This window comes from Lygodium microphyllum, chromosome 20 (assembly GCF_053477565.2).
Source record: "Lygodium microphyllum isolate KBCC chromosome 20, Lygodium_microphyllum_v1.1.10, whole genome shotgun sequence".
NCBI classification, from domain to species: Eukaryota; Viridiplantae; Streptophyta; class Polypodiopsida; order Schizaeales; family Lygodiaceae; genus Lygodium; species Lygodium microphyllum.
This window is the reverse complement of record NC_141154.1, coordinates 106,516,046-106,660,224: the sequence shown is the minus strand read 5'-3', so window position 1 is coordinate 106,660,224 and position 144,179 is coordinate 106,516,046. Positions and strand designations below refer to the sequence as shown.

Sequence of the window (144,179 nt, the reverse complement as noted above, 5' to 3'; positions counted from 1 at the left end):
GACCTTATATGCAGGTAGAGCTAAAATTTAACTATCCACACATAAAGAGAATATATAAAAATAGTCATACATATATCTCAATGCAATTAAAGCAAGGATATGTCTATGTGATGGGACACATGTAATGTGTAGGTACCTATGTGTGACATGATTTGGCTATTGATGTCACCACTCATAAAGGAAAAATATAGCTATACACCAAAAGTACAAACTTTTCTTTTAGTTTAGGTTGAGCATGAGTATCGACTTCCGTTACCAAGACACTCCACAACTCTCATTTGTCATTGTATTGAGCCAACACAATGTGATAAAGGTTTATTTGCAGTGTTTAGGATGTAGTATCATGTTACATTGGCTTAATACAATGTGATGAGGGTTTATTGGAAACATTTAGACATAATATCATGTTGCATTGGCTTAATACAAGGATTTTTTGTAGAATGATACATCTTTTGACTTAAAGGCCAATACCTTACAATCTGGATTTTTTAGCATCATTCAAAAGCCCATATCATGTCGTGTTAGTTCTAGGTACTATTAAGAACCAAAAAACACAATATGGGATCCTTGATATTGTCTTCAATGAGAAATAAGACATAGGCTAAGTCATATCCTATGGATGCATAAATAAAGTAGAAGTTATGTGTGAAGTGACTTAAAGGTCAAAATGTATCTAGTACTTTTGGAGATATTTTGTGTGTGCTCAATCAATAATGAGAGAAGAAGAAGAATTAAGAAGAAGAAGAAGAATAACTCTTAAGCCTCCATATCTCGTGCCATTGCTCCTTTCTTTGCCCATCCACTTCTATTCTTTTCAGTTGTGCATCCACTTCTATTATTTTCAGTTGGCATCAGGGTAGGAGTGCTAAATCAAAAGCTCTAATCGAGGAGCGTGACAAATTGAGGTCTACATCAGATTGAAAGGTTGTTGCTACCATTAAATTAGGTACAGATCCTCATCTAATCCACCAAAATAGGTACATTGGATTGTACAGCCATTGGAGCTCAAATTTCAAGCATTGATGCCCAATTTGAATATATTTTGGAAGCCAAAGGAGGCTAGAAATGATGTATGATAGCAAGGTTTTGATGTTCTTTAGGTTTGAATCAGCTTATGTATGAGCTTTCAAAAGCTGGGGGGTAGCCTAAGCTTAGGTCATGCTTGAGCAAGAGGTCTAGTTAAGGGAAGGAAGCACAATGATAGCTTGCCAAGCATAGGATGTACTTATCCATAGAAGCAAGGGGTTTATGGAACAATGACAGAGAAGAAGAAGGGGAGGTTAGCCATCTCATTGCTATGGTAAATAATGAGCTTGAAGCTCCAAATTGATCATTAAGGATTCAAGGATGTCTTACATGTTGTCGATTCAATCAATGCATATATGAGGTCTATTACAATTCATGCCATTAATAGATAGTGCATGACTAATAGAATGAGCTCAAAGCCTTTTTAATTAAAGCCTTATTAAGGCCAAATTAACCCACCTCCCTCCCCCAGTAACCCTCTTCCATATTGCAATCTAGTGAATTGATTATTTGAATAAAACTACTTTCACACCTCAAGGAGGATGGAATAAGATATTCTGAAACTAGTTCACTTTGGTTTGTTCACATTACAGACAAAAGAACTAGTTGTTTTGAAGGATAGAAGGCGAGTTTCTATATGAGATTCGGGTGGCTATTTGGAGCCCCAAAAATTATAAAAAATTCTAAAAATAATTTAGCAATTTGAGCTTGGTTTTAGACTTCATGTTTGGCAAAAAAAAGAGTAGAGAAATAGCACAAAAATTGGTCAATTTTAGACCCGTATTTTGGTGGCTTTTGGATCATATGGCATCATTTGAGCCCTATTTTCACTATTTCTTGCTAGATATCCAATGTTTGACATATGGGAATGATGTATGGGTGCATGCGATAGTAATTGGACATGTGTATGATAAACATAGTAGTGAAACTCAATTTATGTGTATCTTCTTGGGCATTTTGAATGCCTTTTGGTTTCAATTTTAAGTGATTGATGCTTGAATTGTTCACATGCTTGGATAGTGATTTGGCACATTATATACTATAGGTTTTTCTAAATTTATAGCCATTATAATGTCAAAAAACACACAGATTATGTAAATTACGGGTGACAAATTGATCAAGGATAACTGCAGTGTATGGTTCTACCATGTACAAATTTTCCTGATGGGGAGAGGTCTATGAGACCTCATTAGAGGTGCCCCCTAGAACTATTTGATGAGCCCACTAAAGAATAGAAAAAGGTGTACAAGGATTGGACATGTAAAAATAGAAAAGTCTTGTATTGGAAAATCATATGTATCTCATAGAGATTGATTCTACATATTAAACTTGGGAAATCACTAAGAATATGTATGGCACTTGTACAGAGGCTAAGAAGATACAAAGCTAAAGCAAAGATTGCATGGTGCATAGTGAGGAAATAGAAGCATCAAATACTATGTAGTATAAGTGTAAAAAAGTTGTAAAAGATCTTGCTTCAATAAATGCACAAATTGATGATGATGATTTAGTATGTGACACACTAAATGGACTTGGACTTGCATACAAGTCCCTTGATACCTCCATTTCTATTAGAGGAGGCTCTATGCTTAATTTTGAGGAGTTGATTACTTTGTTGCTTGCAATAGAGATTAAAGTAGGCCTTAATGTATTGAGTAGTGGAAAGAATACAAATTAGGATAGCTTGCTTTATCATCATAAAGGTCATGGTAGCTCGACTAGAGATAGAAGACCATCATATGGCCATGGAGATAGCTTTGAATATGGATATAATACCTTTGAATGTGGTGATTTTATGCCTAAAAATAGGGGGAGATCCCATTCTAAAGGCAGAAGATAGTGCATAGAGAGATGATGCATGTCATTATTGTGGTCAGTTTGATAAGTGGAGACAATGTGCTTTTATAAGCAAAATGCTATGTGTAGGGGTCAAGAAAGGACCTGGTTTGGGCACTATGCAAGTGGATAAAATGGTGGACGCTATGGTTCTAGAGGTGTTTCTCACCTAGAGGTCATCTTTTCACCATGGAGCATGTACTTGGCAATATGACACATCCTCCTAGAGACGATGACTAGTTTTTGGATTCAAGTGCTACAAACCAAATGACACACCATGTACAGTGGTTTGATAGAAAGTAGCAAATACAAAATGAAGAATACACCGCTATAGGAGATGACAAATTGCATAAGATAACACATATTGGCAGTGTTTCACTAGAGATAGGATAGAAAATAAGCTTGGGGATGTCTTATATGTGCCTATTATCATTAAAAATTTGGCTTTAGTCGGTCACTGATCAAGGGTTGCAAGTAAGGTTTAACACATATGGTTGCTTCATTGAGGAGTTTATGAATGGAAAATTTGGCAGGGTTATTACTCGTGGTTAAAGAAAGGCAAGTTATTTGCTTTGGATCCAGAAACTCCCATCATAGAGTGCTCTATATATATTGAGATAGGGCATGGACAAGATAAAGATATAGAACTATGGAATAGAAGGATTGGGCATGTGAATTTGTAAAGGCTTAAACATATGTGGTCAAGACAAGTTATTCATGGGCTTTCGTAGTTTGGATATGTGAAGTATGATCATATATGTGAGGCTTGCCAATTTGGCAAGCAATTTAGACTCCTATTTCTAAAGAGAGGGAGAGTGAGCATATATCTATTCTTTGGAAATGGTACATTAAGATATTTGGGATCCATGTGAGAATTTCTAAAGAGGGGGAGAGTGAGCAGATATCTATTCTTTGGAAATGGTACATTAAGATATTTGGGATCCATGTGAGAATGTCTCTTTGAATGAAAAATATAGGTTCTATATCACTTTCATTGATCATTTTAGTAGGATGACTTGGATGTACTTTTTGCAACACAAGAGTGAAGCTTAAAAAAAGAAGAAGAAGTTTATGACCATGGAAGAAAATCAATCAAATGCTTGACATCATATAACAGAGGAGAATATATGTCAAATGAGTTCTCACACTACTTGAGAGATCATGGGATTAAAAGATAGATTACATGCATGTATACACCATAGCAGAATGGTGTTATAGAAAGGAAGAACAATATTATTGCAAAAGTAGCAAGAGCAATGATGAATCAGATGCACATATCCTTGACTTATTGGGCAGAGATAGTACATACTGTAATCCATATCATGAATAGGACACATATAGCTTTAACTCATTACATGTCTCCATATCAAAAGATGTATGAAAAGACACCTACAGTTGTACATTGTAGGGTGTTTGATTGTGTATGTTATGTACTTGTCCTTTTTGATTTGAGAAAAAAGATGGGATCAAAGGATATGAATGCATTTTTATTGGGTATCAACATGAAAATAAAGGCTATAAATGCTATCTCTTGTTACTAAAGAGGTTCATATAAGCATGGATATGAGATTCATCAATGAATATGAGTCTTGGTATCGATCAAAAGCTACAGTTGAGATGGATGTTTATGAGAGTAGTGATGATGATGGCCATGGAAAGAAAATTCCAACAAATAATAGTAAAAGAAACCAACATGTTGAGGATATGTTTGGACCTCAAGTTCATGAGGAAAGTAGTGGTAGTTATAGTCCATGGAGTGTTTATTTTGACCTTTAACACAGTAGTATGCCAATTTTGTGGCCATGTGACAAAGTTTATACAAGTAGCTTAAGAGAATCCAAAACCATATCAAGTCTATGATTCCAAAGCTCCCACTTACTTGGGTGGTCAAGAAGAATGTGTATAGAGAATGACCTTAACATGCAATTGCAAGCTTCAACATTAGGGTGCTTGCAAGATTCCATGGAAGACTTTCTTATAGAGGTCATGATGTGTTATTTTCATAAGTTTCAAATCAACACAATGAAATTTAGGGGCCACAATAGTGTCCCATCCTTATTTATCATGTTGTATTGGAATATAGCTTGATATTGTTAGCCATGTTTGTTTTTAGATGGATTATGTTGAGGTGGAGAATATTGAGCCTCAATTTGGGAGAAGTGGAGCCACACCATAGGAGAATTTCTTGATTTCCTATACCAAGTGGCACAATACCCTCTTCATCATGTATGATAAAAGTTTTTTTCACTTCATTTCAATTACTTGTAAGGATAAGTGAGCAACCATACCTTGCTTATGCATCTCTTTTAACACTATAAATCCTATGTGATTAAATCTTTCATGCCAAAGTCTACTTGTGACCACACCAATGGTGGCTATAAGAGCACTTAACTCATATAGGTCATTCCTCTTTCTCTTTTGCTAACAACTTTGCCAACACTATTGATAATTTTTGCACCTATTTTGGTGAACTTCTTTTCGTGACCAAGATCAATTATGAAAGCAATTGATAGCAGATTTCTCTTAATCTCTAGAACATACAACACATTTGAAAGCTTTTTGACTCCACCATTGGAACAACAAAGGAAATAGCACATATGACATCAATAGGGCATTTTGCATTGTTCTCAACTATCATAGTGATGGATTCTTACTACAGCGGTTGCATAAAACTATATAGACCTTTCTTATTGATTATGTGATGGGAAACACCAATATCCAATACCCATGAGTCAGTGGTAGATACTTCTTGCACCGAGGAAAACACATCCTCAATGGTTACCATGAATAACTCCATCTCTACTTTAGTCATATTCACCATCTCCTTCCCTTTACTTTTTAGGGTGCCATTCTTCTCATCTACCCTCTTGCCACAACAATTTGCAATTGGATGTACTTTCTTCTTGTAGTAAAAACACTCTCATCGAAAATTTTTCTTACCACCCTTCTTTTTGTCACTACTGGTAGAGGAACCACCTTTATCTTTTGCATTGGTAGTAAATGTAACATCTCCAATACCTCTTCCTTCTCAAAGCTTTAAGCCTTAACTCCTCCTCCATTTTAATAGTGCACAAAATTCCTCAAATATTAGATATTGGGGTCTCTATTAAGTGTTTAAGGAACTTGTTGGTCCATCAAAATTTAATGGAAAATTTTAAAGACACCTCCAAGCTAGCTCCTCCCTAAACTTTTGTATCTCAATGTCGACCATATGGTCGTGTAGATTCTTGACCCAAGTGATGAATGCTTCAAATGTGTCTCTCCTTCAACAAACTTCTTTGTTGCTAGTTGATTCTCCATGTTCTAAATCCTTGTTTGGTTTTGCATTTCTATTGAATCCTTAATATGTTCCAAGAATCTACTGCTTTGTTTGTATGCTGAATCAAGGTCAGAACACTATTAGAATAGCTTGTAACTAAGATACACAATGCATCTACATTCCTTCATTTCCAAAACCATAGAAGATCTACATTTGAAGGAATCATAATACTCAAATTTGAAGGTTTAGGGGTAGGTTGTGATTCTAAGTCAATCCCCAACACCATCTCCAAAAGCTCATAAGAATCAAGGATATTTGTAATTTCAAGCCTTGTAAGTGAAGTTTTTATCATGATATAACCTTTGGCAATGGAAATATTGAATACAAGTTGTCTCTTTTCCTTCCATTTTGGTAAAATTTCAATATTTTTTGAATATTATGTTGAAAATATACAAATGTTTACATGAAATCTTAGATAACTTATATTAGATAGTACTGTGATACAAGGTGTTGCATCTACCACTAGCCCTACCAAAACTCAAGAGAAGAATTTCTCCTTAAGAGTGACAAGAAGGAAAAAAATGTTGAAATTGATACTAAGGTGTGGACTAAGATGATGGAGGATTAATTCCTTGAAACTAGAACTGGTGCCTCAAACTAAGCCATAATAGCCAAGATCAAATCAATAGAAGAAAGCACGGCTATGGTAGAAGCAATAGTGGTCGCCACTTGGGAACAATTGAAAGGAATGGTGTGCAAAAGATAGAGCTCTATCATGATAATTATGGAAATGGTAACCAAGGTTCATCTTTTTCCCATCAAGACAAAGTACAAAGCTTTGAACATTGCAAGGCTATTTGTTGAGGAGATTTTTATACTCCATGGGTTGCCAAGGATCATTAATGAGTGAGATTCCCTATTTACTTCTAGATTTTGGAAGAGTCTATTTGAATCCTTTGGGACACAACTATGCTTCAATACAACTCACCACCCCAAACTAACGACTAGATAGAGTAAGTCAATCAAGTAATTGACAAATACTAAGGGTATATTATTACAAAGAACCTAAGCATTGGGTGCAATATCTACCCTTAGTAAAGTTTGCCTACAATGCCTCTTATCATCAAAGCATCAAGAGGATTGCTCCTCAAGATTTCTATAGGAAAGATTACCCTACCCTGCTCAACTTCTCGAACCCATCCCTAAATATGGAAGTCCCTAAGAAGATGTTAGAGGAAAAGGATGAGCAAGTTAAAGTAATCAAAAACAGGATATTGAAGTAGCTAAGGATCATGAAAAGGATTATGTTGATCGTGGAAGAAAAGATCTAATATTCAAAGTAGGAGACATGGTATTTCTTTGTGTGCACCCAAGAGCTCACTATCATTCAATGAATTCAAGTATTTAAACCCAAGATATTGTGTGGGCCTTACAAGACCCTCGAGTGCCTAATGACTAACACCTACAAGTTGCAATATCCCGAACACTTGAAAATTGGAGCCCCAAGAGGAACACCAAGGAAAAGGGGTTTCTACTGCAATAAAATCTATCTTGTAACATCAACAAGCTTTTATTTCATTCTTTTGAGAACCACAACAAGGAAAAGAACAAATCTTCACGTAGCATCATAGTAGATATCTCCCACGGATTTGATAGAATCAACCATAATCTTCAACATCTTCATAGAATCCATCAATAGAACAAGAAAAAAAAAAGAATACACCATTTTTGAATGGAAATAATATCACATATGATTCATCTTCATTGTCTTCATATTTCTCTCTCTCAATCTCTCATAAATAGATACATTGTTTTGATAAAATTGGCAATCTCTGACTCTCTCTTTCTTTCTCAATCAATAGTACATCATATCCTTACCACAATACTCAATAATCACTCTCAATAATCCTTCTTAGGTCATGGATGCACCTCCTAAGAGGTATGGGAGATATGAAATGGTACTAGAGTCACTACACTGTCTCTTCATAGCTCACTACTATCACTTCACTTCAGTTTTCTTTTCAGTCTTCAATAGCTACTTCTTCCATTTTTTAAAAGCTCTTTTGAACTTAGATTCATCCTTTCCAAAAGTTAGAAAAATTTCTCAAAGTCACATATACATTCCACAGAACACTTACAGAAGATCTACAAAACAAAAAAGAATAAGACAAAAGCTCTACACAGGAGGTCTACAGAGGGTTATCAGAAGGTCATCAGAGAACATCAGAATCTTATAACTCATACTAAAACCATCCCAAACTATAAAAAACAATTCAATAAGCATTCAAAATATTTCAACCTTCATCAATAATAAATCCATGCTTCATACAAAAGAAAATAAAAACAAAACAGAAGCTAAACAGAAGGTATTAGAACCAATCAGAACCTCAACGGAACCTATCATCAGAACATAACAGAACCTCATATTTCTACTGAGTCATCATGAGGTTCCAAAAAATAATCAATATCATCCAAAAACACTTTCAAAAACTTCTAAAACAACTAAACATCACTCAAAATCTATCAAAAGTCAACCATTCAGGCCTAAAAAACAACAAAAATCAACCAAAAAATCTAGTCATTTCAGCATTCAACATATCCCCACACTTAGAAAGGAAGCATCCTCGTGACCTAAGAAAAAGAAGAATATAAGTTCAGTAAAGAGCTCAATTCGATCTTCGGTCTTCAATAATCACCCAACCACGACCCCAACATATCACCTGTGTCTAAGAAAGAATACAACTAAAGGAAAACACCATTATTCAGCAACACATCTTATAAACAATAGAAAGTCATGACAAATTTGTAAACGATATTAGAGGTTCCTCAGTGTTGCATCGTAGGATTTCCACCCACCATCACCATCAGTGTCAATAGTAGAAAAGAGAGCTCTCGAACAAATTCATTATTTAACCATCACAAATCCATCACAAACACAAAACAACCATCTAAATGGCACCTCCAAAAGAGAGATATATCATTAAGAAGCATAGAAGATACATCCATGGATATCAGTGAAGATGATCCCTCTTGAAAGCTTGATGATTATGAAAGCGATCTATGGATAAGAATTCATCTACAAAAGATTTTCGAGGATTCTGAAAGAATTGAAGGCAACACATCCTTTCTAGCAAAACAAGGTATCTCCTAGGTAGACAAAGGGCATGAGAATATAGGACATCCAGTTGTTGGGAATCAAAGTTCACATTGACATTCATGCAAGGCTTGGGAATGGCATTTTGATCGTTATGGGAATGCCTATGCATATGTGCTAGGTACAAGCAAAATGGGATGTCAATCTCACTGAAGAATCTAGAGATTGTGAATATTGTTGGAAAAAATGGAGATAATTTTGGTATGCTTGACTAGCAATTGTCAAGTCCCTTGGAATTAATGGCTAATTAATTTGTGGTCCCGTAAGAGAATCAGTTGAGCTCCATCCTCTTCTTTTGGAAATCTGCTGATCAAATCCTTCATACCCACTAACCAACTGAGGGGGTTGAGAAATAGAAGTGGTAGGAGATGAAAGATGAATGAGTAAAAGAGGATGAAGAGATGGGTAGGCAAAATCATAAAATGAGAAATAAGCTAAAGAAGAATTAGCTGAAAATTTAGGTGAATCAGTTAAGAAATGCGTTAATTGATAAGCAGGAAAAGTTGAAGGTATATGGACAGATGGGGAAGAACAAGGCAGAGAAGGGGAAAAAACTCGATCTTCAATGAAAGAACAATAGGTAAAGATTGGAATTTGAGGAGCACCTTGAGGTTGGAAAAGAAGAGGTAAGATGGGTCTGCTGAGTTGGATTGATAAAGGGAAAAATAAGCATCATAGCGATGGGCCATTTGTTGATAATAAAATAAGCTAGGAACAGAGGGACCTAAAACAGATCGTCGATGGTAGGCATCAAAGAAAGATGAATCAAATGGATGGTTATTGGAAAGATAAGCTAAAAGATCCACCCTCAATTGGTTAGTGTTCTGCACATGAGTAGAGGCTTTATTCAGGACTACAGAATCAATCATTGAATGCCATAAAGTGTTATGGCTTTCGGACCATTCGACTCAGCCCTCTTGACCACTCAACTCGGCCCTCGGTCACTTGGTCCTCTGACCATTCAACCACTACCACTCGGACACCCACCGCTCGGCCCGTCCGAATTGAGCACTCGGACTACCTTGGAATTTGGCCCTCGGCCCTCCTGACTCGGCCTTAGCCCATTCGGCCCTTGGACATCTAGGTTCGGACTGGCCGAATCTGGCATTCGGACTGCCAAGTCCACAAGGGTTAAAGAATGAACTGGTCGCACAATAGGGCTCTGTGAAGAAGAACGTGATTGGACTAGTTGCTCGCTAAGGTGTTGAATTCGGTTTTTGCACTGGTCTAAGGTGATATTGGCTATCTTAAGCTCCTTTATTTGGGCGGCTAGCAAAGCTTGAAGCTCGTGAGATTCCTTCAACAATCTATCTCGTTCCTTAGTTACATTAACCACTTGAGTGTTAGTGTCAGCTAACTGAGTGTGCAAACTAGAAATTTCCATTTTCTGAGCATCAATGATCTTAGTCTGTTGCTCCATTTGGGTACAAAGATTAGAAAATAGTTCATGAGCAGAAGCTAGCTCAGCATTTTCTTTTGTCAGCTCTTCTTTGGTCTATTGGACTTCATCATAGCAAGAGGAATAGAGCTGCTGGATACATGCAGTCACTGAGAGATCAATAGAACGCTAAACATCTTGACATAGGAAGGGAATTGCATCTCTAGTTACCAAGTGTTGCACTAAAGGGATGGAAATCTCCAGAGTACCCTCACTATGTGCTCTGAAAAGATTCGACATTGTGAGGAAAACTGGTAGGTGACTGCTAGATTGATCAAGAACAGAGACTGGAGGAGGAGCTAGGGTTGATTCAACCACTCATTTTAAGTGTTTCCTCTGAACTACCATAGGAGGGATAGGATCAAGATCCTCAATGACGACATCAGAGTGTTCAATAGGGGGAGGAGCATTTGGTGGATCAACTATCAAGGTAGGAACTTCCTTTGAAGGGGCGGCATATGCCAAAAAGACAGAAAGGTAGAAACCAAATGTAACATTAGTTACATTACCCCTGGTAGCTCTGACAAAGTGTTGATTCATTCTGGATAGAAGGTAGGAATTCCAATCAATTGTTATGCCTTTCAACACTATTCTAGAAGTTGTAAACAACTCCTTTGAAAGGTAATTAGAGGGTGTCTTGTCAAGCATAAACTTGTCTTGAAGGAATTGGCATAGCTGCTTCCAGACAGGATTGGAGATCATGGAGACATTGATGCCAGAAGTGGCAAGAACCTTCTTGGGATCCAACACATCTTGGGTCTACTTCTGCAAGAATTTAAGGATATCCTCATTCGAGAACAGTTGTCTAGTAGTAGGGAAAGAGTCTCCCCGATAGGGTAAAGACACCAAACTTTTAGGCGTCAATTGGACAATTGTTCCTTTGACAAGACCAGACCTCTTACTGTAAGAGGCTAGAAACTGATCACAAGTATTAGTATCCTGAGGGATGAGTGGTAATGAGAGTGCGATGAACTTGGCTAAGCTTGCTTTGCCAATAAGTTCGGACTCTAGCAATAAATAATAATTGTGAGAGACCAATGGGACGTACTAGACTGGAGGAGGAGCTTGAGGCGCCACTCAGATAGATTACACAAACACCACGCACACAAACAATCACATTGAATTCATGCAAAATAATAGAATATCCATAAAAAAGAAATCGACCAAAATAAGCACACACAAATGTAACTAACTGACTAACCACCCCAAATAATCCACATCTTAGAAAAAATTCGGCATGACCTCTACACATATGCGATTGAAAGCTTCATGCTATGCAACAGACATGCACCCGAGACCCCGTATTAGGCAAAAAAGAAAACTATGGATCATACCCGTAATTGTATCATATAATCAAACATAATACATCAATAACCCACTCAGGACATAACCAGATGTTTGTAAGCAATGACAACTCGAAAGACTGCACGTGCCCATCCCATGAAGTGCATTTATTAAAAAGGGAAAAAAGTGCAGTAATGGGAATGATTTTAGTGAAGGGTTCGTTTTAATAATTTATTAAAAATGGGTGAAATTTTATTAGGTTGTAAACCTTAATAAGAAAATGGCAATTCCTTCTTAAAATATTAATTACAACATATTAGGATGAAACGCTGCTTTAAACGGATCCCAGACTTCGATATCTAGACTTAGGTCTCTAAATGTATATTCATTAATTAAAATTTAAGTGTATATTTAGCACTTTTTATGTAGTGCATGCACTTATGACGGCAAGTTAATTTTTAATAAACTTAGATGTGTCTGTAGCGCACAAAGCACGTGTCAAGTGAATGTCTGGTTTATTTTATTTGTTTAGAAAAATGTGTGTTTAGTGCGAGTGCGGGTGAAAAAGTGAGTGATTTAAGTTTATTTTAACAATTAACCGCGATTAAGGGGTGATAAAAAAATAAATAAAGCAAGAAATATAAATACTTGGAAGGGGTGTGTATGCAAAGGATGGAGGGCGCACGAATGGATCCCAAGATGCAATGAGTCCAACAAAAAAGCAAAAGCCACTAGTGAAAAATAATTTTAAAAAATAAAACACCTTATTTTAAAAAAAGAAATATGAAGGCGAGGTTAGTTGGATCATATTTGGTTTAGTTAATTTGGATTAGTGTTTAGGTGTTGTTATTATTTTTATTGTGATTTATGTGTTTTCTTTGGTTATTTGTGTTGGTTTGATTTTTTTATGTTTGATTTATTATGGTTTTTTTAAAAACAAATGTAATAACTAGCTTCCGATAATCAACCCTAAGTGAAAATCGAACCATCAGGCTTCAACAATGGATATGTATTTTTCAGTATTTTTTTCAATCTATTTTTGAAATTTAAAATGAAATTTCGATGAATTTAGGTAAAAGTTTTAGCATTTTAGCCTTAAAATAATAAAGTGATCATATGGCAAGGCTTTTTTCAGCTTAGAAAATATTCCAAAAGTAGTCAAATGCATTGATGGATTTTTTTGTGACTTTATTGAATTTAATTTTGATTTTTATGAATTTTTAATGAAATTTTCTCAATTTTCAATGAATTTTGAATATTCTTAATTGTTTACAATTAATTTTCTGCAATTATGACCAAGAAAATAATCCAATATTTTCAGTTAATGTTTTTAAAAATGTTTTTAAGTGTGTTTAGGTAATTTTCGGGGGGCTTTTAGAAAATAAAAGGAGGTACTCGGGCTGCGTGTGAACAACTACTTATGCACACCCACGAACAAGGGTGACGCGCATCCTCGCGCGTGTACATCCGCAAAATAGCGCATGAGCGATCTCACGAATACAAACCCGTTTCGGAATGTGAACAGTCACTTACAACTCCCACAAGAACATGCGAACGCCCACAAACAAAGGGGGCTAAGAGGGGTGAGGGTGAGAGGGTGGGAAGCGGGGTTTAATTGGAGGGGAATGAGGGTGGGGTTTAGTTAGATGGGGGATTGGGTTAATGGGACAGGCGGGCAGGAGGGGGTGGGCAGGGATCAATGGGAGAGGGCTTAATGGGAGGGGGGTATGCAGGTGGCGAGCAATGCCGGCAAATAGGGCGGGAGACGGCGGTGGCGGCTAGGGGTGTGGTGGTGTTCGTAGATGGGGGCGGCAGTGAGGAGGAAGGGGAGGAGGAGAAGAGGGGAGGTGGAGGAGGGAAAAGAAGGAGGGAAGGAGGAAGGAGAAAGGAGGAGGAGGAGATGGAGATGGGGGGAGGAGAGGAGAAGGAGGAGGAGAAGAGAGAAGAAGAAGAAGGGGAAGAAGTAGGGAGAGAGGGGAGAGAGTTGGGGAGAAAGAAGAAAGAGAGAGAAAGAAGAGGAGAGAGAAGAGGAAGAGAAGGGGGGAAGGGAAAATGAGTTTAAAATAATAATAAGATTAGAAAAAATTAAATCAAGGGAACCCGCACAGTGCGGGGCGAGGTAAAAAAATTTGCAGTGGTGAGAAGCAATGGGAATCAGGACAGCGGCACGGGTGCAGGAGGACGCAATGGCCACGACGTCAGGATGAAAAAGTGAAAAAAAACGAATGGTGACGTGCGATGCGAGAGGCACAAATTGAATGGAAAATTTCATAAAACCCAAACGGTGCGCCGGAACAAAACGTTGTAAAAAGGAAAACCATGCCGGAAGTCGAGGGAGAGATTATGGAAAAGTGCAACGAGGTGTTCGGGAAGAATTCCGGGCATTCACATAGGAAAAATACAAAAATTAGGCTCGAAAACTCATACGAGAATTAATATCGAAAAATTCGTTCGCCAAAATGAAGCGTGGGAAAAAGGTAAATCGTGCAAAAAGTCGTGCCGGACAAGCTTATAATGTCATAACATAGTTTTGACAAAGCTAAGACCAGTCCACATGGAAAAAACCAAAAAAGTACCCTTGAGAGAGGACACAAAAATTCATTTAAAAAGATCCAAACATTGGAACAAAGGGCAATAAAAAGAAAAAATGTCTAAGGGGAGGGGATTCACAAGACGGGCACATTAAAACATATATCCAGGGGAATAAGGAGGGGTTTGCATGCAAAAAAGGCAAAAATCGAACCCAAAAACGTATACAATAATTAATATCAAAAAATCCATTAGCCAGAACGAAGTGAGGGAAGAAGGAAAATTGTGCCCGACAATCCTATCACATTAGAACACAGTGTTGATCAAGAGAAATCTCGTTCACATAGAAAAAACCCAAAAATCGTATCTGAAATGGGATTCGAAAAGTAATATTGAATGTTCCATGCACCGGAATGGGAGGTAGTAAAAAGAAAAAATGTCAGGACACATATGATCTTTAGGTTTGTCACATCAAATCTCAATTCAGATGGATTTAGGAGGCGTTCACATGGAAAAAACAAGAAAATGGAGCTCGAAAACACCAATAAAATTTAATAACAAAAAATCCAAAGGGCAAAATAGGGCAGAGGAAAAAGAAGAATTGTGCAAGAAGAATGTCCGGACAAGGCTATCTAGTCAAAATTGAATTCCGAAGAGAATAGGGCACGTTCACATGGAAAAATGACAAAAGCGTACGTGAAAAAGATACAAAACCATGCAAAAATGGATAACGGACAAACCATACATTGGAATGACAGGTGATTAAAAGGAAAAATATCCGGGGGAAGGCATAGGACAAGGCTGGTATGCCAGATCATTGTTCTGAAGTGATAAGGGCACATTCACATTGAAATACATCCAATTGTGCGGGAAAAGCTTGCAAAATGAATAACTCAAAAACAGGAAGCCGGAACATGGGGATGTAAAAAGAAAAAGTGTGTCATGTGAAGGGACGAACAGGGCTATGAGGTTGGATTAGGAGTGTGGTAAACGTAGGGTGTGTTCGCATAGAAAATAAAAAAAATTACGCAAGAAAAGTAATTGCAAGGGAAACGACCTCGACGACAGGGGATACGAGGATAATTGGGTGGGTAAGGAACGCCATCAGGGTAGACCTAGTACGTTGTAGACATGCATGATTGGGTAATGACATATGTAAGGGTTATGCACAGCAGATGCGCAGGGACACGTCCCCACACTTAAGACCTTACCGGGTAGGGTTAACTAATCAACAGGGACCTAGGACCTGACAATAGAGTGAACTTGGACGTCCCCACACTTAAGACATGACTGACACTAGTAAACAGAAGGAGGTAGGGTTAGAAAAACTTGGCCCATTATTTGCATATAGTTGAGTGTAATTGTCGATGGTGTGCGTTGGGTCATAGTCGTCTGCAAGAGGTACCAGAGCTTGCTGCAACAGATGCGTCCAACATGGCAGAGACCATGCAGCAGTACCCAGGGATGTCGCATTGCTGATGAAGATGAGGGAAGCCATTAATGGAGAAGGATAGAGCACGCAAGTCACAATCACTCAGGTTGGAAATGAGAGAACTGTCACTCCCCCAAGCACTCACAGCACGTGATGAATACTGATTGAAACCCATATCTTACACCCGGTATAGAAATTAGCAAGGGAAATGGTGTAGGGGGAAGTACGCCATTGTTCACAATTACTAATGCAGTCATGAATCCCACTCATCTGGTATAGATGCAAGGAGGAAAGCCAGGAAGCCTTGTAGTGCAGTGCAAAGAACAGAGTGACATGTCCTGTGATGATGGTAGAGACCCATCCCATGTGTGCATATGGAAACGAAAACGTACATGACTCCAATTGTCGTAACTTCGCTTAGCCTCACCTCTCAGAATTGATTGAGGAGAAACACCAGTCACACTCAGCCCACCCTTTGTCTCACACTTTGTTGAAAGATACAGAGGGTAGCTCATTCATGAAACCCATTGATGTAATCCTCACAATCACTTGTGCACATTTGATGGTGCAATTGTGCATTCCGCTCTGTGCCGACATACGGTGCAAGAAGGAAGGCCAGGGAGTCTTATAGTGTAGTGCACAGGAATAAATCATGCTTTGTGCATTGAGAGGCCCAACTCGTGCATGCAACACTCCATTCACACATCACACCTCTCGTTTGAATTGAAGAGAAAGGACTGGTCACCCACCCCACCCTCTATCTCACGCTCACTGATAAATACAAAGGGCAGACCATACTCACATCCCCATTCGGTTAGGATAAAAGCTCACATCACTCAGGGGGTTGTCGATGAAGATTGCTTCATCGGTTGATGAAGAGGCATACCCAGGGAGGTAACCAATAGATCAAAACTTGATTTTATATGTGGAGCATATCGTCTTTGGAAAAGATAGTCTTTTGTAGGGAATCAATCCTTTGAATGAGACTATTGATCCAGCACACCAAGGGAGGTGGCTCTGGAAAGGTGCGCCTGAAAAGGTTTGGCTAGTGATTCAACTATTCTGGATTGTGGGGTGTTGCCACCTTTTCCACAGCAGCCAGCTTGCCGTCCAAGAGTGTTTACCGCCTTGTCTTGGAACGAGGCTTGCTATGATAGGGAATTGCTTCCTTTTCTCCATAGTAGTTTGTTTGATTGTTTTTTTGCTTATTTTTAAAAAAATAAAGAGAATGGTAGAAATACCATATAGTAGGACCATCCTCATCATCACTGTTGGATCAGACGAGAGGAGAACATAGTAAGGATGGGAGGTGTCTGGGAGGGGCTAGCAAGACGAGATCACCTCATGAGGAAGATCATAAGGGCTATCAAAAGCACGAAGAGAAGGACAGTGCGACACCCAAAAGGGAAAGAGTTGGTCGACTGTGATTGTCAAGATCCCCAAGGAGGGAAGTACTTCTTCAGGCGATAACCATTTATCAGAAAGGGATCCTCAAAAGCATCGACTGCTTGCACTTGGATAGAACCATTAGGATTAACAGTAAGGACCTTATAGGGATCCATCCAGTGTTGTTGAAGCTTGCTAGGAAACTTGCCAAATCGAGAATCATAAACTTGGACAAGATCACCTTCTTTGAACTCCTTGTGCTTGATGAAGCTGTCACGATAGGCCTTGTGTCGCGCTTGAGTGGTTTCCATGCACTACAGGGCCATTCATCGAATCTCGTCAAAACATTCCAAATGCAACAGGTGGCGCTAGAGAGACTCATTATCTCCAAGATGTTCTTTAACTACCACTCACAAAGAGGGAAACTCCAGCTCAACAGGGAAGATGGCTTCAGTGCCATACACCAACTAGAAAGGAGTTTGTCCTATAGGTGCCTTATAAGAGGTTCTGTATGCCCAGAGGGCCTCTATAAGTCGATCATCCCAATCATGACGATGTGGGCAATTGTCCTTGTTAGGATCGAGCAGAGAATGCGATTGGTGACTTCAACTTGGTTGTTGGCTTTGGGGTAATAGGGGGTGGACTTGCGATAGCGGATCTTATATAGTTATGTCAACTCTTCCATGATCTTGTTAAGGAAATGAGTACCTCGGTCACTTATCAACTAGAGGGGACTGCCAAAACGGGTGATGATGTTTTCATATATGAATAGGGCTACGCTGTTACCATCATTCCACTTTAGAGCTTTAGCTTCACACTACTTTGTGACATAATCCATACATACTCGGATGTATTTGTTTTGCTTCCGTCTAGTGGACCGATCAATGGGACCCAGAAATCAATCCCCCACTTATTGAATGGATTTAGGGGAAGGATAGGTTGTAGTGGCATGGCATTGGTCTTGGTGGGTTTTTCCATTTGCTGACAAGCATCACATCTCTTACAGTAGTCATAGGCGCCTTGTTTAGGATCGACCACCAGTATCCTGCGAGAAGAGCATTTCTGGCTGTGGCTTCTCTTGCAAAGTGTCCACCACATGGTTCGTCATGGCATGCTTTCAATACTATGCTGATTTCGTCTCCTGCACACATCTTCGCAACACTTTAGTACAGTGCACTGCCTAGCAAGATATAGGGGGCTAATTCCAATAGAAGCTTCTTCTTCTCACGGCTTGAGATGCTAGGGGGATACTGTTGAGTTGCCAGGAGGTTGGTTATGTCTGTGTACCATGGGGTAATTGTTTCGACTAGAAACAAGGACGCCTTAGGAAGGTCTGGATCATCCTATTCCTCTTCTGCAGATTGAGGGATCCGTGACACATGATCAACTAGGACATGGGAACGGCCAGGCTTAGTGACCACTTCAAACTCAAACTCCTGGAACAGGAGCAACCATCTCATCATTCATGGGAACGGCCAGGCTTAGTGACCACTTACTTCAAACTCAAACTCCTGGAACAGGAGCAACCATCTCATCACTCATCCTTTGATCAGCTAGGACATGGGAACGACCAGGCTTAGTGACCACTTCAAACTCAAACTCGTGGAACAGGAGCAACCATCTCATCATTCATCCTTTGATATCTGCTTTGTTCATCAGGAAGGACAGGGCTTCATGGTCCATGTAGAACTTAAAATGCATTGACAGTAGATAGTGTTGAAACTTCTCCAATGCAAACACCATTGTTAAGCATTCAAGCAATGTCATTGTGTAGTTATGTTCTTTATCAGTGACCTTTCGGCTTGCATAATATATTGGCTGATCCAACTTGGAAGAGCTCTTCTGGCATAAGAACAAGAAATACAAAAGAATACACCATTTTTGAATGAAAATGATATCACATATGATTCATCTTCATTGTCTTCATATTTCTCTCTCTCAATCTCTCATAGATAGATACATTGTTTTGATAGAATTGGCTATCTCTGACTCTCTTTTTCTCTCTCAATCAATAGTACATCTTCTCCTTACTACAATACTCAATAATCACTCTTAATAATCCTTCTTAGGTCATGGATGCACCTCCCAAGAGGTATGGGAGGTATGAAAGGGCACCAAAGTCACTAGCTCACTATTGTCACTTCACTTCAGTCTTCTTTTCAGTCTTCAATAGCTACTTCTTCCATTTGTTTTAGCTCTTTTGAACTTAGATTCAAAAGTTAGAAAATTTTCCCAAAGTCACATATACATTCCACAGAACACTTACAGAAGATCTATAGAACAGGACAGAAGGTCTACTGAGGGTTAACAGAAGGTCATCAGAGAACATCGGAACCTCATAACTCATACTAAAACCATCCCAAACTATAAAAAACTATTCAATAAGCTTTCAAAATATTTCAACATTCATCAATCATCAATCCATGCTTCATACAGAAGAAAATCAGAACAAAGCAGAAGCTAAACAGAAGGTATCATAATCAATCAGAACCTCAATAGAACCTATCAGAACATCACATAGCCTCATATTTCTACTAAGAATAATCACGAGCTTCCAAAACATTATTAATATCATCCAAAAACACTTTTAAACACTTCCAAAACAACTAAACGTTACTTAAAATCTCTCAAAAGTCAACCATTCAGACCTCAAAAACAACAAAAATCAACCAAAAAATCTAGTCATTTCAGCATTCAACAAAAATATACAATGTATTCCATGTTAGCTTGTTAAAAGCCTATGTACCCAACCCTAAACATTTTCTTAATTATCAATAAGGTGTAATGCCAAACCAATGAGTTCTTGAGCTATATCTAGATAGAATACTTTATGTGATCCTTAGAAGGAGAACTCTTAGAAAATACCTCCTCTAGTAGAAAGATTATCCTGAAGGTGAATGCCAGTTGGATTGATGATCCTTATATTAAAAAATCCCCAATTTTCCTCAAGATGAGGACATCTTGATTTCTCTATCGAGGAGAGGATGTAATGTCCCAAGAACCAAGTGAATAATATAATGAGGACTACAAGCATAATACCATCAAACAAAAATCTCTCTAAGAGGCAAAAGCCATGCAAATATGGCTTATCAACCTCCATGTGCTAAAGCATTACAATTCATGAGTAGCTATATAATAGCCCTTGTAATGAGGTTAGGGGTTAATCACACAACCTTGAAGACACACTCTATCAATTGAGAGAGAGAGAGAGAGAGGAGCGATTTAGGTAGAAGAAGGATAGTGAAGCCAAAAAGAGGTTGAAGCTGAGGATTTGTTGATCCTTGTGGACCCAAAGATGATGTCAACACATCTACCATCCCATCATCCTCATTAAATTTCCCTCTTTTCCACTTGCCTTTATTGCATCTCTATCCAAATCCACCATATATCCTTCTTAGTCCCCATTTGGATTCTCTATCTATTATACTCTTGCTATGTTTCCTATCCAAATTCTACTTCCTACTCATAATCCACCCAAGGTCATATAAAGCCTAATGTTCCAATTATAGTACTTCCTCCCTTATCTTTCTAGCAAGTTCTCTCTTCGAGAACTATTTTCCCTTTGTATGCTAAGATCTCATACTATCTAGCCACATTCTATACCTTTGCCTTGTCTTTTTTACCTTTCCTAGCCCCGATTTGAGAATGCACAAGCTTTAGAAGACCGATGAAGACCCAAGGAAGCAATACAAGGGATGCACTAGAAGTGGTTACATGCTCATGATGACCCCAAATCAAATGAGTATAGGAGTTTTGCAAGAAGTGGAGTATGCAAACAAGGTCCCCCATCACCCCAACTCAACTCTACATGCTTAGTGTGTGTTAGAAAGTACATCTTTGATACAATAATTCACAGAGACACCAGTTTGAAACAAAAATAATACATAGTACAACTACTAGATTTCAAGGATCCTTATGGACATCCTAGGGCTTAGGTAGATGGACAATAACGTAGTCACCTAGGAGGGAATTCTAGACGAAGCATCCCCTTCAATGACAGGACTAGTCGATGCACTATATGCAATCCTAAGTTGATTAAATTACTCATACTTGCAACAACAATATATTGATTAATCGATAGCTAAAAGAAATCTATCCTTAAAAGTTATGCTCAACAAAATGTTAGGTTTAAAAATTTGATTTTTCTTAAGGAAGTTATACTTAATGAAATGTTAAGTTAGATAATTAGCCTTTCTTGAAAAGATAGTAAATAGATTGAGTGGTAATAAGTTATTATTTTGAACATAAAGGGGAGAGCTAGGTTCAACAATGTTGAACAACCTTGACATTTCTTTAATAATTCATATTCAAAAATGCCTTTGCCCTTGGAAAATATTGGTTAGTGGAGTGATATATCTTTAGTTAAGAACATCATACCTTCAAACTAATAGGACATTTTCTTTACTATGAAGATTTATAAATAAAGATACTTTAACACATATTAGTTTAAGAAGAATTTTAGAAACTAGATACTTAGAGAACTTCCTTCTAATATATTTTGCTAAGAAGATTTTTACCAAGTCTTTTGGAACAAGTCATTGTAATGAATACTTGTAACCTTAAAGAGAGGTTAGGGTTTGAGAAAACCTAAGACCTCAATAGGTTATCAAATTGGACCTAAGAATGGATGGACTTACAAAGAAAGCAAGTAGACTCAACTAGAGATGTTAAAATTAATCCAAGACTGCTAGGAGATAGGCTTAGTCCTATGACAAGTTCATGGCAACTTAGACAAGTCAATTAGAACCTCATGCTAGAGGGAATGGCACCTAGGATAAATTCCTATGCATAAGCTATATTACAATAATTTCTTGGTGCATTAGAAAGGATTGTTTGAATGGTTGTGTATTCTATATTAAGTTATATCAAGACAAGTTTAAAATTTGAAGATTTGGACTAGATTACCCCACCCAAGGTTAGATGCAGAGCTCTTCACTAAGGAGTTGCTTGTTTGCTCTAGATGCTAAGAGTAGCATTAGATATGAGATGTCTTTTTGTAGGGACTAGGAGTAAGCTAGGAGACACCAAGTGGCCAACATAGCTGTAGCCATAATTCCATGGGCATGTTAGGACTAGCCTAATTCCCTACAAGCCTAGGATAGGTCCCCGAAAGGCCCTAATGCTAGTTGAGAGTGGATTGGTGGTCTTGCCTTGGCAGAGTCCTATATATGGATGGACTAGAATTGATGTAATAAGACAATGTTCATGTTTTGGGTTTTATACATATAATTTTCAAGTTAGGGCTTCCTCCAAAATGTGGGCATCCCAACTAGAAACTCTGTTCATTCCATTTTCCTTCTCGTCCTCATTTCTTGCAACACTTCTAGTTCACTATTTGTTGCAAATGCATAAATTGGCTTTTCTTACACCCTTTTTGGCCCAAGTCTGGCCCTTTTTAATTCATGCATATAATTTAGACTAATTGGCGCATCCTAAACTTTGAGTGAATAGAGGCACCGTAAATATAACCTTACAACTTTTGTAGGTCATTGTTCTAAGTCAAAAATGATGTTACAAATTACATAGGAGTGAGCCCAACTCTCATAGATACATCAAAATGATAATTGAATATTACAACATTCTAAACTATGCTCCAAAAAAATATTGTTGCACCACCTTTTCTTGACACTTTGGACTTGAATGGGGGTTAACAATATCCCCCTTTTGATGAGTACCAATCCCATGGCACTCATTGTATCATAATCACTAACATCATACAAGGGACAATAATGGTGGGATACTTAGAGGAGTGTGAATGGAGGCTAATGTTGAGATCTTCATTGCAGTAAAAGATGTGCTTCATGGCATTAACTCATAATAGAAGAAGGAAGGGAGTAGAAGGATGTGAGGCCACCAATGTTCTTAGGGGTCTTCATTGCATGTACCACAATAGAGATCCATACACTCCCTAGGGGCCTACCTAGCTCACTATATAGTGATAGTTCATGCTAGTATGAGTGTAATTGGAAGATAGGGCAAGCTTGGAGTGTTGTCCCATACTTGATGACCTAGTTGGTGTGAAGGGAGGTACAATAGCGTAATAATATAGGGTGATAGGTTTATCAGGTGAACCTGGAATGTCTTGCCCTTAATGTGCCCTAGGACAGTGATGTAGGGAATGGGGCTAGGGAGTTAGGAGTGGAGTTTATCCAATTGAGGCCATAGGATGTGCTAGACTTGAAGACCCCTAGGTGACATGATCATGCATGCACCTATATTATAACGGAGCTTTTGCTCTCTTTTTTTTCAATGCTACTCTTCTTCCCTTTCTTAAACTATCAAGAGAATTGGCTGTAAGGAGCACACGATGTGGGCTCTGCTTATTGGATAGCTTTTGAGGGAGATTCTTGTAGCCACGCAGTGTTGTTGAAAGGAATGGATGGCTGCAATTGATGAACATCCTAGCTTTCATGTCCTCAAGCAACACTAAGAAATAGGCTAGTTAGCATAGTTTCTTGGAGGATATGCCTCACCATGGCATATATATTGATTCCTACATTCACATCAAAGAAGAGTGCATACATGCCTTCTTCTTTTATGGCTATTGTTTGGTTTAGTAGAGTAAGGAGAAGTTGTAGGTGGTGATGAATGTAGGGTTTAGACATTTTGAGAAGTATGTCATAAACTTCTTGAAAGAGGTACTACATCTTTCTCCTAAAGCTTGAGGTTGTACTCCACTCGGTGAGCTTTGATGTTGAAGGTCAAGGGGAAGTCATACCTACCATGGTTCTTAAGACCATAATCCACTCCTTGCCTTTGTGGGTAAGGCATGTCATAAGTAGGATCTCCTCTTTCCAAGGTTGTGGCACTACAAACCAAGGCTCACCATTGGTATCTAGAATATTTCTCCTTCATTCTAATTGAGCCTCATATCCAAGCACCATCTTGGAGACTTCAAATACTTTGTCATGCCAATAATTTGTCTACTTCTATTGCCATAATCCATGACTTTGAGCTTTGTGTTCAAGCAATCCATCTTTTTCCTAACAATGTGAGTACTTCATCTCTACATAATATTAAGAGGTACCACTATCTTGAGTCTTCATGTGGAAAATAAAAAGTAACCTATATAGATGTAACCTTAGACTCCCAATGTTCCATTGTACTAATCAAGTACTGATCTCACTATTCAAGCATATCAATCTCATTGTCCTAGTTGATGAGATTGGGTTCCCTCATGTTTGGGAGGAGTACATCCAACGTGCACTAGAGTAAGATTTCAAACTTTCTCTTGATTCTTTCCACTTTCTAACTTCTTTTCTATCCTGCATCTATCATTATGCCCATGAAAGTGGATCCATCTTGTTCGCTTACAATGGACATTGGCTGGTATCTACCAATTCCCATTTCTCTACTTCAAAGGATGGTGGTGAGGCTAGTGGTTCTTTAGTGCTTAGGATGCCTATCATCTTTAGATCTTCTATTGTGGGTCCAACCTCCCTCAATCACAATATACAATCACCCCTATTCATTCCATACTCTAATTGAGGAATGTTTACTTCCAAGCTCTACTTGAGTGCTTTTCCAATGAGCTATAGCTTCTTCTTAAGCTCATCAATTGAGTCACTTTCACATGATTTTAATGCTTCAAGCAATGTGTTAGCAAACTTGTGCTATTGCATTTGCACTGTCTCCTCATTATTCTAGTTCTCTCCTTTGCCATGTTTCATTCACATTCTAATTAGGCTAGCCTTGTGACCAAGAAAAGGATGGCGTCCTTTTTCTAGTTGGCATGGCCTACTCCAATCCCCTATTTTTCTAGCCTTGTGGGCAAGTCAAGGATGGTGTCCCTTTTCCAATCGGTTTGGCCTATTCCAATCCCCTATTTTTTCATTTTGGCAAAATTTCTAAGGTTGTGTTGGTCCCTCTAGTCTTGGCTCAATTTCTTTCTTTATTGTATGTCATAGGCTGGTTGGTTTTGGAGTTCTTTAGAATTATGTACTACCTTTGCCAATTCATTAGCCAATTCCATGCACTTTCTATTTCCTTGCACCACTTCTTCTTTAGTTTTTCTTACTTCTTCTAACTCTACCTTTAGTTGTTCTTGTAGTTAAGCTTGTGCATCTAGATCCCCTTCTGGGAAAACTTTATCCTTAATAGAATTCTATTTCCTTGTAGCGCTTCTTCTTTAGTCTTTCTTGTTTCTTCTAACTCTACCTTTAGTTGTTCTTGTAGTTAAGCTTGTCCATCTAGTTCCCCTTCTAGGCAAACTTTATCCTTAATAGCATTCATATATTAACTTTCTAGTTGTACCCTCTTCTCCCTTTCCACTCTGGTTTGCTTTTGCATTTCCTCTTCTTCCTTCCAGTGTCCTCACTTGCTTTTAGTGTTTCCAACTCCCTCTTTAGGTTGTACATATCTCTAATTTTTTTCTGTCTATAGCTAGAAAAGTATTCTTTTTCTCTTTTAAGAGAAATCAAGGTAGCTTTCTAGTGGTCCCATTGTTCTTCTTATTCCTTTAGTAAGTCTTAAAAATCTTGTGTGAGACCCTATATGAGGAGTGGTAGTGAGGTAGAAGATCCTTCAACCCTTTACATGCGAGGCTTTGATTCAATAGATGTTAAAGTGGTAGAAAGACTAGAGTAGACACTAGAGTTTCCAATAAATCCATCTCTATCCCTTTGTATTTATGTACCCTAGTTTCCTACCTCCTAGGTTCTTGGTTAGGTTGTTGTCGGTGAGCTACATTACTATTTGGCTCTGAAGTGGGTATGTTAGGTACTTGATTTCCCATTGATCCAATGTACATGTGGGGGAGAAAGGTGGGTTCATGCTCATTAATTTGTGTGTGGGTATGTTAGGTCTGATTTCCCACCATTGATCCAATGTACATGTGATAGGAAGGTAGGATCATGTTTGTTATTTTGTGTAGTTTATTATCCAATATTGAATCCATATCTTGAAGATAGGTTTTCACTCCTCCAGTCTAACTTCTAAGTGTTTTCACTATCTCTAGCTATTTTCTTGGACTAGGATACTCTTCCATTTTAGTGCTTCCTTTCTCTTTTTGTTTTAGGTGCTGATGTCTTTGCCTCTACATCTAGAACTTACATTGCAATAAAGCACTATCTTTTTACAATGTGAGCTTGGTTTCTACTCCCTTTTTCCTTTTCTTTTAGTTCTTATTGGCTATGCATCTAGATTGCTAGGTCCATGTATTGAAATACTAACTTGCTTTGCTTGAGCTCTAGTTATCGCATTTAGCGATATCAGTATTGCCTCATTATCCAAGGTTTTATGCCAACAAGTAAACTAAATGGTGTTGATGGCATTATTGTTAAACTAGTGGAGGTTTTCCATCTAGGAAAATCAATATACAAATATGTAATGCAACATTTGAGGCATCATTAAGTTAACTTTATCTTTTTTTGCCTACTCTTTTTAGGAACTCTATGATGATTTGTACATTAGATGGCCAAAATCCCAATAGGTTAGAGGTTCCCAAGACTAAGTTCCTCCCATACCTCAACCTCTTCCTCTTCCCAATGTCATTACTTGAACTAGTCTCTAAAGTCCCCAAATTCCCTTATTTGTCATAGAAGACATAAGGAGTCATGTTAGCCTCTTTATCTAGTGGTTCCTCCACAGTACATAGGTAAGTCACTTCGTGGATACATGACAATCGGTCCAATGGTCTAGGTATCCTTGTGGGATTGATCACTCCTAGCCTTGACTCATTAGGCATAGTTAAAGCTAATGGAGCTCCCATACATAATCGTTGTGGGTAGGGCTGAGGGTATGGTAGCCTTCTAGGCATTTGGCAATGCATAGCTTTGTATCCAAACCTTCCGCAATTTGTGCAAGTTCATGGTTGGAAATCAAGACATTTATTTGCAAGGTGGCTACCTCTGCAATGAGTCCATTGCACATGGACTTGCAGGTTGTTTTAAGACATCCTCGAGCTTCACGAGCTCTACCTTGAGGCCTATCAATTATTATGTAAGGTCCATTCCCTTTCCCTTGTCCTATGCATCAAAGATTGGCAAATGGTGGATCTCTTCATATGTATGGAGCTAATGCCTGCTAGTTGAATAGCCTTGATATTCCTTCATTTAACTGATCATCTACTCATATGGCTTCATCAAATACTTTGGCCAACACATTCTTTTCCAAACCTTGAATTATTGGTTAGGGCCTTATAAAGTTGTTCATTTCTGATAATGTTTACAAACACTACGGATATAACTTTTTGCATGGATCACTCAATTATTGGGATCCTCTTCTCGTCATTTTGACTAATGTCCATGAGTTTGACTAGTATAGGCCATGTGCTTCCTAAGATGCAATGAGAGGAACAGCCAAGATTTCCACAACTTTATGTTTATGATACTGAGCATGAGTTATCTAATCGATTGGGTGTTATGCCTAATTTATTGCCAATTTTCCTTAGAGAGCTTCAGTTTATGATGCATCAATACAATGTATATGCGCAAGCTTTTAGATTCGTGGGTATGCAATTGCAAAACAATCCCTTGCATGATTTAAGAATGACTATTTTTGGCATTCAGCAGGCTAATAGGCAATACTTAGTTCCAATGGCAACTGAAGTTGCAGCTATCATGCCAGGACAAGGCGATGAGAATAGTCTCGATCATCGAGATATACATGTTTATAATCGAGATGGACGATGTATTGCTATTTCGAATTTGCACGGGGCATATATGCCAATGCTATATGTTCTTCTTTTTCCTATGGGTGATGATGGTTGGCATGTAAAGGTGCCTTATAGTAATGTTAATATTCTAGTTAATGTACATGGATTGTCTAATAAGGGTTGTGTTACTCAGATGTAATTTTATGCATTTTGACTACAAGTGCGTGAGGACACTGAGGTTTGCATGTTGCGTGGTGGTCGATTGTTGCAACAATTTATTATTGATGCTTATTGTAGTGTAGAGCAATGTAGGTTGGCTTGGTGTCGTCATAATCAATTAGTTTTATGCTCAGAAGTTTATAAAGGATTAGCAAATATGATGGGATTGATGGATAATGGGCTAGTACAGGTTATTGGTGCCTCTGTTGGTAAAAGGGTGGTTTTGCCATCTTCTTTTACTGGTGGGCCAAGGCACATGTATCAATTGTATCAAGATGCTATGGCTATAGTACAGAGTGACAGAAAACCAGATCTCTTTATAACAATGACATGTAATCCAAAGTGGTCAGAGATAACTAATGCTTTGTTGCCTGGATAGATTGCTTATGATTGTCCTGATTTGACTGCTCGCATCTTTCATAAAAAACATGCTGATATGATGCATACATTGTTGAAAAGGAATTTGTTTGGAAATGTTGCAGGCTATGTTAGTGTGATTGAGTTTCAAAAGCGAGGGTTGCCACATTCTCATACTTTGTTGATTTTGGAGCACCTTTTTAAACCCTCTGAAGCATGGCATTATGATAGGTTTGTTTGTGCCGAGTATCCTGATAAAGGAAGGTTTTCAGCTCTATTTGAAATTGTCTCAAAGTGCAATGTCCATGGTCCTTGCGGTGCATTGAATCCCAAGAGCCCTTGCATGCGTGATGGTCAATGCACTAAAAATTTTCCTCGGAGGTTTGTGAATGTGACAACTGTTGATAGCTCTGGCTATCCTATTTATAGAAGATGAGATTATGGAAACATAGTCACAATAAAGGGTAATACTATTGATAATCGATGGATTGTTCAATACAATCCTTACTTGAGTAGGAAATACAATGCACATATAAATGTTGAGGTATGCTCAACAATGGCAGCTGTTAAGTATTTGTATAAGTATATATACAAGGGACATGATCGTGCAACCATTACGTTTTTTGTTGGAAGCTCAGGGTTGAATGGTACGGGCATCCGTGAAGTGGATGAGATCAAGAGTTATTTAGATGCACGGTATGTTTCTGCTTCAGAAGCGTGTTGGAAAATATCTGACTATGCATTGCACAATGAGAAGCTTGATATACAGCGATTGCAGGTACACTTGCCTGGTGAGAATTGTGTGGTGTTTCGTGATATAGACAATATATCAGATGTTATGCAAAATGAAGATGTTAAGAAAACCACTTTTACAGAGTGGTTTGCATGCAATCATGTTCATCCAGAGGCTCGAGCTATTCATTATCAAGACCTCCCAATGTACTGGGTGTGGAATGCACAACAAAAGGTGTGGACAAAGAGAAAGCGTGGAAATACATGTGGTCAAATATACTTTGTGCCGCCTACATGTGGTGAGAGTTATTACTTGTGAATGCTCTTAACAGTGTCTTGCGGATATATGTCTTTTGAGGATTTGCGTATTGTTGGCAATGTGATGTACAATACTTTTAAGAAAGCTTGCATTGCAAAGGGAGTGTTAGAGGGTGATGATGAGTATGCAATGTGCTTGGGAGAAGCTGCCTCTGTGCAAATTGGTACCCAATTACGTGCTTTGTTTGCTGCAATTTTGGTCTTTTATGAGCCTGCTCGGCCTAGTCAGCTTTGGGATAGGTTTATGGCACCAATGGTAGAGGATATTTTGTATAAATTGCAATTGGAGCATACACATGTATCTTCTACAAATCTACACCAAGAGGCATCAAACAAGGCTTTATTGCATCTTCAGGACATTTTGCGGTAGCATGGGTGAAGATTGTCTGACTTTGATGGATTGCCAAAGCCTCATCGAACGGATTCTCAGTTGTGTGCTAACCCTCTTTTAGAAGATGAATATGCATATGATATACTAGAGCAACGTAGAGTTTGTCTTTCTATGGAGGCAATGTTGAACGACGGACAGAGAATTGCATATATTACAGTTTTGGATGCTATTGGTGCAAACTCTGGGGATGTTTTTTTTTTTGGATGGTCCCGGTGGGTCTGGGAAGACATTTGTTTATAAGTGTTTGCTTGCTAGGCTACGCAGTGATCGTCATATAGCATTGGCAATGTCATCATCTGGCATTGTTGCTTTGCTACTATAGGGTGGTCGTACTGATCACTCGAGGTTTAAAGCTCCATTAGATTTAAGTAATCGATCCACCTGTAATATTCCTGTTCAGAGTGATCTTGCTCAACTATTGAGACCGTCAAGTCTTATTTTGTGGGATGAGGCTTCGATGATGCATAGGTATGCATTTGAGGCAATTGATAGAACTTTAAGGGATATTATGAGTTGTAATAAACCATTTGGTGGAAAGGTTACTTGGAGGTGATTTTAGACAAATCCTTCCTATTGTGATGAAGGGCTCTCGTGAAGATATTGTTAATACAACACTATGTTACTCTCATTTATGGCAGTGTGTTAAGGTACTAAGGTTGTCTCGGAATATGCAGATGTCAACAATTGGTGACATAATTAATAATGGGTTTATTGGTTGGATTCAAGGGATAGGGGATGGAGTGGGTATTACAGAGAATTGTGATAAGTTACATATTCCATCTGGCATAGTATTAAAAGGACACTCTATTGAAACCTTGGTTTTGATAGTGTGTACAGTGAAGTATCCAATGCGATAAACTTTGGAGCATATTTCAACGAGCATGCTATACTTGTAGCACGGAATACGGAGGTGACCTCTTTGAATCATCATTCATTGCAATTGATGTATGGAGAGGTTATACAATACTATAGTGCGGATTTGATTGCAGAGACAGATGGTAGCTCATTTTTATACTTTGTAGAGTATTTAAATACACTAGATCTTGGAGGTGGGTTTCCTCCCCGTCTATTGCTGCTAAAGATGAATGCACCTATCATTCTGCTTAGGAACTTAAATCTAGAAAAAGGTTTATGTACACAATTGATATGTAAGGCATTCAATAGAAAGGTGATAGATGCTGAGATAATAACATGAACAAATGTAGGGGAACGAGTTTTCATTCCTAGTACTTTGCAATTTCCATTTAATATGAGACGGAGGCAGTTTTCTATTTGATTGGCATGAACAAATGTAGGGGAACGAGTTTTCATTCCTAAGATCACTTTTATTCCTAGTACTTTGCAATTTCCATTTACTATGAGATGGAGGCAGTTTTCTATTTGATTGGCGTTTGCTATGACCATCAATAAGTCACAGGGCTAGACTTTGTATGTTGTTGATCTTTATTTGAAGACATCGATATTTACACATGGACAGTTGTATGTTGCATTTTCAAGGGTGAAATCCTCATATGGTGTGAGAGTCTTGCTAGATGAAAATGGGAGCATTATGAATGTCACAACGAACATTGTATACAAGGATGTGCTTCAGAAGATGCAATAAGGTGTATTGCTTTCTTGCAAGGATGCATGAAAATGTGTTTTTTTGGAGGGTGCAATGGTATGCTTTCTTTTTTGCAGGGATGTATCCATTGAAATTTGATAGCTTCGTAGTCATTGCTTGGCTCATATGTGAAATGGCCTTTATGCCACGTTCGGTTGGTATATACTCTGTAGTAACTAATTATTTCATGCACTATGTTTAAGTGTTCACTCCACTTTTGCAGATGCCTACTCCATGTTGGGGCTATAATCCAACTTCTGAGTATCAGAAGGAACTACAATGTATCTTGCACGTGCAATGTATCGTCATATAAATGCTCAATGACTCTTGTGTTTATATGATGATGTCAATATAGAGATTTTACTTCCAGTTTTTATTGAGGTGGAGCATTGTGGATATACTCAGTGTTTTCGAGTGCATATGGGTGAAGTTGAACATGATAAGAGGTTTCAACGATCTCACACTGATAGAATACCAAGGGGATGGCCGATGTATGAATTTAAAGACCTCACTTGCTTTGTGATGCTACATCAAGCTATGACAATGCCTGCTGTGAGTGGTTTGCAGGTGTTAGGCCATGTATTGTTATTCTAAAGTTAAGTAATCTTTGTCAATTATTAGATGTGTTTACGTTTACATTGTGGCTTTCTAAAATTTTAGGTGCAAGAAAGAGAGGAAAGATTGTCATGTCCTCAAGGGGTAGAGACTGCCAACCTTGGCACCTCTCGCAATCACAAGTCTGCCATGAGTGATCTTCCATGCAGAGGCTCCAAATATACATGATATCCTGCGTCATCAAGCTGACATGAGACTGCGTGTCAAAGCAGGTACATGACGAACATCCTGCATAATAAAACTACTGCCAAAGGGAAACTACAGCCTAACATCACCAATGCCCACAATATCAAGAGAGCTATCATCACCCAAGCGCACAGAACCCGAAACAGTATGGTATGAATGAAACCACTCTCGGCAAGGTGTCACATGAAAGGACACACGTGAGTCCAAGAGCCAACACTGTGCATACATAGAGTGCTAGGATATAATCATCATCATCAACATCCTCAGGCTGCATAATATTGATCTCTTCAATTTTAACACTGGACTTTGGAAGTACTATATTGCGATCATAAGACTTATCCTACACTTTGTCTTTCCCCTTATCTTTGCGCCTTTCATTGCGCAATTCATGGCATTGTGGCCTAATATGGCCCTTTTTCCCACAACGCTGTTGACAAGTAATATCTGTATTCCTGCCACGGGATTTGCTACGTGACTTCCCACGAGACTTGGATCAAGATTTCTGAGGATCCCGTCCATGGCCACTACCACTGCCATGCTTTCCATATCCATCATTCTTGCCTCTAACTGTCATAGCATGAGACACATGAGAGGCATCCAAATTCTTACGGTTAACCTCTTCCTGCAGGAGAGCACTCTCAACATCAGATAATTTCAAGGTAGCAGTAGAGGCACATAATGCAGTGCGGAATACATCCCATGATTCATTAAGAGTACCAAGCAAGAAAAGAGGAGTGACATCCTCTGCAAAAGTGATGTCCTGCGAAGTCAAGTTCTTGAGTATAGCATGGAACTGGCTCAAGTGAGTAGACATAGTCACATTCTCCTTCATGCGCAGATCCATAAGCTGCTTCAGCCAATACATCTGACTCGCTGGTCTTTTCTTGTCATAGAGATTTTTTATATTTTCCCACAACTGCCATGTACTCTGTTCTTCCTCAAATACATTATAGTGAACCTGTTCTGTGAGAGACAATACAATGGTGGACTTGCATAACTCATCAAGCTCAAGCCATTTCTCATCTGACATAGTTGCAAGCGGATGCCTGCTTAACCTGAAAGGTTTGATCTGCGATTTTTGCACCAACATCTGCCAAATCTGGCTCTTCCAATAAGAGTAATTCGTACCATCAAGCTTAGTGATGTTGAAAATAGCATGATCACTGGACGAACTCGCCATAATGCAGGTTGGGAGACTGTAGACAATTCAAAATTGCTTGCTGTTTACTGCAGAAAATGACCAAAAAGCCACAAAAATCGAGGGAAAATGGCAAGAAAATTGGAACCAAAGCTGCTGCCCGCCAAATACTAGTGAAAGTATATCATTTCAGAGTGTTTCAACATGAAAAATCCATGTCAGTCCATACATATATGCTTGCTGTAATAAATTTCAGATTTCAGTAAAAGAGAGCTAATAATGTCAAAATCGGATCCCAAGGCAATCAGATACTGCCAAGACCAAAGCCGGCATCATGCAGGTATAGCATAAGCATATGACGGTCGATAAGCATGAATCCAACACCCAAGTATGTCATACAAACATCTGCTAGTGAGTAGGCACACCCCCCAGTCAATGGGGCAAAGTGTTCCTGCTACTACCAAAACTTGACACAAGTAGGTGTTAGTTTACAAAGATACAGATCCAAAACTAAGACTTAGCTCATAAGCATACAGTGAACCAAGACATATGATGTATCATCCCAAAGGATAAGAAGTCCCAAAGTCTCAAGTATCTGTAACTGCTCAATGGCATGTAACGGCTCAATGCATAAAAGTACCGCATGCTTAATGTCTAATAAGCATTCAAGGATGCTCCCACTAGCACAAAAGTCATATGTACGAGCTCAAGAGCTCAAGCAAGGCAAGACACAGTGCCAATGACATAAGTCCAAGACAATACATCAATAGTACATCCCGAACATGTAGGCGGTAGAGCATCCGTATGTAGCATCTGTAAGCATATAGTAAGACATCAAATACATCCCAATCCAGACTCTGATAAGCCAAGTGACATCCAAGACTACTCCAGATAATCCAAAATGCATCCAAGGTGGAGCTTCAATGAGCACTCAAGCTCAACGTATGCATAGGGTAATCAACCGTGACATGAGCATCAAGTCGTAGAGGCAACGAGTATTCATAAACCCAAGAAGCATCACTGTCAAAGCATATACCACTGTCAAGCATGAACCATGTCAATGAGTGCGTAATGTCAAAGCTCTTCCAAAAGCAACCGGAATGAAATCCAAGCTCGAAGTCGTACCCCGAAGATTAACACTTCCTAGCATATATCCAAGACATAGGCCGGAACCAATAGGCATAACCCAAAGCATGTAAAATAGCTTCAGCCCGCTTTTATTACAACATGAAATGACTGTAAAAACTAAGAAATTTCAGTCCCAAATCAGTGCCAAAATGATGGCATAACATGTGCAATCCATCCCCAAGTCAATCGACATCCAATAGGCATAAAACCGGTTGACTATGTATGCCTAGACAAGCATAGCATTTACTGTCAATGTAGCATCAGCATAACATGACTACGAATTGCTGTAAATAGTCCCAAACAGTATTTGAATCAACCCCAAATCAATGTCCAATGCTCAAGCCTTCAAGACTGAGCATCAATCATATGCAAATGCCTCAGAGGAAGCTTATGGAAGTGCCCAATGGCCTGGAGCTTGAGGAGGACCAGGGTGGAGCAGATATGGATCAGCCTAAAACAGGCGCAAACAACGTGTTGCTGTCTTGGGGGGCCTGCAGCCCACATGGCATACCTAGGGTGGAGTTGGGGCTCAAGTAGGTGCCCAAGGGGGCATACACCAAGCCTCAAGGGTTCTTGAGCAGGGGCAATGAAGATATGAAGCATGGGAGCTTCAATGGTGGCTGCCCCAAATTGTTCACAGCTTGTGTGACTAGAGAACTGAAGTAAACCCTAAAGAAAATGATCAAATACCTCTGATGTAATGCCCTGAAGATGCCCAATAATGTCAGGAAGGTGCTCGGGAAGCCGGGGAGTGATGGGAGCTCGAAGGAGTCGGATATGGCTGCCGGGAAGGAGACCCAATGCAAGCAGGGAGTCGATGGAGTGCTGAGAATGCCACGAACCAAGCTCAAGAGTCGGAAAGCAAAGCTCTGATACCAGTTGAAAGGGAGCGATGAATCTAAGGTTAGACTCGAGAGCAATGGCAGGAGAGCAAGAGCAAGAAAGGGAGAGGCTAAAAATGGGAACTCCAACAGTCACAATGTGTGACCGGGCCTTCCTTTATTTAAACTGTCACTAAAAGAATAAAGAATAAAGTGACGGTGACGGGCGCCCGCCACCTACAGTGTGCAGTGGCAGTGACTATCAGTGTAGTAATACACAGGCGACTAGACAGAGGCGCCTTTACCCCCAACATATATATGAGTCTCTATACACCTAAATGCAAGTACATGTCTATCCTTTTGTGAATGCATATGAGAGAGAGAGAGAGAGAGAGAGAGAGAGAGAGAGAGAGAGAGAGTAAAAACAGAAGGAAGAGATGCAAAAGTGGTGTGAGGGGTTGCAAATAGAGAAGAGGGATAAACAAGGGGAGGAAGGGAGAGGTGGAAAGGAGGGGAGAGAGGAAGTGATGGGTGTTGTAGAGAGAGGAGAGAGATCAAAAAGGGAGAGGGAGAGAGAGGGAAGAATGTCACAGAGAGAGAGAGAGAGAGAGAGAGGTAACAGATATGTGAGAAAATTCACAAAGAGGAGAGGTGTGAAAAGGGTAGGGAGAGAGAGAGTTTGGCAATAAATAGTGAGATAGATTCAAAAAATAGAGAAAATAGTGAGCACGCATGTGACTCTTATGCTCGAGGACGCAAAAGAAGAATATGTGTTCATGCTATGGTTATGCAATTGTACAGATGTTACAACTATATAGATGTTATAATTGTGCAATAGAAGTGAATTATATGGTGTTTTTACACTCAAGGATGGCAAACTTACTATAGCACGGGAGCTTCACTTCCCTGTTGCCCCACTAAGCGGGATAGTGTTCCTTGCACGCAAGGAATGCTAGTGAATTACTATTGTCATTTGAGTCATATAGTTAGACACCTTGAATTTCCACCCTTTACTTTGTTGGCAAAACAAGTGCATTACTCATGCTGAAATTCTGAGCTAGTCCAAATGCGTAGTTTGTGTTCTTGGATGATAATGATCTCAAAATTGTGTTTGTTGATCCACTGCTAGAAGAAGGCTCTTTTGACCTCCTCATAAAGTCCTTTAGCATTGATGGAAAACATACTGATTCTGTTTATGCTTCTCTCCATGAACCCCTAAAACATCTTTTGAAGGGGAAGGTTTGAGGGAAAATCTTGGTGTGGGGTGCCTTGTACCTTTTGAAAGGGAAGATCTGAAAATACTTTTCATTGCATTGATTTAACAAGGGTATCCTTGAAATTTTTTGAAATGTGACTCATTTTTTGAAGGTTAAAGATTTTATACTCGTCGAAGAGTAAAATCGTTTGATAAGCATTATGCCGTCGTTAAAACCAAGGTCTCCATTCTCTCCATCCCCATACGGAAGGCAGCTCACAATGACATGTCATTGGCCCTGAAAAGATGATCACTGATCAGGTTTTACCTCAATGACATTGTAAAGCTCTTGTGACGCTTCTCCAGAGTCTGAACCATGATGACTCCAGAATAACATGTTCCTTGGGGTTCTCCGGGAGGCTGGCCAGTGGGGAAGGGGTCTCATTTAAAGTGGCGCCACCTAACGCAGGCTGGCACTGGCAGGCAGCTCCTTTAGGAGAAAACGGGGTCGGAGGATCACATTTAAGGCGCCAGCGCAAATGGCGTTCAGGTCTCTCCAATGTCTCAATTCATCTTTTAATGCTTCCTTTCTTCAACCTTCACGGTCCCTCTCTCCAGACTCCCAGAGCCCCACACACGCAGCACGCTCACACACCCTCTCTCTCTCTCTCTCTCTCTCTCTCTTGTGGTGTGGTTTGCAGCATGTGCCTCTCTCTGTCTTGAGGTCGGAGAATGCCAGATGCTGGTGTGACGGGCTCCTTGCTGATGAGAGTAATTCTCATCAAAGAAATTTCTCATGCCCTCCCCTTTGTTTGGGTTCAGAAGCAGCTCTGAACCCCCACCCTGTTTAGATATACCGGCAATTTCACATCATGTTTTTCACGACTCCAGGCCTTGCCTCGCCTGCAGCAGTCGCTCTCGCCTTTCATCCTCTCAGAAGGCTCAGTGAACCCAGTCGAGAAGCCCCGATCAACCCGAGCATAGTCGTGATAGTGGTCATCCTGACCATCATCTTCTTCTTGTCGGGCTGCCTGCACTTGCTTATCAGGTGTATTGTAAGAAGTCCGCGGAGGGACCCCAACAGTATTGTGACTCTTACTGCACTGCAGGGCCAGCTGCAGCAACTGTTCCATCTCCATGACTCGGGAGTGGAGCAGGCCTTCATCGACACATTACCCGTCTTCTTCTACAAGTCTGTGAAAGGGCTGAAAGAAGGCGCCGACTGTGCAGTATGCCTGTGTGAGTTCCAGGCGGAAGACCGGCTGAGGCTGTTGCCAAAATGCAGCCACGCCTTCCACTTGGATTGCATCGACACGTGGCTGTTATCTCACTCCACGTGCCCGCTGTGCCGGAGGAGTCTGCTGCCGGAGGAGCCAGCTGTGACAGTGGTGCCGGCAGGAGCTGGCAGTCACGGGCCGTTATCGTTTGATGCGAGCTCGCGAAGCAGCGATAGCGGGGGCGACGGGACTGCTGCTGATAGTCATTTGAGAGGTGAAGAAGCTCAGGTGGATGCGCCGACGGTAAGCGACGCCGACGCGGTCATTAATGGAGGTGATCATGATAGTCATGGCGTGCGTGATGTAATCAAGCGGTTGAGGGACAGGGATAGCGAGCTTGTATCTGCAGCAGCAGCTGGCGCGTCTGTGGCGTTCCCGCAGGAGCATCCGCAGAGCCAGTATGCAGGCAAGGTACTGACAGTGCAGCTAGGTCGGTTCAAGGTGGTGGATAATGTCGGCGGCGACGGGGGCAGTGAAACCAAACATATCAACGGCTCGAGGAGATCGTATTCAGTGGGGTCGTACGAGTACGTGCTGGACCCCTGCAGTTTAGAGGTGGTTATCGCCCCGACGCCCTTGCACAGGCGCTCCAGCACGCCGAGACGACCCAAGGCCCCTGGCCACAGAACTACACTATCGGAGTGCACGGCAGAGGATCTGTCGTCGGCAGCTCATGCGGCTCCGGCAGACCTTCTCGAGATGAGCAGCCGCACGCCCTTCCACGAGGATCTGGCGTTCTTCCGGCGTGCCGGCAGCCCCTGCAGTCGAGACGACAGGTGTCTCGGTCACACCCGCCGAGGGTCAGAGTTGGAGCTCGAGGCGCTCGGCCGCCGCCGACGCCATGTACAGTCGTATGTCGAGGACGAGGTCTGGGTTTCCATCGATCTGAAGGACGTTGACGACGAAGATCATGGATGCGACCTGCAGCAGCCTGCGGCTTTGCCGCCGTCATCTCACGGCTACAGCAGCGTCGCTCCGTCGAGCACGCATTCCGACCGAAGGCGTGCTCACTCCTTCCGGCACCCTTTGAGCTCCGAGTCTGTCAAGCTTAAGGCGAGTGCCAGCCGGCGCTCACTTTCAGAGACTGAGCTACCTCCTTGCGGCTGGGCAGCTGAGCCAGCCGACCCAGCTTCCTTCTCCGGAGCTCAGCTCGTGACCCCATCCACTCAGCTCAGTAACTACAACGTTCCCAGAGCAGGTGGTCCCTCCTTAGCCAAGAGGACTATCAACTGGCTAGTCGGCAAGCAACAAAAGTGGATAGGACTGTCTTTTCTTCACGATAATGTTCTCCCGCACAGATGATATGGCAGGAAAGCATTATCTCATTTTGTAAGTGTAAACGTTGGTCATCTCGGCCAGCTTGTACTACGTTGTTGATGTAAACTATGAGTCGCCATACCTGGGTCTTATTATAAGGACCTATTGATATAGTCTCTGATAACGTAATGTAACCTGCAGCTTGCTTTGTCAACCTCTACAACATTCTAGGCGAACACATTTGGTTATTTTCTGAGTCCCTCTCGTGTCTGCTATAAATTCGGCGGAATTCGAGCTATGTTGCGGTCTTGCTAAGCTTCCCCTTTGATCCTTGTAAGATGTAGTGGATTCATGTTCGCGGCCGCTTTCGCAAGCTCCATATGCTTATACTTTGGGCACTGAAAACCTCAAAAGTTCAGCGACTGGAAAGATTTTCTAAAATCTGAGGCCAAAATCCGTCAACCATCACGAATCACACATCTTTGTAATCAGATTTTGTATTTCTAACTTCCGAGTCTAAAAATCGTTTTCTTCCAAATATCTTTTTTTCAACGTGACAATTGTTTGACACTGTACCTGAAATTTTTGTGAACAGTGGAGTGGGGAGGGAACTTCTTACATCTTGTGTAGCTGTTGAACTGCTAGTCCTTGTTGAAGCATTGACGATCGATCCTGTTCGTCCCACCAAAATGTTGCTTGTGCTATTTCAGGATACTGTCCTAACAACTTCTCCCCTTGTTGCCCTCTCCTTGATGTCCTTGTTCCACGAGAATATGAAACTAGCTTCCTCCCCTTGAATCATAGGCCCCTCAATTGAAACCTTGGGGCTTCAAAATACTAAGCATAATTGCCTTTGAATAGAAACCTCAAAATACAAAGTATAACTTTAGGAGATATTACAATGTGCTTGGGAGTGAGTTTGGTTCACTTCTATTTGAAATGTATAGTAGGGGGCTTAAATACGATCTTGTTATTTATTTTAAGTATTTGATCTATGTACTTTTATTACTTGTTTTTCCATTACTTTTCAAAAAATTTATAGTTCTCCTACGGGCCTCCTTATCTCTATTGATTTTGTATGGTAGGGGGCTCAAATAAGATCTTGTTATTTACTTTAAGTATTTGATTTATGTGCTTCTATTACTTGTGTTTTTCCATTACTTTTCAAAAAGTTTAGTCTTCCTTCTCTGGGTCTCCTTGTCTCTATTGATTCCTTTGATTGCTTTAATTGTTTCTTTGATTTCACTATAATAAATTTCACCTTTAGCCTTATTGGGAATTAACATTATCCCTCTCCTTAGACAAGTGCTAGTCCCATGGCATGTTATTTTGAGGTAGCATATTGGGCAAGCATTGAAAACTTCAACTTGGGGGACATGAATGATCAAGAGATAACGGTTGGATTGGAAGTTGCTAAGGGAAAGGAGATGGATGTGGATGGTGATGGGGGCGTCTCAAAGGCAACTAAAATAAAACCTCATACTCTCCCTCAAGACAGTACCTAACCTAACAATGTTAATAGTGAGTACTCATGTAGTGTGATTGGGAGAAGGGTCTAATACTAGGCAAGTAAGAACCTCCTAGGAGTGTCTCACACTTGATCCAATTGGTGAAGGAATGAATGTGTAGTCATCACACTTCCTTCAACTTTGACACACACATCAAACATTAGGGGTGTGGTCATTCTTTAAACATTTTGGGCTTTTGTTTTAATAGAAGAATCAATAGATATCAAACCTGAAAAGCTAGATTTGGACACATGCTAAATATTTTGATAAAGGCTCCAAATGATAGTACCAAGTCCCTTCATTGATGTAAGTAGGTGGAGTCAAGGTCCTTGATATTGATATTTAGGATCTTTGAGAGGTAAATAGATCTCTTCTACACATTAGGATCAAATGAAGCTCCATGTTGCCTTGGATGAACAAGAAGTTAGGTAAGCTCTCTTTAACAGTTATCTTGAAAAAGCAAACCACGCATAGTCATTAGTGTCCAAAATAATGTGCCTCCATATTGATTGGTTGTTGTGTATATACTTGGTCTTAAGTGCATATTTAGCTCACTATGCTTTGGTATCTTACTACTACCCTTGACAAAAGCTTCTTTGTGGATTTGATCGAGCCATATCTCCATTGTAAAGTTTCTAAAGTGATGAGCCTATCAATGATGGTGGATATGGAAAGTACTCTCTTGAGGTTCTAAGGGATTACAAAGTCACGGGCTATAGGAACATTAGCCTTGATTTGTGTTGGTTTGAATTCCCTAGTAGATATTTTGGATTCCTTTTAGGTTCATCCATCTTTGCCATCTCCAAGGAAATCTCATTGGGCACATGGTGAATTTATGATCTAAAAGTTTGGATCATGTGGCTGACTACTTTTGGATCTAGTTGTCATAAAATTTAGGAGGGCTCTTCGCCAATGTGCTCTTCAATTTGCTCTTGGAAATTGTCCTTTAAGCCCAATTTCATCAAAGATTGGTAGTGGAGAAGCCATTCTTGGTGGTTCTATGACCTCTGTTAGGTCTTATTCAGCTATTGAGGTTTGATACTAGAGCTAAATGGCTCTCTTGTTATCATTGTCGCAATGAAGCCTATATATTTAATCTCTTAGTTAGTGTTGTCTACATTTTTGAAAGTTTTGATGAGATTGTCATGGGTGTGTCATCTTGTGTAGTGTGGTGCCAATATTGTACTAGAACACACCTTTAACTATGATCGTTTCTTTCTTAAGCTCTCCAAGTTATTCTCTTGTGTTAGTTTTATAGAATTTTTTCTTTCCTTTATGTACATATCATGTTGAATGAACGTGAGATGGATTGTAATTGTATCTTGCTCATTCGATGGTTCTCTTTGCATAGTTATTTGATTCAATCTTGAGACCAACTTTTGAAAAATAATGTAATAATTACATTAAAGGAGAGGTTAGCTAGTTGGGCTAGAGAAGCTTGGTAGCTTGGAAGGCTCATAACCTTGAGGTCATGGGTTCAAATCTTCCTTATACATGGTTAATCTTAGCTTTTCAGCTCTTTGTGGTCTGTACAAGTGATTTTCTACTAGTTTCTTGTAGAACCTTGAATGATGGAGAAACCAACATCACCCACCACATGGTATGCCTTCAACTCTACTACTCGTATATGCTTTTATATTTATATAATTTGATGTTCTAAATCAATGCTCTATACCTTTGCAGCATATATTATATGCTCATGGACCATATTTTTTGGAAAAGTATGAGTCTTTGAAAATGTGGAGCATGTTTCAAGAATACTTGCCATGGAGGTGGTCGCGTCAAGAAAAGTATTAGAGCTAGTAAGAAGAGTACTTAAACATGGGCTCCATGCCAAGGCACCCAAACCTAGCACTAGCACATGAGTGGAGGAACAAAGAGCTCATTTGATCACGACTAGATTAACCATGTGAGAGCTTGAATTGCTAGGGTTTGGGGAGCTAGAGCAGTGAGCACATCCTCCCCCTAAAGAGTCGAGAGAGCCAATACATGAAGAGGGGTCGAACTTTGAGCATGACCATGTTGAGGAAGAGTAGCCACATGAATCAAGGCCCCCATTGCAAACACAAGCACAAACAGAAATATTTAATTGGTTTTATTGATGTACCTTTGTTTGCTAAATCACATTGGAGAATAGCAAGTATATGAATACATACCTTCGAGAGTATACCATCATCTTCGAGGATTCCATTGGGGAATATTGCTTAAGGATTATACAAGGTAGTCTTATTATGCTTAATCTTCAAAGCTTCAGTTAGGGCCACTATAACCTTGTTTAAGAAGTGTATCCCTCAATCAAACACAATCTCCTTTGGTGGACCGAAACGACAAACAATTTGTTCCATAATGAAACTGGTCATCTCCTTAGCATTGTTCTTCACCGTTGCTCGAGCTTCATACCACTTTGTAAAGTAGTGCGCTGCTACAATGATATACCACTTTCGCATAGTTGATGAAGGGTATATTGGTTCCACAAAATCAATACCCTATTTTTCAAAGGGTAACATAACCAAAATGGGATTTAGAGATCGTCTACACTTTTCTCTCGCATCATGACTTTGACAGACATCACAACACTTAACATAACTGAAAGCATCTTGGAAAATCGATGGCACTCCTCAAGAATAAATGGTACCTCATCGTGTACACACAAGTAGATATCATCTACTCCTCTTCGATATACAAGACACCTGCTATAATTTAAAAAAAAGTGTAATACTTGTTGCTTGATCTTTCCATTTTCAGACTTCGATAAAGCAACCCCAAATCCTCCTGCAGATAAATGATGTGTTATAGCCATATATACCAGGAAGGGATGGAAGCTGTGTCGATTTTAAATAGCCTTAATATTACTTTTCTTAGTTAGAAATTCCTTTGGCTCCTTGAAATCCACAAGACATTCTACAATACCCTGCAGCTTCAGTGGCTTGCTTCTAATCTCATAATCAAACTTCTGCAAAGTTATTAACCACTTTGCTAATATAGTCAGGCGGCTGCAACTTGTTCAACAACAATCTAAGTCCTTCCGCCTTCATAAAGAATACTACCTTCTCATAGAGAATATAAGGCCTAAATTTTTTCATCACAAAGACCATTCAACGGAGCTCCTGTTGAGCCCTGGACTCACCATGCACCTAATCCCAATGGTTGCAGAGGGAGTAGATGATGGAGGTCCAAAGCTTTGCTAAGGTCACTTGTATTGAAAGTCTCTCTCCGCTGAAAGCCTCTTGACACTGCACCTTCCAGATATGCCATCCAGTAAGACTCCCTATGATCTCGCATATCTTGAACGATCTGTTGTGGACTCCAGTACCTGGTGGATGGGTAAAGCCTCCAAATCGACCATTGCACACGACCCTGCCTCGATAATGAATATCATGTCTTGTATCCCAGCCTCATACAGAAGGTGACGGCTCTGGTTGACTGTCTGCCAATAGAAAGCTCCCCATGAGATACATCCAAGGCTGGGTGCTATGTGGCGAAAGATGCAGCATGCTCCTCTCCACACAAGCTGCACCCCTCCTCACATGACCAAAGGCAGTGCTTTGGGGTTTCTAGAGGCTGTTTTGTGCAACACTTACAACCTCTCTCCTTCTGCATCCCAGCACCAAGCCTCCATGTGCCATCAGCCATAAGAAATACGACACCCTCCTCAGTCTCTAGCTATCCCATAAGCAGTGCCAGAAGGTCAGTCGGAAAGGCTCCGTGATGATGTGCTCTGCCCAGTGCTTGCTACGTGACGGCACCCAATCCATATCCTCCTGCATCAGTACATGTCTATCAATTCTGGTAGTGTACTCTAGAAACTTGGGTGGCTTCTTGGCGACTGCAGTGGTCGGCCATAGCCACTCTCCCGGATCCCACTTGAGCTCATCAAGCGGTCTGCCTTCGCAGATCCAAAGGCGCCACTCCATGAGCTCCTTTCAGAAAACATAGGGGTCCAGTTGCCATGTCTTCCTCTGAAGGCCCACCATCCGAATCCTCCTCCACGAGAGGGTGACTATCCTCTCATCCTGCTGCCCTGACTTAAGTCAGGAAGCTTTAATATAGGAGTTGTCACTAGGCTCTGCTTGAGTTTCTCAAAGCTGGACTATTCAAGTGAAATCCACGCAATGGAAACCTACTTCTTGAGTAGGTCAGTGAGAGGTGTGGCTACCAAGGCACAATCCTCTATAAAAACTCTATATAATCTAGTCAAACTAAGAAAACTTTGTACTTCTTTGACAGATTTTGGAGGCAACTACTGTTGTATATCTTTAACTTTAGCTAGATCTATTGCAATCCCCTTGCTCGGATACTATAAATCCAACTACCGTTTAAAAAATTCACACTTGCTCTTTTTGGCATAAAGCTTGTGCATTCTTAATGTTTCCAATACAATTATGAGATATGCCTCATGAATTCCTTCTTCTTTGGAATAAGTTAGAATATCATCAAAGAATACTAGAACAAACTCATCAAGGTAGGGCCTGAAAATATCTTGCACCATCCTATTGAAAGTGGCTGGGGTATTAGTCAAACCAAAGGACATTGCAATGAAATCATAATGTCCACATCTTAAGTTGAAGTGGTCTTTCTCTTTGATTCTAATCTAATAATAGCCCAATCTTAAGCCAATTTTTGAGAAAGTATTAGCTTGTCAAGAAGCTTATCGATCTTGGAAATTGGATATTTGTTTTTGATTGTCATTATTCAATGCATGGTAGAAAAGATGAATAGCACCTTTCTTCTTCTTGTGAAATAGAATTGGGGCTCCCCATGGTGAACTACTTGGTTGAATGTATCCTTGGTCTAGTATTTGCTTAAGCTACTCCTTCAATTCAATATTTTCGGGATGCAATAAGGATGCCTTGCCACTGTTCTATCAATCTCATGGTCAACTTCCCTTCTTGGAGGAAGTTTAATCAATTCAGCAAGAGAAACATCGACATATTCCTTCATCCAAGAAGGTTCTTCTTCGACTTCCTTGTCTTGGTTAACCTTATTAAGCTTGATTATGTAGATTGATAATCCTTTTCTTAAACCTTGGACATGTGTAAAGCTTTTTCTAGTTGAATCTTCAATCTTCCAGCTTTGCCATGTGTAGTCACTTGGATTTCTTTCGTATTTCGAAATGTGTCAAGGTTTTCCTTGAAGCTTTTGCTCATTCAATGTTTGGTCTTCCAACTTTGCCTTGTGTAGTCACTTGGATTCCTTTTGTATTTCAAAATATGACAAGGCCTTTCCCATAATGGCTATGGGATCATTGGGGATTAGCCAATCCATCCCTAAAATTAGCTTATAAGCACCCAAGTTCGTGACACAAAACCTCATATTGGTAGCCTCATTACCTAGATCAAATTCCACTTCTTTAGACTTTTGTGATGAGATGACTTCTTTTCCATTGGCTAACTCAACTAAAAGCTTGAATGTAAGTGCAATTTCTATTCCTAAACTTCTTGCACATTTTGGTGAGATGAAGGAATGAGTGCTTCCATAATTAATGAGAATTTGGAAACTCTTACCGTGATAGTTTGTGGGGGTTTGAATAACTAAAAATTGGCGATTTGGTCCTTGCTTGTTGAGAGTACCACGAGCGGTTCCTTTCTCAATTTCAATCTTCATAGTGGGTTCCTCTTCTTCTTGTTCCTCAAATGAACTATGGTAATCTTTCCTTCCCCTTTGGTCATTGTCCCTCGTGTTCTATCCATGGAATCACCCTTGATGGAAGGTCTAGTTCACCTTTGGACACTCCCTCTTGAAATACTTAGGCTTGTTACAATGGTAACACCATTAAGACTCACTATTTCTAATTGTGGAAACAAAATTTAATGTTGTACTTTTCTTAGCCATTTTCCTTGAACTGGCCTCCTATTGATCTTGAGCTCTCTTAATGAAGGCAAATGATCCTCTGTTTGGGGCATCTTGTTCCCAATGTCTTTTGCTCTTTCATTTATATTGGATCTCTTGGTACAAAGGCTTGGCTTGAAGCAATGCATCCTAAAGTTTCGTGGGCTGCATTGCTTGAAGTTGGGTATCCAATGGTGGGTTTAACTTGTGATAGAACTTGGTCAATTGTTGAGTATTGTCCATGGGTGGGGCATATTTCTGAAGTGTAACGAATTTTGAGTGACAAGTCTCTAAGCTCAATCCTAATCGACATAAGGTAAATAAATCATTCATTTTCGTAGTGTGATATGCTAGGAGAAGGTATCTCCCACATATGACTTCTTTTAGCTACTCCCAAGTGGTAGCTATCTCAGATCTTCCTTCATCCCTACACCACTATTTCCATTGTAATCAAGCCTCGCCTATCAGCTTAATGCCTAGAAATCCTAGCTTGATTTGCAGGACTAGTTCTAAAAGCTGAGGAAGTAGTCTCCTATTGTTTCAATCTAGACTTTAGCATCTGTTGCCACATATCTCCCTTTGCCATCAAACTCAGGTGTTTGATTTGCTTGAGGAGAAACTTCTTCTCCTTGATCTTGAGAGGATTTGGAGTAGATGTAATACCCTAGGTTTTCCCAATACATAAAGTTAATCTTTGCATACTTTATTCAAATCCTTTGTTTATACTTTTATACAATCGTGTGATGAAAGATGCAAAGAAATACTATCAAGGAACTTTGATCTTGCAAAAATAAATACACAATTTGAAAAGAAAATATATGATATCTTTATTATTCATAATTTTCCATAGGCAAAATGGTAATACATAAGGATAGAGATTATTTTGATCAAAATAGCGATTTCAATTACAATGAGTTTAACCTTGGACTTTGTAGGCTAGTGGTTCAACAAAGACATCTAAAGTTATGTATTTAAAGGGAAATTTTGGAATGCCATCTTTATAATAGTTATTGTGGCGTGAGCACCCTAAGATGGCAATACACTCGACCGGGACAATTTAGATCACTTGATTGTATATATAGCGATTCTAACAAATCCACTCTCTACCTATGTTTAGAGTAGGGTTTAGGCATGTTTCCTCAAAGATAAATAGCTTGAAACCTTAAGGCCTTCCACCCACTTAATACTTTTGAGATCATTTTGTAAATAAATGAGACAGTTGGCATTTCTGTAGTAGTAAATTTGGCTTTGCATTCATTGTCATTCTTGATACAATGCCCAGAAGATTATATATACACTCCAAGAGTCTCATGACCAATCAAAATCTAGGGAGTGCATTGCAAAGATAAAAATTTCTTGGAATACAATGAAATTTTCCCAATATTTGTCATTCTTTTAAAGAAAATCCCTCTATTCATCAGCTGACAATTTATCTTGCATTCGACTTTTCCTTAAGATAAGATTGCAAACACATTTTCCTACACCCATCACAATTTTAATTCCCTAACATCACATGTAATGTGCTTATCAAATGCTCCCTTGATGGCACAATTGGGTAGCCCTGGACCTACGCAACACCATGCAAAACTCCCTTAGAATATCACAAACTTTGCTACCTAAGATCACTTAAGTCTACCTCGTAAGGAAAGGTTTGCTTGATTCCCATTGAGGATTGACCTAATGATAAGGTTTTTGTCTATTATACTATGGTCACCTAACAATTTTTCGAGTGTCGATCATGAGCTTTTACAAATCAACCTGAATCAAATCAAACCTATGTCACATTGGTTCAAAGAGGGTGAGAAATGAGGGGGAGTTAATGTATCGATCTCTCTTCCCAAAAGGCAAAGTCTCACCCCAACCCCCTAGAATGGTACAATATCAATTCTAAAGCAACCTTCCTAGGACGATCACATTTTAGCTCTTTCTAATATGTTTTTCATACCATTCTGCTAAAACCCTCTTAGCTTATCTAAGCCACCCTACCATAGATGGGTCCATCAAGGATTCTCCCAACCTACCATAGAACGGATCCATCATCGATTCACCCACTTGCTTCCCTTTTAAGATGAAATTTCTTAACTATCTAATTACTTAACACAATTAATTCAACATATGAAAATAGTCTCTTTAATTAACTCGTGAACATGAGGTTCGTTCGGTAATCTTAGGAATGAATACAAAGAAAAGTTGAAATCAATCTTTTTGGGAAATCAAATAGTCCTTTTGAATGCAATCCAAATAGTTTGGGACTTGCTCTGATAGTAACCTTCCAATATAAGGTTTCATTTACCTTTTGAGTTGTCATGAATTTGACCAAAGGGGTTGTCATAACCCTTGAAGGGAAAATCATCTTCTAGATTATATCCAATGTTTCTGACTCTAGGGTCTTTAATTCTAATGGTCTTCTAATTAATTGCTCTCTTTTGATTGAGAACCCTTGGCCCTTTGATTATGTGAATAGTTTGGGTTTAGATTATCAAATGCTTTTAGCTATGATTGTTTCGATCATAACTCCTTCTTAAGAATCTAATTATCTTATATTCTTATAAGGCCATGAAGAGTACTTCATGTAGATGGAAGGAAAGAGAATTCCCTTGACATAAGTAGTTCCTTCCTCTATGGCAATTTTCTATAGTTTCTTAGCCGTAATCCTTAGAGAATAAAAAATATAGGATTAGTGTCTTTGATAATTAGGTTGGAAGCTCATAAACATGTATGTTTTCTTCCCTGCTCTAGATAAATCCTTCTTTTAGTAGGAACTTTAATGGAATGAATTCAAAGTAAATCGATACTTATGTGTCCTCAAGATTGAATATAGTTCTTCTTACGTTAAAAAGAGTAGTAACTTGAGGTCAATTTAAATTTCCATTAATGATTGATTAAAACATGGGGATCATCTATTAATACATGAAAAAGAAATATTTGCACTAATCACTATCTAATGTTTTCTTACATTATTTAGTATTTGCTAATGTTTCCTTAATACTATCATTCAATGATACATGCTATAGAGAAGCATGCTCTTTCCGGACACCCCTCTAGGATATTGTAAATTTTGAATCAACCTACTGAGCTATGGAGCACCATGAGGTGTCCAAAATCGGAGGATACTTTGCACATCTATCCACTTCAATTAAAGCCAACAACGAACTCACATTTAAACTACATAATAATAACAATGGAAAGAACCTAGGGTTGATTTGGTGCGATGTTGTCTATGTGTGCAACCTCTTGTCCTTCTCCCTCATTTCTATAATAAAAGCTTTTTACCCTTTAGCTTAGGGAAAATTAGCTTAATTAGGGTTGGAATATAAAAGCAAGACTGTGCCATTGTAAATATCTTTTAGCACATTTATAAACTTCTCCATTTCTTAGAGCTTAAGGGTTCTTGCCTTTCCCACCAACATTGAGGGCACACAATGCCCACAATAGCAAGAGGTGGATTTCTTACAATAGCCTCTCATCCATGATTCTCATTATACTGTTGATTTCTTCTAGCTATGGCTTCATTGTGATGTAGATTTAATACATTTTCATCTATGGCATGTGGCTATGACCACTTGATTCAATAGTTGTTTCTTGTTTTCTTGATATTTTAATTCAGTCTAGGCTAAGTTCATTTCAATGGTATCAGAGCCTTGAATTTGATTCGTGCCAAGGTCATTTTCAAGCCTAGATCTAGTTACCAACACCATCCAAGGTAACTAGAGTTCAAGATTTGATTACAAGACTTGGTACAGTTTAAAGTGTGACTAGTCAGGGTTTCCTATAGTTAGTCTTCACTATTTTTGGAGCTCTTGGAGAAGATCTAAAGAAGAAATGGAGGGATCTTGGATATTTTAATAGCTCGTGGACAAGAAGAGGCCAATAGAGTCTAAGAAAAGCTTAAACTTGATTAATTTTTGCTAATCAACCATTTCTCTCTTCTTTCTCAGCCTATCCCAAGCTTCCATCGTTGAAATCTTACTGAGATATTTCTTCCACGCCAAGAACTTCTTCATTTGAGTTTATAAAATCACTCTTCACTTCCTCTAGAGCATTTTGAGCAATCTCAGACCTTCAAATAGTTCAAGCAGAGAGGTGGAAGTATCAATATGATCAACAAAAATTGCACCACATTTTTTGGGTAGCAAATTGGCAATGATTAATAGCTAAGATCTCCTCTTTGGTGCTTCAAGATTGGTCCTAGGCATTCTCTGAAGATTCTCCAACAAGCTAAGGTCATTCTTTCAATTATTCTTGAAGATTTAAGGTCAACCATGGATTCTCTCTCCTCCCCTTGCTAAGTATTCAAGATAGCAGTCAATTTTTAACAATTTCTTCAAGATTCCATGGGGTTTTTACTTCTTTACGCTCCTAGAAACATTCTTCTACCTTATTGTTTAGACATTGAACCATTTTCTCCTCTTGAAGCTTCTTCCAAACCCTAGCCATGGAGTTCATGGATAACAAGCTAAATCTTGCTTAATTCTTGTAAATTTCATGGTTCTTGTACTCAAATATATTTGAAAAAACGCTCTTAACCTTCATCATGTAATGAGAAAGAAAGATTCAAGCATTTGGATAAGATTTAGAGGATTCTTAGTTTTTAATTTGGGGGAAAATAGGGCAGCCACGAAATTCTTCAAAATTTTATTCAATTTGTGATTTAATCATGGGGATTATGAAGTCTTTTACTTCTGAACATTAAGTACAAGGCCATTCCATCAAGATTGATCTAACGTTGGAGCAATAGACATTGATTCATAGCATTTCTTTCTTCTTGAATGCGTAGGTAGTTATGGATTACTGAAATCACTTAAATTCTTATTTCCAATCAATAATTGAAGCATTTTTAAAACTTTTGATTGATCTTTAGCTTTATTTGAAGGCATTGGTTCAGATTTATGTGGGTATTTGATCATTCTTCAGTTAATGCAACCAACCATAGTTCAAGATTCACATTCTTGAAGCTTTTTGAAGACTTTAAGTGGACTCTTAATCAATAAAAGGATTACATGGTTGTTGGGCTTAGCTAATTGCTAAAGGAGGGGTTGAATTGGGCATGTCCTCTTTGCTTGATTGATGAATTCAGTCCACTTATGCTAAAACCTAATGCCTATTCATTGTTAATTGAATCTCTATCATGAAATGATGGATAATTTAGCCCTTCAGCTTGATTTTGATCATTGATATCTTTCATGATTGAAACATGTATGATGGTACATTCCAATCAAAAAGTTTCACTAAGTTCCTGCTAATGTAATTAGCTAATCTCTGAATTTTGATTTCTTATGATCTTATACATTGAGATACCCAAGAAAATTGTAAAATGTGAGTTAAGTAGATCAATGAGTCACAGATTACTTAGGTAAACCTTTCTCAGCCCTGTTCATTTCATTCAACTTTCAAATTCCTATATCTCATTGAATGCCCAAAGCTTTATTTTAGCCATGCAAAGTATCATTGTCTTTTAGAACACCAGCTCTACCATGTATACATACTGACCAAGGAAAAAGGTCTAAGTCGAATGAGATGGCAAGACAAAAGAGAGATGACCCTCTCTTGCTATTTAGGACTCTGTAGGGGTGCACAACCTAGCTTGGAAGGAGCTTTGCACACCTTCTAGAGTTTCAAATCCCATTTAGGTTCCCCGTCCACTATTTTATCCCTCACTATAGGTGGAGGACTATAAAAGACCACTCAAGATAAAGTGGAAGAAGATTAAAGATCACTTGGAAAAACAATGCAATAAAACAGGGTGAAACAAGGTAATGAACACAAAGTAATTGCAATTCATTATAGGTTTATTGATCTTTTACATGTGGTTATATGGTATTTGAAGGGTACACATATTGTACTTCAATGGGAATAGGTGTATGATGCATACCCATGATCAAATTTGACAAACAGGGTAATACTAGGGTCAAACAGGTTGTTGTCATAGTTTGAATAGTCACAAAAAAGTGAAATTCAAAATTAGATATTTTAACTTTGACATAGAACTTTTTGTACTCCAGCATAGAGAACAAAGCAAGCTTTGATTCTAATCAAGAACTTTGGCAATCAGAGTTATGAAGCAAAAGTTATGCCCATTTTTTTGACAGGTGGTCACTGAAAACAACTCTTGGACAGCTAGGCAGGGTACATTGTTTTGGTCTAGGACTACCCCTTACCCAATTGCAACTTGAAATATCAGCAAATCTGCCCTATCTAGACATATTGAGCTTCATTTTCAGCTCATAAACACAAGGATTGAACGGGTATAACTCTTGTTATGGCCCATTTATGGACATACATTGTTCTTTTACTACAATCGTTCCAATGGCTAGGAATAAGAAGTAAGATCTTCATCCAATTCTACTTTCCCCTACAAGGACATGAGGGTACCTCAATGGATAGATGAGATAACTACTTAATTGGTCACCTAGGTACGCAAAAATGATCATAGTTAGTGGCAATATTTTTTGCACACGAGATAGCATTGGCTTCAACAATTGCATCACATCCAATCCTCTACATACTATGTATGACTGATGTAGCAACATAGTGACCATGACAAATATAAAGATATATTACTTGCCAAAATGACTATATTCCATGGTCACATTTCTCCTTACATAGCACATAGGGTCAACTAGCTTTATATGTATTACCATGCCTTGTTGGTATTCTTAAAACAACACTCTCTTATTTCGATAGGATTTATGTTTTTTCAGTAGTGTTGACTATGAATATATGTGTTTGTGTACTTGTAACAAGTCTAAGGTTTGGCTTGGTGAGTAACTTCTCCAACCTCTTTGAAATATTAATTCATATTTTAACTTTGGTTAGTATCCAAGTCTTGAGTTCAATCTAGTCTTGTAATTTTAGCACAATAGATTGTCCACTTGACTTGGATTTAAAAGTTCCGTAAAGCCTTTATTGTTGAATTGGCAAGATAGGTTGTTTGCATTGGCTATGTTTTTTCCATGTGTACCACTAAGACATGGTAGCTCCCCCCCCCCCCCCCCCCCCCCCCCCCCGACCCCCAAAAAAAAAGTATGCTTCAACATGCAATTGTTCATTTATTCAAAAATTTCTATTTATATACCATTTTTGTGTAGGGTTGTTGGATTTGATGCTTTGCCATTAATCAGATTTTATAGGCACTTGGGTGTGACCTTCAAAGACCACAAATTTCCATGCAAGAGGCAGCATAATCTAGGCTAGCACGATGTCTTGCACCACTAAGGGTAGTTGTTGAGAGAGAGTGTGCATATGTGCAATTCTAGGAACCACATACTAGTTCATGGCTTTTTGTTACATTGGCCACCGAGTAGAGACTACACCATCTTCAATTTTTCAAAATTCTTATATCTAGTTTTGGTTCTTTCAGTACTTTGTTTTAGTCTAGATATAGATTTTTACATTTGATTCACTTATTTAAATACACTTTGACGATACTCTTTGATGAGAAATCACTATAGTTGTACTACATGCTCAAGTCTCATAGCCCAATTATCCACTATTTTTATTTGTACTCTTTATAAATGTCTATGAACTCTATCTATGTCTATCCTCTCTCTAGACCTAGTTAACTTGGCACAATAAAAGGATGGTCTACCTCAAGACTAATGAGCCTTGTAAGCATGAAATAACCCTTTAAAAGTTTTGATGTGTAGTCATTTTGGACTATCCATAAGTAGCGCAGGCTCTCTCTCTCTCTACCCATCTAGAGCATGAGAAATACAAGAAGAACTAACTCATGAAGACATTCGATATTATTTAGAGTCATACAATTTAAAGATCAAAATAAAAACATTATTAGAAAAGCAAGGGTCTAAATCGACCCCATGCATATCATCATAAAAATAAAATAGTCAAGAAACCTTGGAGTAGAAGAAGAAGAAGAATGACTAGGGTTTTCAGCTTCCTATCTTATGTGCATCTCTGTGTGCTATGTGTCTTGCAATAGCTCAAGTTCCCTCTCTTGCCCCCATCTTTTCATGGTATCAAAGCAATGTCCAAGTGAGGAGCTATGAGCCGCAAGCACAAGAGTCTACAAGGAAGCCTTGTTGTGGAGTATAACTATGGAGATCTCTCTCATACAATCTTTGATTGACGAGTCATCTTTGCAAACATAGAGTGGTTAAGGGAGTGTAGCAGACCCTGGGTCATTATCTTGGCAATCAGATTCACATTCCAGGTATGTTTTGGCCTTTGTCTAGGAGTTAGAGGTTATTCATGTGCGAATTTAATAAGGTTCAAGAACTCTGCAAACCTCATCATTTCGTAAGGTGATGGGTGTGGTAGACTATTTGCAAAATGTTAGACATTACAGGTATTGCTTAGGATATGCTTACGTTTTGAGTTCAGTACAAGTGATCGTTTATTTGAATTAGTATTTTGATATTAGCATACTTTTGGATTTTTATACGTAATGTTTAAGGGATTTAATCAGATGATCAATGTGATAAGCCTAACAAGCATAACTTCCATGCTTGGAATTTTAGATTGATTGAATTCCTTATGGGTAAAGATTATTGGGACTACATTAAAGGAGATGATGTTGAGGCTGTAGAGTTATAAGGGGAAAACACTACAGCCGACTAGGCCAAGGCATTTAAGGAATGGAACCATGGTGCTCAGAAAGTTATGTATTGGCTTTCCATTTGTGTTTTAGATAATATGATTGGGCATATATAGGGTACAGATAGTCTTGTAGAAGCATGGAATAAACCAGTCGAGCTATTTGGTACAAATACCAATGATAGAAAGTTGCAATTGAAGCATGAGTTAAACAATGTCAAGCGTAGCAATTTGTCTATCAATGACTATGCATTGATGATTAAGAGCATTATTGAAGCTCTTGGATCTATTAAAGTGCAAGTTTATGACGATGATATGGCTACATGTTTGGATGGTTTAGGCAAGAAATATAAGAAGTTTCCAATCTCCACCTCCAATTAACTTTTTGAAATAGCATGGAATTCTAAGGTAGTTTACATGCCAATACACTCCAAAACAATAGAATGGTGTTGATAAAAGGAAGAACATGCACATTGCAGAAATCACACGAGCCTTGATGGAGGTTGAGAAGAATATGCCTCATTATTAATGGGCTGAAGCTATCTCTACAGTTGTGTATATTATGAACATGACTTTCACTATTGTAGTGTATGATGTGACATTAGAGGAGAAGTTTACTAGTAAGAAACCAAATTGATCACATGTTAAAGTATTCAGATGCATTGCATATGTACATGTTCCTGATGAACTAAGAAAGAAGTTGGATCCAAAAGTTGAAAATTGTGTATTTATTGGCTATTATCTTGAGCAAAAAGGTTACAAGTATTATAATCCAATTATACACAAGATACAAGTGAGTAAAGATGTAATTTTGATGAGATGAGCAGTTGGTATACTAAAAACAAATTGTTGCTGATGATGTAAAAGAAAAGGTGGTTATAGAAAATGTGCATCCACAATCATAGACAGAGTGGGCTAGAAGAGTTCTTTTTTGGTAGATCTATTGAGAGACCATGAAATGGCAAGTTGTATGTGAATAGGTGAGTCTGAGGGCTTAGATTAGAGTATGGATGAGGAGTTTGGTATTCCAGCTGTTTGTATACTTGGTGTAAGGAAAACTAGGACTGATATTATAAAGAGATTGTAGAGTGTTCCACAAGTCCGCATGTTAAGAAGAGTAAGGTATCCTATGCACAAGTTGATATATAAGAGTTATGTTGATTGCCATTATAAATATATGGCAAAGGTTATAAAATTAGTTAAGCCCACTTGTTTTGAGGAAGTGATTGGTTATGAGCACTAGGAGAAAGCCATGGACGAAGAAATGCTTGTATTGAATGTAAATTAGACTTGGGATTCGGTGCCATTGCTTGAGGAAAAGAAAGTTGTAGGTTGCAAGTGGGGTTATAAAGTAAAGCATAATATAAAAGGAAGTGTGAGTAGGTGCAAAGTAAGACTAGTTGCCAAAGTTTATGCATAAACTTATGGAATTGATTATGAGGGGACATTTGCTCTAGTAGCAAAGATGGCAATTGTAAGAGCTATCATTGCAGTGGTTGTAGCAAAATGTTGCGTCTTACATCAAATGGATATAGCAAAAGGTTAGGTCTTGCATCAAATGGATATAAAGAATGCATTCTTGCATGGTTAGTTGCAAGAAAAAGTATACATGGAGTAACCACAAGGTTATGAGAGTATGGTTCACCTTGATTATGTGTGTACATTACACAAAGCCTTGTATAAGTTGAAACTGGCACCAATAGCATTGCATGACAAGATATCATGGTATCTTGTCTCCATTGGAAACTATCTTGTGTGTATTCTCTATGTGTTGTGTGTCTTGTAAGAGCTCAAGATCCTTTGTCGCTCCCCCTCCCAAAAAAAAAAAACAAATGCTCCCTCAACCTCTCCTATCCTTTCCAAACACCTCTTTTTCTCTCTCCACTACACCTAAAATGTTTCTAAGTACTTCTCTTTCTTTGTTCGAGACACCTTTTCTCTTACCACTATACCTTAAAAGTTTATTGACGCCACTATCCCCCAAATGTTTTTGATAGAAAACAATCTTCAAATTAAAGTTCTATTGGGAAGAAAACTCCTATTCAACAAATTTGCTGTATTCTTTAGAACCCATTTACCCATTCAACCCATAAAGAAAGCCAAGAAAGAAGAGTTACTCACTCCTCTCACAAGAAATTTCACTATGAACCGGGCCCACAGCGGGTCTTTTAATCAATACTTGCCACGTGGGAGAAGAAAGTGACATCAAAACCGAGTATCCAATAAGAAGCAATGCCACATCAGAAGCTAGCGTCCAATAAGATGATAGAAAGTGGCATCCTGCTGATTTGGAGGCGGCCAATTGGCTGTGGTGTGTTGTCTCTCTCTCTCTCTCTGCGCGTTTGTCTGCTGTGTTGTGTCTCTCTTTTTGCAGAAAGGGTCTCACAGGCCTGTTGCCTGGGCGAGCTTGAACGTGCCTGTGGGGTGTATCCTGTTAATCCAACAGAAAGCCATCGTCCTGGCGACCTTTCTAGCGGCTCCTCTGGAGCCCGCTTCCTTGCGCTCCAGAGCTGCTGCCGCGCGATCAGCGTCGGCCTCGTCTGTCTCCTCCAGATCAAGCGCCCGCCGGCCCTCCCCTCCTACCAAACAGCATCGAATTCTCCCTTGGCTCCTCTCCTCCGCTCTCGCAGCGTCTCTGTGTTGGTTAGTCATTGCTGGCCTCTGGTTCTGGCATTCGGACCTCTCCGGGAGCGATTCCGAGACTGTATCTTCCACACCAGGAATCCAGGTATGAACGTGTTTTCTTAGCTTACACGAAATTCATCGTTTTCTGGTCAGGATATCCGAAATCGTATCGAGTATGAAATTTGTGGTCTGCATACCAAAAATATACAGGATAGCGGTTCATCAGAATGTCCCAAATCGTGTCCAGTGTCAAATATGTAGTCTGCAGCCACCAAGTAATACAGGATCGTCACCATTGTAATCTCATCAGAATGTCCCATATTGTGTCCAGTGTGAAATTTGTAGTCTGCATACCACGTAATGCAGGATTGTGGCCATTATTAATCTCATGAGGATGTCCCAAGCTGTGTCCAGTGTCAAATTTGTTCTCTGCAGTCATCAAGTAACACAAGATTGTTGCCATTGTTAATCTCAACAGAATGTCCCAAATTGTGGTCAGTGGAAAATTTGAGCTGCATACCAAGGAATGCAGGATTGTGGCCATTGTTAATCTCATCAGGATGTTCAAGCTATGTCCAGTGTTGAATTTGTAGTCTGCAGTCACGGAGTAATACACGATTGCCACCATTGTTAATCTCATCAGCATATCCCAAATGTGTCCAGCGTCAAATTTGCAGTCTGCAGTCTGCAAGTGCTTGCATTTATCATAGAGCAGCCATCAACAACTGTTTTTTTTTTTCACTGTCTCAGGTGACTTATGGCAGCCTTGTGAAGCTGATGCATGAGCGTACCAAATATCGGTTACACTCGCATGACATACCATATGGTTCAGGCAGTGGACAACAATCTGTCACTGGTTTTGGAGGAGTGGGAGACTCCAATAGTTATTGGGTATGTTAATATTGAAAAGTTTAAGCCACATAAAAAAAAACTTGGAAAAGTAACGATTCGGTAGAGAGAAGCTATCACTCATGCCAACTGTACAAGAAAATTGCAAATTTTTAAAATGTGAATTACTAGCTTATTAGATCCAAGAATCTTACCTAAACCAATACATTATTTGGACTGAACAAATCAAGTTGGATGATTGGGTGGGGTGGAAACTTTTACACTGAAAGCATGTTGATTTGAAATGCGAAATGGATAAATTTGATACTTCCACCTTGTGTTGTATCGTCATTTGGTGTACACACACTAGGGTTTGAATGGATTGCACTCATATGGATAAATGTATTGCGTTTGCTATTTTCCAATTAATATGAAAATTATTTGAAATCTCATATGTGGGATTTACCAAAATACTTGGGGAAAAATCTCAAAGTAAGGAGTTACCAAAATACTGGAGGAAAAATCTCAAAGAAAGGCAAAAGGAGAAATATCAAAAGTTTGAACTCAAGGCTCTAGTCATGAAATCCTAATGTTGCCATATCTTTGGTAAGTAAAGACGCTTGAGCTCTGGACTCCAACTTTAACATCAAGCCTTGGATAATGTGAATATGTCATAGACATGGGGAAAAATAAGTTCTATGGTTGAAAAGATTATGCTTTTCACATGGAAAGATACAAGAAAAGTAGGGTAAATTATGCAACATAATGCTACTGTTGTATATCATGAATCCAGGTATTTTGATTGTTATGATTCCCATTGCGTTTGAAGGACAATTAATTTTGCTAATAGAGCTTGTTTTGCTAAATGATGTTGGTAGTGCTTGGCCAGAATGACATGGTTGTGTAGCTATATAGAGTGGCAAGCACTCATATTTGGTGCTAAATTAGGTGTAATGTTAGCACAATTGCATTTGCGTTGCACCATGGGTATGTAAAGATTACCTTGAGCCATCAAGCACTTACTTAGGTTGTTATTGTGACCCATGTAGAGGACGTGGAGTGAATGCCTCAGTTAGAAAGGGATTCTAGATCCTTATTTTTTGGAATTTAAGCTAGAGAATTGTAAGACACTAGGTCAAGTGGAGGGACCAACAAATAATTGAAATTGGGGCATTTTCCATCTCCATCAAAGCGGGTGAAGGCCAGTTGATTTCTCGAAACAAGGGACAAATCAGGTTAAAGACTTGTTGGTGATTTTGAACAACAAAGGGAGTTGGAATATCGAAAGGGATTGGGATTGGGAGAATCCCATTGTAAATCAACTTCTTCTTCAATAAAGCTAAAGAAATACCGAAAGGGGCGCCAATTTTGGGGCCAATCGGGTGTGCATTGTCCAAGATCAGTAGGTAAATTTGTATTTTTAGACTTACACCAATTGTTTGCTGTTGTAATTAAGTTGTAATCAAGGATTTACCACCCATCCATGGAAGAAAGGTTGGTTACATGTTTCCTATTGTTGTTGTTTGCCTTCTTGTTCCCCTTCTTGTTTCCCCCTCTTGAGCTTGCATTAAAAGCTTTGGTAGAGTCGGATCCATTGGCTTCTATCTTTTTAAGACACTCACCATGCTTCAAGACAAGGAGGGCTAACTTCTCCCAAAGAAGAGTCTTATGTAATCTTGAGCTTAGAAGGCTAGTATAAAAGATATCATACTTGGGAGATGACAAATGGGTAAGAAGACCCATGGCCATATTCTTTGAAGATATTGTTTGTCAAAGGGATGCAAGCTCACCTCTCATAGATTGAGAGTGTGTGAAGCTTCTGTTCCAAGGTGATACAGTGGGCAAAAGTCTTTTGATGGTAGAGAGAAGAAAGCTTTGCCCACATTGTTGTTGCTGTCTTTAACTTGTGCACATGAACAAGGACAAAATATTGTAGGCTTATAAACAAAAAGGACCGAGCTCAAGAGTTGAGCCTATCCCAAAGGGTTGCATGATTTTTAGATGAACCAATAGCAGGATCCTCCATGGGTAGAGGAATAGGGTTAGTGACAAAAGCCCAAAGATCAAAGGTATCAAAAATACACTCCACTTTGCAAGACCAAAGGGAGTAATTAGATCCATCCAAATGATTGTCTTTGGGTAGAGAAGGAAGAACATGTACTTGTATAGAAGGTGGCATCATGGGCATCTTAGGGCCAGAGGGACTATCCCTATGGGAGACATGAAGAGAGGGAGGAGGAGAGGGTTGCTCCGACCTCTATGACCTATCATATCATGGTTCCTGTGCAGAATGGGGTTAGAATGGGGTTCTAACCTCCGATCTTCATGATGATCGGAGGTTAGAATGGGGTTCTAACCTCCGATCTTCATGATGATCATGCTGCCTATTAGAGGAAACATGAATAAACTCCTCATTTGAGTCATCACATCCTTGGAAACGGTGATAATCCACGTCTCTAGATCTGCAAACACACTAAATCTGCTGCATTTGGTTGTCAAAGAGCCTGAACGGAGAGAATAATCAGCTACACGTTGTAGATGTCTTGTTTTTTGTTAAAAGCAGTTGTATAACATAGAAAATCTGTGGTTTATGCAGCAGCAAGAAGCAGGCTGAAAATTTATGTTTTTAGTAGTAGGGTGGACTTTTCTGAAGGAAACCTTAGTGTCCTCACTTAGCTGATGATACCATGTGAGTGGGCAACGGAAAAGGAACATGAACATGGAGAGAAATGGAGAAGAGAAAGACAGCAAGAATGGAAGAGAAACCTGCATTGAATCTGGAAAGAAAGCTGAATGCAATGATGGACTGATCAGTCCATACATGCAGCCCAAAGTGTCAGTGAGGGCATTGGATTAGGATGAAAATGATGGCAACATTGGAGACGAAGACGGACTGGGCAACGTGCAAAAGAGAGAAAAGAATGGAGACTAGATATAAGAGATTGCTTTGGTGCATTGAAGTATTTGCTAAGAATGGAGATTGGATAAGAGAGATCAGGACATATATGAATAAGCCAAAGAAGTTTCTCGACTGCTTGACTATAGTTATGCTTTGATGTAATAGGCATTATGACAAGCCACATAGCACTTAGTCAAGTGTCCCCAACGCAAATGCAAGGTCAAAGTGTTGTAATTAGGAGTGCAATTCAAGCATGAGATTGTGGATCAAGTTGGGATTCCTATCCTTGAATGAGGTTCCATAGATTTTGGGAATCCAACACGTTGGATTCAGTTAATTCGACCTAGTAAAATGAGTCTTATCACTAAACACAATCTTCATGATAGCAATAGAGTGGAAAGAGGAGTGAGGTGATGGTAAGTGGGTATGAATGCATTAGAGGATGGTTCAATGGATGCGTGGCATTGAGATGATTGTCATGTGCATTGTAATTGGAATGTGCAAAACACAACACCATAAAATGTGCAAAATGTGAATTTATCTAAACATTTTTTGCTAAAAATGTCAAAAAATAGAACCCCTAGCTAAGGACATGGTGGAGATTGCATGGGTAGTGGTGGATATGGGCACAAGGGAAGAGTAGGATGCCACATGTCAAAGGTAGGAATGGTAGAACCTTGGGATAAGCCCTAAGATTGGACAATAGGACCTTCAAACTTAAGTTTGGGTAGCCACTTAAGTTTTTAAAGTATGGACAAGCCCATTGAAGGTTTGGGGCAGCCTCAAAATTTTAATAAATATAAATGTGAGACCAAGTTTGGAAAGGCTTCTCTTGCTATTCTTCTCTCCCTTCCCTGCCCTTTTGGACCGAGAGCTGATTTACTGCAATTTAAATCTGATCTGCATGTTTTTGGACATCATGGAGGTAAATTCAGCCTTGGTGAATGCATGTGCAGCAGCTATGCCAGGGCTGGACACAGCAGCATGCCCGCTTTGGGATTCATTTGGGAGTAGTAGAATAGCTTGAAGGTTGTGTGAACAGCCCAAGGCATCCATGAGGGCACCGAATCAGGCTGATGATAGAAGGCAACACCGGAAGACGAAGAAGAATCCCTGAATGTTGGAGTGTGCTGAAACCTGCAAAGGATGAATGACCAGCCAAGTGAGGGGCAGGCTACAAATAGCCAGAAATGCTGAAATCTGGCCAACCTGATCTAGGACGAGTCATAAATGCTGGGCAACTGCACATTGTCAAAAAGGAATCAAGAAAATACTGATTGCCATCGTAAATGCTGGTTGCCCCATCCTTGCTAGTGTGAGTGTAGTCCAGTCCCATTGAAAAAGAAATGTATCGAGCTGGAAAATAACTAGCCAATGTGAATACTTCTAAATCCGATTGAAAAAGAAATGCATGCTCTTAAACAAGGCTGCCTCCCCCCTCAAATGCATGACAGATTGAATGTTAGAGCTCCTAATGTCCCTGTCAGACTTAAACTAAGGCTCATAGGTAGGAGATGACTGTGCTTGACACACATGACTACTAGTAGCTCCTCTCAAATTCTTCCACCATATCCAAATCTTGGATGTGGTGGAAGCATAGAGACAGGGAACGCCCTTTCCGGCACATAGGAATGGATTAACGCGTTCCGGGAGGTTTGAACCAGGAAATGCTGGCAGAACGTTCCAGTCGTTCCTTATCTTGTTCCCTGGCCGTTCTAGGGCCGTTCCTTGTTTGGAACGGCTGTTCCAGCAGTGAACCTTAAAAAAAAAAATTGTGATTCGTTTGAGCGGGCACGACTCCCTAGCCTGAAGTTGCTTGTTTAGTCGCTCAACTCTCCTGCATGTCCCGCCTCTTGCTCTCTCGCCTCGCTCGCTTGCACGCCTCTCCTGCCTCGCTCACTTGCATGCCTCTCCGGTCTCGCTGCTCCCGTTGCTCCTGTCTCTCCTGCCTGCCCCACTTGCTCTCGCTTGCCCTGCCTCCCTTACTGCCTACTCCTACCTACTCCCGCCTACCTCTCTCGCCTGCCTTGCTCGCCTCTCTTACCTGGCTTGACTCCCACCCGTAATCAGGTGAGGATCATTATCTCCCCCGAATTTGGGGCATTTTGGATCAGACTTCAGTTGTTGGTAGTTGCTCCAAAATTTGGGCCTTTCTCAAGGATTGGAATTTGGAACCCAAATTTGGCTGCAATGTCCCCAAATTTGGGCGTTGGGATCCATCATCCTTGGATCTAAAAGAGCCCCCAAATTTGGGGCATTTTAAATCAATCAGTGCCCCAAATTTGGGGGCTGAAAATGCGCAAATTTCAGGCCATTTTAAGCAAGGGAATGCAGTCTGGAATGCCCCAAATTTGGGAGCTGAAAATACATCAAATTTTGGGGCATTTTCAGCAAGGGAATGCAGACTGGAATGCCCCAAATTTGTGGCATTTTCATTAAAAGGAATGCAGGCTGAAGTAGCACCAAAGTTCGGGCATTTTTAGCAAACATTTAACACACGCATGTTGAAATTTTGGCTGCAAATTTTTGCGATTTCATTGAACTTTACTGATTATTTGTCACTTTTACATAGATGGCAGCATTGACATCTATGGGATCTTCATCATCCTCAGCAGGTACCCCGTCAACAAGTGGATGAAGTCGAAACACTACTTGGTCATGGTGGGATGAGGTAGATGCAGGGGTGCCATTGAGAGGTGGAGGGGCTCGCCCTTGGAAATGCAAACTTTGCTCTTATGCTCGCACTAGTGGGGCTGATAAAGTGAGAGCTCATCTTCTACACAAGGAGGGGAAAGAGGTGCGTTTTTGCACCAATGTATCAATTGAGAAAAGGTAGGAGTTACTTGAACGCATAGCCACTTCTATGGGGAATTCACATGCCAGGAGGACTCCAAATATAGTAGTGGATCCGACAACATGGACTCCAAGGCCATGGTGCTTCATGTAGAAGACCACTAGAATTAGTGGCGTTAGGCAGAGTTCATTGCACACTTCATGGGAACCAAAGAAAAAAGAGAAAACAGATGTAGCAGTAGCACACTTTTTTTACCATGACCATATTGCATTCAAATCAGCGAGGTCACCTTATTTTTTAAATATGGTGACAAAGATTGTGTTATGGCAGAGAGTGCGAGGATCCAGATACGGAATGCTTTCTCACAGCACACACACACACAGAGAGAGAGAGAGAGAGAGAGAGAGAGAGAGAGAGAGAGAGAGAGAGTAGAGAGGAGAGTGAGTACGACACCTTTCTTGTTCGGTACAATGACTAGTGTATCTCTTTAGGTTTTAGATAGATATATATGAAAGTACAAATGTGCTGAGGGTGTGTTCACACCCGTGCACATATAAAAGGCACGATGGCTCTTTGTTTCCAACAATCTCCCACCTAAAGGCAATGTGCCTTAAGAGGAGAAAAGAATCAACTAAGTCTAGGTATGTACAAAGCTGAAATACATATACCTATCCGAGTCCCATCATCTGTCGGCAATGAGCAAACCGCTCAGCTGAAAGACCTTTCGTGAGAAGGTCTACAGGACTATCATCTGTATGCACTTTGACAAGCTCAATGCTCTTGTTGTCAAGTACATCTCTAATGAAGTGATACTTCACTTGTATGTGCTTCGTCTTTGCATGAAAGATGAGATTTCGTGCTAGCATGATAGCACTATGATTATCACAATGGAGAATAGGTAACTTTGTAATGCCAAGCTCTCCCATCAGACATGAAAGCCATAAAGCCTTCTTGCGTGCCTCAGTAGCAGCCACATACTCTATCTCTATAGTAGACAATGCAACGCACTTTTGTAGCCTGGAGATTCAAGAGACTGCTCCTCTTGTGAAGGTAAACACATACCCAGAAGTGGACTTTTTGCAGTCCGCATGACCAGCATAGTTTGCATCCATAAAGCCAACGATAGATGCCTTGTGCTTTCCAAAGCAAATGCACAAATCCTTTGTGCCTTTGAGGTATTTCATAATATCTTTCATTGCTTCCCAATGCTTTTTACCAGGGTTTGCCATGTATCTGCTAACCACTCCCACTGCAAAGGCAATGTCAGGACGTGTAGCAACCATAGCATACATCAAACTGCCAACAGTTGAAGCATATGGTATCTTGGCCATTTCAGTCTTCTTATTATCAGATGTAGGGTTGTCCTTTGCACTGAGTTTCACATATGGAGGCAATGGAACCCCAATTGTTTTCCCTCCCTCCATATTGAAACACTGCAAAACCTTGGAGATATACTCATGCTGAGATAGATAGAGTAATCCTTTTGACCTATCTCTGAGTATTCACATGCCAAGAATGCGATTTGCATCACCAAGATCATTCATGTCAAAGCTGCCATGAAGACTTTGCTTCAGTGAGTCCAAGACTTGTAGAACCAAGATAATTAGACTGCCATTTGCTGCCTTCTTGGTGTATAAGCAGTGATCCACTTGACTTCTATGAAAACCTTGAGACTGCATAAATGTATCAAACTTATGATACCATTCTCTTGGTGCTTGTTTCAGCCCATACAAGCTCCTTTTGAGTTTACATACCATCTTCTCATTCCCTTGTGCCACAAACCCTTCAGGCTGTTGCATATATATGTCTTCATGCAGATCACCATGTAAGAATGCAATCTTTACATCCATCTGTATGAGCTCCATATCTTCAGCTACAACCAAGCCCAAAATGGTTCTCGATGTAGTCATCTTGACTACAGGAGAGAAGATCTCATCAAAGTCAACTCCATGTTCTTGCTTGTATCCCTTCGCAACCAATCTTGCTTTGTACTCTAACTCTAGAGGAGAAGATTTCAGCGAAGGAGACTTCTGTGCATGTTTACCATAAACACAGTGATCACAATGCTCAAAATCAGCATGATGAAGACAAGGCAAGTGACCCAAACGAGAAAGCACTTTCATTTTAGTTTGACTCATGTGTCCCAACCAGCCATGCCACAACGAAACACCTGGCTGCTCGGTCACAGCAACAATATGGTTACGCACACTAGATACATGGAGAGGATACAAGGTATCACTTTTACAACCTCTAGCAATCACTCTAGATCCCTTATAGATCTTCCATTTCCCATCATCAAAGATGGTATGAAATCCATCGTCATCTAGCTGCCCTGTGCTAATCAAGCTCTTCTTGAGCTGAGGTACATGCTGTATATGCTGAAGTGTGAAGACAGAACCATGCTGAAACTGCAACTGCACATTGCCAATACCTGCAATGTCACATGCATAGTTGTCCCTAAGATGGACAACACCATGTTGATCCCTTGTATAGTCAGAAAACCACTCACGATGAGGGGTGACATGAAAGGAAGCACTTGAATCTAGAATCCAAGCGTGCATGTCATCATCCGTATCTACAAGTAAAGCATGTGTACGAAAGTGTGAAGAGACAAAGAGTACGTCATTCCCACTGTCACTGTCATGAGTGACTACATTCACCTCTTCAATTTTGACACTGCTCTTTTTAGGTCGACTCTCTTTCTTCCTTCCTTGCTATCATCTGTCTTCTTGCCCTTTCCTTTTTCTTTCTTCCATTTGTAGTAGTTACATTTAAAGTAACCCTTCTTGCCACAATGATGGCATTCAACATCTTTGCCACGTAATTTACTGCGTCCCTTGCTATCAGATTTGCCTTTCTGCTGTGATCTGCCTCTAGTATGCAAAGCACTGGAAGACTTACTGGATGCATTGTTTTGATGATTCATTTCTTCCATGAGTAGAGCACTCTCTACATGAGCATACAAAAGAATCGCATTAGAATTGCTCATAGCAATCCTCAATGTATTTCAACTCTCTGGCAGAGTGCAAAGCAAGAATGTAGCCTTAAATTCTTCATCAATCATGAACTTCAAGGCAACCAACTGGCTGAAAATGGAGTTAAACTCACTCGAGTAGACATTGCCGTACCCTCTTTCATATGCAAATCATAAGCTTTTTCAGCCAATAAACTTTGCTTGTGGTACTCTTCTGGGCATATAGTTCTTCCAATTGAGTCCAAATAGCATAGGAAGAATCCAAACCTTCAGTGTTAAATAGCAAGGCATCAGAAATCAATAACTTTATGGTTGAGTGTGCAAGCTCATTTAACTCATCCTAGTCTTCTTGTTCCATATCTGTGGGCTTTGCCCCTTTGGTCTTAATCGGCCTTCTTTGCTTTTTCTACAACAGGATATTATGACACTGTTTTTGCTAGACTAAAAAGTTATGTGCTCCTTCAAGCTTCTTAATGTGCATGAGATGACTGCTGTCACTGTTGCCAGCCATGATTTTCAGCCCAAATGTGGCCGAAAAGTTCAGCAAATGCAGACCCAAACTGTCACATAAGTGACCAAGGTACAAACAAGTACCAACAAGCAATAAATAACCACAATGCAGAAATTTCAGATCTGCAAATAAATTTTCAGAAGCACTAAACCTTATGCTACAGCACTCCACGATTGAGTACAGCTTTTCCAAGGACAAATACATCACATTACATGAGAAGTCCCAAATTTTAGCTGCAATTTCTGTTGTACATTCACCCACGGGCACAAAATTTGATACGCACGGTCAAAAGCCCCAAAATTTTTGTGCTCAAAGCATCAATCATACATTTGCATTGTCTCTGACATGCATAGAATAGGCCAATTTTGTCAAAATAGAGCAGTTTCAGCAAAATCCCCAAATTTTTCCAAGTGCTAGATGTCCAAATTGTATGGAATTAAACCCGCATGTACATAAAATGACCAAATGGTGCACAAATTTCACCCAAACAACAAAAGCCCTAAATTGCACGGGGTCCAATGTGCATCAATGTCGAGAAATTGGGTAAAATTCAGCCTAATTCTTGCATGTACATGAAAAGCCCCAAATATCGGAGGCAAAATATCACAAATTCTTGCAATTTCTGAGACAAATATCATTGCTGTGTCTTGCTCGCATCAAATCTGGACAAATCCTCAAATTGTTGACACAAATGAGTCCAAGGTTCCGAACTGTGCTTACATGTACGAATGCTCGTCAAAGAGAAAGGGGGCAAAAGGGATTTTAAGAAAGGTTGATAAAAAAAGAAAAAAGACGGGGGGGGGGGGGAGGGGTCCGTTGATCTGCTAACCTGGGTCGAGATCGTACAATTGGCGACTCCCACACATTGGACCCGCTGTTGCCTGTAGGTCGTTGCCTCCGTCTGCCCGCTTCGTCGCTGCGTGTCGCTTGGAGTGTGTCGTTTGCAGCCCGCGACTTGCTGCTTGGGCTACGGCCTGTTTGTTGCCCGCTGATGTGCCTAGTTTGTCCGTCCCTTTGTGATCTTCTTGTCCGCCTGTTTGCTCTCCAACAGTAATTGTCGCCTTGGCAGTTGGCTGCTCACCCAGCTCACGCCTGACTACGCCTTGAGAAGCGTGCACTCCTAAGCCGTCTCGAGAAGTGTGCACTACTTGCTTGCTCTGATACCAGTTTGTTATGGCAGAGAGCGCGAGGATTGAGACATGCAATGCTTTCTCATAGCAAAGAGAGAGAGAGAAGAGAGAAGTGTGCACTACTCCTTGCCTGCTCTGATACCAGTTTGTTATGGCAAAGAGCACGAGGATCGAGACATGCAATGCTTTCTCATAGCAAAGAGAGAGAGAGTGCAGAGTAGAGAGGAGAGTGAGCACGACACCTTTCTTGTTTGGTACAATGACTAGTGTACCTCTTTAGCTTTTAGATAGATATATATGAAAGTACAAATGTGCTTAGGGTGTGTTCACACTCGTGCACGTATAAAAGGCACGATGGCCCTTTATTCTTAACAGATTGCAGAGTATGGATCCACATATAATCCCCCTTCATAAAAAACTATAAGGACTACATTGCTTCAGAAGGAGAAAGCAGCCATAGAGATTGCAACAACAAATATTCACAATCAATGGGCAAGAAATGGAGTGACATTGATAGCAGATGGATGGAGTGACACACGCCATAGGTCCATACATGGTGTTGTCGCATATTCTCGTGGGGATGCATACTTTATTGGTAGTCATGATGCTTCAGAGACTGGAAAGTGTAGATGTATTGGCATCCGAGTGGTGCGAGGCAGTGCAGGCTATTGGGGCAGAAAATGTAGTGCAATTTGTGGCAGATGGTGAACCTACAAACAGGGCAGCAGGAAACATTTTAATGGCAATGTATCCACATATCACCTTTAGTCCATGATGGCGCATTGCTTGAATAACTTGTTGAAGGATATTGGGGACTTGCCATGGATTGCATCTCTTGTTGCAAAAGGCAACAAGATTATCACATTTATATGTAATCATCAGTACTTGCATGCTGAGTTTTGCAAGAGAAGTGATAAAGAACTTCTCAAATACTCGGATACACGATTTGCATATAACTTTCTTATGCTTGGTCAATTGCACTATTGCAAAGGTGCAATTAGGGAGCTATTTGCTAGTGATGAGTACGAAAATTGGACTGGGGCTACCACTGCTACTGCTGTGTTATGTAATGCACATGTCTCTGATAGAGATTTTTGGGATGAGGTGAATCACACCAACCAAATGGTTGATCCTATTATGCACATGTTGAGGCTTGCAGATGGCATGGATCCATGCATTGGAAAGATCTATGAAGGTATGGATCGCATGATTGAGAGGTTGGAGAGTTCGGAACCAAATGTAGAGAGGTATGAGCAGATCAAGGAGTTATGCATCAGCAGATGGAATGCGTATGACTCTCCTATGCATGCTGCAGCATATGTGCTTGATCCCGAGTTTCAAGAAAAGATGCAAGAAAGAGACCTTGAGGTGGTCAAGGCTTGGAACACATTGCTTGTAAGGCTTTATCCTAGCCGTGAAATGCAATGCAAAATTAAAAATCAGTTCTCTGTGTATCGGCAAACATTAGGGATGTTTGGTACAGAGGATGTACTAGAGGACAGGACAAATATTGGGGCTGCTTTATGGTGGGAGGAATATGGGGCAGAAGCTCCAGAGTTGCAGAGTTTGGCTATTCGTATTCTTAGCCAAACAATTAGCTCTTCTTGTTTAGAGCAACTATGGAGCTCATTCAATCACATTCACTCAAAGAAGAAAAATCGTCTTGGTACAATGAAGATGAATGACCTAGACTGTGTGAGCTCCAATCTTCGCTTGCTAGCTCGTACATAAGTTGCAAAGGCTGATTCTTTTATACGTTGGGGAAAAGATGATGTTGACGATGATGATGGTGATGGTGATGGTGAGGTTGTTGTTTAGCAGGATGAGCATTTAGGCATAGTGGAGCCATCTTCCATGAATCAAAGCACTTAGCGGCTAGCCTTTTGGAACTTTAGAGTATTGACTTGGAAATTGGGGCTCCTGTAACTTGGATCTTTAGACTTTAAAGTTTAGTGTATATTTTGTGTCTTTGCAATGCACACTTGTTGGACTCATGTAACATTGTTGATTACAATGTTGAATCATGAATGCGACAATCCATTGTTGATTACAATGTTTTGAATCTTTATTATTGTTGAAACTTGATTATTATGTCTCTAATTTCACGAATTATGGTTGATATGATCTCTCTCTTTAGATTCCAAGACTTAAATGTTGATTCTCTCTCTCTCTCTCTCTCTCTCTCTCTCTCTCTCTCTCTCTCTCTCTCTCTCTCTATCTATCTATCTATCTATCTATATAAAAAAAAAAAAACCATTCCCTCCATTTTCGTTCCCTAACTTTGGGCGTTCCCCCTGTTCGAGGGGGTCTCGTTCCCGTTCCCGTTCCCTGTTCCCCATTCCTGGTAACTATGGTTGGAAGGCCAAAGAAGACGGAATGGATCCAAGGGTGGTGGAAGAAGTGCCAATGTTGATGAAGTCCACCAATGAAGAAGCTCCTCATGATCCTGGGAGTCTCTCTCTGAAACATAAGGGCTAGGGAATCCATAGCTATATCATTGTCAACTGATATCGTCCCCCTCTAAAAGGGATGGGTGGTATGAGGGAACTGCGAGAGGAGATAGTGGGGGATGGAACCTATGGAATAAATGGTGCACAATCGAGAATGGGCGTGGCAATAAAAGAATTACCTTGAAGGACCTTGCACAAGAGAAGGGGAATGGAGCTTGTATAGCTCTCTCTCTTACCAACCTATCACTAAAATGGCTACTGAAGATGAATCCTTGATAAAGATGGCTTGCTTGGCAGACAATCCAAGTACCTAGTCTAGTAATGCTATGAAATGATAGGAGTGGGAAGCCCAAGTCTGGAACATGTAGGGCTTCCGAAATGGAGCTCGATGGATGGTCAAGCAATAGTGGCAAAGTGCCAATACCACTAAAAGGCACCGAAAAAATGTCACTAACAATGATTATACTCTTAGATGGATGAAAATTCTTCAATAGATCTCCTCAAGGAGTCATATGACTCGAAGCACCATTGTCAATAAGTCAAGCCCTCTTTGAAGACGAGATAGCCGATGAAGAAGGCTCCTAAAACCAACCTTCCATCTTAGATAGGGTGGTAATTCCTTGATCAAGCAATTAATTACTGCAATCAGTAAATGAACATTAATTGAAATGCACAATTTGTTTTAATAATCTTGGACATTGGACACAACGTTGGCCCCAAAACTGGCACCCCTTTTGGTATTTCTTTAACTTCAATGTCCAATGGATTGATTACAAGCCAAGATTCCACAATCTCCTTGGCTAATCCAAAAGCCCTTTTGCTGTTCGAGCAATCAACAAACAAATTGGGAATTTGTGCCTTGAATTTTACCTAGGACTTGCTCTAATTGGATCCCAATTGGCCAAATGCTGCCCCAAATTCACAATGGATGGCTAGGCATCTGAAATCCTTGACAATACTACAATTTGCAGGTGCTGATTTTAGTATACAATGGCTACTCTTGTTGGCACGGATCTCGAGGTGACTACTAAACCCTAATTTTTGCAGAAATTTAGGGTTTATAGCAGAAATCCCTTTGTTGCTGTCCACCAAAATATGGTTGAGAGTTGCTCCAAATGGCTGAAAGATTCTGAGATCTCTTGTGAATGGGCTAGAATAGGTGAGAGAATGCTACACAGAGAGAGAGAGAGAGAGAGAGAGAGAGAGAGAGAGAGAGAGAGAGAGAGAGAGAGAGAGAGAGAGTTGGGAGCTTCATCGTCACCGCCGCTTCTGTGGGTGGCCGGATTGCACCGTCTGTGAGCTCCATAGACCCTTCTTCCCATTCTAGATTGTCTTGTTGCTTTCGTCACATCTCGGCTCCGTTATTGTAGATCGTCCTAAGGTCACGATCGCCATAGCCGCTCCGTTCTTGCAGATTGTTCTGTTGCCTTCGTTGCATCTCAACTCGCTACAACCTGCTGCGACACATTCCTGTTGCCTTGTACCTGCGTTGTGCAGGAGTTTCCTACACTTGTGGCGGTTGTTAGACAGAGATGGGCATCGACTTTCGAGCTGCTGTGGGATTTGGTGCCGTTTGCACAGGGTGTCGCCTGTTAATCTTGTGACCTGGAGTTGATATGCAACCTTAGCAGTGAGAGAGACATGTAAAGTCTTGATATGGGGAATATGTAGGAATCAAATGGCATTGATGTGGCTTGTCTCGATCAACATATAGGATATGGGGATGATAAAGATTTGGCGGAGTCGGATGGCGACTCTTTGGCTGAGGATTCAGGGTAGTTAATGGATGGGGAGGAGATGGGAAAATGCCGTAAGATGTCGGTTGATGAACCGGTTTTATGTGCTCCGAATTTTCTTCAGCAAGATATCCATGTTCCTTGCTCACAGATAGATGGGTCTCTTTAGTTTATGCTTGCCATTGCCAACAATCTTATGTTAGATTATGTTCATGCTAATGAGAGTAAAGCGAGCTCTTTACCGGAAGGGGATCATGGACTGCTGTCATGGGAACTGACTTGGTTTTACAATAGATTGCTGCTTTCCATGAGAGGGCAACCATCTTTTACTTTATGGGAAGGATTCCTTTGATTACTAAGATCCGTGCTTGGTGGCAGTCCATGCTTGTTAGTGTTGACGTGTGTCAAGATGATGTTTCAAGGCAAGTGCAAGTCCCTCTAGTCGAAGAGATTTATGATGGACTGAGAGTGTTTTTTGAAGCTCTTTTTTGTACCCCAGATGTGCGTGCTCGCATTATGCAATGTATTCCTTTGTTCATGGATGGTCAACTAGTACATATGGTCCCATGGAGGCCTATGGCTGAGTTTCAGGTGCTCAGGTAGGCATGCCCAATTTGGGTGGAGGTGGTTGATTTCCCTGCACATCTTTGGCAGCTTCTTCCTTTGGTTTTGAGAAACCTTGGTGAGGTGTTGGTTGAGCCCTGGGTGGCCTCCTACAATAGGAACATGGCTTGTATGACTTGGGCACAAGGAGACCTTGTCCAACCAAAATTAGTTTTGAGGTCCATGGAATGCAAGCGTTGGTTTATGAGCTTAAATGGGGCACATTTGTTGGACACTGTTTTAGACGTAGTCAATTAGGTCATTTTATTTCTGAATGTGATAGAAGCTCTGAGGTATTGCAGCGTTCTTTGGATCCTGATATGGATATGCAAGAGCATGCTCCCTAGCAGGTGGCTCAGCAGCAAGAGGTGGTTCGTGTGCCTCTTGCCTTGCATGGACACGATAATGGAAATAAGAACGTCTTCAAAGTTGGTATTGAGTGTGCATTGCACTTGGGTGGCTAGAATTTGCCTCCTTAGGAAGATTCTTGAGTCATTGTGGTTAGATGTAATGTTAGACAAGAGTCTCGTTCGACTCCTGCTCACCCATCTCCTCAACCAATTACTCAAACTTTTCAATGCAGAGGTAAGGGGTTTTATATGAAACCTCAATCTTTGCATGTACCTACAATTGGTGTGAATGATAAAAGGGCTTCTGATTCTGCTTTGCATTTTGATGCGAATGGGAGGCTTATGCCTTCTCGGGATGTTTTCCGTTCTCAGCAACAATAGTTTCCTTCTTGTGCTTCAATTGCTAATTTGCAGAGGGCAGAACTTGTAGATGTGATTCGTAGTGAGATGGAAAGATTTCAGGCTGTGAAAGCTATGGATGTCAAAGGGAAATGGAAATGGTGACTCCGTAGTTTTCTCTCCTGTCGTTTACCATGAGAGTTGCTTTATGGAATGTTAAAGGCATTTCTTTGTGTAGTAAGCAATATCGGTCGTGGAAAATTGTGTTAGCTGGTAATTGGGATGTTTTTTGTGCTGTGGAGCACAAACATGCTTTGGCAGGATCTTCTTATGTATACAAGGATTACACAGTGTTTCTTAGCAGTTGGGCTCCACAGAAATCTGGAGTTATGTTGGTTGTTAGATCTTCCCTGTAACCTTCTTTGGTTTTTCAGGACTCTCGCGGTAGATTTATGATGCTGGAAATCATATATGAGGGAGAGGTTTTATGGCTTGTGGGTGTGTATGCTCCCTCTACTGCTTGAGAACGCTGCCAACTTTGGGATGACTTGCATTGCCTTTCCATGGCTCGTCAAGGTTTTCTTATGGGAGATTTTAATGCATATGTATTTACAGATCAGGCAACTTCACTGCATTTTGGATGGTCCTGAGCGGCAGGCTTGGGATGCACTGGCAGCTGTATCTTTGAAATAAGACATGTGGTCCTAGATGCATCCTTCACAATCTGGATATACTTTCTCTTTAGCATCCAAACACCTAGGCTAGACTTGACAGGATCTACATTTGTCAGAGTGATTCTTTTCTTCCAGTAGTCATTGATATGTGGGTGGAGCGACAATATATCTTGTAAGATCACTATCCTTTGGCGTTGGATTTGACCCATAGGCCTATTCATGCCTTTAAAGCTCTGTTTGCTCATTTGCCTCTACGTTTCAACCAATCTTTTTTGTTGTAGAATCAGTTTTTGGAACAGATCCAGCAATTGATTGCTTCTTTTAGCTGGAGGGTCCTATCTAGAGGGATGGAAGCATGGGCTTTTTTTAGGGACAACGCATGAGAGTTGTCCCGTCAGTATGGTATTCAGCATGCTTTTTCTTATCGAGTTAAATTGCAGCATTCACAAACTTTGTTGCCTCACTTGTTGTCTCTGTGTTAGTTAGGGGATATTGCTGATGACTTGCTCACATACATTGAATGGTTGAAATGTAGAGTTCAATCTATTTAGGAGGAGGAATATGCTAAATACAAATTGCTGGCCAAAGCGGAAGCCTTGCATGATAATAACTGTCAATCTCATCGGTTTTTTGCTCGTTTACGCTAAAAATACGCTCAGGAAAATATTGTGCGTTTGTTGGATGAGCAAGGTGTTATGGTGACTGATCCTGCTTCCATAATCCAAATGTGTATTGAGTATTATAAATCTTTGTTGGGACCACATGAGATTCTTTCAAATGCCGTTTACTCTACTCGTCGATACATTTGCGATTTTGTTAGCAATCAAGTTAAGCTTGAATGGGTGATTTGATGGAAGCTGATATCATAGAGACTGAAGTGGAGGATGTGCTCTCCCATTTACCACGAAGGAAAAGCCTTGGCTGGGATGGGTTGTCTAATGAGCTTTTTTCGGCCCATGTTGAGTAGTGTAAGGACCCATTAACTAGCTTGTGTCAGCAAGTTTGGACTTCAGGTAGGATGGCTTTAGACTAGAAGATAGTTGTGATTTGGTTGCTGCCTAAGGTTCCTTCTCCGACCTCTTTGAAACAATGGAGACTAGTTTTTGTTATGGGTTCCTTGTATAAAATCCTTAGGCTAGCAAGTTGTTATGCTTTAGCTTGATCTTGAAAAGGCATTTGATCATGTTAGCTCGTGCTTCTTGCGGTAGGTGATGTCCACCATGGGATTTGGTCCACGCATGACTTCTCTTGTTGATACCATTAGTTAGGGTGCTGTGGCTCTTATTGCACTTAATGGAGGGATCAGGGATGAAATTGCCTTGTCTTAGTCTCTTCGGGAAGGCTGTCCTCTCAGTCCTTTGCTATTTGCTTTGGTCACTCACTTGATGCTCTCGTTGTTGGATAAGTTGGCTGATCAAGGCGAGATTGTTGGTTTGTCTATTCCCAGTGGTGCCCAACTTTTGGGCCAATATTTGGTAGATGATTTTTTTATGTTTCTTAAGGCTGATCGTACTAACATTAATCAGGCAATGGCTACGTGGAATCTCTTTCTTTAGCGTCGGGACTTCGTATTAATACTCAAGAGTCAATAGTCTACACTGCTTTCTTGTACGAAGAGTGATTTGCAAATTTTGGGTTGTCAAGGAGTGGTGATTTCTAAAGGAGATATTACCCGACACTTGGGTTATCCTATTGGTGTGGATGTACCCCCGCATGCCTTGCTTGATTGGATGTCATCCCATATACATGATCGGTTCATGTACTGGAAGTCTCAAGGCTGGCCTCTTCATGTGAGACTTAAAGTTGCTCAATGCATCATGATCAATATGGTCTCGTTTTTCCTACTACTACTTCCTTGGACTAAGAAGTCTCTTTTGGAATTGGTTCAGCCTATTCGCTTTATGCTGTGGAAAAAGAAAGGGAATCATTTGGGCTAGGTGGGGATTTCGTGGCAGCATGTGACTACTCCTAAAAGGATGGGGGGGGCAGCTTTATTGGATGTCAATTTGCATATGGTTGCTTTGAGACTCGCACTTTTGTAGACACTGTGTATACAAAGTCATCCCTGGTTAAATATTGCAAAAATTTTCATAGAAAAGACTAGCATCTCTCATGGTAGCACAGTTATTCAAGTTTCTTGGTGGCACGTGCTTGATTCTACAAGGCCTATTAAGGTCTCCCAGTCTTTTCTCCTTTCTCATTTGATTGCATCCTGGCAAGAGATGTTACGTTTTGCAGTTTAATGCCCTTCTAATCTTTGCAAGGAGGAGAATCCGCTGCAAGGAGAAGTGCTGGCTACCTCCAAAGTTGTTGGATTGGCCTGATAAAGATTTGCTGTGAGATAAGTTTAATCGCATGGCTCGTTTGGGGTTGTAGACAGTCCATGATGGTGTTATTCTTGGCAACCCCATCTTTATTCTTTCCGGCGTATTCGTTAGCATTTTTGGGTGCCTCGTGGCTATCATGACATTTGGTTGTCCATACAGGACAAGCTTCAAAGGTTCTCTCCTTTGCCTGCTTTACTGCCATCATCTTCCTAGCAAGATTGGATGTTTGTGCTTCCTAATGATTTTTACAAAAGGTCAGCTAATCAAATCTATCATCAGATGGTTAAGGTGAAGAATTGGATCATTGGAAAGGCTAATAAATTATGGCATATTTGGGACAGCAAAAAGAAGTGCATAAAAGATTCCTCCAACTCTAGAAGTCTAAGGTTTCTTATCAAGGTAAAGTGTTCATGCGGATGTTGCTTATTGTGGGTCTTTCAACTAGGGATGTGCTGTGTGCTTGCAAGATCTCTTGTGGTCGCTGTATATTTTGCACTACATGTGATGAGACATTGCTTTATCTTTTTGTCTCTTGCCCTGTTGCTAGATAGATTTTTTGCCGTGTGTGGTTCTCACTGACTCAACCGTGGATTTTAGCCTGTTCGTGGATTATGGGAATGATGACTTCTATGTTTGCTTTGCAATCCTATTATTCTTGCCTCTTCCATTTCCTTAGATGGACAACTCTGTGGCATATTTGGCATACTCCAAATGCCTTTATTTTTGATTCGGCATCGGGCATCCATGCTCATGTGGCTTGTGTTCGTGGTTTAGTGTTATGGAAAATCTCCTCTATGGTTTCAGCTGATCTGGTTCTTCTAGACATTGCTGCTCCTTGGCTAGATATTGTTCGCTCCACACCAGCTATTCTTTCTGTGTGATATTTGTGTGTTAGAGTCTTGGTGATTTGTGTTTGCCTCTTTTTTCTTAGCTGACCTGATGGTCTGATGTAAATATTGCTACTTAATTCAATTATCTTCACGAGAGAGAGAGAGAGAGAGAGAGAGAGAGAGAGAGAGAGAGAGAGAGAGAGAATTCAGAATTTCACGTGGGAAATCCATGAATCAGCTTGCAGTGTGCTCGAATCAGCATTTAATGCTCTTTGTGACACACCATCGTCCATGCGTCATCAGAAATCCATCTCTAAGTATAAAGTGCTCATGCCTCTAGCCATTGTAAAGCTGATCATAAACATTAGCAAAGTCCGAATCAACAATATATTACTCATCCAACTTAGTGCGATAAACCATGTTGATGGCTGAAATTTGTGGCTTACCTTATGGTGCATTACCCACAACATTCTTTTTACCATCAATATATATAATTTGAAAATGAAACATAGAGAGAAAATTTGCTCATCTCATATGGTTGTCTAACAACTTGGTCTACGTTAGAAAGTAACTCAAAGTCGGATGGTTTGTCTGCATTGTAAAATCAACCCCCAATAAATAGTGTTTCCACGTAGATAGTGCATGAATTGCAGCCAAAAGCTCTTTCTCATAGACCTGAAAATTCTTCTCTACACCTTGGAGAATTCGGATCTCATAAGCCACAACTTGACCATCTTGCATAAGAACTGCCCCAATGCTATTACCATATGCATCACACTGAATCACGAATGACTTCCTTAGATCAGGCAACACAAGCACGGGATTTGAAGTCATCTTTTCCTTCAATTTGTCAAGTGCTGAAATTTATACATTTATCCATCTAAATGGCATATCGTTGTTCTGCAAAGTATGCAATGGATATGCAATTTTAGCAAAAGTGTATACATACTTTGTATAGTAAGAACATAAACCCAAGAAGCTGCAGATTTCGTGTATATTTCTCAAAGGTGGCTATGATTGTATTGCCTCAATCTTTGCAAGGTCCATCGAATACCATCAGCCAATACAATATGCTCCAAAAAGTTGATCTTGTACAAAAAGAATTCACTTTTCTTATCATTGATAACCGGTCTATGCTTACATTGCTCATTGAAGACAATGTCCAAGTGCTTTCTATGCTCTGCCTCATTCTTTGAATAGACAATCATATCATCAAAGAGAGTACCCACAAATCCTCTATGTGGCCTAAAGATGTGATCCATAATCGGCAGGAGCATTCGTAAGTCCAAAAGGTATTACAAGAAACTCATATAACCCAAAATATGTCATGAAAGTTGTCCTAGGCACATCCTTTGGCTTAATGCGTATTTGATGATACTACCCACTTTTTAAATCTATACGGCTGAATATTGTTACCCCTTGCAATCTATCCATAATATCATCAATCTAAGGGATCAGAAATCGATTGTTTATCGTGATCTTGTTTAGAGCATGATAATCAATGCACATATGCCATGAACCATTCTTTTTCTGCACTAAAAGCACTAGAGAACAAAAAAGAGATGAGCTGGGCTGAATTAGTTCCTTTTCTAAGAGCTTGTTCACCTGACTAGTAATGTCCTTGTGTTGAGCTGCACTGACTCGGTAGGGTGGCTTATTAGGTGGGGTACTTCCAAGGATAAGATCTATGCCATGATTTTCAAGCCTTTCAAGTAGTAGCTGCTGTGGAAGTGAGTAAGAGAAGCAATCAATCTACGTTTTTAGAAATGGCATGCGTTTTTTCTCTAATCTAGACATATTCCCAACATTCTCACTATTATTTTTATCCTTAGTAAAAACTAAGTACGTTGAAAGATGATTTTTCATTATTTTAGAAATGGCAGTTATAAATACAATAGGGACAAATTTCCTTTTCAGCTTTACATCAAGTGTGAGTGTCTTTCCCTTATGCTGAATAGTGATCTCTTTTGTACGAGAATTAATCACCGCATGCATAAAATGATACCATGGTATACCAAGCAACACAACCCTCAAGTGGAGCAATGAACTCTTCGTTGTCCACACATCCTTGTGTATGCAACTGAAGCTTTCCAATGGGCGGTGTGTATGGCCTTTATATGCTGTTCCAATTTTCCCCATCGGTCCTATCTCATCCTCTTTGATGCCTAGATGGGCTGCCATGTCAACAAAGATGAAGTTGGTTTGTGCACCATTATCAAGAAAAATAAATGCATGTTGATCCCTAATTTTGCACAACCGAGTAGCACCATCATTGGGCTGATCACTAACAACATCGGGCACAAATCCCACTGATGTTTTGGACTTCTTTCCCTTACGGTCTCCTTGATTTTTTGATTTTCCAGCTTGCTGCCTATTGCGAGAGTTCCTTGGAATGTGACGCTCTTGTTCACAAATGAAACATATACTTGTAGTCATCAATTCTCTACGTTGTGCCAATGTTTTTGAGCCTTTTCTTTGTTGTTTTGGCATCTTTTCAGGCTGATTTTCAGATGTCCCTTTTTTAAGACTTAAACAACTTTTTATTCGGCTTCTCCTATCTAGAAAGTTCGAATCCTTCCCACACAACAAAGTATCTGCTGTAGCAGTAATCTCTATGAGCTGAGACATACTAGACACGGTGGATTTTATTAAAAAATATCTGATTCCTTTAGCCAGCCCACAAACATATTTTTTCACTTGCCCATGAAGGGGTACGGGGCGATAAGCAGTGATAGGTAGTAATGCATCCCAAAACTTCCTATTGCATTGCTCCAAATTATTGCATTCCTTACCCTCCAGCTTATTCCAAGTTGTCATGATGTCCACCTCAAAGGTACTTGTCAACCAATTCAATGCAAACATTTGCTTGAATTTGTACCCATGTCAACGATGCTCTATCTTGTATCAAAAGAGTGGACCACCACTGCAATGCATTCCTCGTCAAGAAAGTGTTTGCCTTTTGAATCTTTGAGGACTCGATGAAGTCCTCCCCTGAATAGGCTGCATTAAACTACTAAATGAAAGTCAAAGCTTTTAGTCTATCTTGTGCATGATTGAAGGACTCAAACTTCATTGCTTTTCTATCCTCATCATGATCCTTTGCTGTCCCTTTGGGTGTCAAGTTGCCTTACACTGGCTGTTGCAAAAAGGGTGCATTTGCTGAATTGACACCAAACGTAGCATTTCCATGACTAACACTCATTCCTTGAGCCCCATAAGCATTTGGGGATGCAGATGCATTACCAAACATGCTATATTGTGCCCCAAGCATCAAACCAATGTTGCCATACATAGGGTTTTGCACATTTTCAGCCACACCTAAATACATTGGGCCTTGCACACCATGCATTGGCTACTGTATACCATAGGAATTTGTGCCATACTTTCCTCTATGCGGTCCTTGTCCAACCATAGCATGAGAAATTGTGCTTCCATCAAAGTATCCTGGCTGGCCTATCATAGCATGCATGCGCGATTGTCCAAAGTCCATTGGATTGTCTCTTCCATGATGGCCTTGCATTTGTATTCCTTGCTCTGTAGGTATCAACTGTTTTTCTTCATTAGTATCTTTGGGAGCTTCAAGTGAAGATTTGGCATTACCATTAGTGCACCTTGCTGTTCGGAAGGTGTAGAAGATGACTTCTTCTTCTTGCCCTTGCTATCCTTCTTCAGAGCATTCAAAAATCGGTTAAATTGAGGATGCTGTTGTCCTCATCGGATTCTTAAACTGGTCATTAAATTCCTCTTCACTTTGTTGGTCATCAGCGTCATTGTGCCTTCAAAGCCTTGCAGCTTGCCCAACAACAACATTTTCAGCTTGCTGTCCGTAGTCCGAGCCTTGTCCAAGATCAGGCATGCATTTCCTTCTTCCCCATGTGAGTGTCCATACTAAGAGCCATCATCACTGCTTGATTCCATCTCACTCTATGAAGACATATTGCTGTAATTTCTTAGTTGAGCACAAAAATCAGCACGAGCACAAAGCTTTGGCTTGCAATTAGGTGCCTCGGGCCCACCAAATCAAGGAATTGAGTGGTATCTTGGCAATGGAACCATGAAACCAACCTTCCTTCTCGGATAGGGTGGTAATTCCCTGATCAAGCACTTAATTACAACAATTAGCAAATAAACATAAATTGAAATGCACAATTTACCCTAATTATCTTGGACATTAGACACCTTCTGGCCCCAAAACTAGCGCCCCTTTCGGTACTTCTTTAACTTTAATTGCCAATGGAATTATTTCAAGCTGAGATTCCACAATCTCCTAGGCTAGTCCAAAAGCCCTTTGTTGTTCCAACAATCAATATGAATAAACAAATTGGGCAATTTGCCTCTTGAATTTCACCCAAGACTTGCTCTAATTGGACCCCAACTAGCCAAATGCTGCCCCAAATTTACAATGGCCGGTTAGGCATTTGAAATCCTTGATAATACAACAATTTGTAGGTGCTGATTTCAATATATGATGCCTCCTCCTATAGGCACGGATTCTGAGGTGGTTGCTAAACCCTAAATTTTACTCAAATTTAGGGTATATAGTAGAAATCCCTTTGCTGTCCATCAAATATGGTTGAGATCTGCTCCAAATGACTGAGAAATGTTGAGATCTCTTGCGAAGAGGCTAGAATAGGTGAGAGAATGCTAGAGAGAGAGAGAGAACTTAGAATTTCATATGGGAAAATCCCTAAATTAGCCTGTAGCATGCTCCAATCAGCATTTAATGTTGTGCCTTGCTGCCTAGAGCCTCCAGAATGCTGTGGTCTATTGCTGAATGCTATGATCTGCTACTGATGTCTTTTTGTAGTTGCCAGCTCCAAAATGGTTTTTGTCTATTGTCCCAAACTCCAATGGCTGTTTTTTCCTGCAAAAAATTGAATCAACAGCCTTCTCTCTCTTTTTTTTTCGTAACAGCCTTCTCTCTCTCTCTCTCTCTCTCTCTCTCTCTCTCTCTCTCTCCCCCCCCCCAGGTTTCAAACTCCTGAATGGTTGAGACCCAGCCCCAAAAAAAGTTTTCTAAGTTTGCATGAGCATTTTTGCCAAGTGGCAGCCTTCTAAATCCATTTTCCAGCATTATTCAGTCATTAAATTAAATAATTCTGAAAATTAATTTCAGCCCTTTTGGCCTCGCCCAAAATTAAATGTGCCCATCCATAATTAAATTGGCTAGGCCATTTGCAACTTGGAGTGGTCCCTAACCTCTGTTGAGACTCCGAATATGTAACATGCTTGTTCTTCTTGTTCTTGGTCGAATGTTGGAGTGTGCTGAAACTTGCAAAGTATAAATGACCAGCCAACTGAGGGGCAAACAATAAATAGTTAGAAATGCCAAAAATTGGCTGACTTGATCCATGAGGAGCCATAAATGCTGGCTGACTGCACATCATCAATAAAATAATCAATTAAATGGTGATTGCCATCATAAATTCTGGTTGCCCCATCCTGGCAAGTGTGAATGCAGTCTAATGCCATTAAAAAAGAAATGCACTGAGTTGGAAAATATCCAGCTAGTGTGAGCACTCCTAAATCCGCTTGATAAAGAAATGCATGCTCTAAATAGAGCTGCCTCCTCTGGCAAAACACATGAAAAACTGAATGTCAGAGCTCCTAATGTCCCCGTCTAACTCAAACCGAGGTTCACAGGTAGGAGATGACTGTGCATGACACAGATGATTGCTAAAAGAAACAACTTGCTGCTATTGTGTTTCAGCAGACACATAGTCAGCATGCTCCCAAACTGCTGTACTTTTGCTGTACTCCATGGCCACATAGCGATTTGGCATCATCCGACCAGCACCGAGTTTGGCTGATTGCCTGCATCCGGGGTCAGGCCACTGATCTGCATGTTCAAAATGGTCTTGGCTCTCTCATTAATCTATGACTTGAGTCACAGAGGCCCATGAGGCCACTCTTCACTAAGTTTATATCACCTCACTTGTTTGTTTTGTTCTCTGTCAGTCCAAATCCTCACATGATAATAAAGCTAGGTGCTTTAGAAGCCTATGCTATTATGAGTTGTAGGACTTTCAAAAGCAAACACTAAACCTCGATGTCTTAGTCATTTACACCTAAGTCCTCTCCTTTCAGGCTGTGACCGTCACATCAAGTTTCTGTTGAGAAAGTAAAATTGAGAACCTCGGTTAACAGAAAATCACCATCCATTCAGGCTAGATGTTGTTCACATAGGAGTGTTACAGACCGGAAGGATGAAACATGGCAGCCTATTGACAGACTCTGCAGGGTGATGAGGGAAAGATGATGTCAATACACAGCCACAAAGATGGGCTGTGAATGCAGAGGCCAGCATCTCCACATGGAGCAACAGATAATGGCAGCAGCCTGACCAAGAAAATGCAGCTTTTAGCAGACGAAGCCATTCTCACCAGCCAGCTGCTACCCTTGCTGCTGGTGCAGCTGTCCCTGCAGCTGGTTCCCTGCCCTTGGCTCGTACTAAAAGCTGCATTTTCTTGGTCAGGCTGCTGCCATTATCTGTTGCTCCATGTGGAGATGCTGCCTGCATTCACAGCCCATCTTTGTGGCTGTGTATTGACATCATCTGCCCTCATCACCCTGCAGAGTCTGTCAATAGGCTGCCATGTTTCATCCTTCCGGTCTGTAACACTGCTATGTATCAACATCTAGCCTGCTGCCCTGCTGTCTTCAGCTCACTACATCATTTCCCTCTCCAACATTGGTGGTTTGCTGCACTCAAGTTCCATTTTTGGAGGACATCACTCTCCAACACTCGGCCCGCCACATGGTAGAGTTGGACAATCTTTGCTCCTTGAGACCACACATTTCTATCTCTTCCATTCATAATCATTCATTACTGCAATGATTCATTGAACACTCTTCAATTTCTTCTTCTTCTTCTTCTCTTGCATGCTTGACTGAGCTTACTGTGTGTTAGTTGTGTTTGTACACTCTCAATGTTTTTTTGCGCAAACCCTAGCCTATCTTGACATGGCATCAAAGATGATGCTCCTCTTAATAGTCCCCTGCATGCCTATCATTAAAAAGCTTGATTTGTAGAAGTGACACACCTCTAACTCATGATGTCTTAGACTCCTTTATATTTAGATGCTATAAGTGTCCGATCAGGCCACTCCTTTGGGAGGTCTTGATGCGACATTATACCCTCGATGCGCAGGACAATGTTTCATCTGTCCCTCCCTTCTTCAACTAAACCAGGTTTTGGACGGATGGTGGATGTAGAGTTAGATGGCAAACATACATATTTGTCCATCTACTTTGGCAGAAGTACCACTTACTTATGCACGTGTGCCAAAGGGAGGTGTGCTTTACTTGGGGGCATCCAACTAGCAAGTCTGGACACCCCTTGCTCTTGTTATGCAACAATCAGCTGTAAATCATCTTGGAGACCTAGACAAAGACTAGTATGTGAACATAAAAAGAGGAGGCTCGAGAAGCAACAGAATGTGTGTAGGTATACTTGCTACCCTACCTTCTGTTTTGTTTGACCATGTTCTTGGTGCTAATCATTCCCTCCTGCCCCTCCCTCGTTGAATGTGCAATTAAGTTCTCTTTCTCATGCCTTTAGCAACTTAGGATTAGATTCCACTTTACCATCTTCAATTTTTGGTGCTCTCCCTTCTCTCTCTAGCACATTAGGTGTAGGATCCATAGTCTCCTTTCCTCGAGTTAGCTTAGCTCCCTCTTCTCTAGGTGTTAGGCCTGTTGTAGGATTTAGTCTTTCCCTTTAGATGAATGGCATTTTGCACCCAGGTGCTCTAAGGGTTTCTGAAATGGGAGGTATGAAACAGGTTTTCTTATAAGTTCTGTAAAAAGCTAGAAATGGGTTTCATTTGAGATGGAAAGAATTATGAGACTTCATACAGACATAGAATATAGCTCATGCAGTGCAGCAAACACAGGTAATTCATGATTCATGATTTTACACAATGCAAATGTAAATTCAACACAGCATGAATGTTTACATGCATGGGTTTCCCTTATCCATGACCAACATTAGCTTTAACTGTAGAAGCAGCCATCGATATATATACATGCATCATAAACCACAACTCAAATAAAATTATTGCAATCAATTCAAATATCCTTCACCTCATAGAAAGAATCCATGATAAATGTTGATTACAAAAGTTCAGACATATTTTTCATTGTATTCCTTTTTTGAATGTTTAAAATACCCAAGTGTCTAACACTAAAAGGGAAGAAATAAGAATATAAATAAACTCAATTTTCCAGGCATGTTGCATTTGTCCTATTTGGTGTCCTTTGAACTATAGGTCATAAGGGAGATCCATTGTGGCTTGGTCAAGGGTATTGTGTGTACACTTGGCAAGCCCAAGGCTGTTGAAAATGACTAAGTGTAATAAATTGGGTTAATCTAAAGGTTTTTTTTCTAATGATGGCGCATTTCATGTTTTTAATAATTTTTAATAGTCCCTAAGGGTTACATACATGCTTTAGAGCTTCTATCAACAACTTCAAATAACCTTTTAGTGATTTCTTTGAATGTATAGTAAGTTTTGAAGGCTACTCTTTGCTCTTCATGTTGTAAACTTACTCTATGATAATGTGAGGAGGGGAGGAAAGGAAAGCAGGATAATTTTATGCTTGTTTTTCTGCTCAGATTGTCAATGCTCCAGCTGATTCTACTTACCATCAAGGTGATGCAATTGATAATGGTGCCATGATTAGGTTACAACACATGCGGACACGCAGATGGCTACATAGTCATGCTCACCCATCACCTATTTCAGGCAATTTTGAGGTACTAGAAAGTGGACTGGTGTCATTCCATGAATCACAGTTGTCCTTTGTGAGCATGCACATGTGTTCACACATTATAAAGACTATAACATTATGGTTGAGTTTATACATGTACAGCTGCTTTTCTGGGGTATGTCCAGGGCCTCTGTCTTCTAGTTATTTTCAGTTGGGTGCCTTTTCCTTGTGTTTGGTCGGCCATATTTGGGTGCTATTAGTTGGTGAGTTTTTCTTGTTTCTGCATATTTTGTAGGTGTCCAAGCTTAGTACCTCTTCGGTTCTCATTACGAACATCTTGGCTGGGGAGCTAGCATGGGAACTTTCTGCCTCATCCATCTTTCATCGTGTCAATCTTCTCCTTGCTGTCCACTCCTTTGCATCTTTGTTTCCATCATGATATCAGAGGTCGGTGCCTTTTTCCCCATTGAAGGGGAGTTTGGACCTGTGTTCCTTGGAACAAGAGTCTTCACAGCTTATCATGTTTGCTTGTGCAACAGTATTCAGAGCTTCTTCAGCAGTCTCTCATGACCAGTCTAGCAAATAGCTGTGCTTTTGCCTATTACAGCATTTTCCGGCCTTACTCAGGTGGCTGCTGACCACGTTAGCCCATTTGATGCATGTCCAATGCAGAGGACTGGTGTGTTCCTGGTAGAAGCAGCAAGGGGCCTGCCATATTCAGCCTGCTTCTCATGTGTTTCTCTCCCCCTCTGCAATTCTCTTCTCCCTCTCTCTGTGTTACCCCTCTGTGCCATTCCGAGAACTCATGCTTTTGTGGCCTTCATAGCCCTCCCTATTACTGCTGTTTGCAGCCAGATCTGCATTTTGGCAATCTGCCCAAGGCACATCACTCACCAGCTGTGATTTTGCAGCCCTGCATTTTCACAGGCAACATTGTGGTTTTGGCTCTAGATCTATGTTTTGCAGTTCCTCCCAAGCATTGAGCTTAACCAAAGACTATTATGAATTTTGGTGTAGCAGTTGACCAATGTGTGGTTCTCAATGGCAATGGCTGAGGGATAGGTGGTTGCGAGAAATGGAAATGGAAAAGCAGCCCTGATACCAGTGGTGATCCAGTTATGAATAATTGAGAGAGAGAGAGAGAGAGAGAGAGAGAGAGAGAGAGAGAGAGAGGGAGAGAGAGAGAGAGAGAGAGAGAGAAAACGAGAAGCGATGGCGGACCTGCGGACGTGTTTACCTACCAACGGACGTGCTTCCTCTGACCAGCGGATGGGCGTTTCTACCTCGCGCGCTGCCTGAGCTCTTTTATCTGACCTGTGCAGGGTCCGTTCTGCTCTGCTCGAGCCCTGCCCTGCCTGCGAACAGCCGTCGACCTGCACTGCGAACAACCATTGACCTGCTCTGCGACCTGACACGCGTCCTTCCTTCCTGCGGTGCCCTGCTCTGCAACTAATCTGCATAAGGTCAACGGGTCCCTGTCAGGGTGCGCCAGAGAGAGAGAGTGTCACGCTGCCTCTGCCTGGCCCGTTCCAGCCTTCCGCGAGCCCTGCCCCTGCACGCCTGTCATCTGTTGCTACCATTTCTGCTCTGCAATCAGAGTTTCGCCCAGATCTCCTCCTCATTCACAGTCCGAGTGAGGTGAAGGGTCAGCTCTGCCCCGCCTTGCGTGGCATGCCTTCACGCTTCCAGGCAGTACGCGACCTGCAGTCCTGTTGTCTGCTGCACGCCCTCTGAGCGCCCTTATCCTGACCCTGCGGACCAGACATCTAAGAGCTCGCCCTCTGTGTGAAGACAGCAGTATGGCTGGCCTGGATTTGGATTTTCTTGACCGGACGGTGGCAGCCCTTGGCCCTGATTCCGATGCAGAGGAGCCGGAAGATATGGTGCCATGCACGGAGGAGTTGCCGCCGAGTTCTGAACAGCCGCCTGCCGGCAAACGCTCCAAGCATACGCCTGATGAGCCAATGAGTCCTCTGGAACGCTCCTACGCGCAAGTGGCCTCTGATCCTGTGGATTCGCAGGAAATTGACTGGGAGCATTTGCTGGACTTCGCCAATACTCTGCTCGGCAATTATGTCTAGCATAATACCGAATCTTTTTCTGTTGCAGGAACGGATGATGTGCTGGAAGCCACGGTGGACCCCAAATCAGTCTTGCGATCCTTCTCCGTGTTCTATGACCGTGCAGTTATACTTTTCTTCACTGGCAGGATCCCAGTGCTTTCGCATATTCGCCAGTGGCTGCACCATCTATTGCAAGGGGAGTCTGTTGAGGAGATCTTCCTTGGACCTCGCGGGTTTTATGAGGTCCTGCTGAAATCGGAAACGCATCGCGCTGAGCTCCTGTCCAAGTTGCCGCTATTCTTTGATCGCCGCTTGGTTCATGTTGTGCCATGGCGCCCCATGGCCGACTTCCAGCGTCTGCTTCAACGCGAATGCCCGGTGTGGGTGGAAGTGGAAAACTGTCCGGCGGTCTATTGGCCCATGTTGAAGGATGCGATGGCAGTTGTGGGAACAGTGCTGGTTCCCCCAAGCCTCAGGGCGATGAACCGCAACCGTTTATGCATGCTATGGGACACGGCCAGGAAAAGGCCCGCGTGGCTTCGCCTCAATTGTTCGGGTATGCATCCTTTGTATTTTCGCTTAAAATGGGGCAACTTTGCGGGCCACTGCTTTTCATGTGGTAAATTGGGGCATTTCATGGCCGAATGCCCTGAAAAGCAATCGTCCTCGGAGGATGCGCAGGTTGTGCTGCCCAAGGACGACATGGTGCTTGATGCCACGCCCCAGGAAGCCCTTCAGTCTCCTCATGTCATGGATAAAGGCAAACAACAGGTCCTGAGTGTGGAGTCCCATCGCACTGACTGGATTGAGGGACGTCCTAAAAAAGGTAAAAAGTTGGATACAGGCCTGGCGGATCCTGGGCCTCCCGCTTTCCAGGATTCCGTGCGCACGTATATGCGCCGGAAAGAAATGGCCACTTCACAGCAGGCTGCGGGTCCTACGGCCCCGTCGGGCCCCCGCAATCAGTCTCCAAGGAGAGCCTATACCGACGGCCCCAGAGGCCCACCTGCCAAGCTGGCGTTCGATGCCAAAGGAAATGTTATTACACCCTGGGATCGGCGTTATCCCCGCCCCTCTCCCAAGGCAGTGGATTTCCCTTCTACCTCCAAAGCAGGTCGCCAGAATTCTTTTGCAGTATTGGCTGATTTTCTGGATGAGGGTGTCCTGGATGCTCTCGCGGAAAAGGTCAAATCGAGGCAGCAGGTGCCTCGTTCCTGACTTCCTTCTTTGAGGACACTTGAAGATAGCCACGTGGAATGTGCGAGGCATTTGCTCTCGCCATAAGCAACATGCCATGTGGACCGTCTTGCACGAGAACCAGTGGGATGTATTGTGTGCAGTTGAGCACAAAAGTCACGGTGAAGCAGGAAAAGTGATGGATTGTCATGGATTCCGTCTGTTTTATGCAGGGACTCATGCTACGCACTATTCGGGCGTGCTGATGATTGTCCATGAGAAATATCAGCCTGTCCTTGTTAAAAATGATGTGCAGGGCCGCTTTCTGGTGATCGAAGTCTTATTCGAAGGAGAGATTTTATGGCTGTTGGGCCTCTATGCTCCGAACGATCCCGCATCCCGACGGGATCTTTGGTCCACTTTGCAGGGCTCCATGTCACTCGGCCGAAGGGGGTTCTTGATGGGAAATTTCAATATGTGTGTTGACTCTTCTCAGTCCACTTCAGGGCATTCGGTAATGGATACGCCGGAAAGCCGGGTATGGAGTTCCTTTGCTTTGCACGTGCTCAAGCAAGATCTTTGGTCGTGGCTTCACCCTTCTTTTTCAGGGTTTACTTTTCATTCCGCACAATATGCAACTACCTGGTCGCGACTGGACAGAATGTATATCATGCAGGGCGATGATTTTCTTCCCGAGATGCTGGAAATGAAGGTCTTGCAGCAATATGCGTTGTCGGACCATTTCCCCCTCCAGCTTGAGATGCGAGCACACTCTATTGCACCTTTTGCGCAATTCTTGGATAGGCTCCCGTTACGCTTCAACTCCTCTTATTTGAAGCATTCAATTTTCCAGGGCTATATGCAGCAGCTGATTGAGAGGTTCTTATTGGACTTCGCCTCTGAGGGCTGGCCTTCATTTGCACGGCTGCTCTCTAATGTGCAGCGGGTTGCTCGCCAGTATGGGATCCATCATACCTCGCTTTGCCGCCGACGTCGACATGCAGCAGAAGACTTACTGGCCTTGGTCCGTTCCTTGCTCCTGGATTCCCCTGATGATGATTTTCTGCTGTCTCTGGAGAGGCGGTTGGCCCATCTTATTCAAGTGTTTCAGTTGAAATCTTATCAACAGGCCAAGCTGCTCAACTTGACGGACACAATGCAAGATAGCGCCTGCCAGTCTCATAAGTTCTTTCGCGCCTTGCATGCGTCTCCGGCTCGCGAAAATATGACCAGACTCCAGGATTCGGAAGGTCGTTCGCATGGTCACGGATCCGCAGACCATTGTCACTATGTGCAGAAACTATTTTATGGAACTTCTTGGTTCCTCTTCCTCGCCTTCTAGCCAGGTTACGCATGCCCGCTCGGTCTTCTATCATCTGGTCCGCCAGCAGGTTCCAGTTGATATGCAAGCCGCTTTGGAGACGGATATTTGCGAGGACGAGGTTATGGACGTTTTGTTGCACTTGCCGAATGATAAAAGTCCTGGCTGGGATGGTCTCACTAATGAATTCTTTCAGACCTCGGCCACGCAGTTGGTGAAGCCATTGGTGGCCATGTTTCAGCAAGTGTGGGAAACGGGGGTCATGCCCTCCTCATGGAAAGAAGGCCTTATCAAACTAATTCCAAAGGTCCCTTCGCCGTCAAAGTTGCAACACTGGAGACCAATCTCTTTGATGGGCTCCATGTATAAAATCTACTCCAAAGTGCTGGCGAATCGGCTCCACAAGCACCTTCCAGCTATTGTGCATCCTCTCCAATATGGTTTCATTAAGGGCCGCAACATTCTGCATAATATCTTAAATGTGCAGATGGCTATTGACTATGCGCGGCACTCCGGTCAGGAAGTGGTATTGATCCAATTGGACTTGGAAAAGGCGTTTGATTATGTGGACTGGTCTTTCATTGCAGACCTCATGTCGGCTATGGGCTTTGGTACACGAATGTCCCGATTGATCTACACCATTAGTGCTGAGGGTTCCTCCAGAGTTATGCTTAATGGTGGAGTTACAGAGCCATTTGTCCTTGCACGCTCGGTCAGACAGGGTTGTCCTTTGAGCCCTCTCTTCTTTGCCCTGGCGACTCACCCGGTCCTTTCAATGTTATCCTCCATGGCAGCCTCTGCTCAGCTGGCCGGGCTGTCTCTTCCGTTGGGTCAGCACTTCGTTAGCCAATCTTTGGCTGATGACACCTTTATGATTTTGCAGGCGGACAGGGACAACATTCGAAGGGCATTAGATGTTTGGACACTCTTTGGTCAAGCCTCTGGGCTTCGCATCAATGCCCTTAAGTCAGCCATTCTCAGTTGTACGGAGCCTGATTTGCAGTCCTTAGGCTGGCAAGGCCAGGTGGTTTCCCGTGGCTCCATTGTCAGGCATCTCGGATACCCATTGGGGGTGGATGTACGGCCAAAAGCCCTGCTGGAGTGGATTTCACAAAAATTGGCGGCGAAGTTTATGTATTGGAAGTCGCAAGCGTGGCCATTCCTTGTCCGCCTCAAAGTGGCCCAGACAATCATGCTTCCAATGCTAATGTATTTCCTGCCTTTGTTGCCATGGACGCCTACTACTTTGAAGGCCCTCACCCATCCCATCCGTTTCATGCTATGGAAGAAGGATTCACTGCAGGCCGGCATTTCCTGGATTTCATGGTCCCACGCATGTACCCCTAAGCGCATGGGTGGAGGAGCTATTTTGGATGCACACACTCATATGTTAGCTCTCCGTTGGTCCCTTTTTCGTGCCATGTGTGTGGATCATCACCCATGGACCATCATAGCCCGTTATTTTCTTGAGGACAGCGGGCTCCGCCATGGCAACACACGGCTTCGGGCCTCCTGGTGGCATGTCCTTAATGCTGACTCTCGTGTTTCCAGTCCCTCGTCCTCTTTGTTACTGCACTTGGTCGGCTCTTGGAAAGTGGTGCTCCAAAAGGCCCGTTGGCACCCAGTAGGGGACCGCTTGCAGACCAACTCCTTTCAGCTGGAATTGTTGGCAGTATCGAGACTCCTTTCATGGGAAGATAAACATCAACTCAGACCAAGATTTAATCGCATGGCCCGGTTAGGTGTGACGTCGGTTGCGGATGCTACCCTTGCCACTCGCAATGTCCTCGTATCATTTCGGACTGCTCGGCGACTCTTTAAGATCCCGCGTGGATACCGTGATTTATGGGAGCAGCTTTCGTCGAAGCTTCAGGGTCGGCAACCCTTTCCTGCCTTGACTGTGGATCGCCCTTGGCAGGACTGGGACCTTGCAGGCCGCCTGAGTCTGGAAAAGGCCTCTACTAATCAGGTGTATCATCTTCTTGTTCAAGATCACCAATGGCTGGGAGAGAAAGCTAACACTGTTTGGGACCTGCGGAAATCGCTGTCATGGTGGCAGAAAACGCTGATGGAGGGCTGGCTAAATAAGACACCTTTCAAATGCAAGGTTTTTCTTTGGCGGGTGATGATTGGTGGTCTTCCTCTGGCCTCGGCCCTTGCCAAGCGTCGCATCTCGAATGGCAATTGTTTCTTCTGTACCACACCGGCGGAATCGGCCCGACATCGTTTTCTCTCTTGCCCGCTCGCCAAGAATATCTGGTCACTCTTGTCGCACATTTGGCGCGCGGTGGTGGGATCCTTGCTATCTCCTTTCGACTGGGTTTTTGTGCGCCCGAAGTATCCCGCACCGCCACAGTTGCATGAGAAGATCTTATTTCACTTTTTCAGATATTGGGGATGCTGGCACATTTGGACCACGCGCAATGCTTTTCTCTTTGATTCGGCCTCTAATGTACCCCGACATATTGCCAGGCTTAAAGGGCTCTTGCATTGGCAGCTAGATATCATCCGACACTCCGACTTGCTCCCTCGGGAGGATTTGCATCCGTGCCATATGGCAATTGCCTCTGGGTCGTTGCCATGATTGGTGTAACCTTTTCAGTACATTACTACGGGGCTTCCCCACACGTTGGCCTAGGGCCCTCGTGTATCTTGTAATCAGAAAAAACAGAGAGAGAGAGAAAGAGAAAACCTCTTCACATGATGGCTTTGTGTCATCATGTATCTTGTAATCCAGTAATCTTGTATTTTTTTCGTAATTAATATAATTACCTTTTACGAAAAAAAAGAGAGAGAGAGAGAGAGAGAGAGAGAGAGAGAGAGAGAGAGAGAGAGAGTTTCTCTGATGACCTGATGGTCTGATGTAACAGAAAGTAAGAGATATAGAGAGAATGCTGACCTGATGGTCTGATGTAAATATTTACTACTTAATTCAATTATCTTCACGAAAAAAAAAGAATTACGAAAAAAAGAAAGAGAATTTGAAGATTCTTTAAAAAAAAAAGGAGAAATTTTGAAGCATAATGATACTCAATTACAAATGAATGAAAGAAAATACAGTAATTAAATGCCCATACTGAATGATGACAACATTGTTGTGCCGAAAAAAGTGCATAAAATGGGTTTTTATAGGAAGTCCCAGGATCAAGTGTCCTGTCATAATACTCCTTAGTGTCGTAGTCCTCCTTAGGGACTAAAATATGATCATGAATAGATAGATTTTGGGTGGATGACTAGGCCTATTATAGAGGGGGTCTAATAATTATAGTTCATGGCATCACTCTATTGGATTAGGCCTTCGTGTAGCTCGTTCTTTTAGAGGAAGTCATAGGATCCTCTGCTAGTGTTAGGATTCTCGATCACCTTAATTATGATGAGGACTTTAGGGGTGCCATTACCAGGATTTGAGGGGCAAGCCCCACTGGCATTGCAGCTAGGGATTTGGGTGTGTGCTTGCAAGAAATCAATTCTTTTCTCAAAGAGGAAGTTAGAATTAGGAGAGAGGGCCTGTTGGAGAGAGGGAGGACTAGTAGAGATTCAATGGTAACACTTTGAGGGGATGAGAAAAGGTGCCTAGGATGTAGGTGGGTGGTTGAGAGGATGCATGCTACAACCAGCCTTCTGCCTTGGCGAGATTGATGATAACCTGATTTAACTCAAATCACAGCAAAAATTTAAATACAAAAATCTGAAAAATACACACTACACCACTTAAATCTTGGATAGCCAACACCCAATTGGCCCTAAGAATTGGCACCCTTTGCGGTATTTCTTTGTCTTGTATTGCTATAAGGCTGAAGCATATTGAGATATTGGCTGATCTCCTTCAATCTTCAATACAATGGCTGTCACACTTCTTGGGCACAATTTGCCCCTTGATTGTATACAATTTAGGTTCAGTTTGGGTCTTCAATTTCTTGGTCACAGGCCACAATAATTTAAGAATGGGCTAGCTCTTGGATCAGCTGCAAATTAATGCTTTCAACCACTGCACCAAGTACCTGTGTCTTTAGTAATTGAGTGTGGATCCCGAGGTGGCTATAGAAACCCTAAATTTTGCTGTAAGTTAGGGTTTCAGAAACATTTCTTCAATTGCTCTTCACCACCCCAAGCTGGAAATAGCTGAGAACTAGTGAGGGATTATAACAGATGAGAGAGAAATTTCTTCTATCACAAGAAGTGGGCTGAATCTAATGCCTTCACCCTCCGAACCAACCAAAACAATGTCGTTTGGTGCCAGTCAGGTTGGAAATGCAGTTACCCGAAATTCCCTGAATCAGTTGGCACCTATAGTCTATAGCCTCTTTCCTTCCTCTCTCAGCCTTTGAACACTCTGAATGGCTGAAACTACCCTTAGCTATCCCTCAAATAGTCTTTTCCAAGTTTGCTGTCGACCATAAATATTCGAGATAGAGAGTTGAGAGCATATGGATCCTTAGTCCAAGAATCTCAAAAGATAGGGTAGTATGTTTATTGGATCACCTTGTTGGGGTTCTAATAGTAGACCTCTAGGTTTTGAGGTAGATAGTGAGTGTGTTTGGTAGAGTACTAGGAGGGTGGTTATTGAAAGTGATGGTCCCTCTTTTAGGGGAGGATCTTGTTTTTTATATTGTAGCCTTGCCCTTGGGCAAGTGCCCAAGGGATGAGGGATCAAACATGACCTTTTTTAGCTACCAGGACTTGGTCAACATACGACTTCTTGCAAGCTTCTTAGAGATTATGGCAGTAGGAGACATGCCAAAGAGTGTTTGAGGGATTAATTTCTCATTCTAGATAGCATCAACTCTACAAAGACATGAATCTATTCAGGAGTGCATAATCATTGCCAATATCTTTGCATTTTGCGAATCCATAACTTTTGCTTGCTTCATGAGACATGATCTGATTGTGTCACCCCTTGACATCAAGAAGGCTTATGACAATTGATGGGGAGTTCTTGGATGGCATTGTATTGAGGATGGATTTTTCATTTCCATGGGTTAGATGTTGGGAATAAAGGCCCTCGTGCCTTTAAATGTGCTTGGGTGTGACGTACCTCAGCTCAAGAAGAGCTTGATTAGCACAGGGCAGCTAGATGATGATGGTTTTCATATCACCTTTGGTGATGGAAAATGGAAGATCTGTAAGGGATCTAGAGTGATTGCCAGAGGTTGTAAAAGTGATACTTTGTATCCTCTCCATGTATCTAGTGTGAGTGATCATGTTATTGCCGTGACCGAGCAGCCAAGTGTTTCTTTGTGGCATGGCCGGTTGGGACACATTATTCAAACAGGAATGAAAGTGCTTTCTCATTTGGGTTACTTGCCTTGTCTTCGTTATTGCTGATTTTGAGCATTGTGATCATTGTATTTATGGTAAACATGCACATGCGTCTCATAAAAAGTTTCTTTTGCTGAAATCTTCTCCTCTAGAGTTAGTACATTCAAATGCATCTCAGATGTGAAGATTATCTTTAGGGGGAAAGAAATATTTTGTCGCCTTTGTCGATGATACTACACGGAAGGTATGGGTTTACCCTATTCATAGCAAGGATGAAGTGCTTGAAAAATTTAAAAAATTCTTGGCACTAGTTGAAAATCAGACAGATAAGACACTTAAGTATCTTCGCTCTGACAATGGTGGGGAATATGTGTCCAAGGCCTTTCAGACATTTTGTGACAGCAAAGGGATCAAGAGGGAGCTCACTCTCCCTCATAATCCACCCCAAAACAGAGTTGTAGAGCATATAAATTGGACCATACAAGATAAGGTCCATACGATGCTATCTCATGCTGCATTACTCCATGGTTTTTTGGCAGAGGCTGTTATGACAGCTGTACACTTAATTAATTGGTCACCAAATAGGTCTTTTGGGGGGGAGGGAGTTCCCCAAGAAGCGTGGTCGGACAAGCCACCTTCATACGATCACCTAAAAGTGTTTGGCTACGAGGCTTTTGTGCACATTCGTAAAGAATTACGTAGCAAACTTGAGCCAAAGTCTTGTAAATGCATTTTCCTAGGATATGGTGACGAGGGTGAAATGGGGTATAGATTGTGGGATCCCGAGAAAAGGAAAGTAGTATGCAGCAATGATGTTATCTTCCGGGCAGATCGCATGCATAAACATCCCAAAAAGACCAAGGAGGTCTGTAGGGTTGTATTTCGGGAAGAAATACATTTTGGATAGCAAAATGTGCCCTTTGTACAACAGCAAATACTTGCTGTAAATGAACTTGTAAACGTAGAAAATAATGTTGGAAATGATCAGCCAGCTATTGCCTATGATAATGAGCCGCTACATGTGCAGGAACAGCCAAGACAACAAGCTGTTAATGCTGATTTGTAGGCTGAAATGCCAGGACAGCAAGCTGAAAATGCTCAATAAGCAGTAAACAATGATCATTGGGTTAGGAGATCGTCTAGGGCTACTAGACAACCCAATAGATTCATTCTTGGTGCAAATAATGTGGCTGATTATGTCATGTTGACAGACTGTGGTGAACTGTCTTGCTCCAAGGAAGCAATGGACAAATAGGACAGCAAGAAATGGTATAAGGCCATGTTGTCAGAAATGGAATCTCTTGAGAAAATGGCACTTGGGAACTTGGTGCAGTTGCCTAAAGGGCAGAAAACACTTCCATACAAATGGGTTTACAAGATGAAGGTCACTTCTGGTTCCTCACCAAAGTACAAAGCAAGATTGGTTGCAAAGGGGTATAAGCAGGAGCATGGAATTGACTTTGATGAGATTTTCTCTCATGTAGTCAAAATGACTACTTTGATAACCATTTTGGGCTTGGTTGCAGCTGAAGATATGGAGCTCATACAAATGGATGTAAAAACCGCATTCTTACATGGTGATCTACGTGAGGGTATATATATGCAGCAACCTGAAGGTTTTGTTAAAAAAGACAAATAAAAGATGGTATGTAAGCTCAAAAGGAGTTTGTATGGGTTGAAACAAGCACCAAGAGAATGGTATCATAAGTTTGATACATTTATTCAATCTTAAGGTTTTCATAGAAGTCAAGTGGATCACTGCTTGTACACTAGGAAGGTAGCAGATAGTAGCTTGATTATCTTGGTTCTGTATGTTGATGACATGTTGATTGCTGGCAGGGATACTCATGCATTGGATTCATTGAAGCAAAGTCTTCATGGCAGCTTTGACATGAAGGAACTTGGTGATGTAAATCACATTCTTGGTATGCGAATACTCAAAGATAGGTCAAAAGGATTGCTCTATCTGTCTCAGCAAGAGTATATCTCCAAAGTTTTGCAGCGTTTCAATATGGAAGGGGGGAAAACAATTGGGGTTCCATTGCCCTCCATATGTGAAATTCAGTGAAGAGGACAACCCTACATCTGATGATGAGAAGGCTGAAATGGCCAAGATGCCATATGCTTCAGCTGTTGGCAGTTTGATGTATGCTATGGTTGCTACACGTCCTGACATTGCCTTTGCAGTGGGAGTAGTTAGCAGATACATGGCAAACCGTGGAAGAAGCATTGGGATGCAGTGAAAGGTATTACGAGATACCTCAAAGGCACAAAGGAGTTGTGCATCTCCTTTGGAAAGTAGAAGGCATCTGTTGTTGGCTTTATGGATGCAGACTATGCTGGTCATGTGGATTGCAGAAAGTCCACTTCTAGGTATGTGTTTACTTTCACAGGAGGAGCAGTCTCTTGGATCTCTAGGCTACAAAAGTGTATTGCATTGTCTACTACAGAGGCAGAGTATGTGGCTGCCACACTGAGGCATGCAAGGAGGCTTTATGGCTTTCACGTCTGGTGGGAGAGCTTGGCATCACAAAGTTACCTGTTCTCCATTGTGGTAGTCAGAGTGCTATCATGCTAGCATGGAATCCTGTCTTTCATACAAAGACAAAGCACATACAGGTGAAGTACCTCTTCATTAGAGATGTACTTGACAGCAAGAGCATTGAGCTTGTCAAAGTGCATACAGATGATAATCCTGCAGACCTTCTTAGGAAGGGTCTTACAACAGAACGGTTTGCTCATTGCCGATAGATGATGGGAGTTGGATAGATATATGTATTTCAGCTTTGTACATACCTAGACTTAGCTGATTCTTTTCTCCTCTTAAGGCACATTGCCTTTAGGTGGGAGGTTGTTGGGAATAAAGGCCCTCGTGCCTTTAACAGTGCTCGGATGTGAACACACCCTTACCACTTGTACTTACACATATATATCTATCTAAAAACCTAAAGGTACACACTCGTCATTGTACCTAAAATCGTGTACACTCTCTACTTTGCTCTCTCCCACTCTCTCTGTATCTTCGCGCCTAAGGAACTCCTATTGTCTCGATCTTCGTGCCTAACCTGTCACTACATTAGAGATGTAGTGGCCCTTTATTCCTTTGCTTATATTAAGTCTTTATTGGTGGCTCTAGAGGTGATAGATTCAGCATTCAGAGGTGGGTGAGATATGGCTGTTAGAGAGATGGCCATCTAGTCATCCATTGGACACTGATCCAGCTTGCATCAGTCGCCATGGCAGCAGTCGGCAGACCAGCTGCCATGTGGCAGTTGTGTAGTCAGATAGTTTACTGCCCAGTCGGCTGCATACCCAACCTGTACCAGATTTTTCACCTATTTATTGCAGATTTCCAGCACACTTTCAGGTATTCTCTGATCGCAGATTCTGGCTCAGTTTGGGGCAGAGATCGTGCCAGTTGCTGCAAACTTCAAGGAACACAACAGGGTGACATCATTGAGGTGGAGATATGCAGATATACGAGCTGCGCCCGTGTACATATTTGTATTCCTTATTCATCATTCTTCATGTTACAGATCTGCGTTCTCTTGTCTCTTTCTCTCTCTCTCTTCTCTCTGTGTTCACTTGATCTCTGAGTCTTGGTCATATTCTTCTGCATTGCTGCGCTCTGACATGGTATCAGAGTAGTGCAAAGACTGATTGATCGTGGGCAGACCTAAAGAGGAGTTTTGAGTATGACACAAGGCTGCATTTTCAGCAATCAAGGGTGTGCATCGAAACAAAGCTGAGGCGAGCGTGGGTGTGCAGGAAAGGAGCAAAGTTGCTGATTTTGCTATGGTTTTTAGTTATAGAGAAAGGAGGAAGGCTATGTTTTGAGCCTTCAATTGCAGATTTTATCTTTTCATTGCCTTCGATGGGGCTGAAAAAGGTGCAAGACTAGTAGAGAAGAGCCTTAGCAGGTTGCATTTTCATAGTCAGAGGGGGTTTCTTTTGTGTTTTTGCAGGCATTTTAGGTGAAGATGTCTTTTGAGGCCGATATGGAGTTTCAGGCGATTGGGATCAGAAGATGCTATATGACCGGCGCTTCCATTAGATTAGAAGCCTGATGGTGAGAGCTACCACATTTGGCATGTGATGATGCTTGCCATCTTGGAGTCCTATGATTTGGTGGAGCTTGTTACGGAAACTCTTGACCGTCCTGCATCGAAAGACGAGTCCAAGCTTTTTGTAGGTGATTGTGCGGAGTTGGCAAAGGTTCAAGCACATTGGGATAAATTGAATGCTTGCATCAGCTCTTTTCTCTTTCTTTCATGTACTCTAGCCGTGATTGTCCATATTGAACACTCGACGGTAGCTAGGGACATATGGTTGGAACTTGGTCAAATGTACAAATGAATGGCCCTTATGAAATGGGTTTCTTTGGATGTGTAGATGCAGATGTTGAATTCTAACAAGTCATCTTCTATGTAGGAGCATCGTGTGAACAAGCTATGGCAACTTCAAATGCAGGTTCATAATGCAAGGAAGGTGATTACATCTGAAGACATGGCAATAACTCTTCTGTTACAATTACCATCTAGGTTTGGTGCTTTTTACTCTGCCTTGATTGCTTTAAGGTAGGAGTTGACTCTTCAGTGGGAGGAGTTGGTTCCTATGGTCTTGGACCAAGAGGAACAATTTAAAGGACAGAATGCTTCCAAGTTGGAGGCATTGACATGTGAGTGCTCTCAAAAGAAAGGGAAGGACTATGAGATTGGAGATGGAAGCTCTCAACTGAGAGTATACAATCGACAGTAGAGTGAGTGAGAGTGAAGACACAACAGGACTCCCAATGCAATTCCGAAGTGTGTAATGAAAGTACAAAGTACAACCCTGACCTTAGGGTTGTTAATGTGCATTCACACTTGAAAGGTGATAAGTGACCAAACTATGTAACATAAACACATAAAATAGAAAAAATGTAACTGGGAGAAAAAACCTCTCATAAGGAGAGTAAAAAGTGCCTAGTGTCCTACTACGGATCATTGATACTCCTTTGTGAGCGTAGACATGAGTCAAACCCAACAAACTCCCCCTGGAGTGAAAAGTGATCAACATACAAGGATTATCCACCAAAGAAGATCACATTTAAAGTATTGGGAAATGCTTCAAATTTTTCGTAAGGAAGAGCTTTTGTGAGGATGTCTGCCACATTGTTGGTGGTAGGAGAGTGGGCAAGGTTGATATCTCCTGCATGTAGCCTTTGTGACAAAGTGATAGTGGATCTCTATGTGTTTCGTGTGTGCATGAAGCACTGGATTCACTGCCACTGCAATGGCACTCTGATTGTTAGTAAACAAAGGAGTAGGCTCTGTGACCGTGACCGATACATCAAGATCAGCCAACAAATGTCTTAGCCATACATATTCAACTGTGGTAGTGAAAGCTGCCTTATATTCAACTTCACTAGGCAATGTGGCAATAGTGGATTGTTTCTTGCTAAGCCAAGAGATGCAAGATGAGCCAAGAAAGAAACAATTTCCACTCATAGAGTGATGTGAATCAAAATCACTAGCCCAATTTGAATCACTATAAGTATGTAATTGCAATGGTCCCCCCTTGGTATAAAGCAATCCAAGAGTCTAACCTGCAAGTAGCGAAAAAACTTGCTTCATAGCTTGCCAATGTGACATGCGTGGGTTGTGCATATATTTGCTCAGGGATGGAATTGCAAACTGAATATCTAGCTGTGTGTTGCATAAATAAATGAGACATCCAACTGTTGGAGCATATGTACGAATGTCAAACAGATCACTGTCATCATGCAAAGACAGCTTGAGGCCAGTCTCCATCGGTGTGCTAACTAGCTTGCAATCTCGAAAGCCAAATGTCTCAAGGAGTCTACCAATATATTTGGATTGTGACAATCCAATACCTCTAGCATCATGAATAAACTAAATGCCCAAATAATAATGCAAAAGCCCCAAATCAGACATTTCAAATATTTGCTGCAAATTTTTCTTGAATGCTGAAATTTGATCAGCATGTGTCCCTATGAGCAGAAGATCATCTACATAAAGACAAATGACCAGCAAGTATCCCCCCTCTTTGCATACATAAGGAGTAGACTTTGATGGGCCATTAATGAACCATTGGTAGAGTCAAAATCCAACCATAATGGGCAGCCAAAGCAACCATACACCGAATGGTAGTCATACATGATGTAGGAGCAAATGTCTCCTCATAATCAATGCCTTTCTTCTGCACGTAGCCTTTTGCGACAAGCTTGGCTTTATACTTGTCAATGGATCCATCCGCTTTTCTTTTCCGCTTATATACCCATTTTGTGCCAATGGCTTTCTTTCCAACAGGTAATGTCACTAAATCCCATGTTTGATTCTTTATGATAGAACCAAATTCAGCTTGCATTGGTGCCATCAATGCACACTTTGTTGTGCATCCTCAAAACAATCGGGCTCCTCATCATGAAGTGTGTGTGGTGCCATAACAAACTCCATTGTGTTAACATGATCATGCAGACGTGCTCGTCTTCAAGTACAACCAACAATAGGAGCATCCAAATGACTATCATTCATAGTCTGCAAGTACCATCTAGGCATTTTTCTTGCTTCCTGATTATGCACAAGCTCTTGTTGAACCTCAAATTCAGCATCTTGCTAAATATTCAGATCAGCCATAGGGTGAATTTCTGCATTGCTTAATGGAGAAGCTGATTGAACATTTTGTTCATTTACTGAGGCTCTAGTTGTATTAGCAAAAGAAATGGGCAGCAGCCCTTTAAACACATCATTTGCAGCCTGATATGTATCAAAACCAGCTAGGGATAATTTTGATTTTTCATCAAAAATCACATCCCTATTGACAAAGACTTTCTTGGAAATAGGGTCATAGAGTCTGTATTCTTTGCTCTCACTATTGTACCCTACAAAAATGCATTTGACAGTCTTGTTGTCCAACTTCTTTCTTAATACTTTGGGAATATGAGTATATGCAAGACGTCCAAAAGTACGAAAGTGGCCAATTGAAGGTTTCCAACTGTTCCAAGCCTCAAAAGGAGTGACATTTTTCAATGCCTTGGTAGGGCACCTGTTCAAAACATGACAAGCACATATAACTGCGTCCATCCAAAAGCCATGTGGAAGATTCTTAGCTTTCAGCATATATCTAGCCATCTCCATGAGTGACTGATTCTTCCTTTTTGCAATCCCATTTTGTTGTGGAGTATATGCAGTAGTATATTGATGGGCAATGCCTTTTTGCTTCAAAAATTCATTTAGCAAAGAAGACATGTACTCCCCTCCCTTGGTCCAGACAGAGAGTCTTAGCCGGACAACCAAATTGATTTCCCACTAGTGCAATAAAAGATAAAAGTATATGATACACCTCAAATTTTTTACCAATGAATAGACCCAACAAAAGCGAGTAAAGTCATGAAGGTGATGGAGTAATAACATCCACCCAATGACTTTGTCTGCATAGGTCCACATACATCCGAATGCACAATCTGTAATTTGGCTGTTGCCTTAAAAGCAACATCACGAGGAAACAAGAATCGATGCATTTTTCCCAAAATGCATCCCTCACAATTATGCTCAGGAGATCTCTCTAAGAGAGGTAAGCCATCTAGCACCTGAAAACGTTGCATAAGTATGAAAATGCCATAGTTAACATGCCCCATGCGAGCATACCACAACTCTACCTGTGACATAGCAGGAGTAAGAGGAGATGCTAAATAGATTGATTTACTGACCAATCAATCGAATAAGCATCTAACTCATAGAGTCCATGACATAATGTGCCAGTCAATACCAAAGAATTCCTTATCCGTGATGCTGCATTTGTCATTATGAAATGTGACCTGCATACCACACTTTGCTAAAGAAGAAATGGACAACAAATTCTTCTTTATCCTTGGCACATATAATGCATACTGTAAATGGAGAGTAGAGCCATCAATGGCTTTCAAGTTAATCTTTCCAATACCTCTAAAAGGGTAGGATACATTGTTGGCACATTTCACAGATTTGCCAACAAGAGTTGTAATATTGGAGGTAAACAAATCCTTGCGGGATGTAATGTGCTTAGAAGCACCACTATCAGAGGACCAAGTGCTAGCATCCTCAATAGAGATAAATGCTTTATTAGCCTAAGAAGAATCATAATGTAAGTGTAAAAACAGTAGTCTCGATCTACAACAAGAGACATGGACTTTGTAGTAGTAGAAGGTACATAAAAAACACACATCTCTGACTCCTTCTTCTCCTTGGCAATGCGCTTTTTACATTGTGTGATGTAGTGACCTGGCTTCTTACAGTAATGGCACTTGCCCTTCTTGGCTTGCATGTCCCCTTGCTTCTTGTTGCTTTGTGAAGTACCTGAACTTCTAGATCTTTATGGAGCTTTTCTAGACTGGCTGCACTTGCCCTTCTGTCTCACCATAAAAGCTTGTTCAGAGGCTACAACATCCATCTCACCATTCTTTCTTGTTTGCTTTTCTTCTAGGAGTAAACTAACCAACTGAAGAAAGGTAAGTGGGTGCTGAGAAATTCTCATGGTGAGATTTAAGGTCGTGTGAAAGTCCAAATAAGAGGGTGGCAAGGAATTCAGAGTAGTAGAGATCATCTCTGTATTAGAATAATACTCATCTACATCCATTAACTACTCAACAAGTCCTGAATTTTGTTACGATGATCTTGTATGAAAGTTATGCAATAATGGAAGCATAGGTAAGTGCTGAAACAAATTGCTGAACATAGGACATGAGAGAAAGAAAGAGAGAATACTGCAAAGAAGAGAACTCAAAGATGTGCTTGGGAAATGGAATCCATATGCCAAATCACATACAACAGTGAGTCACTGGCTATGTGGGCATTGGCACCGCCTCTTCTCTCCCACGGGAAGACCACCTGAAGAATGATGGTGATTGTATGTGCAGAGGAACGAGGAGCCCAATAAATGGGCACAAAATATGGCATATACAACTATTGCTCGACCAACATTTAATGCTGGTCGACTGGCATAAAAATGCCATAAATGCCACACATAACCAGAATAAAATGCATAGAATAATGACAAGTATGCTCAGCCTATCAGGTATGCACAGACTCACACATGAGCTGACAATCTTGCTAACACCCTCTCTTGGATCATGGGTGATTTGATACAATACAATGATACAATAAAAATGGCTCATCACAGTTCATACAACATAGAACCACCAGAGTAGAACCATGGATACCCAAGTAGTGGGTGATCGAGCCACCACCAAGGTGCCTCGGAGAGAACCTGAGGTGGATGTCGATCGTACCGGCTCCTGAAAATAAAGGAGAACCATATCATGTCTTTGTGTCCGTCATCAATGTCTCATAGTAACATAGAAGACTATCTTGTCAAAAATGCCTCTAAACATATGTGACCATGGATGGATTCCCCACCTTTGGCCAACCGCCAAAGTGTCCCCTCATGTGAGCACAAGATGAGGAGCCAAGCCTGCTCTCTGTCAAATAACCTGCTCATCATGAACCTAGATGTCAATCCCGACTCTAGCCACAAGCCCACTCTCTATCAAATAACCAACTCATCATGAACTTGGATGTCAATCGCGGCTCTAGGTTTTGAATTAACCAGACTTCGGTTGATGCATTCGGAACGTCCCTCTTTGGAACTTTTGCATTGGTGTACCAGTATAGATGGTTGTCCTCTTCAAAATCTTTTGGAAGAGAAAAAGGATGTTGAGGCCGAGGAACCACTCCACTAACAATGTACAAAGCCCACTTCTACACAACCTAGGCTTTCACCACAACACTCCATGTAAGATAGTCAAGTCCATGTAACTTATCATTTGTATAAGTACACGGAGGAGTCATGTGGAGAGGTTAAGAAGAGAAGATAGAGAATAGAAGGTATATAGAGAGAGAATACAGCCAAACCAATATTGTTGAGCTGATGCAGGGCTTAATGTCTGAGTTTCATTCTCAGCTTCAGCATTTTGACTTAGCGTCAAAGCGATGGGCACACTTGACAGACCGCTATGCGGCTCGGGATAGAACCCGTTGTATTAATCTTGACCATGAGCTTCAGCTTTTCAAAATCACTGACCAGGATGACTTGAAAGTCAAGTTGGCTGAGTTTCGGCATCTCCTCGCTGAATTCTCCACTACAGGGACTCCTAAGTCCTCTGACGATCAAATTACACTGTTCCTAAACAAACTCCCTAGGAAATACTTCAATTTTGTGAAAGGCACAATTTCAAAACCTACCATGTCTACATTCTATGAATTTGGGTGTCAACTGTTGTCTTACGCACAATTGTCGATCAGTTTCATATAAATTCCTCTTTAGAGGGGGCTCTTGTTGCTTATTCTCAGAAAGTGCAACAAGGGAAGGGAAAACAAAACCAAACCTCCACTCAAAATTAAAATCAAAATCAAAATCGACATCAAAATCAAAATCAAAAGCAAAATCAATCCGGGGAATCACAAGGAACATCCCAATCTCTCAAACCTGGGTGGCAGAATGTACCTAAAAAGAATAGGTATTGTCAACATTATCAAAAGGTTGGCCATTTTGACGACGAGTGTCGATCAAAGGCAAGAGGCACAGTACCAAAACCTAAGTCTCAAACCCTCGCCCCCCCGCAGTCAGGCAACCCCCTGCAGGGGAGACAGGGTGATGGCGAGGGGCAGTTTAAAGGTCAGACTCACACTGCCACCGCACAGCCATCTGAGTCGACAACGTTTTCAACTCCAGAGGGCTTGTCTGACTGGTTTGCAGAGGCCCACATCGTCTCCATAGAGACATCAGATGCAAGTCTCGTCCATATCTATGAGTTGCCTCCCGACGAGGTTACGGCAGAGGCCTACTCGACATAGCCAAGCACTTGAGTTCATGTTTGGATTGTGGATAGTGAAGCTACACATCACATGACTCCTATAGAGGATATCTTCCGTATCCGAGCCCCTGCAGCCGGGCAGGTCCGCGTAGGAAACAACTCCTCGGTCAAGATTCAGGCACAAGGTTGTGTCAATTTTGCCATTGATAAGGGTCCCTCAGCTTGGGGTGAACTTGTTATCTGTTCAGTAGCTTTGTCAGTTGGGGCGAGCGGTTTTCTTTACAGCGACCACATTCAGGATACTTGACTCTCTGACTGGTTTAGTGATTGCTCGTGGTGAGACACAGCCTAATGGCCTATACCACATGACACACTTTCTGACTGAGCCGACAGCCGAGGGCTCCGTGTTCCATAGCTTCCAAGCCTTAGCCATCTCTCGGGAGCCTACGAGCAATGAGCGTCTTTGGTATTTTCGCTTAGGGCATCTTGGTTATGACTCACCATTCTATGGCTCTCGGCCTGCTATTTTCCACTTCAGAGTCTTTGGATGTCGTACGTACACACACACGCCTGACGACAAGATAGGAAAGCTCACTCCCCGAGCTGATCTTTTTATTTTTGTGGGATATTCCTTTGAGGGGAAAGCCTATCATTTGTTCGATCCTCGGACAAACAAGGTGATTGTTAGGCGGGATGCCGTCTTTGACGAGAGGGATATTGTGTAATCTTCTGCACCGGATTCTGATCTGATTCCTTTTTCCACATTATCGGAGATCGTGCCTACTGAGCCTGTTCTACTTCCCGCTTCTAACCTTCCTGCAGATTCTTCAGTTCCTAGGCCCCCTTCGCGAGACCCGTTACCTCGCTGGTACTAGTAGACCTTGCGGGATTTGGGTATCCTACCACGGGATTCCACTACGGAGGGACCTAGAAGATCTGCCCGGCTTGCTCTTCAGGCATCATTCACGTCGTTGTTTATAGCTGATTACATAGCGCATTCTGAGTTGGATACATGGTAGGAGGCTCTTCAGCATCCACAATGGTGAGCGGCCATGAAGAAGGAGCTTGAGAGTATTGACCGAAATGCGACTTGGGAATTGGAAGATTGTCCGAGCCACATGAAAGTCATCGGGACAAAGTGGATTTTTAGGACTAAGCTAAAAGATGATGGGACTTTAGACAAGTACAAGGCTCGTCTTGTAGTACAAGGGTTTCGACAAAAGCTTGGCATTGATTATGAAGAGACCTTTGTCCCTATTGCACGGTTGACTTCCTTTCGGTTGCTACTCGCGCTAGCCACTCACCACTGTTGGCCGATACATCAGATGGATGTTAAGAGTGCCTTTCTAAATGGTTTTCTCGAGGAGGTTTATGTGGAGCAGCCACCAGGCTTTTCTTTTGGCAACCCGAGGAATAAGGTATTCCGCTTGCATAAAGCTCTTTATGGGCTGAAGCAAGAGCCGCAGTCTTGGTTCCATAGGATGGATAAGTTCTTATAGACTAATGGATACCATTTTACCCCTTATGACCCGAACTTATATGTTCGATCTACTGCAGAGGGGGTTAGCTATATCCTGCTATATGTTGATGACTTACTCATCACAGGTTCAGATTTTGCTGCCATAGCAAAAATTAAGGCTAAGCTTCAAGCTACATTTGAAATGACAGACCTTGGTTTGTTGTTCTACTTTTTGGGGATGAGAGGTAGTTCGTTCTGGGGGCTGTATTTTTGTGTCACAGCAGACATATGCACTTTAGCTCGTGGACCAGTACACTATGGATCAAACATGGCCTGTGGCCACGCCTCTTGATCCTATTGTCCACTTGTGGAAGGACAGCCCTTCAATGACCTTACCTATCGCTCTGTTGTAGGAAAACTTCTTTGGTTAATTCACACTAGGCCAGATTTAGCTTACTCAATTAGCATGCTCAGTCAGTATTTCACAACACCTAGAATGTCACATTGGACTGCATGTCTTCGTGTGTTTCGTTATTTGTGGTGTGCTTTTTTTAATGGCCTCACATATAGTTCTGGTTTATGTTTGCAGGGGTACACTGATTCTGATTAGGCAGAAGATCCTGACACCCGGCATTTCCTTGGTAGCTACCTCTTTACCTTTTGGGCATGGTTTCCATTTCTTGGTCCAACGGTAAGCAAGAGACGGTGGTGGCTTCCACGGCCGAGGTTGAGTACCGGGCTCTCTTTGATGGCACCACCAAGGCCGTCTATCTGAGGAGTCTACTGGTGGCACTTCATTTACCATGTGACTTTCCCACAGTTGTCTACTACGGCAACTAGAGTGTCATTGCCCTTGCGGGTAATCCAATCATCACACCATGAACACGGCATGTGAGAGTTCACTTTCACTTTTCCAGAGAGTAGGTTGAGCTAGGCACTTTTCGCCTAGAGTTTGTGCCTTCATCAGATAATTTTGCAGACATTTTGACCAAAGCGGTCAACCGGTCTCAGTATCTGCTACCCAGGATCGGCTTGGGTACACCCTCCCTACTTCTTTAGCTTGATGGGGAGAGGGTGCTTCCCTTTTGCTTTCCCTTCCAGTTTGAGAGGGGGCGGCTTCTACTCTTGATAGTGACAGTGATGTTGCTTACATTTTTTAGACATTACATTCATTTATTCTTTTGTATTGTATTATGGATATTTGTAACTTCATCCGCACTGTCAGGATGACATGATTGTAAAAGGGCACTTCGCCAAGTGAATAATTTTCTTGCAAGGGCAGTCCAAGTGGCACCGTTGCATAGCATATTGCATGAGCATGTCATCTTGGATCTTCCTTTGCATTACCCTATGTAATAACTATTCTGTTCATGTAAACATGCATCTGTGCGTATTTTTCCTTCTTCAGTCTTTTGGAGCAGTCGACTCTAGGATCCACCATATTCGTGGTATAACATATGGCAGTTCTCCTAAAAGGCAGTTTCCCTACCCTTGCTTGCTTGCTTGCTTTGCTTGTCTCACTAAGCCTATCATAATCTTTTTTGCCTCTACATATATTCACCACATGATTGGCACACACACACACACACACACACACACACACACTTTTATCATCCTTAGGTACTTATCCTAGTTAGTGTGAGAGATTGGCTTGCTAGTTTTGTGAATGACTGGGGTTTAAAACTCTCTTTATCCTTTTCTATCTGTCACTTAATCGGCTGCTTGCTCTATATTTCTTATGTATTTTTAAAACACATTTATTAAAAAAAAAAAAAAACCAAAACATAACCAACACAGTTCATTGTTGTATCCATCCGTCTTTGTAGGACTTGGTAGGCCCTTGGGCAGCTAACATGCACCCTTGGTCCGATGCCCTGGCCTCTCTAGGGTGATCGCTTGGGCTCCCTTGGTAAGATAACCATCGCCTCTGTAGTCTTGGTAGGCCATTGGGCAGCCGACACATGCTCTTTGTCCGATGCCCTGGCTACTTTGGGATGGGATGCCTTGGGGTAAATCAAAATTTAGGCTGGCCTACTTTCTAGCCCTATTTTGGGCCTGAGAGAAGGTGTTGTGCTAAGAAATGCACTTATTCACTTAAACAACCCCAAAACATGCTTATTTTAGGCTTATTTTAGCCAAAACCTTAAAATGGGACTCCTGCAAGCTGTCCTATCTGCGTTTTTAGTCTTTCTCTCACATGCTGTCTACGTTTTTAGTCTTTCTCTCTCCTGCAGGCTGTCCTGCCTACGTTTTTGGTCTTTCTCTCTTCTCATTGCTGTGTGCATCAGGTCCGGCTTCTCACTACTGCGTTTACTGGTGTTCGACATCCAGATGAGCTGTCCTACCTGCGTTTTTAGTCTTTCTCTCACATGCTGTCTACGTTTTTAGTCTTTCTCTCTCCTGCAGGCTGTCCTGCCTGCGTTTTTGGTCTTTCTCTCTTCTCACTGTTGTGTGCATCAGATCCGGCTCTCACTACTGTGTTTACTGGTGTTCGACATCCAGATGCTGCCTTGTTGTGATTCGGGATCCGTTCGGAGTACGACATACTCTCCAGCTCATTACCCTTGCCCTGATCCTTGAGATACAGGAGTTTGAGATTCAGTATTCATTCAGTGCATAGTGTGTTTGCTGCACGAGCATCGTATTATTCAGTAGTTATATCACTTCATTTATTCACTGTGTTCATTGTCTCTGAGTTACCCTAACCCTAACTGTGTTCTTTTATCAGTCTGTGCTTTGTCGTACAGATTCTGTTTATGTTTTTGTGTTAGGGTCTTTCTTAACAGGCAATTGCTGCAAAATGAAGAAAACCATTCAAAAATTGCTAAAAACAGCAAAAACAGCCTATAAAAATAGTTGCCCAGCCATGGTTACGGGCAGAAAACAAAAAATGCAGGCTGGTTGAGCATTTAATGCAGCAAACTGATGATTGCAGGTTGGAATCCAGGTGCAGGCTGAAAAGGCAGGTTGCTGGTCTGAAAACGCAGGCAGCAGCTGAGTACACACAAGCTGAACATGAGCAACAACAAGGTGCCTGATCAGTAAGGGTAAGAAAGACCTATAATCAGCAAAATTGCAGCAAGACCTAGATCTTGCAATTTGATACCATGTTAGAAGTGGTGCAACAATGTAAGCATAAACAAGTGCTGAAATAAATTGCTGAACACAAGACAAAAGAGAAAGAAAGAGAGAACACTGCAAAGAAGAGAATTCTGAGATGTTCTTGGGAAATGGAATCCGTATACCAAACACGAGAGAATCATGTACAACATTGAGTCAGTGGCTTCATGGGCACTGGCATTGGCTCCTCTCTCCAAGGGGAAGACCACTTGAAGAATGATGATGAATATGTGAAGAGGAGAAGGAGTCCAATAAATAGGCACAAAATATGGTATCTATAGCAGTTGGTCAGCCAACATTCAATAGTTGGCCTTATGCAATGTGGACATCTTTCCTCCATGCAAATGTGAGGTACACATTTGATGTGCAAGTTAGTTATTTCACAATGACGAGTCAAGGACCTTGAGTTATTAGTGGTTGTCAAAGGCAAAAGTTGTAATGAGTTTTATTAATCAAGTACTAGGTAGTGTCTGGTGACAAATTTTAGTCTATAATATTTTATTAGCCCTTAATTAATTAATTAATTATTACCAATTTAGGGGCTAACAAATGCTCAAGAATATTTAGATAACAATTTGACCTAGCCAATTGTTGGTTGGTAAAATTATTATTTTTGAGCAAAAATTAATAATGAAATGAATTTTCAGAATCAATATTCTGAAAATTAATTTAATTGGGCGGAAAATTATTCAAAAATGCAATTAGAAGTCTGCCACTTGACAAAACCTTCCCATGCAAGTGAGGGAAAGGCTATTAGAGGTTGGTGGAACCTCATTCCAACATTGTGGAGGTTAGCTAAGAGGAGAGAGAGCTACTGCTACAATATTCCAATCACTGGTGATTAGGCCACCATTGGAGATTATCAAAGAGCTGACCCTAGCTGATAAGGAGGCCATTGGAGGCAGGTGACAGCCTGTGTAGGCTGTTTATAGGCAGGTGATAGCACTTTTGGGACCCACAAGGGCAAACAACTACATGTGGGGCTCTTGTTGATGGTGGGCTGTAGTCAATTAGCCATCATAACAGGTTAGCATGAAATTTCAACCAATTTGGCATGAGACTTTGAGATTTCTCTCCATAGCTTCCTCTCTATTCTCTTAGCCAATTCATAGCTTTCCTCAAGAGGTCTCAGCCAAATTCAGTCCGAGGAGGGTGCAATTGAAGAAATTTTGTTAGCAAACCCTAATTTATGTTGTAAATTAGGGTTTATCAGCCACCTTGGGAAGAGTGCTTGGAATTCAAGGTCTAGTACTTGAAATTTAGCAGCTAGAGTTTGGAGATTTCAAAGAATTTTAAGAGGCCAGTTAGCCAACATTAAGTTTGGGACAAAATTGGTCTTTCAAGGAGCAAATTCAAGGTCAATCCCCAAGCATACCAAGAGGCAAATGGGTTTGAAGGCTTGTTGGTTTCTATGGACAGCAAGATGTATTGAAGATTGAAGGAGATTAGGTTGGATCTTAGTATACTTCAACCTTTAGCAATACAAGTTAAAGAAATACTACAAGGGGCGCTAGTTTTGGGGCCAATTGGGTATCTAATTCCAAGATTTAGTGGTGACATTTCTATTTCAGTTTACATGAATTCTATGCTTGTTGTAATTAGTGCTTAGTTAGGTCATCTACCACCCTATTCAAAAAGGAATGCTGGTTTCACTTTGAAAGCGTGATACTAGAGTGGGGTGTTAAGCTAAAAAGGTGCATTATACAATAAACCTTTGTTAGCTCATTTAAACAGCCCTGAAACTAAAACTTTAATGTTGGAAGTGTGCCAATGTCCCCTAAGCAAACACCCATACTTTTGGTTCCTCATCCATAAGCATCTATAAATAGATGGTGTGCAAAGTCACCTGCATCCTGCCCCATTCAGTCTCCATCAGGTGGTGGTATCCTCTTCCTCCCCAATTGCTGCTATGGACATCCTTCAGCTGCCCTTCATCATCTAGTGGACTGCACTTGTGGTGTTCACTGTCTACATTAGTCGGACTGCCTCCTCATCACCTTTAACACTTAATCTGCCTTTTGCAGCCGCTGCTCTGCTGATTGGCATTTATAGGTCAGCTGCATTTTGCTCTGAATCAGACCCTATTGCTGTTGCCTTGCCCGTGGTCTACATGCTGCATTTTGGCTGCATGTCCACTCCTTCATCAGCTTTAGCTTCGATTGGTGGTGTTAGGACTTAGAATCCATCTTCAATGGATGACACGCTTTGGCACTTCCCTCTATCCACTCTCATGAGAGTCATTAGTTGTTTGAAAGCTCTGCCCTTGAGCATTATGTATACAATCATTCGTTTATTCATTTATTATTCAACACTTTTCATTTATTCAGTTTGTCTTCATTTTTCAATTTTGTGTTTTGGATTATTGTTTGTATTTAGTGTGTTCCAGTCACGTTCATATGATGCCATGTCTCTTTCAGAGAACTAGAGCAAACTTGTGGATTTGACAGACTCTACCATAAATCAAGGATCATGTCCTTGATCTAGAATATGAACTCCTCCCATAGAGGTTACTCTTGTTAAAGTGCAGTGAATGCAAAGATGTAACTTGCTCGCTTAAGGCATCCTTGGCGGGGTGATTTAGTGGTCCTTTGAGATGATTCTTTCTAGGCAGCGTTGCTCGGTATTCTTTCAAATAACACGAGGTTTGTTGTCTAGACGCTCTTGGTTTCACTTCACAAGGGAAGCTCCTGGCCATTCCCACAAGAATCGACTTGAGTTTTTCATTTTCTATGTAAACTAAAATCTTCTATTTGGAATTAATTAGTGTTAGTCTTCGAGCAATTGCTTATGCTAGATAACTAGAGCCGAAGCCGACTTGTATCGCACTAGGTTCAAGGAGAGTGAGAAACAAGGGGGAGTATGAAAACATCAATCCCTCTATCCATAAGGTAAAGTCTCACTCTGTTTCCCTAAAACGATACGGAGTCAAGGGTTTTAGTTGACTCAAGGGTCAAATTTTTCTATACTTTGATGCAACGAATTTGTGAGAAGTTTTCAGCTTATCGAGACCACCCTACCTTAGAGCGGATCTTATCTTTCCATGATTTATAAATGTAAAAGAATTAAGCTTAATGCTACTTCCATCTTTCCATGATTTTTAACATGACTTATAAATACGAAAAGAGCTTTATTCTTGATGCGACTATTCGTTTATATTATATAAGGATCTTAAGAAAATTGTTCAATGCAATGTTATACAATTTACCCTAGCTTTGAAATATGCTATTTTGACTTAATAATCCTTGTGTGTCCTATTTTTGCGTTTCTAACCATGTATTAATGAGCATAAATTTACTAAGGAGCCTAATCTTGTGTTGTGTGAGGTGGTTTGTTGACCACGTTTGTGACCACATTAGTAGCTCCTATGCTCCTCGCTTCAGAATATCTCCTCTAGGGGGCCATTGCGGAAAGGTGTCCACCGTACTAGATCCAAACTTGGGCGGGTCTTGAGCTCAAGACAGGTTTTGCGGTTCCTTGTGGGATCATGATCTCGCTAGGATGGACTTGTATCGAAAATGTTGGAGTGATACTCCTCTTGTGATTTGGGAATGTTCTTCTTTGTTCTCACTTCCCCTCTCTCTTTACTCTTCCATCTATCCTTCTTTACCTCTTGAACTCCCTTCCTTCTCTCCTCCTCCTCACCTTCTATTCTCCTCCTCTTCTTCTTCTCTACACCTCTTCTACTCTTCTTCCTTTCTCCTCTCTCTCACCCCTCTATTCTTGCTCCTTCCTTCTTCCCCTCCTCTTCTCCCTTTTCCTCTCCTCCTTTTTACTTCTTTTTCTCTCCCTCTCTCTTCTTTTCTTCTCTTCACCCTTCACTTCTTCCTCTCTTCTTCTTCCTTCTTCCCTTTCCTTCTCCTTCCACTTCTTCTCTCTCTCTCTCTCTCTCTCGCGGCACGTAGAGTAATGGTACTAGCTTTTTAATTTGCCTATCACTAGCTTATATAAGCTTTGGGCTAAGGCTTAAGCCTTGCCATCAATCGTTTGATTGTTTCTCTTTCTCTCATCTTGTGATGTTGAGTATCAGTTTGAATGGGTGGTAGCATGAAGGCCTTGCTGTGATCACATGATGTAGGTTAAGTCTTTTTTGTAAATGAAATCAAGGGTGGCAACGATTTGGTAGATTGGGGCGGTGGCAAAATTTTCCTCTTTTTTTTTTTCTTTTTAAGGTATAGTATGTTAGATATACTCAATACCCCACCCTCATAAGGTACCACCAATGATCCATGGTGCTCAAAGTTGTAAGGCCCCAATTATGAGGAGAAGCTAAATGTGAGCCCGGATATTGGTCAAGTCTTGATTTGTATATCAGATGAGGTCTATGTGACCGGATGTCAAAAAGGTGACCATCTAATCTCTGGGTTGGACTAAGTAGTTAAGCTGGTAGTAACTCAAGGCACATTGCATCGAGTTGCGGGGTAAGGGAGTTAAAAGGGGCCTCTATTTTGGGGGACCGTTGGGGGATCCCAGGGGGGCCAGTGGCCCCTTTGGTGGGGGTCTGGGGATAGCGTCCCCTGGCCTGACGGTAAAGGGAATATTCCCTGGCCGACTAGTGAAGGCTCATATGATAGGTCGGTCAGGCCGATCTAGCCGCCTTCGCGGGCTATAAAAGCTAAACCCCTTCATAGTCATCAATCATCTTTCTTTCACCCAGTCAGAGTTGTTCCAGCTAGCCTTAAGCTTTTCACCTATCTTTTGCCTAGATCGCCATCTAAGCTTCATAGTGGAAGCGCATGGGTGGATAGAGCCATCTTTGTATCAGTTGTTTGGACCTAAAGAAATTTTCTAATTCTCCTATTATCTGTTGCGTACTCTCTATCTCTATCTCTTTCTCAGATTTTGTTTGCTGTGCCGTGTAATTTTTTACATAGTATATATAGCCCCCCTCCCCCCCCCCCCCCCCCTTTAATATTAATTCACACGAAGGGAAGGGAAGGATCCCTTACAAAAGAATTAGAAAAATATGGCAGGTTGGCCGGCCCAATCTAGCCAATTACTGCCAGATTTGGTAGATGTGCCAAATCTCACTAAATATGGCCGATTGTAGAATTACAATAGATGCGATCTGTCTTGTCTGTCCATGTGGCACAAAACTGCCCAAAAATTGGCACTTGCCGAAAGGATGCCCAAATTGATAGAAAAATGCATAACTCCTCTTGAGAGAATTCACTGCACCAGTCTAGGGGATGATTAATCTCTAACACTCACTTGCATTGCTTTGGCATGAAACCCTATGTTTTATGCTAGGTTGAAGCACATTGAGATACGCTACCATTTCATTCGCAAGAAGATCTTAAATGAGACTATTGATGTGGTTTATTGCAAGATAGAGAATAATCTAGCATATTAGTTTATGAAGGTGCTTCCTCAAGTTGTTCTCTGACAACACTCGAGATTCCTGAGCCTTATGCTACATCTAGCATCTGAGATCACAATTGTCTTTGTTTCTCCAAGCATTTCCAACTTGCCACTAAGTAGTAGCCTAGTTTATAGAAAGAGGGTATATGTGTGGATTGGAGGCTACAAAGGTAAATAAATGTGTCTTTTCTTTGTCTGAGACGCACATCCGAATACGCACAAAGGTTTGGGGGGGGGGGATCACTTATATCTTGCAAGGACATACATTTAATTATTTTGATTAAATTACAAATAACTAGTAACTATTAGGGAATATTCTTTTTACATGACTAAGTATGCATTGATGTCTAGGTTTGGGAGATAATCGTGGATCATACACACCATATCTAATACTGCACAAAGCTTACAAGATTGAATATGAGGTATTATTTCTCTTTTGACTAATTGTGCATCTTTGGAGTTCCATTTCCTTCATTCTTCTACAGGAGGAATGTGGGCAGTAGTCAGGGCAGCTTGCTGTCCTGTTGCCCCTCTTTGAGGCATTTCAAGAGCGAACCCTTTTGGTGTAGCTGAATCAATGGTCACAAAATCCCAAAGACCCTTAGCAACCGGAAGATTGTGCACCATGAAACTCTAGGAGTAACTGGTGCCATCCAATTTGTCCTCTAAGTAAGGACACACAAAATGTTGCTATGATCAATGTGACTCAATTGAGCCATTGCTGCATTACAATGCACAAACTGCAACTAAACACTTCCAAGCTGAAATGTACTCGCACAAGCCCTTAAATTTTTAGTCCTTGCATCTCCTCGGGATGTGTGGTGCTGCTGAGGTGCATGACAGGCTGCAGAATGCAAAGCAGAGGTGTTGGTGGAGGGTGGTGAATCTGGTGGAGTAGGCGTGTGAGGGTTGAGCATCAGGGTGGCAGTGGACTGATTGAGGCGGCGGTAGTTAAAGCTGTCAGGTGGCTGCAAGCAGCTGAGTTAAAGGTGCTGCAGAAGCAGCGCAGGCAGGTGGTGCTGTGGAGCAGTAGGTGGTGCAGAGTGGTGGCTGCTGGGAGGTGCTGTTGGTAGGGCTGGATAGGGCAGGTCCTCCTCCTTCAGCTGAGCAACTAAGCCAAGCTGGTGGCAACAAGGACCACGAGTGGCATAGTACGGGGGAGTTTCGAAAATGGGGGAAATGGAAACGGGAAAAACTAGAGTTTCATTGTTTTGGCCAAATTTTGGAAATGGGGAAACGACGTTTCGGATTGTACACTAAAATAAATATGTTATTACATGGATATGTAAATATATCAATCCTACAATATGTATCTAAAATTTATACAAAACTTTTGAGTATTCATGTCATATGATCAAAATCATGATTCATTACACATGTCACGAGTGAAGATTCAATGGTTAAGACACTTTAACACAATTAAGGCACAATTATCTCCTGGTTGTGAGCTCCTGTGAGAGTCTGGCAAGAGACATAGGAGCTCTCTCAATTTATTTAGGATGTGCGTTTGGCTGCATTTCCTTCTTGGGTGGCCAATAGCCCTTTTAGGGCGTGTTTGTGCAGATTGGCCCATTTTTGCAGTCGGCCAGCTTTGGGGAGATGGGGCTATATATAGCTAATCCCCAATCATTCTTTTCTCACTCTCTTTTGCATAGTACAACATACCTTGCTCCCGTTCCTCTTCGACATTGGTGCTACCACTAATTTCAGTCTGATTTGGTGCTCTCATTGACGCTTCGGGTTGCGTGCAGAGACTGATCAGTCCACATCTTTGTATTCAGCATTCATTTCAATCAGTGCACTATTTCTTCCTTCATTCTCTGCTTTCTCTCTCTGTGTTTGTGTTTTTTCTTCCATTGCGCACTCTCACAAAATCATCTAAAGATTGATATCAAGAATAGTGGAACTAAGATGCATAATAAGCACAATCAAGATACATGTAATCGCATGATGTGAATAATCTGTCCAAAGTCCAGTCGACACTGAGCAAGAGTAACTACTAAGTAATAATTATCAACATCAATGAACAATCATAATATCATCATGTGCATGTGACATGTGTAATGCCACTGGTGACTGGTGACTGGTGACTGGTGACTGGTGATTGATGACTGGTAACTAGCAAATGCAATGCTAAACTGACTCCTAAGGTATCATGAGTCTAGTCTCTAGAGTTTATGAGTCATGACTCATCTGGATTGTGAGGATTCATGCACTATCTTCTCATCCGACTGTGAGGACCCTTGTATCCCTTGATTGGATTGGTGTGCCTCCAAAATAGATCTAGCACCAGGATAAGGTAATGCCAAATAGGAATTCGCAAAGAAGTTAAGTAGATAGAAAAAAAGGGAGAAGGGTGGAAAAAAAACTTAGAAAAAATGAAGGAGAAGAATCTAGAAGCAGGAGGGAAGGAGGAGGAGGAGTAGGAGTAGGAGTAGTAGTCCCTTGCAGGGTGCTGAAATGGTGTTTCCCCATTCCCGTTTTAGTCCAAAACAGCTGTTCCGTTTCGGGGTACTATGACGAGTGGGTGGCACTAGCTGATGGTACCGAGATGGATATTGCATGTGTGGCTTTGATACCAAACATGAGAAACAATTGGCTATGGAGGAGAGAAAAACAAGAGATGGTAGATAGTAGACAGTGTGAGCTCAAGAGTGTTCCTTTTCAAGAGTGAACGGCACACAATCAAAGTACAAAGTACAAGTAGGGTTTGAGGTTGACCTAACCAACCTTCCACACCCTAACTAGAGTTGAATTAACTCAACTATAGACCCTAGTGTCACCACATTTAAAGTCCTAAGACACCACACATTGACACTTTAATAAGTGTCCACGCCACACAAATTACATTGGACACTGTCCATTACCAAGCTGCAAGTCAGAAATGACACCTTGAGGGCTTCCACTTTGTTCCTAAGGGCAAGCTCAGCATTTGGAGCAAAGTGAATTGACAAGAATGCATCGGCCAAGGGTGTGTAGGAGGCTGCACTAAGTCTCATGAGTCTTGCTTTCTATTTTTGCCTGCGATGCTGAATTATCCTGAACATCTTCTAAATGGGACCCCTACTGTGTTGGTTCCAATGCATGGGGAGAGGGGACCAGGGAGGAAGGCGAGAGGAGGCAGCTTGGGCAAGGAAGTGAAAGAAGGGTGCAAGGGTTGAGGAAGCTCAAGAATCTGCCATGAGGGAAATGACCATGTTGGCTTGGACGGAGGGGATCCCCTTGTGGCATGGCTGAGGTCCTGGTGCTTGGTGACTGGTGATAGCAGCAGGAAGCAAGGTAAAACGAGGCTGGCGGTGCTGTAGATGATGGTAGCTGTGGAGCAGGGTGGCATTGTGAAGCAGGGGTGAAGCATGCATGGAAAAGAGGCAGAAGTGAGGGCACACTGGCAAGCGCATGCAGAAAGGTGGCAGAGATGGCAGGTGTGGAGGTAGACAAGCAGGCATGTGCAACTTCACAGGCAGGCATATGCAGGAAGATGCTGTCAGAGAAGGCAGAGGTGGTGGGAATCAGGGCAGTGCAGGCACGTGCAGGGAAGAGAAAGCGGGAGAGGCAGGGAGGTAGACCGGACTGAGGTGTTGGTAATCCATTTCAGCTGTTATGTCAGGTCTTCTACTCCTCTTCGCATTTTCTCCAATCTGTGCACCATTATCTTGTTCCTTGTGAACCTGACTTTAATAGGTAGGTACCTGATTGTGCATGCAAATCTTGAATCCTAACCAGTTTGAAACTTTTCTCATCCATTTGCATTGATGCAATGTGTCAGTATAGATGTGACTTACATCTTTTGGCCAGCTAATGTTATGGTTTGACAATTTTATAGGTAAGCTGCTTTGGTGGTGATAAGGAAAGCGACACAGGAGACCTGTGGATGTAAGTTCTTTGCAAATAGATATGAAATTTAAATGGCAAAACAAAGTAGCTATGTAAGTGGATGACAAACCTACACATGTTGCAGAGTGGAGTTTGAAAAAGGGGGAGTTTGGACGACAGGCCAGAAAGTTAGATTCCAACATGTGGATACTGGAGCATTGCTTCATAGTCACGATAAAAAATATACACGAATAGCAAGTGGTCAACAGGAGGTACATTGGAAATCCTTGGTTTTACAGTCTAATTGAGATGTATTTTTGACACAATTTGAGCTTTTTTCCTTCTTTGCTTTGCAACTGCAGGTGTGTGGTGTCCGCCAGAGGACTGCTGACAATGTATGGGTAGCTGCTGAAGGTGTATATTTGCCTCCCATTCAAAAAGTCAAACCTTGAGTCATGAAGGGTCTCACCATTCATTTATAGCTTCAGTTCAAGACCAGTCACAAGTTTGAAACCTGCTGTGCTTTTAGCATATATCCGAGGCTCACAGATATGGTGGACTGAAGCTCGTTGCTTTCACAGGGTATAATCGTCTGACCAACAGCTTGCCCAGGTTGCATTGGTACTGAATTTTGCATCTATGTCTGTTTGACAGACGATAACCATGACTTACGTGTAGGGCTTTTGTTATTTTGAGAGCATACAGGTTTTGAACGAGCAGCTCCTTGTTTAAAATTTGGTCCCGACAGTAAGAAAAACATAGTTTACAGTTTCAAATTTGAGAAGTGTTGGACACTATTAAGTATGTGTTGGGTTGCTTCTGAATATTTACTCAAGACTCTAAAAAATGATCTTTCTAAGAGGCCCTTTGCATACAAAAGCTGCATCAAATTAAGCTGGATCTTCTCTCCTTTCTCACAGCTCAATCAGGCACTAGGAAGGCAACTTGTGCAAAGTTAAATGCTGGAGGTATAGTTTTTAAAAATGTGGGAACAATACACCTGTGAGAGAGTAGTGTGTAAAATATGCGAAAAGAACACATGAAAGGGAAACAGGAAAACCAATTGGTTGGTTGCTACCCTTAGCTGGCCTATCTGATGGGTAATCAGGGCCTGCAGCAAGAAGGGGCTTTAAGATCCATGGATGGTGGTTTGGTGTGGCCATAAGATAGTACTCTGCCTATGAATATTATGAAGCCCAGAGTAGTAAGCTAGTTCTCTCAAGCGGATTGAGGTTTCCTGGTGGATTCACTCCTAGAGCCCTCGAGAGTGCATAATTTCTGCCATATTACAAAAAATAAGGCACAATCATATTTATCTTGACCTCGCCATGGAAGCTGGAGACTCACAAATAGTGAAGCAGTTTGCCAACACGCAAGCTAGCTTCATAAAATCTAAACATGAACATCATGTTTGGCTTCTGCTTGCAAGTCTTTGCCCATGAATGGTCCTTGAAAGTAAGGTGAAACTTTGATTGTTGAAGGATCTTGTAAAGAAAATCGTGTTCTAATGGTCCCAACGAATCATCTAGTGTTAGGTGGCTGAACATTGGTTAAATATATAATCGGTTTTCACTTGGCTTAAAGCGTTTAAAGGTTATCCTGAAGAACAGAGTAAAAATTTGGCTAAGTTTTGTCGAGGATGATAAGGACATCATTGCTTGATATTTCCTTTCTCTCCAAGAGATCAAGTCACCTTTGCAACAGAGAGGAAGAAGCTCCCAGGTGGATGCCAAGTGAAGGTAAGTGAGGTCCTATGTAGAGGGCTTTCGCACAAGCCCTTGTTAGTCTGTTAAGCGCAATTTCAGAAAAACTGTCCCACCAATGCAAACGTTACCCAAAAGAGGAATCGCTAGAGAAACGGGGCACAATTTGACCGAAGATAAAATGTCGGGCATGCAGAGAGAAGGTACCTACTACCGTGGTTTATGTGTGAAAGCCCTCTCATTGCTCTCAAATTTGTAATGCTCCAAACGAATTTAAAATAGACACATGAAGTAGATACTAACTTGGGAGGACTTGTGGTAACCAGTTAAAATGACCATCCATTTGGCCAAAGTTAATGACTATACCTCCATTTTCCATTGCGCTCCGTTGTGTGGTTGAAAGCATGGTCGCCAAGAGACAAGAGAGAGGTATCGGAGATGGGTTTGAGTTACTGTACACACTCCACCTAATATGGAGCTACAAGGAACGACGATAAGTGCTCTACTCACAGCTACTCGTACTCGGTGCACGAGGCGCAAAGAGAAGCACACATACTCATTTAATAAACTCATTTTTAAACCTCTATACCTTATTATTAGAGATTATGTACTTTTAGTTATTGGAAATGCCCAACAAGTTCAATGCCATGCATTCGACTCCTTATTATTGCCGCTTTACATTTGTTGAAGAGTCTTCTCAACATGAACCCCCCCATAAAGAGGATTGAGTACTTTGTCCACACCAATTAATCTTGGAGAAGTGGAGTGCAATGGTACAGGTATCTTAAAGGACTATTGCTAAGAAGCCTCTAACACCTCTCTACCAAGTTATTAACTTGGTAATTGTCAAGATTTTTTCCCAAATGGCTATAATTCTCACTCATCTCACCCAATGAGGATTGAGCACTCTGTCCACAGCAATGAATCATGGAGAAGTAGAGTGCAATGGGTTATCCTAGAATGACTAGTGCTAAGAAGCCTCTTAACACCTCTCTGCCAAGTTATTAACTTGTTGGTAAAGAAGCAATTACCTCAATCTATCGTCACACGAATGGTTGTCAATGTTCTTTGGTATTATAGTCAAATGTCTATCATTCTCACCCATATTACCCACATAGTGAGATGTTCCTTGCCTCTTCTATGCAAGAGCTTGAAAGAGCTCGCACTCTTTTCAAGCTCACTAAAGTAAGAACAAGGCACAATGTATAGATGCAAGTAAAGCTTAGAAAGTTAAATAGAGTATGGATACTTCATGGTCCCCACGGCAACATGTAGAGCATTGTATGTTTGATGCGCTTCTTATACTAGATGGGTCAATGTTCTGTGCACAAATGTTCGCAGGTGAATTCCAATATAGTGGAAGTGTCACAGCAAATATATTGAGTATTAGTTAAGTCTCTATAAGCTTTTTTGTATTGCTTCCCGTTCAAAGATGAGCACAAGTATGTATAACCTTTTTTGTATCGCTTGATGTTCAGAGATAAGCACAAAGAAAACCAAGATGCTTGTGATTTCTTGGAGAAGGAAGAGGACTAGCTTGGCTAGTTTGGCTTCAAATGTATCAAATCGGGACAAATCCTTAGGTACCTTGGATATCTCTAGGCATAGCCCTGACTGAATAAAAATTTGACTGGCTAATTGCCAAAGTAGAGGCCAAATTAGCCATGTATCAGAAATTGCCTACTGGGCTATGTGGAAGGATAGTACTATTAAATGTGGTGACTAATCCTGCAGCTTCCTTTGTTGCTGCGGCCAATGCATTTTCAGAAGCCAATTGGGATAGCTTAAGAAGTTAAGAAGGGATTTTGTTTGGGGATATGCAAATCGCACCAACTGGCACAGTACTGTGGGGCTAGTTTGCGATTCTAGAGTGCATGGGGGACTAGGTGCAGAGGCAATGAGAGTCAAGGTTGCCTGGCTTGTCTTCAAGCTAGTGCTTTAACTTGACACGAAGCTCCCCTAGACCAACCTCATAACCCACTGGATGAGCAGTGATAAGCCCAGCAAAGGCACACGGGAGAATTTTAGATGGGATGATGTTCTCTTGGCTAATTGGTCTTTCAAAATTACTCAATCGGGTACCAACTAATGCACTCCTGTAGAGGTGGAAGTCAACTATCAGAGCACTGAAGTGGACCAGCGATCGAGAAAGATAAGAACGGAGACACTTCCTTAGCCCAACATCTTTGGCTTTTGCCGATGCCCTTTGAGGACGGCATAGCACCGATTAGAAGAGATTGGAAAAAATGTAAGGCCTTGGAACAGAAAGGTATCCAGAGATGGCAGGATATCTGAGAATCTAGCTTAGCTGACCTCTTAAGTACTTAGGAGATGATGAGAAAGTTTAATATTTCTAAGAATGACGTAGGATGGGTCCAAGAGGTTTTGTCCTTGAGAAGAGAGGGATGGCCAACAACAAAGGTCAGTAGATGGAAGCACCCGTTGAGATCTGTGCAGACGCCTAGAGAGAAGAAGGTCATGGCCACTAACGGCAAAAGAGATTTTGAGCAAAGGAAAGATGAGAAATTTCTGACAATGCAATAGGATTGGAGTCCCCAATTCCCCAAGGATCAATGGAAAGCTTGGCGTTGCAGAGCGTAGAAGATCTGGAGTAGCACGCCCCTCAACAGGCTAAATACCTTGTGGCGGAAGGTGAGTCCCCAATTCCCCAAGGATCAATGGAAAGCTTGGCGTTGCAGAGCGTAGAAGATCTGGAGTAGCACGCCCTTCAACAGGCTAACTACCTTGTGGTGGAAGGTGTGTTCTAAGAAATTATGGACTAAAGTTAGCGAAGTTCATGAAGATACAACCCTGGTGTGAGATGTCCTTCAAATCTAAGGAATGTGTCACTCATGGTACTTTAGCACTGCCCGAGTGCACATGCAATTTGGAAAAGGGTTATGAATCGGTTTCATGTAGTAGGCTTGAATGCCAAGCTACATATGAAAATGGCACTTTTTGGGGGCAAGGGTATAATGGATTATGAGACTTCAAAAGTTTGGAACATAACTAGAGTTGTAACCATTAGAGCCACATGGAGCAATAGAAATAGAGTTACCGCTCTAGTAAGGGTGTTCGATTGAAAACATAGATTGTTTGTAGCAAGATAGCTAATGAGGTTTTGGCTTTACTTGGGAGCCTTAAGAGGAAAGGCCAAGTTTCTAAAGTCCACCTTCATCTGTTGGGAAAAGCATGTATGTAAGTGAGATACATAGTTCTCCCCCGCTTGAACCCACCCAAAAAAAAAAAAACGAAGGCCTTTTTGATGCCCCTATAGCAGTTTTTAAGTGCAAATGTTAAACATTTATTTGATAGAAATATCAATACACTTAATGCTTCAGATTTTAAAAAAAGGTGTTGAGTGCTTTTTCAGTTATGTAGCTTATGTTATGTTTGTTGTAAAGTATATTGAAAAATGACTAAATGTAATGTCGATCAATCCTTTTAGATTTAGATGTATATAACTAGTTTAATTTCACAAGCACTAAACCCAACTACTTTTCAAGAGGATGTCAAAAATGTGTGCAAAGCCCTTCGAGAGCAATGTACAACAATGTACATAATAGTTTGCATCTCTTAAAAGGAGGCCTTAAGGGTTGAGGAATTTTCACGAACTATTATCTTTTTTGAGATTTTTAAATCTATTGGATGGGTAAATGGGAGGAATTTAAAGGAAGATTCTTAATTTGCTTTGGTTGGTCTTTTTTTCGATGGAAATTTAATGTATGTGGGGGTCACGATCATAGTGTCTCTTGCAAGGGGACTCAAGGGTTGAGAATATTTCAATAAGGATTATACTTTTTGACTATTTTATTAGTTGGATTGGTTTGTAAATGGGAGTAATTTAAAGAAATATTTATTATTTACTTTGATTGGTATTTTTTCCAATGGAATTTTAATGTAGAGTCTAATGTATGTGGGGGTCACAATCATAGTGTCTCTTGTGAGGGGATTGAAGGGTTGAGAATATTTTAGCAAAAGGATTATACTTTTTGGGTATTTTATTAGTTGGATGAATCCATTAGAGCAACTTTAGGGAAGACATGCTATTTGTCATGATTGGTTTTTCAATGAAATTTCAATTTGATGAATGTTCTTATTTAGAAAATGTTAGATGTAGAGAGAGAAAGGAAGAGTTGTGAAGAAAGGGAGGTGTTGAGAGAGAGAGAGAGAGAGAGAAATGTTCTAGAGACATGATCGATGTGTTTGTAAAAAGAATGAGAAGGGCCCCCCCTGCCATATTTCATTTTTAGCTCGTGGAGGCAAACTCCAACCTTGAATCATGAGGTGCAACTAGGCTAAAAGAAGAGATATTTAAGTTGTTTGATGTTGTCACTTCTCATTGCTTTTGTTGTGTTTCATGGTTGTTCATGTTGAGAAAAATAAACTTGTTTATCATTTCCTATCATCATTTATGGGCATTGTTTGGATTATTTCATTTTTTTGCATGTGGTCTTTTATGTAACCATCATTGAATGGGAAAGAGTTTTAACTATTATGTTGTTCTATGGGCATGGTCTTTTATTTTATAGTTGTTGGTTGTGTGGCATTGATTAATGTGATGCTCTCCAAATGTAGCATTGTATTTTATACATACTCTAATGATTGGGTTGTTCGTTCAGTTACTTAGTGACAATACAATCATCAATCTCCACATGTGTTGAGCTTGCTATCTCATCACTCCCCCTCAAGCTCAACTATCTCTCTACAAGTAAGCTTTGAAATCTTCAAAGATTCTCTACATCCAAGGCCTTTGTGTGTTGACATACACCAAGGTAGTCTCATCTACAAGTATCTTCTCCCTTACAAAATGGTAGTGCACTTCAATATATTTTGTCTTGGCATGCAATACAGGGTTATGATATTGATGTTGTCACATTGGATGATAGTTGGACCATCTACCTAAACAACCAAATCAAACCAATATCTTATTGCAACCATACCACTCACATGCTACCATAGCAACACCGTTCTACACTCGGCCTCTATACTAGATAAAGCAACTATAGGTTACTTCTTGATGCTCCAAGTAATTGTGCAATTTCGAGTGAGAACATGAATCCATTGTAGCACTATCTGATAAGCTGCTATCAGTCTAATCATATCTCTGACCCAATTATTGATACATCTTTACATCCCTTATAAAAAAAGTCCATAGTACGAAATGAACTTTACATGCCTCAATACATTCAAAGGAGACCTTTTAGGTACCTACATAAATTGACTAACAAGTCCAACAAAATAACTCAAATCTAAACTTGTGATAGTATGTAGGTCAAACTTCCTATATCCAAATGAAGATAGTAGGATCTTCTATCTCACTTTTATTACCAACACTTAGGTTTACATTCTGCTTCAATGGCTTTATAATATGTTGTCATGCCATATTTGGATAATATATCCAAGCACCGTCTTTGGGGCAACCAAACACCATCAACACATTCGATCACCTCAATACCCAGAAAGTACCATAGCTCATTCACTTAGAAACTATAATATACATTGAAGCAAAGCCTTTAGCAACTAGCACTTTCTTATACCTATTAACAAAACCATTTGCATCTTGCTTAATCTTATAGACTTGCTTTTTGCAAATATCTTGTCCTTAGGAAATAGCACTAATTCCATGTTTTGTTGGTCTCTCGTGCATCCATCTCCTCATCTATAGCTACATCCTAATGTGCATGGCCAAAAGCCTCCTCAAAACATGTGGGCTCTACATCCTTAATAACTTTCATCGTGTACACATAATAGTGAGCTACATAACCCTCAAAACCAAATCTGTTTAATAGAATGTCTAATTGTGCTAGACTTATGCACATGTGGATCACTCACTAGAGACTTTACATTGTCGTGTGATTTTTGTACACTTAGTGTCTTGACAAATACTAGGCTCATCATCCAAACTTTTCAAATCATAGAATATTTGTGAGGAAATGAATGATGAGTAGATGCATCATTAGCATAGAAAATTTTCTTATTTCCATTGCCTATAGTAGTTTCACTTTTCCAACTATAATAGAATATACTCTTAAAGATATAGGATTGCTTCTTAGTCTTATGGGATGATACCTTTGGTCCACTAAAAGTATGTGCTCCCTATTTTTCTATTTGCACATAATTAATATGATCATTGTCACCCAATGCCTCATCACTAGATGCATATCAATTACTCCTTTCATCAAGTGACATCCTTGATCACTCTAAACTTATCGATGATAGTGTTATATCAATGATACATTTTTGGCTAAGTGGAGCCCCTAATAAAGCTACATTTTTTGGCCTTCGGGTCAAATTTCTTTCTCAAATCATTTGGCACATGAACATATGTGATAAAACCAAAGACTTTCAAATATGATACATTGGGATTTTTTCCTTTAAAGTATACTTCTGGAGCCATGTCATGCATTGCACTTTCAAGAGTTCTATTCATTATTTAAGTAGCTATTTGAAGTACGTGTACCCAATAATTCTTTGGCATATTTTTCTCAACCATCAAGGCCTATGCGACTTCTTTAATATACTTGTTTTTTAGTTTAATTGATATGATGATCATCATCCCATGCATCGTCACTAAATATTTGTATACCAACTACTCCTTTCATTGAATGACATCCTTGCTCACTCTAAACTTACCAAGGACACGGTTATATCAATGATACATTTTTGGCTAAGTGGAGCACCTAATAAATATACATTTTTTGGCCTTTGGGTCAAATTTCTTTCTCAACTCATTTGGCACATGAACATATGCAATAAAAACAAATAATTTCAAATATGATACATCAGGCTTTCTCCCTTTAAAGTATACTTCAGGAGTCATGACATGCACTGCATCTTCAAGAGTTCTATTCATAATACTGTAAAAATATGCCATGCTCCACCACCCATATCCCAATAATTACTGTAAAAAGATACAATCAATAGGTTTAAATATACAAAATAATAACACTAACACTTGGTATTTAAGTAGCATCTATTTAATCATAAATTACATCAACATGATTAATTACTACATCAACTATACATTCAACCCCTATTAATAACTTTTACTATATAGCAATGTGTCGACTATTTATAGTTATGATGTTAGATTAAAAACTATGGACTAAATTGCCCAAACATGCAATTAGAAGTTAGAAATGACCATGAAGGATGGATCTTATGAAATATGTGACTCTTACAAGAATTAAGTTAGATTTCATAAGTTAAATGTGTAACCTAGAAGTTGTCTTACTACTTGGTAAACTTACGAGTAGAATTTTCAAATCTTAAGCACTATAATTGGAATTGTTTAAATTCAAAATATCTAAATGGATTTAGGAACTCAAGCAATGAGAAGGGTCAAACAAACTAGAACCATGAGAAATCTATGGATTTTTGTGTATTATGGAATGATTGAAATGCTTGGTTATTGTTGTTTTTTCAATTACAACAAGAGAAAGGATTGTTTGGAATAGATCACTTATTGCTATATTTTAAATCTTTGGAAAATAGTATCTATAAAGTAAAATATGGGCTGCCATGATTGTGGTTTAAAGTAACTATTGATGAAATTGGTTTGTACAAATGGTATAGGGAGTGAGTGTGGCTATCCCCCAATGCATCATTGTGTTCTGCAACAAGAGCTATTGCATGCTTGAAGTGATTGATTATTTTGTTGTTTTTTGGAGCTTTATTGTCTATTTGATAGGGGTTTATGACTTTTGACTCTATGATTGATTTTGTGAGTGTTGGGATGAGTATGGATTGGTGGAATATCTTTTGTAAGCTCATTGAGATTCTTGTTTTGTATAGAATGTTCTGATGTGGTATGTTTGATATATGTTGGGTTTTGATTGCTTCGGTTTGCTTCTGTTGAAACCTATTTGCCTTCTATTTCAGATCTTGTGATTATGGATGAATGTGTTTGTTTTGACACTCTTTGGATAGATTTTGATTGGTTGATATGGGTTTACTATGTGGTTTTATTGCTTTTTGTTTGCCTTTGTAGCTTCTATGAGCTCTTGTATGCTTTTGTATGTGTCTCTATGGGTTTTGCATGATGGGTTAGAAGCTTGGAAATGTTTTTGTTCTTTGGAAAGAGGGGTACTTCATTGTGAAAGGACATTGTAGTGGCCTAGGTGCCTCTTTCAATCAAACATACACTTTGGAGGATAGCTCCATGACCAAGAGAGGGTTATGGAGGATCGTTATTTTATTGTATTTTTTTGTGAGAGCATGTGAGAGAGTGATTGAGAGAAAAAGAGAGTTATTTTTAAGATAAAAATATTGTACCTATGAGAGATTGAGATATTGTGAGAGAATAGAACAATGAAGACATTATTAAAGACAACTATTGCAATTTTATGAGATTAATTTCTATTCGTATCAGCATGTAGATATGTTCCTTTGCTCTGTGGTTTGTGAATATGAAGAAGATTATGTGCTTTGGTGAAGATGTTACCATGGGAGAATTGTATTATGATAGTGCATAAAGTTGTTTCCTTTGTTCCTATTTTCCTTATATGGTATTAATAGAAGATTAAGAAAATGCTTGTTGGTGTGATAGTATAATTTTACCAATAGTTCTTTCCCTGATTTCTTGATGTTCTCTTGGGAGCTCCATGTTTGCTGTGTAGTCAAGGAATGTTGCCATCATCACACACTCTAACAAGCTAAAAAATAAAGGAAACAACACTACTTGGAAGAAAATGAAGCAATGGAAATTAGTAGGATCCCTACAACCAAGGAGGATTTGAGAACATTTATAGCAAATGTAAGTTTTTATAAGAGTTTCATTCCACAATGGAGGAAAGACAATGCCATCTTGATACAAGTCTTATATGATAGACTATTCCCGCTATCAAAAGTTGAAGAAACTTACACCTTTATTGCTAGCTATTTGTGAATAAACTAAAGAAACAGAAGCAAGGAGAATGGTTGTCAATAGTGGGTTTGTCTTTCATTGAGGATTTGCTAGGCAACATCGAGTGGGAGATTGTAAAGAAGCTTCAAGAGTCATGGTCAATGGAAGCTTACGAGAACAAGGAAGAGAAGAGTTAGAATCTCTTAGTGGATGCCCAACAACAAGATACATGGGACGTGTGGTGTACTAACAAACTCCTATTCATCCAATTGGCAATTAACAAGAAATTAGTAAATCATGTTTTCTTCACAACCTACACTATTAAGGCCCTCAAAAGTTGGTATTATCACAATGATGGCACAATGGATATCCTCAACTAGATGAACTTCGAGAACTTCAAAACCAATTTCCTCCACCTCTATAATGGTATGAAGGCTAGATTTAGAGATCGTGAGAAAGAAGAAGTTGAGAAAATGTTAGCGAGATAGTTCTCTAGAGTTTAAGAAAGGTAGAAAGCCCTTTATTTCCTTCTGTTGTGATTGGTGACAAGCTGGGTGGTACCAATTCTTTAATGAATGAGTCAATAAAGAGATAAGCATTAGAGCATCTCTAGAGGTGCATCAAAAGATAGAAAGCTAAGGCTAGAGCTATTAACTACCAAGAGAATAATCCTTTGATGCCCTTGCAATTCTTTTCATAGAAGTTTCAAGGGCTTACTTAAACTAAGGTCCTCATTCTACCAAGATATGCCTTGAAAATTTTGATGGTCGTCCTACTAGCATAATCCCATTGTCAATTTTTTAAGGGAGAATACAATGAAGATTCCAATCTTCATATAGTAGAGTTCATGGTAGCATGTGTGGCCAACAATGCCAAGACCCCAAAGCATTGGCTGACAATATTCCCCACACGTTGTATCAAGGAATAGAGGAGAAGGTGCACATATGCCAACTGTAAAACATGCCCAATAGTTAGCTTGAAAGAAAACACTTTGATTTTACTTTATCGTTAGATTATATTAAGTTTTTGTTGCTATTCATTTTTTAAAGGGACATACAAACAAGTGGAAACATTGTGGAACCCTTGTTTACACTTGCAATAAACTAGAAGATACAATATTACTTAGATTTTGATTTTTCTTGGTGAGATATCTATAAGAAAATTCCTTTGATTTTTCTTGGCGAGATATCTATAAGAAAATTAGAGGAAAGAGATTAGAGAAGTACATGCCAGTCACACATGGAATGGGAAAAAAGAAGGAATATATTAAATAGGTTTAAAGTTACTATGTGCAACCATGCTTTTAATTGTTACAAAACTCCGCATGCATGACAAAGGCCTTAGGCCATGGAATCAAAATAGAGCAAGAGCGGGAGGTACGCCTTGTGCATATGAAGGGGTATTAACCTATAGGTAGGAGCAAAGAAATAGATTTTTTCCAAGGGTGGACATGAAGAAAAGAGTGGGGATATGTTTTTGTAGTAACATGGGGAAAATTTTTAATTTACATGTTTAAAAATATTCTTAAAAAGTAAAAATTTTGTGTTTTTATATAGGGAGCAACCCTAAATAGGTCACCCTCTCTTCGAGTTTTGCATTGAGATTCTATCACCTTGCCACACTCACACCTTTGTCAAAGCCCATGCTCATCAACAACAACCAACCGTCATGCTAGTGCCTGGATGATTAGCCAATCAGCACCTAACCTTCATCTACCTTTGCTCTACAATAGCTATGGTAGAACTCCCTTGTAGACTTTGTTGATAGCACCCATGCCACCTCTAAGTGCAATTGACTCTTCCACGAAGCACCCAGACCGACCTCAACAACTCTAGCATTATATGGAAGAAGTCCACAATTAGTCCTTCAATTCAAGACTCTTATTGTGATCAATTGGAATTTGTATGCAGTAAAGACCAATGTATGTCAAGAGAGCATGTATAGAATAATGCCCCCACTACTTCATCCTTCTCCACTATTTATTCTACTAATTGCACCTACAATTCCCTCTGAAACACTACAACACCAACATCACTACCATCCCCACCTTCCTTCCACATTACCTTTCGCTTCCTCATTTCCATCCCCTCCATCATCCTTAAACACCCCCACCCCCAAAACAAACTACTCTCTTCGACCAGCATCTCCTGCCACCTACTTATCCCCATTCCCACCACATCCTCCCCATCATCATGCCTATCCCCTAACTCTCCTAACTTCCTCATCACATCATTTGCAACAACAAAAGCACCACAACCACAATCTTTGCCTCCCTTTCCACCACCACGGTGCCGCCGGATGGAGGAGCCACCCCACTCCAAGGGGAGGAGTCATCACCACAACAATGCAACAAAGGAGAGAGGAAGCTATAAAGAAGGAAAGGTATGCTTTTATGGTGCCTATCATGGAACCCTTAAAAGAAAAAGGTAGCTTGGATTTTTTTTGGAAAGTGTGTCTCTCTTCACTCTCCCTTTTATCCTCTAACACCCATCCACTTTGCAAGGGAGGGTTGACAAAGAGTGGCTCAATTAATGCATGTGATTATTAGGGGATGTTTATATTTGTATTATTCATTTGATATAATATTTAAGGTTTGGAATAGTTCCAATCATTAAATCCACCATTCCCTTTTCTATCCACCAACTCATGTTTAAGGGCATATAGGTTTGTGCACCTACCATTGTGCATTGTGTATCCCCCCTTGCATACTAGCCACTTACACACCATTACACATCCACTAGTGCACATACCCTACCACATATCAACCTTGCACTCAATCTAACACATGTCATGATCCTCTCTTCAAACCACATGTGTATTACTTCAACACCCTTGCACATAAACTAGGATATATTCGCACCATTGCATACTAGTGGACACATGCACTCACCCAATCTCACTAACCTAGTGCACATATCTTTGTGTGTATATACCTTAGTGCTAACCCTTTGATGCACACACATGCACTAAATGCAATACCCCTTACACAATCCATGTGACTAGTGTGCACATGCATTAGTGCACCCATGTGGCACTCAACCTAGTGTATATACACTTTTGCACAAGACCCTCCGCACAATCCTTTGCACATTACTTCATCATAGACACATTGATACCCTTAGCCCACTTGTGTACAAGAAGCCCATAGTGTACTGTACACATAGTTACTCTCATGACTAGACCTTTGTACACATGGCTTTATCAAAAAGTCTAGCTAGGATACATGTACCACCAAATGGATAGTCAAGTGCATATGTTGAGAGGAGCTTACTCATGGAAATGTTGATACTAGTAAGAACTCCAATGCCTTATAAATGGAAGGACAAGAAGGCAAACAATTTTGAGAAGAAAGACAGTTAGATGGAAGTCAAATTGAATATGTGAATGGAGTCACTCATGCTAGTGAGGATGGAATTATTATCTATGCATCTATATTCACTTATGATCTTCTTGTTGTCATTGATTAGTCTATTCTTCAAGGTGCATCCTTTCATGTGACTCCTCATAGGACTATGATGATATTAGAAGAGGACGTATTCATCTTGACAATGATCATGCATGTGAGATAGTTGGAGGAGGTAGCATTAAGTTTTCTTTTTCCAAATCTTCTACCTTTCTCTTGGAGAATATATGCCATGTGCTAGAGCTCAATAAGAGCTTGATTTCTACTAGATAGCTAGATGATTGTGGTTATCATGCCATGTTTGGAGATCAGACTTGTAAAATATGCAAAGGTACTTTGCCAATAGCAAGAGATTCCAACTATGGGAGTGGAATTTAGTCCATCTCCTTCAATGGTCATCATTGCATGCCTTTTTGTCCCCTAGCCCCCTACATTCCAAGGCTAGATTTTCTAACATTGCATATTTTGGATTATTTTATAATTTTATTTTTTATTTGTTAAAACTCTATTTAGAAAATTTAATGAATTTTATAAAACTAAAACTTTAAGTCAATAGCCTATAAAAACCATTCACTTGGCTTGATTTCCATTTTCAACCTCTCCAACCACTTCTCCTCACCCTTACACTTGCCTCCTACACCCCTCCTCCCATGATGGATCAAACTTTTACCAACTTCATGCAATTCTTTTAGGGCACAAAATTTGTAGGGAGATTAGATCTCTACCAAATCTTTTGTCCTAATATCAAGTATTACAATAGGCTATTGTGGCATGGTCCTGACTAAATCTCTTAGGTAAGAAATCCGAGTATATTATAAGAAAAAGTGGTAAAACACATATGTAATAAATAGACATGAAACATGGCAATGATGAGGCAAAGGGAAGGGCCAAAATGGGCATGTATATAAAATTGTGTGTGAATCCCCCTTAAATCCTAATACTAGGTCTCATATAAATAGAGTTCCTTTAGTTTATTTCTTATTTGATACTTCTATTTTTTTATTTTCTTCTCTCTTCTAATCCACCTCATGGCTCGCACCAAGCAAACTATGCAATCACATCCACTACCAAGCCAAGGCCAAGGACAAGTACTCACTTGTCCACCATGGCAAGGCAAAGAGATCCCCAACTTTACCTAGTGGGATGAATCTAATAGCAACACAACCTCATCATGTCGCCATTCTTTCCTCCTTGTCCATGCAAATGCTAGAAGACTCTCCCTAAATCGGTCTTAGAGACTTTGAAAAAGGCTCATGAGCAAGAACACCATTTTGAAGAGGAAGAAGAAAGGATATGGAGGGTAATAACAACCAACTAGAGAACAATGAGGGGTGATGCTTCTATGGATGAAGAAGGTAGAAAAAATGATGGCAAGGATAATATTGATGATGGCATCAATAGGCCCCATGCTAGGATTGTATGGCCCAAGGCTAGTGCAAATGCAACCGAGGGGTAGTCAACAGGTGGCAAGGGCCCCATGCAATGCCCCAAGCTATCAATGAAGTAAGACAAAGCACTTTCTCCTCCTCCTCTAGTACCTCTCCTTCCTACTCTAGAACTACCTTCGACGAGCAACCTGCACCCGAACCCCAATAAGCACAGGGACAATAACCACAATGAGGTCCAATTGAACAAGTCCTAGGGCAAAGGCTAAAGTGGAGGAAGAACTATCACTTGGCAAGGCTTAGGGAGATTCGTAAGTACTAGAGGAGCATACACTTGTTGATTAGGAAAGTTCCATTTGCATACTTAGTAAAGGAAATCCTTTACTCTTATGGATATCAATTCGACATGCAAGGGATTGAAATGAAGACTATCCAGGAAGCTACATAAGTGTATATTGTCACCCTTTTTGAGGATACATATCTGTGCTTAATTCATGCCAATTGTAAAGCAGAGAGACATGGCAATTAGCTAGACTGATAAGAGGGGAGAGAGATTAGAGATGCCAAGGGCCTAGAGCTTTTGTAATATGCACTGTAATGCAATATACTTTGTAAACTTCATCAACATGTAATGAAAAGCCTTTGCTTTTTATTGTGCCTCAAATGTATCATATTGTATTTGTATATGATGGTGTAATGATTAAATTTGTAAGATCAATTGAAAAATTGACGATTAAGTAGAATGAGCAATTGATTATCAAGGTATCCAGCCAATTAGTCTTTCTACTTTGCCAAATGACAAATTAGTATGTGTCATACAAGCAATGAAGTATAGAGAAATTCTTAAAAAATTGTAGTCATAAAAATTATAGTTTGATAGCCCATATAGGGTTTTGTCTCAAAATATCAAAAGATGGCAACCAAAAATATCAAATGATTTGATAGCAAGCCCTAGATGCTAGGGTGCATAAATGGACAAGATATAACAAATTTTTACCACAAATGGATTAGGCACATTATATTCATAAATCACAAATCTTTGTGTATATGTTCACCGAGATGTTTGCTATGGATTCTAGTTCCCTAACATTAGGCTATGTACCAATGTAGGAATGTCATCCACTAACCTGGTCTTCACGGAAATTAAAGACATAGTTAGGGGACAAAATGCATCCATCCTATGGTAGGGTGGTATTAGTAAGCTGAGAGGTTTCCCATAGACTTGTAGGATAAATAGATTATAAAGAGTTGAATCATGACTACCATAGGAAGATTAGTTTAGAAATGACCTTGTGTTATTTTAGAAGCCCAAGTTGGCACTTTGCCTTCTCGGTAAAGGGATTGATATACAAGCTTCCTATCGTTTCTCACCTTCTTTGAACCAAGTGCAACCAGTTTACCTTTGTTAGGGTTCATTCGTGAAAGCAATCACCCTTGGCACTAATGCTAGATAAACCATTAGGCAACCATAGTATTATCCAAGAACCTTATGCTTAGGCTGATCCTTATAGAAATTGGGAGCACCTTTCCTTGCGAGGTAGACTCAATTGACCTTGGGTAGCAAAGTCCATGATATTCCAAGGGGATACAATCCAATCGTACGATATTGAAAGGTCCTATCATAGGATGGACTATGTCTTTCTATCAAAATATGGTTTAAAACTACTTTGTAAAGATTTTGTTGGGGGTAAAGGTGCCTCTGCCTAGCCGCCCATGTATTACTAGATTGATAGTCCCCGCCACTGCACATTGCAGGTGGCGGGCGCCCGTCACAGTCACTTATTCTTTATTCTTTTAGTGACAGTTTGAATAAAGGAAGGCCCAATCACACATTGTGGTTGTTGGAGTTCCCACTTTTGAGTCTCTCTCTCTCTCTCTCTCTCTCTCTCTCTCTCTCTCTCTCTCTCTCTCTCTCTCTCTCTCTCTCTCTCTCTCTCTCTCTCTCTCTCTCTCTCTCTCTCTCTCTCTCTCTCTCTCTCTCTCTCTCTCGGCTCTTGCTCTCTATTCGCCATAGCTCTCACTGCCAAGCTTCTTCCTCCTTGGTTCCACTTCCCTTTCAACTGGTATCAAAGCAAAGGCATTGGAGCTTGCCCGGCATTCTCTTCAGCCCGGATTTGAAGAGCTTCAACCCGAGCTTTAATGGCAGCCATTGCCCCTTCATTTGCAGGTATGTTTTGATCTCCCGCCTCCTCCTCGAGCTTCCCGGATGCCACTTGGTTTTCCCATGCTTGACAGTTACTTGGAGCTTTATCTTCAAATATATTCTAGCATTTTGGATCTGCTTGGCATTACATTTGGTTGTCAGTTACATGCTCTTTGAATGCTTTTAGGCTTATGCTTTACGGGTTTGAGATAGCTTGGGATTTATGCTCCGGATGTACCCTATTGGGATTTGGCATGTCTAATGCTATGTATTTGATGTATTAGAGCATTGCTTGCTCTCTTTGCGTCTGACTTCACTTCCAGTGGGATCCTCTTGGTATATTTGAATGTACATAGAGTCTTATTTACAGATGAGCTCAACTTGTGGGACAGTTACATGCATTTGCTCTCTTGAGAGCTTTATGTCTGCGGTTTGTCTATAGTGGGCTGATTTGATATACCTATTGGGGCAAGCACCTATCTATGTCACAAGTTTGTCAGTTTTGTATGCACCTTGGATGGTTATGTATTGAGCTTCTCGCTCTATCAATTGTGCTTATGCTTGGTCTCTTCTCTTAACCTAAGACCCATTACATGCATGACTTTTGTATTAAGCTTCTTGCTCTACTAGTTGTGCTTATGCTTGGTCTCTTCTCTTAACCTGAGACCCATTACATGTATTAAGCTTCTCACTCTATCAGTTGTGCTTATGCTTAGTCTCTTCTCTTAACCCAAGACCCATTGCATGCATGACTTCTAGACCTATGCTATGTCTCTTGCACACAAGTGATTGGTTTGACAGTTCTTGCTACCTTCTTGCCCTTGGATACTCTCTGTTGGATGTATCTTGCTACGTGGCAGTTGCAATGACATATGTATCAGTGATTGCTTCATTTTGGGACAGCTTTACATATTGCTGTCATTTATTACAGCAAGTTGAAATCCGCAGATTTTGAGCACTTCTATGAGGATAATGCTTACTATTTGATGTTGTCTTGGTCATATTTGGTGGACAGGTGCTTCTCTTGGTGAAATCCACCCTTTCAACCAGTTTTAACAGTGATTTTAGTGCATTTTCTGCTAATTACAACAACCTACAATTTTTCTTTTTTGCTTTGATTTGGGACAATATGGCTGGTTATCTGAAAGACACAACTCTCTTTAACATTGCCAAGTTGGATGGTCCCAAGTATGGGTATTGGAAGTCCCAAATTGGTAGGTTTTGGTGCAGAAGTTGCATATTAAACCCTTGCATTTCAAGGGTGTTAAACCTGAATATATGGATGATGATATTTGGATGGAAGTTGATGCACTATACAAGTCTACCATTATTTTGTCACTGTACGAAGAGGCCCATCATAATGTTGTTGAAGATGAGAATCAAAGTGTATGGGATTTATGAGAGAAGATTCAGGACCTCTATGCACGGCAGAGTCCTGCGCCATAGATGTATTGGCTGAAGCAATTAATGGACCTTCACATGAAGCAGGGGACCTCCCTTTCATCTCATTTCAGTTAGTTTCATGCTATCATGAAGAGTCTGTTCTCACAGGGTATTGAGTTCAAAGACAACTTGCACCCATTGTTTCTACTTGGCACCTTGCCTGAATCATGGGATGTCTTTCGTACTGCCTTATGCATGAACAAGATTGATGGGATGAAAATCAAAGATGTTGAGAGTGCTTTATTGACTGAGGAAATCAACAGGAGAAACAATGATACTTCCCGCTCTTTACATGCATTGACTGTTAGAGGTGGCAGACATGGTAGGCATGATAATGATCATAAGGGCATGGACTCTCAAAAGTCCACGTCCAAATCATGTGGTTGTAGTAAGTCCTGTGGACGGAAGTCTAATCTTACCTATCATTATTGTGGAAAAGCAGGACATATTAGGCCACAGTGCCATAAAATGTGCGATGATAAGCGTAAGGAAAAGAAAAAAGAAAAGGTGCAGGAAAAGTCTTCTGAGCGCAATATTGTACCTGCAAAGTCCAATGTGAAGATAGAAGAGGTCAATGTCATGTAGGCCACTAATTCAGATGATGATTACATACTTGCAGCTTCTTCATGCGATGCCTTACAGACTTCTAAGATACATTCTATGTATGCGCAGTGCTGGCTCTTGGATTCGAGTGTGTCCTTTCATGTGACACCCTGTAGAGATTGGTTTCATACCTATCGTACCATGTCTGGTTCTGTGTGTCTTGGTGATGACATGTCTCTTGACATTGTGGGCATTGGAGATGTTAGGCTACAGTTTCCTTTTGGCAATTCTTTTGTTTTGCATGATGTATGCCATGTACCTGCGTTGACTCGCAGCCTTATGTCAGCTAGATAGCTTGATGATGCATTGTATTTTGTGTCCTTTGGAGACTCTCCATGGAAGATTACTCCAGGCTTGTACTTGCAAGAGGTGCCACGTCTGGTAGCCTCTATCCCTTACCTGTATCTGGAGCAACATTGAATCATGTTTTGTGTGTGGGTTCTATTCCCCATGTATCCCTTTGGCATGCTCGTTTGGGGCATATGTCTCTTAAAGGAATGAAAATGCTATATGCTTTGTAGTATCTTCCGCCTTTTGACTCTTCGCATTTTGATTCTTGTGATCATTGTTTGTATGGAAGGCAGACTAGAAATACGCATAAAAAGTCTGGTAAGAAATGCATAGGTGAGCCCTTGGCTCTTGTGCACTCAAATGTATGTGGGCCCATGCCCTCTCAGTCACTTGGTGGGGCAAAATACTTTGTTACTTTCATAGATGATTACTCACGTAAGGTTTGGGCTTATCCCATAAAGAGAAAATCCAATGTCTTAGACACATTTCAACGTTGGCTTGCATTGGCAGAGAACCAGTCTAGGAAAAGGCTCAAATAACTACGGTCAGATAATGGGGGTGAGTATGTATCACATGCTTTTGAGCAGTTTTGTGATGAGCGGGGTATTAAGCATCAATTGACCGCCCCTTACACTCCTTCCCAGAATGGTATGGATGAGCGCATGAATAGGACCATTTAGGAAAGGGTCTGTAGCACGCTTAGCCAGGCTAGCTTACCACATTACTTTTGGGTTGAGGTAGTTGCCACTACAATGCATCTCATTAACAGGTGGCCTAGTAGTGGCATTGACTTTCAGATTGCAGAGGAGGTATGGGCAGGCAAGCCCCCCTCTTATGATCATTTGTGTGTCTTTGGATGTGAGTCATTCTGCCATGTGCCCAAAGACAAATGCAATAAGCTGGATCCTAAAAGTGTCACATGCATTTTCATTAGCTATGGAGATGTAGGAGAGATGGGTTACCGTCTATGGGATCCACAAGTATGCAAAGTGATCCAAGCCATGATGTCATCTTTCATGAGGACAAAATGCATATGCAGCCTGAGAAAGTGGTTGAGGTATGCAGAGTTATCTTTCAGGAGGAGCCACTTGCTCCCGTTCAGCCTACTCCACGGCCAGCTAGACAACGTGTAGCATCACCTCATGCTCATGGCCCAAATTTTAGACATGTTGATGTTAGACAAGATGTTGGTCAGGCAGTAAAGCCTGGATTGAGGTGTTCTACTAGCCGTTTTGCGCTCTCTATGGATTATGTACTGATTACAGATGCAGGAGAGCCTCTCACTTATGATGAGGCTATGTGCAGGGGTGATTGTCACTCTTGGGAGAGGACTATGCAATCTGAGCTTGACTCATTGTATAAGAATCAGACTTGGGATTTGGTTTCCTTGCCTCAGGATAAGAAGGCTTTGCCATGCAAGTGGGTGTACAAGCTGAAAATTACCCCTGGACACCCCAAGCCAGCATACAAGGCTCGATTGGTTGCTAAGGGTTTTAAGCAGGAGCATGGTGTTGACTTTGATGAAGTCTTTTCTCCTATGGTCAAGATGACCACCCTACGCTTACTCTTGGCCTTGGTTGCATAGCTTGACCTAGACTTGTACCAAATGGATGTCAAGATGGCTTTTTTACATGGGGACTTGCATGTTGAGATTTACATGGAGCAACCTAAGGGCTTTGCAGACCTTGGTAGGGAACACCTAGTGTGTAAGCTAAAGAAGAGTCTATATGGCTTGAAGCAGGCACCTAGGGAATGGTACCATAAGTTTGATGCATTCATGTAGTCACAAGGCTACAGCCGCAGTGCTATGGATCCGTGCTTATACATGAAGAAAGCCCATGATGATTCTTTACTAATTTTGGTACTCTATGTGGATGACATGCTTTTAGCACTGACAGCTCATGAGAAGCTAGATGCTCTTAAGGCTCAGCTCAAGAAGAGCTTTGAAATGAAAGATCTGGGACATGCCTCTCATATACTTGGTATGTGCATTACGCGTGATCGATCTCAGGGACTACTCTATTTGTCACAGAGGGAGTACATTCATAAAGTCCTTGAGCACTTCTGCATGCAGGATGTTAAGCCTATTGGTTATCCATTACCTTTTCATGTGAAGGTTTCATAGGCCGATTTTTCGCAGACACATGAGCAGAGGGCCGAGATGGCCAAGATTCCCTATACATCAACCATGGGCAGTCTTATGTATGCCATGATAGCCACCCGTCCAAATATTGCTTTTGCAGTTGGGGTTGTGGCATGTTATATGGCTACACCTAGCAAGAAACATTGGGATGCTGTGAAGGGTATCATGAGGTACTTAAAGGACACAGTAGATATGTGTCTTTGTTATGGCAGCCACGATATAGGAGTCACGGGGTACACTAACTCTGATTATGCATGACATGCAGATAGTAGGAAGTCCACTTCTGGCTATGTGTTCACTTATGCTGGAGGGGCTATCTCTTGGATGTCCAGGGCGCAGAAGTGTACAACCCTTTCTACTACAGAGGCTGAGTATATTGTAGCCACAGAGGCTTGCAAGGAGACTATCTGGTTAGGCCGTTTGATTGCAGACCTTGGTATGACAGATGACGTGCCGTGTTGTACCTGGTCTCGCTTTTGATTAATACAAAGAGATGGGAAAGCGAGACCTAGAATTAGTCCTACTGACATTTGGGGGGATCGCAATCTAATCAGCTCTATCTAGTGTTGGAAAGTTACCCGACTTATTGAACCAAGTGTCGTGTTATCCCTGCTCTCGCTTTTGATTGATTACAAAGTGATCTTTCTTAGGTGGTTATTAGATTACTATTAGGGTGACCTATCCATGCTTTTCATGTGTACTAGAATTGGGATTCCCATGTTCAACTAAGCTTGACATTTTCTATAAGGAGATTAGGCAACATTATGCATGGATACGAATTTCAGTCGACTACTAAAGGACTCCTTCGAGCTTGATGGAGGAGGCACCTCACAAAAATTCCTTAGGAAACCTAGAAACCCACCTACTCTTTTAAAACTAAAAACATTCAACATCCACATTATCAAAATTAGAAAACTAAATCCATAGCAATATCACATTTAAACTTAATCTCCTCTAGACAACTATAAAGAATGCACTACCACAAAAGGTACTTAAAAAATTCGTTAGG

The 144,179-nt window shown here is 41.0% G+C and overlaps 3 protein-coding genes across 3 annotated transcripts; all 3 read left to right on the top strand.

The window, feature by feature from the left end:
- Window positions 1–27,879: 27,879 nt before the first annotated feature.
- LOC148019228 (uncharacterized) lies at window positions 27,880–31,558 on the top strand. Its single transcript, XM_087701323.1, has 3 exons — window positions 27,880–27,973; window positions 29,153–29,481; window positions 31,409–31,558. The coding sequence occupies exons 1-3, from the start codon at window positions 27,880–27,882 to the stop codon at window positions 31,556–31,558; spliced, it is 573 nt and encodes a 190-aa protein (XP_087557449.1).
- A 5,534-nt stretch (window positions 31,559–37,092) lies between these two features.
- LOC148019227 (uncharacterized) lies at window positions 37,093–39,687 on the top strand. Its single transcript, XM_087660821.1, has one exon. The coding sequence runs from the start codon at window positions 37,514–37,516 to the stop codon at window positions 39,218–39,220; it is 1,707 nt and encodes a 568-aa protein (XP_087516947.1). The 5' UTR covers window positions 37,093–37,513; the 3' UTR covers window positions 39,221–39,687.
- An 804-nt stretch (window positions 39,688–40,491) lies between these two features.
- On the top strand, window positions 40,492–122,012 carry LOC148019226 (stromal cell-derived factor 2-like protein). The gene is made up of 7 exons (XM_087701322.1): window positions 40,492–40,635; window positions 57,440–57,793; window positions 58,441–58,581; window positions 86,753–86,893; window positions 121,219–121,268; window positions 121,354–121,480; window positions 121,571–122,012. Exons 1-7 carry the CDS (start codon window positions 40,492–40,494, stop codon window positions 121,658–121,660), a joined length of 1,047 nt encoding a protein of 348 aa, XP_087557448.1. The 3' UTR covers window positions 121,661–122,012.
- The last annotated feature ends 22,167 nt before the right edge of the window (window positions 122,013–144,179 follow it).

What these genes read in the sequence shown, in the direction of transcription:
- LOC148019226 (XM_087701322.1), top strand. Translation starts at nt 40,492, where the DNA reads ATGGCATGTTATTTTGAGGTAGCATATTGGGCAAGCATTGAAAACTTC. An exon ending in CTATTTCAGGCAATTTTGAG is followed by an intron (nt 86,894 to 121,218) that starts GTACTAGAAAGT and finishes ACAATTTTATAG; the next exon opens with GTAAGCTGCTTTGGTGGTGA. An exon ending in GACACAGGAGACCTGTGGAT is followed by an intron (nt 121,269 to 121,353) that starts GTAAGTTCTTTG and finishes CACATGTTGCAG; the next exon opens with AGTGGAGTTTGAAAAAGGGG.
- LOC148019227 (XM_087660821.1), top strand. Translation starts at nt 37,514, where the DNA reads ATGTTTTTCACGACTCCAGGCCTTGCCTCGCCTGCAGCAGTCGCTCTC.
- LOC148019228 (XM_087701323.1), top strand. Translation starts at nt 27,880, where the DNA reads ATGGCAACTGAAGTTGCAGCTATCATGCCAGGACAAGGCGATGAGAAT. An exon ending in TTATAATCGAGATGGACGAT is followed by an intron (nt 27,974 to 29,152) that starts GTATTGCTATTT and finishes TTGGAAGCTCAG; the next exon opens with GGTTGAATGGTACGGGCATC. An exon ending in TGTGGAATGCACAACAAAAG is followed by an intron (nt 29,482 to 31,408) that starts GTGTGGACAAAG and finishes CTTTATTTGAAG; the next exon opens with ACATCGATATTTACACATGG.